Source organism: Nelumbo nucifera, chromosome 4 (genome assembly GCF_055504915.1).
Source record: "Nelumbo nucifera cultivar China Antique chromosome 4, China Antique-T2T, whole genome shotgun sequence".
Lineage (NCBI taxonomy): Eukaryota > Viridiplantae > Streptophyta > Magnoliopsida > Proteales > Nelumbonaceae > Nelumbo > Nelumbo nucifera.
The window spans coordinates 4693898-4838076 of NC_142652.1; the positions used below are offsets into that span (position 1 = coordinate 4693898).

General features: G+C 39.2%; 8 protein-coding genes, 1 long non-coding RNA gene, 1 other non-coding gene and 1 pseudogene across 11 annotated transcripts; 5 read left to right on the forward strand and 6 right to left on the reverse strand.

The window, feature by feature from the left end:
• Positions 1-5268: 5268 nt before the first annotated feature.
• On the reverse strand, positions 5269-6572 carry LOC104591998 (AP2/ERF and B3 domain-containing transcription factor At1g50680-like). The gene has a single exon (XM_010251144.2). The coding sequence runs from the start codon at positions 6548-6550 to the stop codon at positions 5450-5452; it is 1101 nt and encodes a 366-aa protein (XP_010249446.1). The 5' UTR covers positions 6551-6572; the 3' UTR covers positions 5269-5449.
• A 3111-nt stretch (positions 6573-9683) lies between these two features.
• On the forward strand, positions 9684-11409 carry LOC148791978 (uncharacterized). Its single transcript, XR_016068628.1, has 2 exons — positions 9684-10246; positions 11083-11409. It is a non-coding gene; the product is annotated as an uncharacterized LOC148791978 (long non-coding RNA).
• A 4098-nt stretch (positions 11410-15507) lies between these two features.
• LOC104591752 (uncharacterized) lies at positions 15508-16284 on the reverse strand. Its single transcript, XM_010250749.3, has one exon. The coding sequence runs from the start codon at positions 15948-15950 to the stop codon at positions 15741-15743; it is 210 nt and encodes a 69-aa protein (XP_010249051.1). The 5' UTR covers positions 15951-16284; the 3' UTR covers positions 15508-15740.
• A 5792-nt stretch (positions 16285-22076) lies between these two features.
• On the forward strand, positions 22077-25051 carry LOC104591754 (uncharacterized). The gene is made up of 2 exons (XM_010250751.3): positions 22077-22536; positions 24583-25051. The coding sequence occupies exons 1-2, from the start codon at positions 22325-22327 to the stop codon at positions 24824-24826; spliced, it is 456 nt and encodes a 151-aa protein (XP_010249053.2). The 5' UTR covers positions 22077-22324; the 3' UTR covers positions 24827-25051.
• Positions 25052-28184: 3133 nt separating this feature from the next.
• On the reverse strand, positions 28185-28762 carry LOC104591755 (uncharacterized). The gene has a single exon (XM_010250752.3). The coding sequence runs from the start codon at positions 28610-28612 to the stop codon at positions 28400-28402; it is 213 nt and encodes a 70-aa protein (XP_010249054.1). The 5' UTR covers positions 28613-28762; the 3' UTR covers positions 28185-28399.
• Positions 28763-53622: 24860 nt separating this feature from the next.
• On the forward strand, positions 53623-106757 carry LOC104591751 (calmodulin-binding transcription activator 4-like). 2 transcript variants are annotated; one of them, XM_010250747.3, is made up of 12 exons: positions 53623-54343; positions 55266-55391; positions 55545-55660; positions 58235-58323; positions 68439-68484; positions 69636-70146; positions 91569-91699; positions 92029-92448; positions 102947-103629; positions 104014-104599; positions 105006-105299; positions 106388-106757. In XM_010250747.3, the coding sequence occupies exons 1-12, from the start codon at positions 54334-54336 to the stop codon at positions 106487-106489; spliced, it is 3114 nt and encodes a 1037-aa protein (XP_010249049.1). In that variant the 5' UTR covers positions 53623-54333; the 3' UTR covers positions 106490-106757. The 2 variants fall into 2 exon arrangements, with proteins under 2 accessions (XP_010249049.1, XP_088759469.1); XM_088903343.1 differs by lacking the exons at positions 53623-54343; positions 55266-55391; positions 55545-55660; positions 58235-58323 and adding an exon at positions 68237-68299.
• Positions 106758-111434: 4677 nt separating this feature from the next.
• LOC104591750 (non-specific phospholipase C6-like) lies at positions 111435-113977 on the forward strand. The gene is made up of 3 exons (XM_010250745.3): positions 111435-113006; positions 113197-113373; positions 113475-113977. Exons 1-3 carry the CDS (start codon positions 111899-111901, stop codon positions 113771-113773), a joined length of 1584 nt encoding a protein of 527 aa, XP_010249047.1. The 5' UTR covers positions 111435-111898; the 3' UTR covers positions 113774-113977.
• Positions 113978-115243: 1266 nt separating this feature from the next.
• On the forward strand, positions 115244-117408 carry LOC148791979 (uncharacterized; annotated as a pseudogene).
• Positions 117182-123038, reverse strand: LOC104591749 (nuclear transport factor 2A). Its single transcript, XM_010250744.3, has 2 exons — positions 122603-123038; positions 117182-117594 (listed from the first exon to the last, which is right to left on the reverse strand). Exons 1-2 carry the CDS (start codon positions 122897-122899, stop codon positions 117520-117522), a joined length of 372 nt encoding a protein of 123 aa, XP_010249046.1. The 5' UTR covers positions 122900-123038; the 3' UTR covers positions 117182-117519.
• Positions 123039-138260: 15222 nt separating this feature from the next.
• Positions 138261-141346, reverse strand: LOC104591748 (mediator of RNA polymerase II transcription subunit 30). The gene is made up of 3 exons (XM_010250743.3): positions 140846-141346; positions 140412-140513; positions 138261-138613 (listed from the first exon to the last, which is right to left on the reverse strand). The coding sequence occupies exons 1-3, from the start codon at positions 141140-141142 to the stop codon at positions 138515-138517; spliced, it is 498 nt and encodes a 165-aa protein (XP_010249045.1). The 5' UTR covers positions 141143-141346; the 3' UTR covers positions 138261-138514.
• Positions 141347-141366: 20 nt separating this feature from the next.
• Positions 141367-141448, reverse strand: TRNAS-UGA (transfer RNA serine (anticodon UGA)). Its single transcript has one exon. It is a non-coding gene; the product is annotated as a tRNA-Ser (tRNA).
• Positions 141449-144179: the final 2731 nt, after the last annotated feature.

A 144179-nucleotide genomic window follows, 5' to 3' on the forward strand; every position in this document is an offset into this window, starting at 1 on the left:
CAACCTGCGCCTGCCACACCTGACCTGGCAGTAACGGCAAGGGCGGTGGCGGTTATGCCAGGTATGACCAGGCTCCAACATAAAAGAACTTGAACTCTCACAAGAAAAAGGTATTGAATCTTAAGCACTTTGAACACTCTTACTCTCTACTCTCTCTTTGAGATTTTTCTCCAGTTCCAACTTAGTCATCGAAGTATTCCCACCGGAATAACTCCCCAGGAGCCCTTCACTTTCTCCTTCCTATTAAATGTCGTTCGTCCCAGTCAGAAGCCAGGTCCCAACCAGCTAGGAGTGCCTAGATCGTGCAGCATCACTCCCCATACCCTTTACCACCACATCCTATATTGGTTCTGGTTTTGTTTTATGTTCATCTGCGCGTCTGCAATGTATATAACAAAACAAAGTGAAACCTGAAACAAAAGGAATAATATAAATAATATTGCACCGTCTGAAAAAAGGAAAGTAGAATGTTGAGGATAATCAATAAATGCATATTAACACTATTAATCTGGATGGAGAAAACTGTATTATATAAAGGTAATTGGATTTGTATTTACAATTTGCACAAGTATTTTATTGGATGCTTAGAAAAATGGGTTCGATTATGATATAAGATATGATATCTTAAAATATTTTGACCAATCAACTGGTGTCGTAGCCAATCAGGTGTTACTAATCAAAATTCATGGTCAAAATTCTTACCATACCATATCTTTTTCCCATCATAGATTTTCTTTATAGGCAAATGAAATGATTGCATTCATCTCAACAAGCTATTTTGAGTGGATATTGGACTTCATGCAATCCGACCCATCTAAGCCCAACAAGGAATTGGTTCAATTTAAGTCCAATAACAGGTACCAAAGAAAATACACGGAGTATAAATCATAAAATTAATAGAAAGGAAACAAATAAATCCACTTTACCAGAAATCCATGTCTAAAGTAAAGTTTGAAGTCTTATATATCTATACTACAGGGGACCCATGACGTGTACGGACTTCAGTTTGAGTGGGCCCCGACCCAACTCAACCAAAGATTTTACATAGGTTGGGCTTCAGTTTTCAACTTCGAATTGGGCTTAGGCTAAAAAGCTAAAGCTTAACCTAAATTCAGGTTGGGCTTGAGTTGAGGCCTTGGGTAGCCTGAGCCCGATTTGACCAATTTGATTCTGCTCAACATTTTGTGATATACATATCTACATATTATCTATATATTCTACCTAGAAATTGGGCTACAAAGCTCAACACATCCAATCCCAAACCCAATTTGAGATGTTGGGTTAAAGCTTGGGTTAGGCCTAGGTTGGTAAGAGAAAAATTAGTGGTAATTTTTAATAATTACTGATAATTTACTAATATATAATAAAAATATAATGAGAATAATTATTGATAATTTACTAACCTAGGCCTAAGTTACTAAACTTAGGCCTAACCAAAGCTTAACCTAACATTTTGGGTTGGATTTGGACTTGGGCTTATTGAGGTTTATAGCCCAACTTCCAGGTAGAACATATTGATAAAATTGGGTTGGGTTGGGTTGAGTTTAAACTACCCGAGGCTCAACCCAAACCCAACTTGAGTTTAGGTTAGCCATGAGTTTTTTGGCATAAACCCAGCTTGAAGTTCAAAATCTCAAGCCCAACTTGTGCAAAAGCTTGGGTTGAATTGGGTTTGGTTCGAGCTAGGCCCACCCAATCCAAAGTAGACCCCTAACTCCTTTTGCCTCAAATTCTTTTAACAAAACTCGTGCTTCGCTTGGTCCCCCTAGTAATTAATTGAACTAATATTAATCTATAGTTACTATTAGTAATTAATAGCACTCATTTTAACAAAACTCTGAATTTATAAAACTATTTCTATATATAGATTGATTACTATTATCAACAGTAATAATAGTTAATTTGATAATAAATTCAATTATTCATGAAAAAATTATTAATTTTTAAATTTTGATATTAATAAAACAATTAATTGTTATTGGTATTTAATTAATTTGTTGGTAATATATCACTAATTAACTAATCATGAATTATTAATATATCACTAATATTGATTACTAAAAATAGTAATATATTTTGGTATTAAATTTTGGAAATTTTTAATAAATCATGGATATAAATAATAAATTTTAAGTGAATTTTGGTATTTTTTTAATTAAACCTAAAAAGAATTAATTAATTTTGGCAAACTATAAATAAATTGCCGATAATATTAGTAATTAATCCCAAAAATATTACTAAAATAAAAAATATTAATCATTAAAAATAGTAATATTGTTTGAGAATTTTTAATTAATCATGAAAATAATTAATTTATTTTGGTATGAGTTATTATAAAATGAAATGAAAATTTTAATTATAAACAATAGGTAATATACCAGTCAAAGTAAATGGGATGTAATTGGGTCAAATTAATGAAAACCAAACCATACCTAATCCAATAAACCACATCACTTTAGTTAAATGGATCGAAGAGAGAGAGAGAGAGAGAGATGAGTTGAGGAAACTAGATTTAGTCAGTTCAAAGCTCATTCGAACAATCATCATAGCCATGTAGTGGGAATATCTCCCCATGAAATAAAGCACTGGAGTACGGTGATATTTCCAATGTAAGGCTGTAAAGGTTGTTCGAACGAGCATTGCACTGACTGAAGCTGACCTCTGAGTTGAGCTAATTAAGGAGAGTAGTTATTTGGGAAGATAGAGTGAAAAACATGAGTTGTAGAGATAGAGATTTTAGGTAAAATGTATTGAACTAGCTAATTTGGAAATGAAGATAGAGGGTGCTGAGTTGGCTTAATATGAGGTGGTAACGGGAGAAGTGAGAGAGTCAAGGAGAATGCAAGGTTCGGGTAATAGAGCAAGGAAAGGAATTGGGATCTGCTCCTCACACAAGGCGCCTCACACCCACCTAGTCACATCTCACCATGTATTGGGAACATCTCCCGTGAATAATAAAGTATAAATACGGGAGATGTTCCCAATGCATGGTGGAATATGCCTGTAAGGTCGGTGTGAGGCTCCCTATGTGAAGAGCAGATATGACATGGTAACGTAGACCATATATTCTACTACCTATTGACCATTTTGGTTAATCGTTCTTTGAATAAGACAAAGACCTGGACCCGACATTGGGTAGCCTCTCGTTTAGACCTGTTCATGGGCCGGGTAGGCCAATGGCCCGACCCGCACCCCGATCGGGCTTGGACATGTAATTAGGCCCGCGGGTCTGACCTCAGTCCCAAAACACCAAGCCCGATTGTGTGTCGGGCCAGGCTCAAGATTTGTCAAAAAAGCCTGGCCTGGCCCGACTCATTTATATAATATAAAATATATAATTTTTATTATAATATATATATATTAATAATTTAATATATACATTTTTTTATTATTTTTCTTTATAATTTCTTTCTCTCTCTCTATATTGAGTTGCTTCAGCAGTGGCATGAGCTATATACTTTGGGCTCGGGCCCAAGCCCGGGCTTTGAGATTTTTATGAGGGTCGAGTTCGGACCCAAGTTGCAGGCCTAATGGTCAAGCCGGGCTTGGACTTGAGCCTTAAAAAAATCTGTTAATGCAAAATGAAAGCCCAACCCGACTCATGAACAGGTCTACTGCCGTTATGGATGCAGCAATCTTGAAACCGAAGCACGTAAGAGGGCCCAACTATCACGCATGAAATGCAGGCCTGCAGGGTAATTTATGAAGGCCCCAAGAACAGGACTATGGATCTGGACCTCATGGAGTCATGGTTAAATTCTTAAGTACACGTATCCAATATAGGGATTAGGGATGCATTGGATGAGCGTCTACATTTACCGACCAAATGAACAAATTCCATTAGATTCATTGTAACACTTCTTCCACGTCCAAAGTTGCAATTCTTAGAATAAGCACCAGATCCCATGATCAAAAGTAACTCTCAATTTGGTCTTCTCTTTGCTTTCACCCTTATTTAGAACAATTTTTTACTGATTTCTCCAACTAACCAAAGGTATATAAACACAAAAATGAAAAAAAAAAATTGTGGGACTAAATTATAGATTGATACCTATCCTTTGGGGTAGTGATAGATAGGTATCATGAACTTGCAAATATGACAGTTAGGCCGTGTTTGATTGTAATACAAATAAATTTTCACTGATGCAAAAGTATGACAGTGCAAGTGATTTGAGTGTAAATTTTAACCTATTTTTGTTTCAAATTTTAACTTATCTTGTTTGAATGTAGTATATATGAAGTAAATTAAGACATGAAATAGAATAAAGCAAAAAATTTAAATGAGAATTTGCATTTTTTTTTTCATTTGCACTCCATTGCTTTTATACTAATACAAATAAAATTGCACTGCAACCATATACAGCCTTAGGCTCAATTTAGGAATAGTGCAAATAAAAATATGTAACAACTACATACATTGCAAATATAAAGTTTAGAAATATTATATTCAAGCTTTTGCACATTAAATAATATAACTATTTTAAAGTTTGATGACAAAAAAAATGTTTTGCACTGTATTATTTGCAATTTTCCCAAACAGAGCCTTAGTACCCTGAACTCCCAGAAATAAAACATTGGTTTATTTTGGAAACCGTATATTTTTTTTTCTCAGGTTTCCTTCTTAGGCCTGAACTATAGCAAAGGTGGATTAATCAACAAAGAAGAAAAGGGAATTCATTCTCAAATTTGACTTTTCCACATAGGTGCCCTATATTTTCGGGGTAAAGAGAGATCCTGAGCTTTCAAATGTGATACTTGAAAATCCTGAACTCTTAAAAATAGACATCCTAATTTATTTTGAAATTCTTATTTTTCTTCTCAATTTTCATTTTCAAGCCTAAACTACTATAAATGTTGATCAATCAGCAAAGAAGAGAAGGTAATTCATTCCCAAAGTCTAGCTGATTGTAGGTGAAAGTGTCAATTAATCTGATGAGATTAAGTTGAATGGGCCTACCCGGATTTGTGTAATTAGATGAGATTAAGTTGAATGAGCACTTAGACTATCCCTTAAAATACCTCCAGCCCACCGTTCAAAAAATAAAATTAAAAACCACCTTTTAACAACTCTTTCGGACCATTTTCTATGGTAGCTGAATCCCGAAGCCCAAGCTCTATGTTTTAAAACAACCCTTATGATGGGCAACTGAGGAGCATAGGATACCATGGGATTTAAAATTATATACCGTAGAAATCACCACATCTATTAGGAACATACTGTATTGAGAAAAAAAAAAAAAAAAAAAAGCAGTAATTGGTGGGCAGACGTCCAAATCTTTGACATAAGTTGAAAGAAAAAAACAAATGAGGGAAAGGTGTTTTGTTTACATTCCGTGACGTGAGAATGATATGAGATGCATGCATGGCTCTGGGAATACCAATGTGGCAATGCCCAGTCCAATGAGGGGTTAAATCACCTACATACAGCCAAGGTCGATCTTCTTGTCAACTAACTGATTCTTACACCGAAAAGTGTAATTACATCCTTCTGCTCTTCCCGCGGTGGGCCTGGTGGCAGTTCTGGTGATTCCAAAATCGTGGGTGTCTTGTCATCCTCCGGCAACTTGCTGCAATATTCCCTGTCCGACGACCCAAACTCGTAATTCGGTGGCAGAGACAAACCAAGTTGAAGTTGAAGGCCCACATGCATCCCCATCAAACCTGCAGAGTCGACGCCTTGGCTTTCATTGTACTCTACATCAATCATGCAGAACGTAGGCTCCTCTCCGAAACAACCTTCCCTCCTCTCGCACCTGTAGAATGTAATAATGTCCTTAGCCTTGAGTTTCTTTTCCTTAACGAATCGGCTCCAACCCCTGGTAAATACGAAGCTCTGGCTACTTTTCCAATAGCAGTATCGAAACTTCCACGACTTCATCCACTTGTCGTAGAAAACCAACTGAACATCATCCACCCCACTGCCACCCTGATCATGATCATCCTCTTCCTCGGAGCTATGTTCAGGAACCGGAGGAAAGTATTTGACGGCATATTTCTTTGGAATAACAAGCCTGTTCAGCTTCCCCACATCGCTTGGTGTCAACTCCTTTTGGAAGAGTTGTTGACGCAAGAAACCCCTTTCATTGTTGACACGACCCCTCACCAGGTTTAATCCGATTTCGTTGTCCATCCCTAATGACCGAGTCCTCACATATTCCGCGAACTTGGACTGGTAGGTACCTTCTTTAATCATATTCAACACCGATTCCGTGGTATGGAGTTCCTGAAAGGTTGGTTCTAGTAGACTGAGGTTCGTCCATGGGAAGTTCCTGTGAGAGTCTCCGCCTCGTAACTTGATGGCTGCACTGTCGTAAGCCATTGCTGCTTCCTTCTCTGACTTGAATGTCCCAAGCCAGATCCGTTGGTGGTTGGTATATATTTGGGCTCCCCAATGCCCGTTTTGCTGTAAGACGACTCCTTTGAATCTCACGGAAGAGGTTGGATTATTATCTTCGTCATGTCTTCGACGCTTGGATGGGCGGAATGGGTTATTGCTGCTGTTTGAATCCGAACCTTCGGCAAGTGCACTGATTCCAGTGTCTGAAATCATGCTTACGATTTGTTCTTCGACACCGATCCTGGATGAAAAGTAGAGGTGATGATCAGATGAGAATAAATATTGAGCATTAATAATTTCTATCTATCAATAAAATATTACGGAGAAGTACGGATACACCCGATGCTATATATAGGAAACTGCAGAAAGAAGAAATTAACCCTCGAAATGCTCATTTCAATAATTCTACATTGAAAATGGCCAAATGGGAAAGCAAGCCAATGATAAAAAGTATAAAACAGTGTTGAGATGGAAGTGAAGAAGGATGTAATATGCAAAGGATGATAATCTGATTACATTGAATGAATAGAGAAGAAGTGAACTTTAGGGTTTAAAACCTCACATGAAACGGAAGCTTAGCTTGGAGAGAAGCAATATGGCGTTATAAAGGAGAAACAACCAAAGGACGACTTGAGACGAGAGCAAATTGAAGGAAAGATTACGATATTCTGGCTGCAAATTAGCGAGAGAATGTGGCAATCATCATAAATAGCAGAGATCTTGTATTGAATGAAAAAGGAAGTTCTGTATTCGAATTAGGCTAGTTTTGGAAACTAGGCCAAATTAGGTCGAAGTTGACACCTCCCTTCTTACACAAACCGAGTGGCGGTGTCTGAAGGTAGGCAAAATAGTTAATTAATTGTGCTAGAAAAAAACAAAACACCTAAACTAATTTACGAAAAAAAGGTTCAGTATAATTGGGTGCCTTTAAAACCGTCCAGATCGAATCAACGTAACGGTAGTATTCAATCTGACGGTTTTAAAGCCCAGCCTCATATGCGGAACCTCCTACGATCGAATTCACACAAGTCTTCGCTGGTTCTGTTTTCCTATTTGACCTCGCTGTTCCGTGTTCCTCCTGCTGCTTATTTTGGTGATCAGATAACTAAACAATGTAATATTTCTTGTTTTTTTTTTCTTCTTCTTTGGTTTTCTATATATGCTGTTATTTAGATGCAGGTTAATTATTGTACTTCCCAATTTTAGGTAGAAGGGAAGAGGCGCGCCATTTAATTAAGCACGTATGATTGGAATAAATTTAAAACTTTTGGAATATAATGGATATCCGAACCTGCAGGTAACAAACAGTAATGGACACATTACAGTTTTTGTGGATTATGCCATCAAAGATCAAACCTCAACACTACTTGAGTTCTGAAGAGGCACAAAATGAAGATGTGCCTAGCGTTGTCTGTCACGAGCAGAACGAGCAGGTCTGCTTATTTATTTATTTATTTTCTTCACACTAGAGACACGGTGGTAAGTAAAGAAAAGACATGTTGAAGCAGATGATGTAGGTTATAATTCATGAGAAGAAAATGCGCTAGCTCCTTCAATCGTTTACTTGATAGATAATTAATATACTTAGATTACGTAAACTGAAGTGAAGTGGGCAAGGTTTGATTTTTTTTGAAAATGGGCAAGGTTATATTGTTACATGCATACAGAATCTCCTCCATTAGTCTACAGAGTTGGATATTTTAAGAGTCTCTCAACAAATTTCTGAATTGTATGTTTAGAATGTAAGAGTGATGATTTTAGGACCTATAACAACTTCATCAGAAGACACAAACCTTAAACTTAAAAAGTATTCTAATATTACATAAATTGTATCAATTCTATTTTTTTATGCCATGCACCAATAATAACCCCCCCCCCACCTTTCTCCAAATCGGCGGTAATGGTGGAGAAAACCAGAAAACCAGCTAACATACCAATAAGCCACTCCTCGGATGCATGGTAATGCATTACTATTTTCTTGAACACCAACAAAATTCGACCAAAGGTCAAATATATTACAAATTTTAATGGCAAATACATATTTTTTTTATAACTGTTGTCCTTAAAAATTTATAGATAAGTGTTTCTTTCTACTATACTTTTGTGTAATTAGATTAGATGTGTGAAAGATATATAATGTAAAAATATAAAAGAAATAAATAAAGGGTAAAATGTAGATTAATTAGTACCCCAGTACGTACTTTGATATGGTGTAGTCCTTGTATATCAAATTGTCCAAGAAGGAAAGGTGATCAGATACTGCTTTCATTGTATATATTCAACTTTGATATGGTGGAAATATTAGCTGGGGATTTTTCCCCTGCTTCTTCTGTTGTAGATATGCGGTGCCATTTCAATAGACTAGATGGGGATCATTAGGTTAAGACCATAGATTATCTGTTACGTAGATGGTAGGGTTAAAGGGGGTAGTGCGCATATCATTAGAAAATTTGGAATTAGGAGCTAGATGGATTGATTGGTAGAATTAAATGAGGTATTTATTGCAAGGTTGGAAATAGTTGCATTATAACATAGCTGCATTCTGCAGGGGTCTAGCCTCCTAGACATTTTCATGTACAGCCATTAGTTGGACCTCTCCAAATGTAACTACGTACAAGCTAGAAGTAGTAATGGAAAATTAAGGTTTCCCCTAGTGGAATGAACAAGGCTAAGCATGACTACTACACCTCCATCAGATCGATCTATGCCAAAGTTCAAGAATCATGAAATATCTTCACCGGCTCCTTGACTGCAGGGAGTGGAGCAGTGGTTCTAGTTATGTCAATAATCTAATGTACGTAACTCAAGCGGATCATTTCGACATGAGCCAACTTCTTGCTCTAGTGAACGAGGACTCCTTGCAACTGGGTGCATGCCAACCGAAGAAGAAGGAACTATGTCCAATGGTTGTTGTAGCTCACAGGAAGGAAAGCCAACATCAGACATTCAAAGGACAACCATACAATGAGGCTGCATCTGGGGATTTTTTTTTTTCAACATAAGACTCTATACTCTGTATAATATACACCGATCGAACTCACACGTGCATCTGCATCCCAATACAAGAAAAAAGCTACAATATTAATGCAATCTAGAATTAATGAAGTTGAAGCGTCGACAATTAATGAGCACCTATCTATTGTATTGATAGATATCATATGCATGGCTGGAAGGGGAACTCTAGCTAAAAATAGTGCGTGGTTGAGTTGAGACTTGAGACCCACGTCCACGTGAAGCGAAAGAACACTATTCTATATTTGTGGTGCAACGTGTAAATGCATGCATGGGAAATCTGTATTGTTAGCTCCAAGTGGAAGAGGGCTTGTAATTATAAGATGTGGATTTCAACTGCATGTGTTGGGTAATTTTCATTTGTTCATTTCCTTTGTTGGCCTCTGCTGGTTTAATTAATTTTCGTTAAGCTTGGGGTTCCATGGTTTCAATATCTTCTTGATCATTAATTTAACATCATATCGTTCCATTCTTCGAATCGTTTTCATATTTCATAATATAGGAAGATGAGAGATCAAGATCAGCAGTCTAGGGATTTTTACGATCTTTGTGCTCAGATCCACAACGTCCTTCGATCTCCTCCACTGCCGATCCCATATTCTTCACTTTCTGCGGTAATGGCACCGTGGGCTTGGCCATCGTTTTCACGGACACCAATGACAACGACGACACAGGTCTCACCAGCTGGTTTTGCTTCGCTGTTTCTTGGGATTTCTATTGCTTTGATGCTTTGCGGTTCGGTGACTTTCTTAATCGGATTTATGTTAATGCCTTGGGTTCTCGGTTTTGTTATGGTTTTTAATGTTATTGGGTTATTCTCCAATCTATCTGGAATTGGTCGAGCAATTCTCTGCCCTACTACTCCCACCTCATCCCCTTCAAGGAAAGACTTGTCTGGTAACACATATCCTTCCTTCTCTCTCTCTCTCTCTTGCTAATTAATTATATATCCAAAAATAAAAAACAACAAAACAAAGCCTTTTGATTTATTGATATGTAACTCCACCTTGAATTAGATGAAATGACCCATCAATATATCAAAGGCCTTGATTTTCCATGACTTTCATGGGAAATGCATGGTTTCTTTATTTCTTATTGTTGTCTTTCCACGGCCATGCATGTTTTAATCTGAGTTTTGTTTTTTTTGTTTTTTGTTGATGATTAATTACATTTCCTTTCTTTGATATCGATAATGGAATTATCTAAATTGAACACACGATGTTACGTGCTTGCTTGGTTGGAAATTAATATTTATTGTTCCATACAATGTACAATGGCCTTTACAATATGATAATTGCAGGAAACACAAAACAAATATTAAAACAGAGATTTGTGTTCAAATAAATATGACTGTCAAACAGAAGTAGCTTTAATTTTATGCTTTATGACTTATTGTTTAGTTTGTAGGAATAAAATATGATCATACATACATCTCAATCTTGATCAAAGAGGCCATTAATATTGTCTCTGCATTCTACTTTGGAGAACTACGAATAAACAAAAAAAGGGTAGTTTTATTTCCTTTGTCACCAATTAACCATATGTATACACAGACAGAGGCAAACATCGATCGATCAAATTAATTAAGATGAAGCATTAGTAATCTATACCAGGCATGCATGATTGCTTATATTTGATGCATCCATGCATGCATGTGCTTGTGACTGATCATTCCCCAACTTAAGGAGCAGGACTAATCCATAAAAGTACTTAATTTTCGTATCTTTTTTCAGGTCAACGTAGCCCTTGCCGAAGTTGCCAGTTCAGTAGATGAAGGGTGAAGATTTGAAGTAGGTTTCGGTGGACATGTTGCATTTGAGCAAATGCATGCAATAACGTAACTTATTATTTGATGATATTGCCCAATTAATCACAGATTTTGAATCGCAAAAGCAAGGCCCAGAGAGTATACTACTATATCATATGTATCACTCTCATGGTCATGCATGCGTTGTGGTAAAAATAAAATAATGCTGGGTTCGACTCGACGGTGTTGGTGAATGGTGATGGGGTGGTCATGGTGATTATAATTTTTTTCTTTTCAAATCAAACCCTGGAAATGTTTTCAGTTGAATGGATGAATGGAGGAAGGTTAATTTTTTGAGAAATGTTTCGTCTGTTTTGTCTTTGTGTCCTAGAATCCCCTCGTCTGCTAATATTCTGATCTCAAGATTTGTCATCTGTGTTCTTTAATGCTTAATTTGCCACCTCATCATATTCTAAATTCAAGCAAGAATATAGTGGATTATTATTTACATTTAAATTAACATCCTTGGCTGGGTCCGGGTGCCTGCACGATCTGCTTTCATTTAAAATTTAAAAGAAAATCTTAAAGGGACGACTGTTTACAAATTTCACTGAGTTAACGGAGGGTGGCAAAACGAGTTGAAAGAAGGGTGGTTTAAAAAATAGGTAAATTAAAATGAACTGTGGGGTCAGTGACAAATATCTCCCTGAACTTTTATTTGTGACAAATATCTCCCTGAACCTTCACTTTGTGATAAATGCCCCTTCATTAGAGTTTCTTAAGTTAATTTAGAAAAAGATTCTATGAAGAAAGACATCATGTGAGTGAAATGAATCAAGAATTCAAAAAAAAAAAAAAAAAAACTATGCCAATGAAACGATTCTTGTTATTTTAGCTGGATTTGTTTGGAGGAAATTACGGTTTCTTGGTCAATTAGGGTTTAAGAGAAAAGGTTAAAAAATAAAAAAAAAATTTAGATGGACATTTAAGAAATTTAACACATTCCGTCATCTGACTTAACATTTAGGGGAAAGTGAAAGATCAAAGTGTCTTTGATGCAAATGAAAATTCAGATGAGTATTTTATCGCTGACCCCATAATACAATGGGCTATTTGTAATTTACCCAATAAACACGAGGATAACTAACAAAGGTCTGTTTATGAATTTTAGAAAACTTGTGCATAATTTTAATTAGTATTCTCGAGGAACTTCAAGAGAAGCTTAAATATCTATCCCTTTCTCTAGTGGTTGTTACACTTCACCCCCTTGCAGAACCTTTTGGCAAATACAATGTACGCCCTCCAAAATTGGGGATAACTTTAGCTATTTGGGTCCGTTGATAGCTTTTATGTACGTTCACCCATTCATGCCTATGTCTATACTTTTTGGTGAAAAATATAGAGGCAATTACTATTTTACCCCTCTCATGGCAATATAACATTCCCGATAATGTTTTTTGCAGAAATCTGAAATTACAGTCCCCTATAGTTTATTAGTAGCTCCCCCTATAAATCAATCACATCCTCCTTGTGGATTTGGCATCGATACGGTTGAGATTCACCCCACCTGTACAGTGGAGTTAAGAATTCTATCAATTCAGCCCACTCAGAATTCTTAACCCCCACCATATAGGTAAAATGAATCTTAACCGTGGATCGATGCCAAATTTACATACAAGATTTATAGGGAGCTACTAATAGACTATGGAGAACTGTAATTTTAAATTTATGCGGTGGAGTGCAGTATACTTCGAAAGTTTTTTGCCCAAATTGTGCATGGAACTCTGCACCAAGAATTTGGAAATTTATTATATTGCTGACTGTCTGAGGTGGGCCCTACGTTAACAGCCTAATCCAAAGCTTAGCCCTTCCATGTTTTATACACTATTTTATTCACATCTATGTGGTAAATTGCATATACCCTATAAATGTGCATATGGCAAAAGAACATGTCCTACATATATACCACGTCATGCCCACAGTTATCTCATGCACTTAGGAAGGATAAAGTGCAGCAAACCCAACTCAAAACAAAGTATACAAAATTACCCTCCAGAAGAATCATGCTTCCAAATATTGTACAATTGTCGAGTAACATGCCCGCATAATGAAGATGAAACACTGTTCACTTACTGAAAAGATCACATTCTCACAATATATCTTTTGGGGAGTTCTTTTTTTGAATTTTGAGAGAGGGGAAAGTTGGTTAATGAGATTTTAGTTACCATTGACCAAGAATACCATATTCTCTTTTCAGATTAATGTGGGGACTAGGGAAGGTTTATTTTTCTGGATATCACTTATCCGGGTAAGTGACACCCATCTCCTACTTAGGTAAATAACATTTCCACTTGGGGGGGGGGGAAAGATTTCAACACTTGAATGGGACAAAAATGCCCCATTTAATAATTGATTTTTATGGCTAAAATGGTTATTTTTTTTACTTAGGAAATAAAAGAATATGGATAAATACACTTATCCGGATAAGTGTTTACCAAGAAAAACTTACTAGGTAAACTGCATTTACCCGAATAAGTAACTTAGCTGGTTTTGGGAAAATATAACTTTTAGTGCTATGGCAAATATGGGAAATAAAATAATAAAATATTCGAATAAATCACCTTCCCCCACCCGTAAAATATCAGGAGGTTCCTAACTCCATAAACATGACAAAAATGGGCTTGGATCAAGTGGAAACCTACTAAGGAAAATGGTATTGAGATCCGCTTTGGTACTTCCAAAAAATTGGATAACAATCGCCGATCGTGCAATAGGATGCATAGCCAAACAAAATGATGAAAAAGTCTTACAGGATTTATTCATTTTTTGTTGGATTGATGAAAAAATTATTTTTGGTAGTAATGGAGCACGATCTAAATGCTCTTAGCTAGAGGATGATCTGGAACTTGGTTACGTAGCGAGCTAGTTCGATCTGCAAAACAATGAAGCTCAGAGAACCCGAAGTGGCTAACCCAGCGAGGTCACTCCATTACTTAAGTCAGTATTGCGAGCTGAGAGTTGAATGATAAATGTACTAGTGAGCAAATAATCGCACGTACATTGATCTTAGGGTTTGAAGTCCTTATATAACTGAGTTGCTGTGGAACTCACGAAACAACGGGATCCTCGGCTCGCGTGGTTAGGATCCGTCCACCCCGGAAGGGAGGTAATGTACTAGTTAATGAAGTCTATCACTACCTTTCGATCCGGGCAGGATGAGGATAAGGCTTTTGGTTTCGTGGCACGATCCCGAGAGGTTTAGAGTCCATTGGGAAGCGTCTAGAATCAAACACGTGTCACCTCGGTACATGGGCGACAAATTGGCTCTCGGTTCCGAGATGAATGATCACCCGAGCTCTCGATCTGCTAACGAAGCTCTCCTTGTTGAGTTATCATCCTATTGGCATGTTGCATCCACGTGTCCCTTCTTTACTAGGTCGGGCCAAATTACCCTTCAACAATTGCCCCCACTCCCCGGTGTACCAGGGGTCTCGACCCGATGCGGAGAGTTCACGAAAAGCCCAAGTGGATTTCGCATGATGACCAGATGGTAGAGAGGGCGGTTGGTGCTACAGTACGTGTGAGTTTCTTAATCATACCCTCATACGCGTAGCCGTAGGCTATGAAATTTCCCCTCCCTAGATAGGGTTTTGGTAGGACGAGGAAACAAAACCAATTTTTATCGTAATCAGTTGAATTGTTCTTTTGTTTTCGCTCAGCATTCTCTTCTCTCCCTGTTTGGTTCAGACTTCAGACGATAGGAATTAGAATCACGTGAAAGAGGACTCTGATTCTCAAGGGAGGGAGGAGAGGGAAATAGGGGGGAATGGTCATTCCCTAAGATGGAAAATTTGCCATGCCATTCCACAGTTCTGATTCCATACCCCCCTGTTCCTTCCTGAGAATCAAGCGGTCTTAGCCACCGACGTACATTTGATGTTGTCTGGAATGTGGATATATAGATAAGACGCACAGTACTAGAATAGGCTAAATCAACATTAATTTATGCAGCCCTCAGTATTAGTATAATGTGGTGTTTGGTTGCACAGAGAAATAACTAAATAAGAGAGAAACAGAAAGTCGAGGGAAGTTACTTTCTGTTTCTCTCTCATTTTCCATCAAACCAAAAAACAGCCCAAGGAAATTATAACCGGAGGAAATACAAGAAATCCGATACAGAAATTGACTGAAAGATGTGCAGTATATATATATATATATGATCAATAATTTAGCGGATAAAAAAGATTGGAGATTTGAGAATGCCTTTAGCACTTGAAATTTGAAGAAAACAGGGCAAATAAAAGTATAGATGTTATAGCGAGGTTGCAATCCCACTATCAAACAAAATCACACAACACCCACAAAGCTACCATTTTCTATCACAAATCGAGTATGATTTGCGAGATGAAAATTAAAAAAGAAAGCAAAAGCAATTCCATTAACAAAAGAAAAAGGAAACACGTACTGATGTAAGTAGTGGAGTTGTAGCAGTGATCAAATAACAAGTCAAAAGTTGATAAACAACAGGGGTCCCTCAAAATCAAGAACGACAGGAAGACAGCAGAGCACATACCGAGAGAAAAAGGGGGGGAAACGGAACGAAGCTAAAAAGAATAACAAGAAAAGAAAAGCGAGGGTTAATAATTAGCCAGTATAGATATGAACACCGATGGCAATGAGGAAGATGGTGATGAGAGCGAAATAGATGACGGCGTGGACCAATATGGACACCCCACTCGTCTGCATGTTGCCGAACTCCACTATTCTGTTCCTCCCAGGCAGCTGGAACACCAGCCCCGGCGTTAACAGCACGAACAACACCACTGCTATCACCACTGGACCCCAATCTGCCATTCTCTCTCTCTCTCTCAAAGCGAACGAACCAGCTACTGCGCACACAGAGTTACGAAGACAAGAATAACAGTCCACAAAACGGAGAATAATCCCAATCGGCGATTGTAGCGATCAGAAGAGGGAGGGAGGAACTGTGTTCGCTCTTTCTTTTTCTTTTTCTAATTTTTTTTATTCGTTTTTGAGCAAAAAAGGACAAAGGAGATGGACAAAAGCATTGGAATCGACACCTGTCGACGGAGATTGGCGCAAGGGGAAGAAGCTACCGACACATCTGGGCTCTGGGGTCTGGACACAAGGCGAAGCCACCGAAAGGACGGCACCGGCTTGTCTCGAGATTTGGACAGGTGGTGCCTGTGATTGTGAATGTGATGTTTCAGTTCCGACTTCATTATCACGCTTCAAATTTTCTGCTTTTCTTTTCCTGCTCCAACCTCCCTCAGGCCGCAACGCATTATCACGTCAATTCGAGTTCGTAGAGACAATCCTAACCGTTGATATGGATCATAAGATTTTAACGGCCACCAGAAATAGGGAATATTCCACGTGATGTATTATGATTGACCGCCTCGCTGGAATTGGGAATAGGGGATGGAAGTGGGGCCCAGCCCAGATGGCCGGGAATTGTTGTGTATTGCGAGTCTTGCGACGAGTTACACAAAGAAATCGGCTTCCGTCAGGGCACGCTCGTGCTCATACCGTTTCAACCGCTTTTGCAATCAATCTTACATTTTACATTGGGAATACCTTCCAGAAAATAAAGAATAAGTACGGAGATATTCTTAATTCAAGGCTGGTAACCGTAAAAGGCCTCTCGAACGGATCGTCTGCGTTTTGGAGTCACGTAAAAAGAGAGTGCATTCAATTGATTGCCGTCACTCGTCGTCACGTAAGTAAAATGACCGGTAAGCGTTACTAAAATCCGATTTTAAAGTGAACGAGTTCTCCTGCATCTCAGCCTTGAATTTTGTGCTTTGTACGAGAACGTAAGCCAACAAAGGGCGTGTGGTAAGGATTGGTAACCCATATCATATGATTTTTACCCAATTTTTTGAGAATGGAATGATTCTTGATCGTGCATTGATGTCAAAATCATGGGATGAGATTTACAGAGGGTTACTGGTAGAATATGGGGTTCAGAATTTTGCATACTTAACCCGTGATTTTTTTCATATTGACATTTCTAAAATACATTCTACCAAAGAGGTTTTTTTTTTTTTTTTTTGTGAAATACACTTTTACTCCACGGCAGAAATCTGAAATTACAACCCTCATACTCTATCAGTAGCTTCTTATGTATCGCATCATCAATCTACAGTTAAAATTCATCCCATCTATATGTGGGGCTTAGAATTCTAGGTTAGGCTGAACAATCATTCTCCCTTTTCATTTTATAGAAGAAACATGGATGTGTTGGTGCTACACAAGCCTGAGGTAGCACGTCCCCAAAAGTCTCCCTTACAAATAGCTATTAAACCACTCGGAGAACTAAATGCAAACAACTTAATCTAGAATGAGCTTCATTACCAATCCAGTTAGTCGTTTGATTCGTCTCTCTGAACACGTGTCTGTAGCTTATTCGTCCTTCCACCTAATCCTTCAACTTTAGGCAATCTTTGATGATATTCCTTAGGTTTCAAGGAGGATGGGTCTGGTTCCTAAGACAAGAGATTACCAGCTTTGAGTCCCCTTCAATAACCACCACCTCCGCCTCTCTAAAGTTTGCCGCTAGGTTGTGAACCTCCCAAGCAGTCCAAGCCTAATCAAGGCATCCTATAACCACAGTTAGAATCTATGGGTTCACATATGATGCCGAAAAGACATGATACTTGAAGAACTTACAACCAATCAATTAACATCATAAAAGTGATAATCAATTAAATGGATTTTTATCAAAATTCATGGAGGGCTGTGATTGGTTAAAGCTTTTTCCCTATGATGTATTTTTGGCAATGGTAGACAGAACATTAGAAAATATGCAACCAATCAACCAGTCCTACAAAAGTGGTAACCAATCAAGTGGTTTTTTTTTATCAAATTCACAAGGGCTTTGATTAGTCAAAACCTTTCCGACATCATGCCTTCTTCGCATCATAGATTTTCCCCCTTATACTTATATCTCTTGAAACGACAACCTAGGGCTATTTTGGATAGGAATTGGGATTGAAAAAGAAACAAACAATCATCTTCTTTTGTTCCTCTCTTGAAACATTGATCCCCGGTGGTTATTATTAAGAATAATCACAATATTGGGTTTATAATTCTGATGATTACTAATTTGGAACCCACTTGGGTCATGATGAACCATCACCATTGAATAAATCAAGGAATGACCTAGAACCAATGTTTTAAAAATTAACCCAAAAAGAAACTACTTCTTTTGCCTTTGCTTAATTAATCAGCAATTCAACCATTTAGGTCAAATAGAGCAAGTCATGATGTCATAAATAAAAATATAAAATAGTTTGGAGGTTGGACTTTACAGCTTGAATTAGTTAGTTTGAGTGTTCCAAGCAAATTTGCTAGAGGAGGACCTTGGTGGAGGGAAAATGAAGAAAGTGGGCATCATCCAATTTGAGTATTCTCCGTTCTCCCTCATCCTTAAGATGACAGTAGAGTCCCTTCACCCAAGGAATGGAAAAAAGAACAATATGTTAGCAATATGAAAAATAGCAACTCATAGTCGTTATAGCCTTACAAGTATTACCAAACACTTGACAAAATAGTAATGTCTTGTCTACCCTATTCCTCTTCCTCTTAGCAAGAAGTAGTAGATGGATCACGTGGATGTTAGATAGTGTATGCCCTAAGCTCCAATTAGATTGATGTATACATACATTTATTGTAAATGGATAAAAGTATATTATTGTTTCAAACTGACATTGGTATGTTTCTATGAAATTACCCCTTAAACTATATACTTATGAGAATCATGTTAGTTTAGAATGTTCTCAGCCACTGGATAGACTTTGAGAGTTTATCCTGCCAAGACTGACACTAATGTGCTGCCAAAGAAGTTGGGGCAGCTTGTCTCAGCTGCTAGGATTAAACCTAAAGCACATGCAGTGTGTGTTTGGATGAAACATTAAACACGGATCATTTTTCAGTTATGCCATAGACCTTGGAGATTGATGGACAAAACTAGAAAATTACACATAACTCCTAGACTTGATTATGGTACTACAATAAGTGTTGGATTGGATTGTCGTTTATATGCCAATCAATGAGATCCATCAAGGGTCAAAACCTGAATATGTTGGAAAAGTTTGAGAATTCATCTAAATGGGTGATCATAGTGATAGGATTGGGCCCTTTGTCGGACAAAGTGAACGATGGAGCTTACACTCTCACTAATGGAAACCTAAACTGTCGACAATGGATTTCAACTGTATTTGATATTTGGTTTTGCAATATATATATATATATGTGTGTGTGTGTGTGTGTGTGTGTGTGTGTGTGTGTGTGTGTGTGTGTGTGTGTGTGTATGTATGTATGTATATATACATGTTTTATGAAAAATGTTTGTAAAAGGTTTTAATTCTTATGATCCATCAAATCAGAGAATGTGACACTACACCTTGCAGTCAGGGGAGAGGTCATTTCCTATCAGGTAGTGTTTGATCATTATGGACCGAGAGGTCCTTCCCTCTCAACAAATCACCACACCCATGCATCGACACACATTTGCTAGAAATACAGTAAAACAAACATTGAATAGAGCTTTGCTAGGGCTTTCAAGATGAGAGAGAGAGAAAAAAAAAACATTCGATCAATACGAGAAAGAGATAGGGAGAGAACATCAAACAAAACTTTACTGTGGGGTGAAGGATTTTTTATAGTAGGGGAGAGGAAGAGAAGGAGAGCAGGAGGAGAGAGACTGATTTGAGAGAAAGGAGATTGTGCAATAGCTAATCTTTCATCTTAGTAAAGGAGAAGAAGAATATGGGTAAAGTTCCTGTTTTTGCCACAAGGAAGAGGAAGAAGATGAAGAAATAGAGAGAGAGATGTATGTAGAAATGTTAGGGGTTATGATTAGGGCTTGTGGAAACTTATCTCATCAAAGTTGAAGAAAGCTCTGTCTTGACGGAGAGAGACAAAGGGAACAAAAACAAAGACAAACAAGAAAGCTCTCAATGATGTCTTGATGGTGTTGCGTGTAAAGGAGGAGAAGGCTCTCGAACACTGGTCAAAATTAGCACATTCGGATTGTTATCACGTGAGACTGTAGATCTACTCGCACAAGTGGATTCCATTTGCTGCACTGACAGAGCACCCATTTCGTGTGTGTGTGTGTGTAAGATGCTCTAGTTCTAAGAGATGGAGATGGTTTTAGTGGTAAAAGGGAGCATAGGTGTAGAATTGGAACCCATATCTAAATTGAAGTAATAGCAACTCCAATTGACTAACCACTTGACCTGTTATCACTATTATGCTACCGATTGATTGATTATAAGTTTTTTTGGTATCATATTCAAATTAAAAAAATTATAATTTTTTGTTAACTTTTTTACTGTATCTAATGTAATTATTTATTTTTAGAATGCATTTTCTTCATTCTTTTCTTCATCCAAACACAGTCAAGGGCATTATTGGCCAGTGATCAATTATATCTTTTTTGTTGGTAAGTGGGTATTGATGTTGTGCAATCTGGTGCTCCTTGCTAATAGACATATCGGACGTCAAACCGTACGGGTCGCCTAGTTGAGCTGCAAAACAACAGTATCAGAATGTCCATGTTACTTTATCCGGGGTGTGCACTCTGATGCTTAAGTTAGCGATGAGTTATGAGAATTGGAAAGCTTGAAACCAAGAGAGCTATTAGTGTTGAATCACATGTACCTTCTTTGAAAAAGGGGACGCCTTTATATAGGCTAACAGCCGTGAGCTCTACAAAGCATGTCCGGATTTTCTAGCCCGTTTGGTTCAGAGGTGGTTTCACGCCCGGAGATAGGCTCCAAGTAAGCGGGTAGTGCTTACCCGGTTGCGCCCGAAATGGGCAGGGCATTAGTTAGCTTCGTCAACATGGTGTCGTGATCGCAGGGAAGTCAAAGCCGACAGCTCGCTCAAAGAGGAAGTCGCCCATCGTGTCACGCATGCCACTAGCTAAGTCTCTACTAGGTCGGCGGAGGCAGGTCACCTCTTACGCCAACTTGACATCGGTCGGTTTATCTATAGTCCAACCTATCGAGGTAGGACTGAGGATCTATTAGGTCGGTGGAGGCAGGTTGTCTCTTACACGGTTACACCGACTTGACGTCGATCGCGTATCTACGGTCTGACCTACCAAGGTGGGGCCGAGGAGTCTACGACGGATGCGAAGTATCTGTCATGCTCCCAAAATCTGCTCATATGGAGTTGAATTATCATCTGACAGTTTTGTGAAGCCACGTCATTACGTCACTAGAGTGCCAAATCATCCCTCATCAGTTACATAATTAAATAACTATTATTAGGACTAAAAAAAGATTATGGGTATTATTTTCTCAAATAATAGATATTTCAAGAAATAATAGAATTAATTTCTCAAAAAATTAAAAAAAAAAGACTATGGGTATCTTTAGGACTGAAAAAGAAAATAATTCAACTTTGGTTTTAATCCCTTAACAATTCAAAAAGCACATTGGCTTGGAATTGCCATTGTCAAGACGATATTATGTTGGCACGATGGTATCTAAGTCGAATAATATTGGATGAGGATGATTGTTAATGAGCTCTTCGCACATGGCTTGTATCCCATCCCCTTTCCCTTAACCCCTCACCCCCTTGGTGGCGGCATCACATGGATTTGCTTATGTTCAAAATCACTTAAAGTTGAAGGACTACACCATCCCATTTACAGTACACTTACACATCAATCCCACTACACCATCTTTGGAATAAAGCATGAAAGATATAATATTTATTTACTTTATTGAAATGAAAATCCAACAATCAGTGTGGTTCATATATATATATATATAGTAAGCATACGTTCATTTGGCATGTAATAAGATAATGATTTGATGATCCTCCCCCTTTTCTTCTGTTTAGTCAATTCATTCATCCCCACCTCACAAGCAGATGAGCACAATCATATATTACTTGATCGGGATTCGGGGTAAAGCCACCCTTGCAATGCAATGCAGGAAACCCACCATCGTTCCACCTTTTTTAATGTCATCTCTGCTTTAATTGCTAGCTTTTTGCAAGAGCTCCTCCAGTACCAGTGAGTAGCACCTTTATTAATGGCTAGGAAAATGCAAGGAAGCAGTAATTAATTAGGACTGAAAAGAAAAAAAAAATTGACTCTTGTTTAATTTAGCATCCTCCTATCCTTCTCTGTTAAGGAAAATGCTCTCGCTCTTTATTCACTACAAACCCTCATAAAAAACCGTGTTATGTTTAAGTTATTAGCACTCAAACTTTTGGAACTAAACTGTGGTATGCTTGATTCCATCGGGAGACAGAGATGGCCGCCGCAGATTGGGGACCGGTTGTTGTTTCATTGGTCATATTCATATTTTTATCACCGGGGCTCCTGTTTCAACTACCGGCAAGGGCAAGGGTGGTGGAGTTCGGGAACATGTGCACAAGCGGAATCTCCATCTTGGTACACGCCATTATTTACTTTTGTGTACTTACTATCTTGATTGTTGCCATTGGCGTGCACATAAACGCCCATCGATGAGATTTAGATGATCTTTATTATCGCACACACTTTGTAGCCCTTTTGTTTCACAAAGCAAGCAAAGTTCACTTGGAATAGCTTGTGTTTCGTAGAATTTCAGGTGTAGTACGTCTTGTTTACGTCTTTCCTTCCTTTTGGTTTTCTCCCACGCACCCTTCTTTATCTTCAATGTTTTTTTTTTTTCTTTTTTTGTTATTTTGACTTTTAATTAGTGCTTAATAGCATATGATATTTCACTCTCACTGCAAATTTACGAACAATAGATGTAACCTTTATTCCTGAGAATCACGATGATAGCGCTTGGATTCAGATTCATATACCAAGGATCTGGATCTCAAAATGCGAATCTGTTTTCCAAAACCGCTTCAAGAAATAAATTAGCATTTCTTTGTGTAATGTACCACTTAAATTGGGTGCCAAAAATAAACTCTTAGGCGCGCGCGCATGGGACCCATTATGGCAGGCCTTGATCTTGAAGCCTTACAGTTGCGGGTACCAATTTTTGGTTTAGACTTCAAAGCTCAATGCTTGAGCTAAAACTATTCCCAGTTCCACCAGCACTTTTTCAAAACTACACTAGGGTTCTAACTTTATCAAACCACAATCCTAATCTTAATCCTAACCTATCGTCATCCTGATTATTGAATTCACTTGTTACCACACTCATGCATATGATAGACATTACTTTGATTATTATTACCTTGGTATCAGCTTATGGGCTGGATCAGCTTGCCCTATGCCTCAATTTATTATAAATTGTGTTAGATTTTGCAAACCCAACATCAGGTTAATTTCTTAACCTAACTGAACCCTATTTTTTTGTGGTGGGTTTTTTTAAGAAATTAATTAACAATTGATATCGCTTATAACTAATTACATGAAGCAAGAAATCGACCTCATCAGTTAGTGTTCTCTCTCTCTCTCTCTCTCTCTCTCGCTCCTGATTGTATTCGCCTTCTTGGTTCGTTTCGCCCGCATTGCACTTGAGGCTGTAAAAATTTATAACTGCTCTATTTGTTTACAGTGCAAATTTGAACCACATGCAAATTTTGCACTCAAAAACTGATGCAAAATTTTCACAACATACCTCCCCGTTCCAAACCAGAACTTTCACTCATCTCATTTGCATTCTCATGCATACACTTGCACTGCAGACAAATGGAACCTAAGTAGCTGGGTGGCCCGTACTCATGTTCACCTGTGTGTGCGCGCGCTTGAGAGAGAGAGAGAACAATAGACTAATATATGGTCAATCAGCTAGAGACTTCACCAAAAGGCTAGCTGGCACCTTACAACAGCGGTGATTCATGGTATCAAATAGATGGTTCAATCAAGACCATCCCACCATCACCCGGAGTCCTGAGAGCATCGTTAAAACTTGAAAGTATAAACTTTAACTACAAGTGAGGGGAGAGAAGACCCACTATGTATGTACATAGGCGCCCCATCAGGAAGCTTCAAAATGAAAATTCCTTAAACGAGTAGACAATTATTGATATTTTGATGATGTGATGCTTAATGACGCCTATGTATCATAAATGCCCTCATTAAATGTATTTTTTAATTTTGAAATCACACAAGTACAAAACGTTTACTGAATAAACGTAAACGGGGCCAATAGATAGGAGATAAGGTGATCATTAAAACGTGGGTTTTGTCATAATTCTCAGTTGGGTCACAAGCGTTGATAGACTGTTCTAAGTTCTTTATAGGATTCCAGCCTCTTAAAAAAAATACGAGCACAAGCAGAATTTGGCATCCAAAGCCCCTTTAATTGGGATAAGCATGGCATGAAGCATCTTTACCTTTCCCTCTTTTTTCTTTTTGCCTTCATCATTAATATGTTATATTATATTGTTGTCATTATTATTTTTGGTGCCTTTGCCACATAGAAGGCTTCCATTCAGAATCCCACTAGTGATGCTCGTTGATCGAAACCTTATTCCTCCCCTTTAGTAAATTTAACAGGAGCAAAAGCTGGTTCCCTGGCGTATACGAGACTACAATGAAAGATTGGGCTGCTCCAATTATAGCCATGGCTCTATTTGCATTTCTCACGCCAGGAGTAATCTTTCAGATGCCAGGAAAGCAACGACCCATTGATTTCATGAACATGAAGACGAGCCTGGTCTCCATCTTGGTTCATGCCACGCTCTATGGCCTGCTTCTCATGTTGTTCCTTGTTATTCTACATGTCCACCTCTATGTTTAGCCAAGTCTCAAGTGTTTTAATTATAATCAGACCATGAGAGAGTTTCCAGGTTGTATTCTTCTTCCTCCACTATTCACAGCCTCAAGCAAAGTCTTGGGCTTTCCCCCCCGTAATTGGTACTTCTCTGTCCTCTTACTTTCACATATTTTGTTACAATCAGTCACTATTACACGTTTCTACAATAAATAGAAATACGGTAATGTGTTTTTTACTGTTATATTATCATTTGAAGCTTGAGTTTGAGTCTGTTCTTGTTAGGCCTCACAGTTTATGCAGATTCTTTTATTATTATTCAGCAGGATAATCTCAGGGAGACGCTCATAGTTTGAGTTTAATGGACAATATTCCAGTAAACCTAGCTAAACGCTGATGGTATTCATTCTCCATTGTTTGTCAAGTGAAGCTTTCATTAATTTGTTTATTTAGTAAAAAAAAAATCTATGTTCTTGACAAACAGGAAATGTTAAAATACAATACCATGAGTATGAAGCTGGCTAGGGAAGTGACCAAAACTTCAGAACCAAGATTCCTGCTCTTCCATGTAAAAGAAATTTTTGGTAGATTGATCAGCCACTCCCCAGCTTGATCCTAACCAAAAAAGTTAAAAACATAAAATAAAATTGCACCATACAGGATTATTGCAAGCCTTGGTTCATGCAACACATCTCTGTAGAGCCCAAGTTTCTGAACTTTACTCTTAAAGCATCTTACAAGCTGATGCTTGTTCTAAATATAAAACCAAAAGCATAGATAATGAATCCGTTACAGATAGGTAGGTACACATAAATAAGAATATAAATTAAATTGAGGAAATTACATAAAAGTAACTTTGCATCTCAATATATATAAAGTTTGGTAGCTCCCTAAATTGTATAAAGAAATCACCATCTAGAAAACAAAACAGAAGAACTTCTCCAAAATTAAAATATTATCACTACAGAAAGATGGACTGTAGAAGTGCAACAAGTAAAACCTAGTAGCAGAACTTCTCCAAAAGTCAATAAACTACTACTTTTATGCTGGCGAGGAATTTATGCATCAAGCCATCAATAACACACCAAGTGCATTTGGTTGAATGAATATGCTCACTAATAGGATTTTCAATGATTATGAAACCACAAATAAGTTCTACATATTCTGTTTGCTCATGGAACTAGGTTCAAAGTACTATTGTGGAATTCTTTCCATAACAATAAGCGGAGGATGAAAAATTAAATGCATTGGAGCCAATTACCGTTGTATGCAGTGGCCTTCAACCAAGCACATTTGGGTTAATAATGGTTCTAAGTTTTATATGCTTCTATGCAGTGCACTCAGGTCAAGTCTAGATTGACAAACAGTATAGTAAAGCTTATCATACCTTAAATGTCATCCTTGTTTCTTGATAGACAAGCAGTAAGCACTTTGATCTAGTGTAAACAAGACCATAAAAAATGAGACATCTGACAAAAGTAATATTTAGAGACAAGGAGAAGAGAAGTATCAATGAAAACCAGAAGCCAAGTTTTTACCAGTTTTCCATCAGGTTCAGTCCACTAGATCCATGAATTGTTTCTGACTTGTTCAATCATTGGAAAGAAGAAACAGCAGAGAGCTGCAATCCTGAGAACTTCATGGCATATCAATTTATCAATTTCTTTGCAATAGTGACAAGAAAATAATATATGGGGATAGAAACATTGTCTCCATAACAGCATGTAGGTGATCTGTAACTGCTTGAGAATGAGCAGCATATCGTCCCCGAACTCACCCAACATTATGAACATGAATATCTTTAAAGAAAGAGAAAACCAAGTACCAAACTACAGAAACCACAAAGAAGTCAAGAGCTACAATCTCTTACCTAGTGTGATTGGTGTATTCTACAAAAGTCAGCCTAATCTGTTGTTCTACAAAATAACCAAACCAAAGATTGATCAGCATCTGATAAAACATTTTAAATCTAACTTGGACAAGGAACTTGAAAACCAAAAGATAAACTCCAAGATAGAAGCATTCTCCAGGCTATGCTTGAGTCTGAACCCCAGTCCATATAAGAGATATGAAGATCCAATATCTTTGCATTAGAAACTAAATGAATAAAGCACAGAAAACAGAGTAGTTGAAGAACAGAACTAAACGAAGTTCGGGACTTCGTGGACAATGAATATGATTAAAGCATGTAAAAATTATCAAACAGTATACAAATTCAAAAATACACTGCTATAAAATCACTGCCAACAGTTGTACCATGATCCATTTATTGCATTCCATGTGGATCCTCATTCCTTAACATGGATCCTCATTCCTTAACATGAACCGGTCATTACAAGCCTTTAAGACAACAACACCACACCTCCTATTGCCTCCATTTCAAACAAATAACCCCCACAAGCATAAACCAAAAGATCTCCTAACACACACACACACACACAAACCCAGCTTCGTAGCACCAATATGCTACTAGTAAATAAAATACCGATACTGTGATTTTTGTCAATATCACCAACCACACAAGTACATTTTGGTTAATCTTGACATTCTAAATTTACTACAAAAGACAATAAACTCATAACTTAGTTTATGCAAATTCTTTAGACCTCTTAGTTGAGTGCTTTCTTACCCTATCAATCCTGCTCCCGGATTCCTTTTTACCTTGGAGGACTAAAATCAAAAGACATAACGGAAAACATAATAAGCAAAGCCCCATTAAAATTACAGTTTACAGAGAAGCATTACTTAATTTGAAAATAGTAAGTTAGATGTAATGCAAATGCGTAGATTTTCATCTTCTCAGCTAGCTATTCTAGCATAGCATCAGAAATACAACAACCGAACAGGAATATAATTCAATTCAAACTTCCCTTTCAGCAGTCAAGGTCAAAGAACTTCCCGCCACGATCGATCCTGCCTTCTTAATAGTGGGCTAATAGATTTTGTCTAAATCAGAAACGAAATCATAGTGAACATACTCAATAAAAAGAAGCTAACAAGTCTGCTAGCACCTTCCGTCAAACAACAACAATAAGGATAAGGATATTAGCCCTTTATATAATAGAATGGTGGAGCAGAACTGGTGAAGACGACCCCAAATTATTAGTATGTATACGCACTCAATTGAGGATAACCGCAGGGTTATTTGATACAACACCTTAAACTAGAGGCAGGTGGAAGCAAAATTGAGGCACATCCATGAGTGAATTGAGTCCATCCAAATAGTAGATTTGTTCCCATTCGGAACTTGTAGAATGGTAAACCCTATAATTAAAATTGAAGCAATATAAACCCCATTTTGAGAGAAAGTTTCCAAGGAAAAGCCGCCACAAAGGATAGAAGAAAAGGAGATCACAAACTCCACAAAATGTTTCGTATGCTAAGCTTAGGAAAAAAACACATAGACACAGAGATACTCTCCGCCAAATCAATTAAATCGTTTGTAGCTTACAACAACATATCAGTCCTCATTAGGGCTTATTACAATGAACAGAGAAATGAAACAACAACAATACAAAGCAAATTCGGAAACCCTAGATCCGAAAGGGACGAATACGGAATACCACCGTGTGGTGGGTGGTGTGCCGACTGTCGGAATGTTTAAGAACCAAGGTAGACGTGGATTCCAATAGCTAACAAGAAGATGGCGATAAGAGCCAAGTAGAGAATGGAGTGAACGAATATGGATACACCACTGGTTTGTAAGTTTCCGAATTCAATGAATCGGTTCCGACCTGGTACCTGAATCAGCAACCCCGGCGATAACAATACGAACAGCACCACCGCCACGAAAACTGGGCCCCAGTCCGACATCTCCTTCAGTATTCTGTAGTTACACCTTCTCCGACAAAGAGAAATAGTAATAGAAGAGAAGACCCAAAGAAGTTAACCACGGAACCAGGAAGCAGACACACTCTTAAAGATGAGTTGGATACCTTCATTTCATCCATTAGCTTGAATACGAAGGAGAGTAGGAGACACATACGTGAGTAGGGAGTAGGGACCATCTGTAAAAGTAAACAAGGTTAGGGAATCAAGTCATCCAGATTCAATTCCCGCCGTCCCATTTCTATCATTCTTTCGCCACGTGACTGAGACAGTAAATTTGCTTCAACATTTCTACCAAAAAAAAAGAATTTTGCTTCAACATGAGAAATCATGAATATACACTTAGAAGAGTGAGAGAGAAAACAAAAAGACTCAAAAGGGCCTTTTGAACATTCAGCTAAACAAAGGCCTTTTGTTTTGGGGAATGCCAATGTCATTATTGTAATTTTGTAGTATGATTTTTCACAATCTTGATGTTTTCTTTTGTTACTCCCCCAAAAAACTTAACTTACTCTTTAAAGGGAGGTAAGTAGTCGAATGTGCTAAGAACGTTTAAAGGTTAAGCACAAAATCCCCTCGATACTAAATTGTGTGCTTGTGCTTGCCACCATTTTAGGCAATACAAAAGAGCCTTTTGACTAATTCATGTACCTTCTTTGTTGTTTTTGCATGTTATTATTTGCTTTCGTAGACTTATTTGACCAAATTGGGCTCCGCACAGGGCCTCGTCGACTACCTCCGTAACAATTGGTATCAGAGCAGGAGCTCATTGCTAGCATTTGACCCATGACGCAAGCTACGCCATGAAGCACAACAGGGACATCATAGATGAGATCAAGCATGGGCTCTCCCTAGTTGACAATGCACCCACCAATGACACCACCAAAGACAAAGCACCGAAGGCCCGAGCACCTAAACCTAGCAAGCGCAAAAAATCTACTAACAAGCATGTAGCCATTGACTTGCACGTGCTACGCTGCGAAGCCACCGTAGGCGAAATGCGAGATTGGGTAGACAAGCTCCATTAAAACATGGAAGCCATGGAGAGTGCGTTGGTGGAGGTGGAAGGCCGACTGAGTGGGGTCGTGGACAAGATTCACGACATACTCAATGGCGTACTCAAAGAAGTTGCAGCATTGCACGCCAACAAGAGGGAAGCTCATCCAACTCGCATGTCCAAAACAAACTTGATAACCTTCAAGCCCAACTCGGCGAAATGAGAAGTTAGTGGGCAACATGGATGAGTGCCATGTCCTCCCCAACGACCATCCAGGACCAACTAAATGAAATTAGAGAATAATGGGCTGCCATGAAGTTATCCTTGTGTACTTCCGCCGACATCCAAGTTCAAGTAGATGAACTCAAGGCGGAGTGTGTTATACTAAAGAGAGCCATTACTAATCCAATCAATACCTCCACCACGCATGCGCCCTCCTACATCAAAGTTAGGGAGCCAACTCACTATTCAGGAACATGTGATGCTCGAGAGCTTGAAAATTTCCTTTGGCAAATGGAACAGTATATTGCGGCAGCCAATATCAATGATGAAATGACCTAGGTACGCACAACTATAATGCATTTGACTAATATTGCCATGTTGTGGTGGCGTAGAAGGTGTGTTGACATTGAACGGGGTACGTGCACCATCAACATGTGAAAGAATTCTCAACTCTCACACTAGAAGTCACCAATATGTCAAACAAAGACCTACTATTCAACTTCATGGACGGTCTAAAGACTTGGGCAGAGTTAGAGCTCCAACGAAGGAATGTGCAGGACATTGCCTCAACCATGGCTATGGTTGAACAACTTGGGGAGATGAGACTATCAGATGATGAAAGAAGCCATCCATTTAGCTCACGCGCATCAAATTTGAGTGGGGGAGATAGACCACCAAGTCCCCCAAAAGAGAAGCAGCCCTACCACAACCGACCATCAGAGTACTAGAAGGAGAAATAACCATAGGGAAGTCAAGGCTTCTACAACAATAGATACCAGGGGAGGCTAGCCCATCCTCCCACTTGCTACATTTGTGGGGAGGAGCACTTGACAAAGCATTGCCCAAAGCAGAAGAAGCTCAATGCCCTCATTGCTATGTTCAGTGATGACAAGCAAAGCGATGGGGAGCAGAGTACACAGGCATCGAGAATGGGTGCCCTCCAACTTTTTAATGCCATGTTGAAGAAAGGGGCTACATCTAAACAGCCCACCTCAATCAAGAGATGACTGAGGTACGTTGACATAAGCCTTGGCAGGAGGCCAACTAGGGCCCTAGTTGATACAGGGATCACTCATAACTTCATATCCATTTCAGAAGCCAATAGACTTAACTTGGCCATTTCAAAGGAGCTAGACTGGCTCAAAGTTGTCCATACAAGTGCCAAACCCGATGAAGGCATGGCTCACCGAGTAAGACCCCAAGTCAACACCTGAGATGAGCAGATTGACCTCTTCGTCATTGGCATGGATGATTTCAATGTTGTCCTAGGTATGGACTTCTTGACACAAGCAAAGGCGGCACTGATGCCTTACCTTGACACTTTATTGATCCTGGACGAGCGATCACCTTGCATGGTCAACATGATTGCCACAGCCGACAAAAAGAAGAAGCAAGTCTCAGCCCTACAACTCCAACATCCACCACGTCATAGAGCTCTGCAACAACGACCATAGTTAATTCAACCAGAAGTGATCACAATACCTCCAGGAAGAAGACAACACCAACACCGCCACAACCCAGTAGAAGCAACAACAGCCGCTACGACAACAGCATAAGCCATATGTGCCCACTTTTCCTGGGCCTAAGAGAAGACCTAAGGCCTACTCCAACACCATCCTCACATACCACTATGGGAAGAGAGTGCCACCCGTAGACAATAGGATTCATTCCAACCCTCAACCTTCATCCAACTCATATAGTAGCCATGTGAGGAGAGAACCTTGGTGAACGCCCTCCATGTCCAACACCCTTTTAATCCAAATTCAAAATTTGTACCGACTTTTACCTTAGCTTGTAGCACAACCCAACCTAGGCCACGCCTGACTTACCTACAAGTCGCTAGCTAAGGACTTGCTATAGAACCTAGCCATGAGCCTTCCCAACATAACCAACACCTACAAACCTATCACCATGTGCCCGAGCCTTGGAAGAGACAAAGCTAATGGAGCTCCTAAAGAGTCCTCTTTCACCAACAAGTCCAAGCAACAAGTTGAAGTTGGTCTTCGAGGACGAAGACCGAATTGAGTGGGGGAGACTGTCACAAGTGACCATTTTGCTGTGCTATCAAGTGCCATCATCATGCCCGCAACATGCCAATGGAATTCCAATGCATGTCTTGGGTGGGGCAATGCATATATTTTGTGATGAGGGCGGATTTGTCCCTCCAATGACATCGTAACACATGGCATCTTGGAACAGTTGGATGACATCTAGACTCCATCTAAGCGATGATTTGGAGTCCCAGATTGCAGTTCATCTTCACCCCGACTTGGCGACCTGCCTCTACCACCGACCTGGCGACCTCGATCACAACTTAGGTCGGCTTGCAGCACCTCGTCTAGGGCCGACCTATAGCACCTCGTCACTGGCCAAAGTGACCTCGGCGTGAGGAGCGACCTCTCTCGAGGGCTTGCTGACCTGATTGAAGACCAGGCGGTGACCTGCGAGATGTGCTCGCCGACAAATTTGGCATGCATATCCCGACACTCCCAGGTTTCTCAGAAGTTGGCCCACGTACTGGATATTCCAGAGGATGGTCAACGTGCATGGCGGTTACCTTCGAGGATCTTGGACCGGTTAGGCATGACCTCCCGGAAATCTTGGGTGCGGTGCGTAAGGTTCACACCAAACAATGCCTATATAAAGGCACCAACCCCAATGGCATAGAGGAGGTACGCGTGGTTACTTGCTCACTAGCTTATTTGCATTCAAGCTTTCAACTCGCAACTAGAGTACAATACTAACTTAAGCATCAGAGCCACCTCGCCAGGTCATCCACCCTAGGTTCTTTGATCTTTTGTCTTGCAGCTTAGTCCAACTCGCTATGCGACTAGTGTCTAGGTAGTCTTCTAGCTAGGAGCTTCCAGATCACACACCATCAATTGGCGCCATCTGTGGGAATATGCTACAAGAAGCTAAGTTCTCACCTTCTAAAAGGCTAAGTCCTCATCTTCCAGAAAGCTAAAGATCTCACCTGTTAAAAATTTAAGTTCTCACTCTCTAATTTTCCATTTTTATGAACTCAAAGGCATTTTTGAGCAGCACCAACATCTAGAACGAATATCAATTATTAGAGGGCAAAGACATCCGTGATGAACCTTGAGAACTCCCTTTTGACAATCAAACAAGTTTAGGTCAAACTCAGCATTCCTAGTGCCTCAAATAAATACCCCGCTACCGCATGTGAATGCCTCCTTCCCTACGGTAGAGCCATCGGCGGTTCCTGTCGGGATTGAAGCGCTCCGGTTCTATAAGATGAAATATGAATTTCCAGATCTGAGAATGGGAGAAGCTCAATGTAGATAGCAACAGAACGACCTTAACTCATCCTCAACAACAGTCAGCCAGGGCGAGACCTCACAAGCCCCATGTCGGGAGGTCGCCCCTACAAGTCGAGCCCTTCATAGCTGCCGTGGTAGTCAGCAACTAGCGGATTGCATGGACGCCCTTGCAGGTTGAGCCCTCCAAGGTTCCCGTGCGAGCTGGCGACCTAGAGTCAGTAATGCTACCCCCGTAGGTCGAGCTCTCAGTGGCTTCTTGTAGGAAAGGATGACCGGCGTCACTACGAGGCTGATGCAATGCAGTCGTGGCCCCGAACTACCAACTCACACCGACAACAACATTACATATCAACAGTCCTCGCAAGAGGAGGGGCAGGACATGTACTTTGTGGTCTCGCAAGCACTCACCCAGGAAGATAATCCCATTGGATGACGTAGAAGCAGCCATATGAGAAGTTACTATAGAATGGCCACCCACTTAGGCAGAAAGGTCAGGCCGCATGTCGGCTAAATAATATTATGGGGAGTGCACCACGAGTCGCTCCTAGAGCCTAAGGGCTAAGGTGTCGAGCTAATAAAAGACCTCACCACCACATAAGACCCAGTCACCTCCTTGGCATGGGCAAAATACTAAAGCAATCGCATTCGGCCTCATCGGTGTGCGGACAAGTTGGGTACATACCCTATAGTGCCCACGCCCCTCGGCTTACATTGACCTCGAATTATTCCTAACTATGCCTAGCCCACCAATTTGGCACCTTGGGTGAATCCACACTTAGAAATTTTTTTACGCAATGGAGTGGGGAACAAACTCGATCGTTCTCTTAACAACCGGACCTCCACCTCAGTTTCAGGCTCTGCGTCGAACTCGCTAGCTACTCTTTTGAGAACCAACTTGAGGGACACTACCTCGAAGTCTACCTAGGTGGAGCAACCTGATAAAGCAGTCACATAGTTAGAACCCCTTCTTGAGGACGGCATGATGAGCTTCGCTCTTGAGGTACTTCGCCGAATTGCAAAACCCCTTGATGGTTACATCCCTAATAAGGTAGATGTCCTCGGGGTACCAGCTCCACCTCTCCTTAAGCAGATGAATTCGCTCTCATGCCCCAATAATCAAGACGGCGAGGTCCTGCATAAGGTTGCAAACACTTGGACTCTTCCGACCTAAGAAGCAAATCAAACCAACGCTTACGACTACGAGCTTATCGAATCAGTCATTTCGGGCAAAAAGGAGCAATCTACTCCCTTCACCAAGCTACTCTCAGCTCGGGAGTGGGGGGCAATTGATGAAGGCGGATTTGGCCCTCCAATGACATCGTGACACATGGCATCTTGGAATAGCTAGATGACACCTAGACTTCATCTAAGCAATGATTTGGAGTCCCAGATCATAGTTCATCTTTGCACCGACCTGGCGACCTCGATCACAACTTAGGTCGCCTTGCAGCACCTTACCCAAGGCCGACCTATAGCACCTCGCCACTGGCCGAAGTGACCTCAGCGTGAGGAGCAACCTCCCTCGAGGGCTTGCCGACCTGACTGAAGACCAGGCGGTGACCTATGAGATGTGCTCGCCAACAAATTCGGCATGCATATCCCGACACTCCCAGGTTTCTCGAAAGTTGGCCCACGTACCGGATATTCCAGAGGATGGTCAATGTGCATGACGGTTACCTCCGAGGATCTCAGACCGGTTAGGCACGACCTCCCAAAAATCTCGGATGCGGTGCGTGAGGCCCACACCAAACAATACCTATATAAAGGCACCAACCCCAATGACACAGAGGAGGTATGCGCGATTACTTGCTCACTAGCTTATTTGCATTCAAGCTTTCAGCTCACAACCAAAGTACAATACCAACTTAAGCATCGGAGCGACCTCGCCGGGTTAGCCACCCCGAGTTCTCTGATCCTTTGTCTTGTAGCTTGGTCCAGCTTGCTACGCAACTAGTGTTGAGGTAGTCTTCCATCTAGGAGCTTCTAGATTGTGCACCATCAATTTGTATGGGGGGATGCCAATGGAATTATTGTAATTATGTAGTATGATTTGTTCACCATCTTGGTTTTTTTTTTGTCACTCCTCAAAAGCTTAAATTACTCTTTGAGGGGAGCAAGGTTCTAAATACGGCCTATGTCGGTGTTTTTTTATGTTTCACTTTTTTTTTTCGAAATTGGTTTAGAGGGGCCGGTTTATGGCTTGGCTACCCTCTGAACCAGTGGCTGACCCGATACAACCCCTGTAGGGGCATATCAGGAAGCCACCGACATGATACGTATTAGCCGATACAGGTCAATATGTGTCGATACTTTGAACCTTGGAGGGGAGGTAGGCAGTCGAGTGTGCTATGAACGTGTAAAGGTTAAGCATGAGGACCACCATTTTATGCAATACAAAAGAGATTTTTGACTAATTCGTGTGCCTTCTTTGTTGCTTTTGTGTGTTATTGCTTGCTTTTGTGGGATTGCTCGATCCAATCGAGTGCCACATGGGGCCTTGTCGACTAGCGCCGTGACAATATGGCAATGTTTTTTTAAAGGGTAAATTGTTGAAAGCCTAAAACCTCCCCTCAAGTGTTTTAATCGTTACTGAAACTTTCCTTGAAGTTTGGTAGTTGCAATCATCTCCCTTTATCAGTTTGGAAGGAATACAAATACAAATATGTACAACATAAATACATATAAAATACAAGGTTGTAGGTTTGTCACTCTACATATTTATATTTGTACTAGAAACCTTCCAAATTGAGCCTCAACTTTTTGACCAAAATATTTTTTTCCAAATTTGCCCTTCATATCAATCACTCAAAGGTAAACCTACCACTTTAAACTCTTTGTTTTCTATTATTCATAAAGTTTGTATTGTTTTGTCCGTAGAAATCAGCCTCAATAGTAACTGTATGGGTATTTTGGACATTTTCATGCCTTTTATTAGAGGATTTTAATAGAATGGGTCTACTTGCAACTATGTTAGAAAGTTTGGAAAAGTTGCAACAATGCTTAGAAATTTCAAGGAAGGTTTCAACAATTTACCCTTGTTAAATATTAAATGGTTCACCAAATATAATTTATAGGGCTCGGATTTGCTACCCACAATTTGTCCCACATCTCTAGCCACAGAATATTACAGTCAGAAACATCTCCCTTGTCATTCATGGGAAGATATTCCCAATAAACAATTGTCATGTTCTATGAGTGGGGATGTGGGTAGCATATCCAAAGTGTAATTTAGGTTGCATCTGTTTTTGGTGTAAATATTTATCAATGTAAAAGTATATCAATGGAGTTCAACATAGATCAGTTTAAATGAGTGAACCGTTGTAACTTTGATAAGTGTGATTAGCCATATAAATATTTACATCGATTTTATTGGTGTTGTATTTAGGTGTAAAACTCTACCGTGGGTGGAATTTACATCGATTTTCGATGTAAACTGTACTCCATCCAAGCGCTAATAAATATGAATTGGGAAAAGAGTTTTAAATGATCCATATTTACACTGAAAACAATCACAACCTTATATACTGACTATTTATATGGAGCTCGGATCTCCTACCTACAAGACACTAAACTTATATATCTGAAACATTTTCCCATGAATAATAACATGTAGGGGTGAGCAAAAAAACCAAAAAATCGAATTGACCGAAATTGAACTAAAAAATCAATTAGCCAAACCGATCGGTTTGGTGTTTTTAAAAAAGCTGAAGGTACTGGTTTGATTTTGGTTAACCAATATAAAAAATCGACGATTAACCGAACCAACTTGTGGGTAGGAAATCCAAACAACACCTCAAAGGGCCTTAAAAATGCCAGCTGGTATGGTAAGGTCTTTGACTGGTTGAATGTTGTGGTAGAGACTTGGGATTAAATTCCGCCTTCACCGCCGAATCCGAATCCATTGTGGGATTAGGTGGGGTTTTGGAGGATGACAAAAACTCGTTGAGTCATTACTCAGTCTTTTGTCAAAAATTACATTTTTAATCGTACGTTTTAATTAACACCAACAAACCAATGCAAATATATATTAGCAATTTAGCATGAGCATGGTATGATAAAATTGTAGAAAAAAAAAAAAAACCAATTATATTCTAAGGAGTACAGCCTCCACTCTCCACGAAAGTTTGGCTGTTGGGGACCCATTGTTCTTGGCATAAGGCTCAATCCATCCAGCTCATGCCAAAGCCAAAGGTTTTTTTCTCCCCACTATCCACCTAACGATAATAAAGCCACTGTAATCTAAAGCGGCCGAGATGAGAAAAGCACGTCCACCAAAACCTGTCCATACATTACAATTTTGGCATTCGTCACCAGCCAACTAACTTTGTATAACCCACGAGACGTAGTTTGTGATCGTAATATCAAAGGCATAACATCAAATCATGGGTGATCTAATGTATCTCAAACACCAGGTCTTGTTTTATGGTATACCAAAGTGTTTTTCATGTACTGTATAATTAATGATCACGCCGCAAGTTATTTGACCCATAGCCCACATAAGCAATATCGCATGACGACCTTACAATTAAACGCCTATTTGGCGCTGAACTGGCATCATTGTTTCAAAAAATGCTATCATACCAAACACCATCCTAATTAGTGAGTTGTAGGATAAATGACAGAGAACACAGCCCACTGTACACATGTGAACCAACACGGAATTCACATCCTCAGCACTGATCATTTTCTACACCAGACGAATAGCAATCTACTAGATCAGCCTGTCCTTCCTCATTGTGAACTTAAATTCAGCTTTTCTAGATGGTGTGGCAGATTGTTATTGGTTGTTACAGAAAATTTTCTGCACCAGCGGTGAACATGATTTGACTTCCAACATCCTTGCAACCAATTCAACAATAAGTGGATTAGAGAAACATTATTTTTTGTATATATTCAAAAATAAAACCTCCTATGGAACAACCAATCTTATGGGCTGTATGGTTGAAAAAAATTAAAAGCAAATGAACTGTAGACTACCAGCTACTGGCTTGCACAGGTTCCATTTTGACAAAATGGGGCCTAGCATTTTTGGCCCTACCAGAATTTTTTTTATGTATGAAGAGGGGGGGATGTAATAACGAATAACATGTTTCTGTTTTTGTTTTAAGAAACAGTCGATGTTCAGTACTGCGTATATCTCGTGGACAGGACCATTCATGGGATTTGATCCCGTTCGGCTGGGTGTAGATAGGATCAGTTCACGCCACACCCCAATATAGTATGGACAGGTCTCGTCCACATCCCAATATATTGTCAACGGGAAAAACTTGTGAATACGTCCTGATGTAGCACGATCTGACTACTCCCTGCTGGAGGATGATCTACCTTCCAGTCGAGTAGCAAGATAGGTGAATCTACAAGACAGCGGATCAGAGAACCCAGGGTGGCTAACCCGGCGAGGTCGCTCTGATGCTTAAGTTAGTAAATTGTGGTGCGAGCTGAAAGCTTTGAGAGATAGAGAGTAGAAAAATCATGCGTACCTTGTGTCATTGGGGTTTGTGCCTTTATATAGTTGAGCTCTAGTGGATTTTGCAGATCGGTTCCGGGATCTTCGTCCTGAGGGGATCTGTTTCCACTTTAATTGGGGAGTAACGTATCAATTAATAAAGATTACCAATTCCGCTCAATTTGGGCGGGGAGAAAATTAGGCCTGCCATTACGCGGTGTGATCCCGTGAGGTCCTGGATCTACTAGAGAAACTTCTAGAGTTGGTATGTGGCGGTTTGGGTCGGTAGCCCCGAGTTGATACTTGGGTTCTTTTAGCCCCGAGGTGACCGAACACCCGAGCTCAAACGTTGCGAACTAGTCTTGCTAAGCTGAGCTGTCATCCCTTGGTCAGGTCGTGTCCACGTGTCCCCTTCTCGCTAGGTCGCGCCAAATCACCCTTCATCAATTACCCCCCACTCCTCGTGTCAAGGGTCCCAACCCGGTGCGAGGAGTCCATGAATGCTCTACCAGACAATCTGAAGAGCGAACCACTAGTCGGGCCTGTTCAACCGTCTGGCTCAACCACGAGATGACCCAGATCGCATCCCGGGTCGCACGGACATCGCACTGTTTATAGACTCCACGGACGTCAAAAAGCACGCTCAACCGATTTCGTCCTTGGGTGTCGTGCAACCGGATTTCATGAGAGCCGTTGGATCGAGCAGGTCCCAGCCATTGATCGCTACACGGTGAGCTATAAATAGGGGGCCGAGGAGCCCCTTTTCTTCGCCAAAAATCTTGTGATTGAGCTCTCCCGAGGTCGCGTCGGAGTCCTTCAGCTCGCCACTTCTTCCCCTATGTTCCGAGGTCGCTTTCATATTTTTTTGATGAGTTCGTCTAGTTTGTTCTCCTTTCCCGTTCCTGTTTCAATATGTCTAGTGCTAGCATAGATAGGCTTCTTAGTGACTCTAGTGGGCTTGAGGGTGCCGAGGTGCAGTCCTCGACTCTTACTGGCGAAGTCAGCTCCTCGCTAGGTGGTTCTCCCCCTCGCCCCTTAGGAGAAACCTCCTTACCCGAAGTCGGGCCATCTCAGCCTGAGGAACCTGTAGCTCGGGAGGAAGGACCGACTTCCAGAGAGGGGGTCCCGTCTTCTTCTCGGGGTCGGGATCTAGATGACTTCGAGCCTTCCACTATGACCTCGGACAGGCTACTGTCCTTGGTAGCTCGTTATCATCTTCCCGATAACCTAGTTTTTAGTATTCCTCTAGGTTGGTACCCTTGGGTTCGTGGTCACCATGAGCTCGCAGTTTTCGAAGAGCAGCTCGTAGCTGGGTTGTGCTTCCCGCTCCATCCATTCATTATAGAAATAATTAAGTTCTTTGACATAACCATCGACCAATTATACCCAAACTCCATCCGAACTATAGTAGGTACAATCTCCCTATTCCACGAGTATAACCGACATCTGTCCTTAGACGTTTTTAGCTCGATCTACTCAATCAAAAAGAACTCCGCTTGCCTGTGCGGGGACATCCGACAGAGTTATTATATCTCTCCTCGCCCTGGGTTCAAAATCCTGTTCGGCAGCTCGAACAAAATACCGGCCTAGAAGAGGAGATACTTTTTTGTCCGGAACCCTGAGGGGTGGCCCTACCCGACTCATTGGCGGGTGGCTATTAAAGACCCCAGGGTGAGGCTAGATGCGAAGACCAGAGCGGTCGTTAACTCCTGGAGGGACCTCGGCCTGGAGATGAGAGATTTCTTGGCCGAGGAGAAGCTTGTGTGAGTTGGGCTGAGCCCTCCTGGTAGGCCTCTACCTCGGTGCTCATATTCTTTTTTTTTTTTTGAATTTTCTTTAGTTCGCGACTAACCTTTTCTTTTTCTCTTGTAGTAGCCATGCTCGAGGTCGATGCGGAGAACCTTCTAAGGAGCTTCCAGAGGGGGAAAAAGAGGAAGGCCTCGAAGAAGTCTCGCCGAGAGGCCAGTCCTTCTGCCCCTGTCCCGCCTGAGGTTGTTGCGCCGGAGCCGATCTCAACCGAGCTTCCAGAGGAGGAGGTCCGTCCCCATCCCCCTATCGTAGACCTGGACGAGGACCAAGACAAAGGAGCTCCGCCTCACGAACCGGAGAGTGCTTCTGTGCCCGAGCCTCAGCTCTCGAAGGAGAGCTGAGTGGGCTGATATGCCCACAAGCCAGCTCGGAGGCCAAGCTGCCAGGTACTGTATGGTGGTGAGTACTTTACCTTTATACTTCATTTCCTTGTTCGATTTTTTTAAGGGTACTTACCTCTGCTTTCTTTTTGCCAGGTGAACTCTGCCACTACCTGTATCGTCACTGTCTTTTTTTCTTTTTTCTGTCGGGTTGTCAATCTTCTGATTTATTTCCTCTTTGGTTCCGATGAACTAGTCGGCTAGTTTGAGGAATTCAGGGATGTCTTTTGGTTTATTGGCCACCACATGCCATTTAAACTCCCTGTAAGTTATTCCTTTCTTAGCTGTCATGAGTCTTACCACTGGGTCTAAGTCGGGGATTTGTAGGCAGGTGTCGTTGAAGCGCTTGATGTAGCTTCTAATCAACTCTCATTCTCTTCGAACCACGTTGAGGAGGCTTTCCTGCGACCTCGGGCATTTCTTGCTGGTGATGAAGTGCAAGGTAAACAAATATGTGAACTGCACCCAACTCTTGATCGATCCCGGCGCGAGGTTCCGGTACCAAGTCCGAATTACCCCCTTAAAAGTGGTGGAGAAGGCCACACACATACAAGACTCGTCAGCCCCAACTAGGTGCATCTGTGACTGGAAGGAGTCCACATGATCATTAGGATCAAAAGACCCGTTATACTTGTCCAAGGGAGGCATCTTGAAATCTTTGGGCATCGGGGTCACCAAGAGCTTGGGAGACAAGGGAGACGACCTGGAAAGTAGGGGAGGAGCGGCCTTTATAGATACCGAGCTCGCCTCCTCCTTACCTTTAGCCTGTCCTTCTTGTTGGTTCGGTCTCGCTGGCTAGCTGTTCTGAGCTGAAGTACGGCATGCCTTGCGACGCCTCCGTTGCTGCCTCTTTACCGACTCGGCATTGGTGCTGCTGATTTCAGTATGCTCCGGTACCGTTCTATCGCGAGGTAGCTCCCGGTTCCTCGTGGGATTATGGGGCTGGCTATCATGGACGGAGAGGCCCTGCCTTGAGTTTGCACCCCGAACTGGTTACCTGCAATGACCCATCGTTTTCTTGCTGCGAATGCCGAGGAAGATTGGCCCTGTTAGGCTGAGTATCCCCGGACTTGTTTCCGAGGTTCCCTTGCAAAGCAGGTGGAGTAATCTAATTGTCTCTCCTCCCGCGGGGTGAGACCTGACTCCTAGGAGGAACTGGGACTTGGGAAGTCTCTTCGCCTTGGTGGGGAGATCGGATGATGTCCTGGTTCACGCAAGGTCGGTTCTGATTTTGCTGGGCCTCTGGGTGCCGAGGTGGAACCGACTGTTGGCTCTGCGGCAGTGGAGGTAACTGCTGTTGGTACTGCTAGAATTGCTGAACCTACTACATTTGGACCTGGATGGCCCAAACACATTGCACTAGGTCATTAAACTGGGACTATCCAACTCCAGGGGGAACCATAGAAGGCTTAGAAAAGGTTGCGCCTACCACTGGGGGAAGTGGGGCGTTCACTTGTGTGGTGCTCGGTGGCACGGTCAACGTTGGAACCCCAGCCGCTGTAAGTGGGATGGTGAACTAGCCAATGCACACTGAAGGGAGTTGGGGTTGTCCCCCGGAGACGTTTATCTCGCTGCTTTGTCTGGTGTGACTGGAAGATGCCATTGATCAAAGAGTAAGGTTGATGACTGTAAAGAAGAAGATGACTTTTTGGTCGAAATTCCCACAGACGGCGCCAATTGATGTAGTGAGATCTGACTACTCCCTGCTGGATGATGATCTGTCTTCCAGTCGAGCAACGAGTTAGGTGAATCTGCAAGACAGCGGATCAGAGAACTCGGGGTGGCTAACCTGGCGATGTCGCTCTGATGCTTAAGTTAGTAAACTGTGGTGCTAGTTGAAAGCTTTGAGAGCTAGAGAGTAGAAAAATCACGCGTACCTTGTGTCATTGGGGTTGGCGCCTTTTTATAGTTGAGCTCTCGCGAGTTTTGCGGATCAGTTCCGGGATCTTCGTCCTGAGGGGATCCGTTTCCGCTTTAATTGGGGAGTAACGTATCAATTAATAAAGATTATCAGTTCCGCCTGATCTGAGCAGGGAGAAGATTAGGCCTATCGTTATGTGACGTGATCCCGTGAGGTCCGAGATCTACTGGAGAAACTTCCAGAGTTGGTACGTGGCGGTTTGGGCCGGTAGCCCCGAGCTGATACTTTGGTTCTTTTAGTTCCGAGCTGGATTGAATGCCGAGGTGCCTCGATGCTGAGGTGCCTCGATGCCGAGGTGACTGAACACCCAAGCTCAAACGTTGCGAACTAGTCTTGCTAGGTTGAGCTGTCATCCCTTGGTCATGTCATGTCCACACGTCCCCTTCTCGTTGCGCCAAATCACCCTTCATCACATCCCGTCTACGGTTTATCTTTGATCCCATGTTTCAAGGAATAGGGGTCAGAGGCTATGTGATCTAAGACAAATTGCAAATACACAGAGATACACCTTCAGTTTTATCTCTGAAATTCTTGTAGTTGCATTTCGGTAATATGATCTAAAATATTAATTTTTTTACTTAATTTTTATAAATTTTTAATGTTTTTATCAATAAAATAAAAGTTTTAAATATTTAAAATATATTTTTTATTTTTTTAATTATTTTACTATTGTTTTATAAAAAAATTAATATTTATTGCAAGGTTTTTCAAACCGATCCAGAGAATGAACTGGTCAGGGGTCCAATTCTTGGGTCGAACGTTCGCCTCGTTCTAACAAAAAAAAATAGAAAACAGTCAAAACCATTGAATGGTTCGAACGGTTCAATTGCCCGAGTCAGCGGTTTGCTGATCAAATCAACGTTTTTTTTTTTTGCAAATTTCCGGTTATGAAGAAAAACGAACCGGTTCCGGATTTTTCCGGTCCGACCCATCCGGTCTGGTCCGGTTTTGAAAACCATGATTTATTGGTTAATATTAATTCATTGATGCATTTTTAAAAAATATTTATCATATAAAATGCAAAATTTAGATATTTATGATTAACTGTGTATATCATTCATAAAATGTATGAGATACATGGAATTAAAAAAGTGTGGTGTGGAACACTACAAAATGCCATTATAGGTGTGGACTGGTCCAATCCACACAATTCATATTTCAAAACAGCTATGGACTGTGGTGTGGTGTGAATCAGTCTTTACCCACCAATTTCTCAACCACACTGCAGAACAATATTAAGAAGAAAAACAATTCACGTTGTAGAACGCCATTTTAATTGTAAAAAGAATCTCGTCAATGTTTTTCAAAAAAAAAAATCTATTGGATTGGTAAAATTTCAACTTTTATGTATAAAAATTTGCAAATAAGGTAATGACTAAAAAGGACCACCCAAATGATTTTTGAGATGCAAATGCTTTTTATGAAGCTTCAAATGAATGGGATTGAATGATTGCATATAAAAAACTAAAATAAGTTTCGGATCAATAATTAATTCCATCGCCCAAGTGTAATTGGTGATGCTCTAGCATCATCCATGATTTGACATGGCACAAGGGGGATAATCTCTAATACGTTTATCACAATTGTTTGTAGCATGGTTTTTAAAACCGAGCTGGTCAAAATACGAAAAATTGTTTGTAACATGGCACAAGGGGCATCGTTTTTCGACTAGGCGGTTCAACCGTCTGGGTGAAAAAGAACAACATACGAAAAAAATAAAAATATCAAAATATAAAAATAATAAAATATAGAAAATATAAAAAGAATATAGAAAAATTCCAAAAATCACAGAAAAATTTTCAAAAAATATAGAAAATTTTCCAAAAAATATAGAGAAAATATGTAAGCAAGAATATGTAATGAGCACCTGTTTTTTTGAGAAGGAAAAAGTATATCAGTTCAGAAAAAAATTATCTGAACATATTTTGTGAAGAAAGCATAAATTTTGTATCAAAACATATTTTGAGAAGAAAAAAAAGAAAGAAAATTCAGAAAAATATAGGATGAGACCCTGTTTTTTTCATAGGAAACGAAGAATAAGAAGGATAGAAGAAGAAGAATGTGTTGATTTGATAAAATTTAAGATATTCCTTGCTTATCAGTTTAGGTTTTGAAACCTTTGAGGGTAAAAGACTGCATACATCTTGTGTATTGAGTTAGCAAGCTCACTGAGTGCCGAGTGCCGTTGCAAGCTCGCCATCCGCCGCTACAAGTTCGCCGTCCACCACTGCAAGTGCTGGTGTTTGGTGAATCGTTTTGCCATCAAATGCCGTTGGAAGTGCTTGGGTGAGGGTGACTCTTTTCACTGTTGCAAGTTCGTCGATCATTGTTTGTGTGTGTCGCTGTCGGATGCCGAAGTTGATGGCCGCCGTAGGTGGTAGGGTGTGAGGGTTGAGACTTGAGAGGATTGAGGAGTGAGGAGGGAACTCGGGAAATAACCCTAAAGGCTAAAATTGAATAACGGACTGGGATTCGAAAATCGAACTGGTTGGGATATAATTGGTATTTTATTTTTTGTTTTTTTATTCAAATGAATGGGATTGAATGATTGCATATAAAAAACTAAAATAAGTTTCGGATCAATAATTAATTCCATCGCCCAAGTGTAATTGGTGATGCTCTAGCATCATCCATGATTTGACATGGCACAAGGGGGATAATCTCTAATACGTTTATCACAATTGTTTGTAGCATGGTTTTTAAAACCGAACTGGTCAAAATACGAAAAATTGTTTGTAACATGGCACAAGGGGCATCGTTTTTCGACTAGGCGGTTCAACCGTCTGGGTGAAAAAGAACAACATACGAAAAAAATAAAAATATCAAAATATAAAAATAATAAAATATAGAAAATATAAAAAGAATATAGAAAAATTCCAAAAATCACAGAAAAATTTTCAAAAAATATAGAAAATTTTCCAAAAAATATAGAGAAAATATGTAAGCAAGAATATGTAATGAGCACCTGTTTTTTTGAGAAGGAAAAAGTATATCAGTTCAGAAAAAAATTATCTGAACATATTTTGTGAAGAAAGCATAAATTTTGTATCAAAACATATTTTGAGAAGAAAAAAAAGAAAGAAAATTCAGAAAAATATAGGATGAGACCCTGTTTTTTTCATAGGAAACGAAGAATAAGAAGGATAGAAGAAGAAGAATGTGTTGATTTGAAAAAATTTAAGATATTCCTTGCTTATCAGTTTAGGTTTTGAAACCTTTGAGGGTAAAAGACTGCATACATCTTGTGTATTGAGTTAGCAAGCTCACTGAGTGCCGAGTGCCGTTGCAAGCTCGCCATCCGCCGCTACAAGTTCGCCGTCCACCACTGCAAGTGCTGGTGTTTGGTGAATCGTTTTGCCATCAAATGCCGTTGGAAGTGCTTGGGTGAGGGTGACTCTTTTCACTGTTGCAAGTTCGTCGATCATTGTTTGTGTGTGTCGCTGTCGGATGCCGAAGTTGATGGCCGCCGCAGGTGGTAGGGTGTGAGGGTTGAGACTTGAGAGGATTGAGGAGTGAGGAGGGAACTCGGGAAATAACCCTAAAGGCTAAAATTGAATAACGGACTGGGATTCGAAAATCGAACTGGTTGGGATATAATTGGTATTTTATTTTTTGTTTTTTTATTTAAAACATTAAAAATAAAAATATTAACCCACGAACCGCTGCCCGAGTCGAATAGTTTAGTGGTCCGACTGCCCAGGTCAGCGGTTTTTTTACTTTTCAACGTTTTTTTTTTAATTTCCGGTTTCTAGTAAAACCGAACCCAAGTGACTGACCGGTTACCAGTCTTTCCGGTCCAACCATCCGGTCCGGTCCCATTTTGAAAACCATGGTTGGTAGATCAAGTAAAAAAGATGATCATGCAGCTGTTGGATTTGTACCCTTGAAGTCAAGATCAAAAGATGGAGTAAGGAGTGAAAATATCATAATTGATCTGATCAAATATTCAAACTTAGAACCTCTAGGCTCAGTTTAGGAAAAGTGCAAATATAAATATGCTCGCATAAGGTATTTGAGTATTTTCAATCTTTTATTTGCACTATAAATATTTGTATTTGCATTTTTTTCCAAACTGAGCATTAATGGTTGGATCAAATGGGGGGAGAAAAGGAGTCTTAAGTTTTTTTTTTTTTTGTCTATATCATATATATAACTGTAATCGGGCTGGATTCAGCAACATCTCAATTTGATATTTTAGATTTTGGATCCGATTTAATCAGATTCTGTTCTATAGCCATTAAAATAAAGAAGTAAAAATTATTTTACATATAATTGGACTTAGAATTTTATGAAATCAAATGGGGTCAGATTCTCATGATTTGATTCCTAAAAGCCCAATTGAAGCTATACACGTTCATAGGCCAGGCTCAGGCTGTTTTCGCTAAAATTTGATTGGGTCCGATCTGAAGAGTAAAGCCTGAGCCCGACACCGTGTAAAGCCAGGCCCAAAACCGGCCTGTTAACAGGTCTAATTGAAACCATTTGGCACATCAGGTTTAACTTCTCCCATGTAGATAATTCTAAGCTATTTGGGTGCACAAGTAACTTTTAGTTTCTGCCTTTTGTTTTTGAAGTGGGGTACCACGTTTTAAAACTTTAATATTCCCTTTAAATACCATTAGTACCCTCAAATTTATGTTTTAAATGACTATTAATACCTATTTTGCTTAAAAGGATCCAATTATATTTAGGAATATATCTTGCACGTTAAACTAAGATTTCAATATTGATTCATCTTCTACAAGCGTTGAGTATAGACGTGGGATTAAAACCCTCTGCCACGGAGGGGGATAGGCTACCCCTGTAACCCTGTTGTATAGCCCCATAAAGAGAAAAAAAAAGTGTACTTATCATCAATATTTTAAACAATGTTGGTGATATCAACTGCAATCTGTTGTTTTATAAATAATTGATGTTTTTTTGTTTTTTTTTTTTTGCTTCATGGTGCAGTGCAGTTCATATACAATAAATCTGCCTAAATTTTATGAGAAGTAGCATTTCTTATGGATAATTTTTAAGCTATTGAATTAACTCTTCCCAAACATTCCTCTAACATCTTTTAATTAGAGTATTAGGCTGGATGGGGTATTGGATTTTTGGAGTCTGTTGACAGACCTACTATCATATACACAGAGTCACAGGTACAAAGTGTAAACGTATAAATGAGGATATGTGGCTTTTTTACCAAAATGGGGGAGGGGGGCCTGAGTAGTTTTGACCCTATAAAATAGGGTATAAGTCAGGCAGGTTGGGCCAGGTTTATGGTCAATCTGCGCTCAATCCTAAAATTTTGGTTTAAAGCCCGAACTCGACAATATAAGATTGGGGTATAAATATTATACATATATAACATAAATATATACATATTTGTATAAATATATGTATTTATGCAAATATGTATAATATATATATATATATATATATATATATATATATATATATATATATATATGTATGTATGTGTATAGTTGGATTGGGTTCGAGCTACCTAAAGACTAGGCCCAGGCTCAGCCCAAAAAATAAAAAAGCCCAATTTCTTCGAACCCGATCTCAGTTCGAGGACCAAACATCCAAGCATAACCTGTACAAAATTTTGGATTGGGCCCACCCAAGTTGCACCTTGCACCCGTAATGTAAGAGTGAAAACGTCTTCACTGGTGGATGTCAAGAATCTTAAGGCACTACTGTTTTAGAGTTTTAATCATTTAGTGTGATATATTTTTCATAAGGTTGTGTTTGGTTTGAAGGAAAAAGTAGGAAAAGGTAAAGAATGGAACAATTAAATTATTAAATATGTAAACACACCCCTTTCACTACCTTATTATTACTTAAACCACCCGTTTGTACAAAATCACGGAAAGACCTTGCCTTTACTTTCCTATAATGGAATAATAATAAAGATTGCATAATAAAAAATAAAAGTAAATATAATAATGCAAAATCTAATTGTAAAAGTTAATAAAAATATAAAAAATAAAATCGAAATAGAATATAACTAAGCAACTAATTACTAAATTCTTGATTAAGTATTTAAAAGAACCAATACAAATATTTTGTATAAGTTTCTGTATCTTTCCTTTTTCCTTTTCTACCTTTTCCTTTGAATAAGACAAAATCAAAGCATCTATTAATAATTTACCAGTGTGGAAAATTTTGTACAATGAGATTACGTAGGTAGTGTGGTTCAAGGGACCCATAGTTTAGAACATCAATACACCCGATATGTAAACACCAAGAAGGAATGAACTGTTGCTATGGGCCACACCAAGAAGCAAGCTAGTGTTCCACCGATGGCTTTTTTGAGTTAGAAGCTCAATTTTCGTGATCCACAAACCACAAATTCATATGTCGATCCTCAATTTCTAATATGAGCGGTTCTCGGTCAATACAGACCCTGCCAGGTTGTATATATAGTAAATAGAAAATATCACTGTTTCAAAATCGGATTGGACCGGAAAAACCGGGAATTGGTTTGTTTTCTTTTAAAACCGCTTTTTCTCTCCAAATTGTTGATTTTGACCAGAAAACCGTTGAATCGGCCGATTAATCATTCGAATCGTTCAAATAGTTGGAACGGTTTTGACCGTTTTCTAATTTTTTTAATTTTTTTATCAAAACAAGCTGACCATTCGAATTAAACGATTAGACCATTCAAACCGATAACCAGACCCCTAACCGATTCAATCACCGGTTCGTTTTTAAAAACCATGAAAAATATAACATATCTGCGCATGAGGTATTCCAAGTAGCAAAAACTCAAGGATCTTCTTTTTTTGTTAACTATAACTGTCCAGGGATACCCAGGATAGACGACTGTATCTCTTTCTCTTTTACCTATTATTACTTTTACTCTAAAGAAAGAGTTGTATATATAGTGACCATCAAGGTTAAGAAATATTCCAGTCTGGGCCATTATCCTATCATTGACCTCAAGTGAGTCCTCACTCCCCCCAATTGTCAATACTAAGTTGTTCGGCACAATGTTTCAGTCTTTTCTGATGCTTTCCACAAGTACACGGCATTTCACATTTGTGGTTACTTTTTTTTTTTATAAAGGTTTACAACTTTACATTACAATTTTAGGCTTCCACGTTTCACAGCCAAATAAATTTTGTAAGGCGTACAGAAGTTCGACACCCTAGGTTGTGTAAATGTGAAGTGTGAACACGATTCCTTATATGATACTTCAATTTGGCTCATTGCCTTGTTGCAATGATATAAGTACTAGCGGGGAAGCCCCTGCTTCGCAGGGCAAAATTTAAAAATATCATTTAGAGATATAATTTTTATATGCTTATTTAAAAATATAATAATAAATTAAATTATAGTTTCTAAAATAAAATAACTATAACTATATTATTATAAATAATAAATAATTATATATAATTAATTTTAAACCAATTATTTAATTAAGATCAAATGATAGACCTCATTATATTAAAAACAATAATCAAAATAATACTTTCATGCTGAGACCCTGTTAATCTTGTTGTTACCATCAATTGGTGATGGGTGATTCCACGCTTGTCACTTTCATGCTGTGGATTTTGGTTTTGGGAGGTGGAACCTACTTAAAAAGCCTATAATGTCTTTTTCCCGATAAAAGGGTAACTGGCTTTTAATGGAGAGTTAGGGGTCATGAGTTTGGAGTCTGGCTACCTCAATTGGGAGGGATCATGAGTTTGGAGTCTGCCTACCTTAAGTCCCACGAAGTCAAAAAAAAAATAAAAAAAAAGAGAAAAATAAAGCTTTCCTTTTCCTTCAAATTCATTATGCATATTACACTTGGTATTTTCGTTTTTTTTTTTTTTTTTTTTTTTCTGGAGATTGGTGATTAAGGAAGGATGGCGGGCGTTCATATTTTAGTTTTAAAATGTAAAGTGTGGTGGTGATCTTTTCTGTTTGATGTCCCTTTGTCTATCTGGTTGCGGAAGGCTTTACTTGAATTGAGTTAGTGGGATCTTATCTTTTTAGCGTCATGAGGGTGAGTGTGCAGTTCCATTCAAAATTAATGGCCATTTGGTTGAGTCACCAGGATTAGTCTACTTTAATCTTTTATAAAATTGTAATTGAGAGAAGTTGTTGGGTGACACACGACCAATAGGACTGGATTCTCTTAAATAAAAAAAAATTTAAGGAGGAATATTGGTGTGGTGGCTTTATCTTTCGGGTTACCTGTCTTGATCTGCCATGTGTTCATCATCCCTTTAGACTTCAGCTGAATCAGTACTGAATCTGAACCATCAGCAGGGGACGCTCTGATTTTGCTGTTGCTATATATGTTATATAGTACTTGGATCACTTGGAACCCCGCCAACTACAACAGATTTAGCTACCAGCTACTACTTTTATATTCAAAATTTTCCCAAGTAATCTGACTTTGGCTTATGCCTTCCAATCTGTCTTTAGGGTACACTTTCAATGAGTTGCATAAATTTAATTTAGTTTGTTGGAATTCCTCCACACCGTCAAATAAGAGTTGCCATCCATATATATATATGTATATGAGGTTAATCCACAGGCAGGTAGAACTGTACTCATTAAAATTTAAAAGTACTCTTGAAAGCAGTCCAATCTATCATTGAGAAGCTGGATTCCCTTAGCCGTGATTTTTTGTGGGGAGATATGGAGAACCACAAAAAGATCCACCTTTACAATGGGCGGTTTATGAAAAGACCCAAAGAATTAAGTTGGTGGCTTGGGTCTCAAAAACTCATACTAGAGCGTACGTACAGAAACATGGCTTTGCTCATGAAGCTTGGGTGGCGTTTCTTATCCATGGGATATACACTTTGGTCATCTATACTCAAACATAAATACCTTCATAGTAAATCCTTTTGAGAGGTATATGATTCGAGTAACTCATCTCCAATCTGGAGCGGCATCTTAGGTTATGTCTGGTTTGAAGAAAAAAATGAGAAAAGGAAAGGAAATGTAGGAAAATCTATACAAGATTTGTAAAAGGTTTACATGCATTTTCTTTTCTTTTCCTACTTTTTTCTTCAAACCAAACATAACCTTAAAGTGCAGGTGTTTCTTGAAAATTGGTTGCAGGTGGTTAATCGGTAATGGGTGGGGCGACGAATGCTACTCTGGACCCTTGGCTAATTAAATAATGGTTCTCGCCCTACCGTACATTAAGTCTGAGGCCGGGGTTGAGTAACAACCGGAAGGTAGCTGAAATTATCAATCAAGACACTGTGACTTGGATCACTGAAAGATTAAAGAACTGGTTTGATGACTCTTCATGTATGAGATCCAGTCCGTCAAGCTCCCTCAACCCGGGACCATTATTAATGACAAGCTAATCTGGCATGTTACACCGTCAGACAAGTTTTCGAATTCCTGATGATCTGCATATAAAGTGATTAGCAACTTGGAGCCATGCATCACCGCCACATGATGATTCCATCACTTTGAATCTCACCTCGAAACAATTTTGGGCTTTCAAAGCACTCCCACAACGAACCTTACTGTTTGTGTATTTGGAGATGCATCAAGAGAACGATAAAGAGGTACTTTTGGGTTAAGAAACATATCATAGAAGATTCTTGAGCTTGGTTGTCTTGTTTTATATGTAATCAACTAGCGATAACCAAGTTTTCTTAAACTTTAGAAAGTTTGTCGTATGCTTATAGTGCAGTTTGTCTTGTTTGGTTATAACCAAATGAGGTACATATTGGTTGTCATATGGGAATGGGATTCATATGACATATGCCAGCCAAAATGTACAATATTGATAGAGAAACAAAATCAATTCCTTTTTGGAGGCCTAAGCCAACCATTCAACAATTAATAGTCTTGATACAAAAGAGAATTCTCAAGAAGAGGAAGAGCAATACAATTTAGAGGATTTGTACACACTATATATGAGAGGGAATAACGAGCAAGGTTGTCAACAACCTTATTAGCATCCTTTCCCACACATAGCTATTGAACCTTTCAATTAGTAAGGCCACTATTGAGGGGATACGCCCATGAACAAGACGGAAATCATCCTACGTTCCAGCAGGAATATTGGACAATCCTTTGCATCACCTTCAAAAGAGAGATTATTAATATGTAGAGATAAGAGATCTGATCTATAAAGCTTCAATATTGCTTCAAGAAATGTTGTGGCTTCTGCAAAAATGATGTTTTCAAAATCAACAAAAGGAAAGGATGCTTTCAAAAGCAAAAGCATGTCTTCTAAAGTTGATCTACTATTTACCATATAATGCATTCAATACTTGGAAATTTCTTTTAGTGCTGCTTTAAAAGATCTATGGTTTATTTTCATCTATGTTCCTTTTGGGAAGAGTGCAATTACAAATGTGTTTATCTGCTATCATTTTTATGGACCTTACATACATATTTGTATTTGTCGTCTTTCTAAATCTAATCCCTTTGAAGAGTCTATATAATATAGAAGGTTTAAAAATACCCTTACCAGATTTTTGTATTTATAATCTTTCCAAATTAATTAAAAAATAAAAATAATAAATATTAACTATTTTTTTATAAATTAATACCACCTTACCTACCACATAATCACAACTGCACAAAGGAATGACTGGAAACCACGTCAGATCTGGGTTCAGCGATGAAATGATGGCACTTGGCAGGACATGACCAATTAAGTAGCACGTGCATAAAGTAAAGAGGGAGAAATAATTTGCCTAAAAAGTTTTTCTCGGTGATCCAGTATATGCTTGTGTCCCTACCGGCTACCGCATCCGCATCGGAGCTATTTTATCCAAATCCGATCTTTAATGTTTCCGCCTTGTACCTGGAAATTCGATGGATAGTTTGGGAAGCAGGAATTGGCAACCACAAAACTGGAAACTTTTTAACGATTCGTTTTTATATGAGCTGGATGGATCGTTTGCCCTCTATTACCATCATAACGGTTATGGACAACTTATATAGTATACTCCCACCCACTTGCACTTGATAATGGTCCAGACTCCAGAGACTCTAGACTCCAGACTCTAGAGAAATTATTGGATCAAATCCCGCTGTTTAGACTCTTAATCCCTCCTTACGCGTCCGTATGTGCGTACCTCATTTGTCTTGTCTGTAATCTGTATGGCATAGCGCCAAAATTCGTCACGTATCGGTCGTCAGTCGTCAGTCATCAGTCAGTGGACATACGACAACTATTCAGTATTCTCGCCGTTGAAAAAGTAGTACGAAAGCCTTTTACTGTAGTGTGGAGGATTCCATTGTATTGTAGCAGGAATTTCAATACGATAGAAAGCAAATCAAGCTCGTGTCCGGCTATTCCCCCCCCTTGTTTCAACTTTCAACGAAACGGGATAAATTTGACTCGCGAGTAGCGACTTGGGAGTTTTGGAGGGGGAAGAGGAAGGGAGCGTCTGCGCCAACCTTTGCAAGTTGCAACGATATTTCGGCTGTTTCTTTCTTTTTCTTCTCATCAGTTACCATGGTTTAGAGCCGCTTGACTCCGCACCGTGCTTTCCGATTCCTCGAATTTTCGGTTTGTCTCCGACTCCAATCCATTTCCTCCACTTTTGTTATCCCGACTGGTACGACTACTTAATTCAAATTGTCGGGGTTCGCTGCATTGAAATGGTCACCACCGAGTGAAGGACAGAGCTTCTATGCAAGTCGTCGAGCTGTAATTTCTATTTTCTAGGGATCGAACACGATGCAGTCCGGTAATATTCTACTTTCTTTCTTTTCTATTTGCATTTTTATCCCCCCTTTGGAAGTTTGTTCTGCTTTTCTATTCTGTGAGCTTCAATTTGGTAAGTTGCTCCCCCTTTTCTTTTTCTTCTCTTCTGTTTCTAGCTGATAAAATATCAGCTAGAATAACCTGTGTTGGTTTTCAATTTTGAGTGACGTAAGGGTTAAATATTTAGAGTTCACATCCGCTTGAGTTGTTAAATATTTAAATCTTAATTAGTTGAACTCTTGAATATAATCTTTTGTTTTTAATTCTCTTTATAGTGATCTCGTTGGTTTTCTTTTGATCTTTTATCAGCTAGTTCACGTTATACTAATATGTTAGTTTCTTTCTTTCCATATTTATATTTCTTTTGAAAAAAATAAATTGAACTCTTCTACATTTATCTGGAGCTAATTGGAGAAAAAAGTTTATTTGGTTTAATATTCTGTGGCCCAATCCGAGTTGGTGATTTTACGAAATATCACCAGTTTGTTTCGCCCACCTATTAATTATGTATACCTGCTGTAAATTTCTCTTAAAGCGTTCATATACACATTCTTCAACAAGAGAAGGTTTGCATGTGTGAGTCTCATTTGTAAGATTGCTTTTGATGATTTAAGAGTGTGGCTAATTAGTTTCTTACTGTTAATGTTCTATGCCTATATCTCCACAGGTTATGCTAAACTCATACTAACTTTTGCTTATATTTACCATTTCAAAGCCACCGTAGGAAAAATGGAATCATAAGGCAGACAGTATGCTTTCACCATTGTTCTTGTTTACTTATTATTATTGATTTCTTGGTTTAAAAATTAAGCATGTTATTTTGATCATAGTCCTCCTACGTTGTATCTGCAAATACCTTTACTGTTCAAGTGTTTTGACTTTTCTTTATTCCTCATTCATTGCAGGATATGATATCCATGAGCTGTTCCAAGAGGCTAAAAATCGTTGGCTGAAACCTGCAGAAGTTCTTTTCATTTTACAGAATCATGAAAGTCAGAAGCTCACTGAAGAGCCCCTTCAAAGGCCTCCAGGTAACCTTTCTAATCTCCATAGTTTAATGCAATATAGTGTTCATTGTGATTTTGTTTTCAGTTGTTTTGGATGCCAGCTCCAATCATTCTTTGTGCATAATTCCTTATGTTCATAGTGTCATGCCATAGCATCCTAACTGACTGCATAAACAGGTGGGTCTTTATTCCTTTTCAACAAGAGGGTGCTTCGTTTTTTTCGTAGAGATGGTCATATTTGGCGAAAAAAGAAGGATGGTAGAACAGTTGGGGAAGCACATGAAAGGCTTAAGGTTTGTTGAAAGTTGGGAAATCACATGGTTATTTTTATTTGCATTGTTACTTTGAAAATGTTTGATTTGTGTTTCCTGATTCAGGTAGAAAAATTTCAACAACTTGATTTGATCTTTGTTTTGATCTACAATTAAGTATCGGAATAGAGAAAGAAGAAAACTACTGTTCATGTTACATTTCATAGCCACTTTATACCCACTAAACAACCCCTGGATATGTATCAGAATATATAATGACACAAATACTGTATAATATTTCTTTTAACATAAACAACCACATTCCTAATTCTCCCTCTCAAGTTGGTAAATATATAACATACAATCTAGGCTTGGAAGTTGGAACAAATAAATTCAACCTGAGGATGACTTAGGGACTTTGGTAAACAGATTAGTGGGTTAGCAAACTTAACACATTTAGTTTAAAGATCCTGATTATGAACTTTGTTATGAACAAAATGATAATAAACTTCAATGTGTTTAGTTCTCTCATTAAGGCCAGGGATAGATGCAATATCGATAGCTGCCTTCTTATCAAAATCAAGATGCATAGGTAAGTCATAGAGGTGCCCAACTTCTTTAAAAGGTTCTTTAGCCAAACTAACGCACAAATTGTATGTACCATGATATTGCATTCTTCCTTAGCACTTGATCTAGCCATAACACTTCCCTTTCTACTCTTCCGAGGTAAAAGATTACCTTCTAATAAGGTACAAAGCCTGTAGTGGACCACCTATCAAAAGGAGAACCTACCGAATTGGTATTAATAAAGCTTGAATTTAAAGTACGTACTCATGTACACGGTTTTTTTGCAATAAGCCATAACTAGGTGATTCTTTAAGGTATTACAGTATATAATAATGAAATCTAATTAACTTCCCCTATTTTATCTCATGTATTTTCTCCTATTTTAATGAAATCCAGTTAAGCTTTCTCAAAAAATCCTCCATATTAGTAAGCTAACAAAAAATGAGATATTCGGGTTAGTGATATTAAGATAATTTAACTTTCCAACTAACCTAAGATATTTTCTTGGATAAATTAGCACCCCTTGATCGGCCTTCAACTTGATGTTGGGATCCATAGGAGTTGCATTTGGTTTCAACCCTAGTAACCTTGTTTCTTTTAACAGTTCAAGCATGTACTCACATTAAGACATACCATCTCTATCTGAGAGTGAAATGTTTTGATCCCAAGAAAGTATCTCAAGTTGCCTAAATCTTTTATATGAAACTTTCCTTGGATAAATGATTTGATTTCTCAATTTCCTTCAAATCATCTCCAGAAATAATGGTATTATCTACAATTCTATGTAACCAACCGAAATAATTGCATTGAATAGATTTTTTTTTTTTTTTTTTTTTTGAGACAAGGTAAAATAATTGCATTGAACAGAATTATGGCAAAAGATAGAGTACTCCAATCAACAACATATCTTCACCCAAATTCATTCACTACTAAACTTCCCCAAGCCAGGTATTCAGAGGTAGTTTCGCTCCATGATAACTTTGACCATAGCAATCTTGTTGGCCACAAGAGAAATGTCATAGCATAATCAACACTACTACTCTAGGAAAATCTCTTGGTCATAAGATGAGCCCTAAATGCTCCACTGACCCATCAGGAAGGAATTTAACAATGTAAACGACTAAACCCTACAACAACCCATGGTCATCTTACCTGGTTAGAGTGAGACAAGTTCCAAAATACATTTATTGTGCAATCAAGTCATTTGTCTTCTAAAGCTGTCCCCCACCCAGGATGAGATGTAACTTCTTGTATGGACTTATGAATCAAAGTTAAATATACAAAAGAGATAAAGCTACACATATAGCAACACAAAGAAGCATAAGAAACACTTCAATAGGATGTGCAATGCAAGGCCTTTTACTTTTATGCAGAGCACTGGGTATGCTAAGTTTTTTTGCAGAGGAACTATAGGAGGCTCGGGATCTATTGACTCTAAAAAAACGTGGTGGTAAGGCATCGTTAGTTTGCAACTATGTATAAACTTGTAGAATTGATGGTTTAGGACTTGGAAGGTTGAACAGCAATAGAAGATGAACTTCTAGTAACAGGAAGTGGAGCTAGAAGAAAAACAAAGGAACCATCAGTAGAAAAATGAATACATTCAAAACTGTAATTTTAATTCAGAAATAGCCTAAGAAAGCACATTGCACAGCCTTAGGATCAAGTTTATGAAAGTCATGCTACAGATTATGAAATTCATTTTAACGTAGCTTCTCCTATCCTATAAACATATATTTTGTGCTTCCTAGATGAAGCACAGTACCTCCAACATTTCTTTTCAACCCACATTACAATTATACATCTGCATGTGCTTGGATTTATTTCCACAATAGTTTAAGGTTCATACAAGTGCCAAAGAGATAGTTTACATAATTTCGATATTATATATGTATAGAATAGGGATTTTGGCTGCAAACAAGATATTTTTAATGTTAGGATGTTCCTAAAGAAGAAACTGCGTCTATGCTTCTAAAATGTCCATCTGATGCATCTTTATCTATTTGGTTCTGAATGGCAGCTTGTTCTCATTTGTTTCCATGTGGCTAGGTTGGAAATGTTGAAGCTTTAAATTGTTATTATGCACATGGAGAACAGAATCCAAGTTTTCAGAGGCGAAGCTATTGGATGCTTGATCCGTAAATGTCTCTTGCTTCTATTGAGTTTGTAGAATATATACCTGTTACTCTGCAATCTTTCTGGCTATAATATTAGGACCTTTTCTTGTTTTTATTATTTTCCAGGCATGAAGACCTTCTATAATTTCTACCAGTCATTTGTTCCCTAGGAAGTAAAACTTATAATTATGGAAAGATTCATTCTTGTACTTCAAAATTGAAGAAGAATGACATATTACATGGGATTTGATTTTTTTTTGATGTGTCATAGCTATCACGTCAGTACTATATAATTTTTCTTTTTCTTACCAGTTATGTCCATTGATTTTAAACAACTGTTCTTATTTAAATTGTGACTCCAGGAATCCATGATTGACACATTTATCTTCAATATGATATGATTTCACTGGTGTTATTGAACTATAGAAATTCATGAGATGACTTCAATGGAACGAGGTCCTGTTTTTCGAGAGGATAATCTCAAAGAGGAAGTGGGACTGTATGCCTAGTGAAGTGAGTCATGAAAGAAATTGTGAAGTTTTTATGCTCATGCTACAGTTGCCACCATGACATTTCTCCATTGGCTGCATGGAACAAAAATAATTAAAGATCAATTTGGTATAGTATAATTATGAAAAATTTTAAAATAAGTAGGACTAAAACAGAGTATATGACATTTAAATTTAGTTCTAATAGGAGTGTAAATGAGGATATACTTAGGATTGGAGACCAAAGAATTAGAGCAGGATGGGAAAAACGGAGAGGTGCATCTGGACTTTTATGTGATAGGCAAATACCACTTAGACAAAAAGGAAAGTTCTATGAAACAGTTGTAAAGTCAGCTATGTTGTATGGAGCAAAGTGTTGGGCAGTCAAGAAACATGTCCAGAAAATGAGTAGCGGAAATGCGAATGCTAAGATGGATGAGCAGAAAAACCAGAAAGGATGGGATCGGGAATAAAGAACTTAGGAGTAGCCCCAATAGGTGATAAAATGAGAGAGTAGACTAAGATGGTTTGGTTATGTGCATAAAGACCATCAACAACACCAATTAGAAGAAGTGATTTGTTACAAGTTGAAGGGGCTAGGAGTAGACCAAAAAGGACATGGGTAGAAGTAGTAAGAAATGAATTAAGCATTAATAATTTAACAGTTGTATGGATTTTAAGTAGAATGGATTGGCAAAACAGAGTTCATGCAGCCGATCCATATAGTTGGGATTGTTGAGCAAGAGGAGAAGGAGAAGAAGAAGAGAAGAAGAAGGAAGAAGAAGAAGAAGAAGAAGAAGAAGAAGAAGAAGAGGCTACAGAGTTAAGGCCTCAAAAACTTAGCTTCAGTCGAGTGAAGCTTTGCATTTATACTATTCTGGCCGTACATAACAATATGTCTACAGAATTACAAAAGTACCCCTGTGGGTACTAAGTCTGTGAACAGTACATATAATACACCTGTTAACACTCCCCCTCAAGTTGGGGCATAGATATCAATCATGCCCAACTTGTCACAGAGACCTTGATGTCTGGAATGGTTTAGCCCTTTTGTAAATAAGTCTGCTAGTTGGTCTTCAGAGCTGATGTATGGAGTGCATACTTCGCCTGTGATGATTTTCTCTCTGATAAAATGCTTGTCAACTTCAATGTGCTTTGTTCTATCATGTAGTATCGGGTTGGCAGCGATACTGATAGCTGCCTTGTTGTCACAGAGTAGAGTCATGGGTTTACCAACTGGAAAACCCAATTCTCCCAATAGATTCTTTATCCACATACCTTCGGCTACTCTGTGTGCCATTTCACGGTACTCAGCTTCAGCACTGGATCTAGCTACCACGGTTTGCTTCTTACTCCTCTAAGTAACAAGGTTCCCTCCTACAAAGGTGCAGTAACCACTAGTAGACCTTCTGTCACTTTGAGATCCAACCCAATCCGCATCTGTGTAAATTTCAACCCTCAAGTGTCCATGTTTCTGGAATAATAAACCAGCACCCGGGAACTTCTTAAGATACCGAAGTACTCTCTCTGCTGCTTCAAGATGGGTGGACCTAGGTGCATGCATGAACTGACTGAGGACACCAACAACATATGCTATGTCTGGACGAGTCATAGAGAGGTACAACAATCTTCCTACAAGCTTCTGAAATTGCTTCACATCCTTAAGAGGTTCACCTTGGCTGTCACTTAACTTATGGTTGGGGTCAATGGGAGAGTCAGCTGGTTTAACCCCAATCTTTCCAGTGTCCTTCTAGGACATATTTCCTTTGGGAGATGAAGATACCCTTTTTTGATCGGGCAACCTCAATTCCAAGGAAGTATTTGGCAGGTCCTAGATCTTTCACTTCGAACTGAGTGGCAAGGAAGCCCTTCAAACTTTGAATTTCATCCTCCCAGTCACCAGTAACAATTATGTCATCTACATATACTATTAGGGCAACCATTTTACCTTCTACCCTTTTTACAAACAGTGTGTGATTTGACTGACATTGCTTGTATCCCCTCTGCCGAACTGTAGTATGAAATCTGCTAAACCAAGCTCTTGGTGATTGCTTCAGCCCATATAAAGACTTCTTTAACTTGCACACTTTCTGTTCACCTTCCTTGAGCCAAAAAACCGGGGGGTTGAGCCATATAAACTTCCTCTTCAAGGTCACTATTCAAGAAGGAATTCTTCATGTCGAGCTGATGTAGATCCCAATTCAGATTGGCAGCAAGAGAGAAAAGTACTCTAATAGAGTTCATTTTGGCAACAGGGGCAAAGGTTTCTGCATAATCAACTCCATATACTTGAGTAAAACCCTTTGCCACTAAACGAGCTTTATACCTCTGCACAGATCCATCAGCCCCATGCTTAATAGTGAACACCCATTTACATCCAACTGGAACCTTACCCTTAGGGAGATCAACAAGTTCCCACGTGCCATTCTTATGAAGAGCATCAATTTCTTCCTTCATGGCATTTGTCCATTCTGGTACTGAGAGAGCTTCTGCCACATTCTTGGGAATAGGGATACTGTCAATGGAGGTAAGGAAGGCACGAAATGAAGGTGAGATGTTCTCATAGGAGACAAAGTTGGAAATGGGGTGTTTTGTGGTGTACAACCTAACACCTTTCCTGTGAGCAATAGAAAGGTCAAGATCATTAGCAACAGGGAGGTCAGGACTATCATTGGGAGTCAAGTTACCCGAGAGAGTATGATCTTCCCCCGAGGAGTTTGATGGCACTTGAGGTACAGCTTCTGGATTCTCCACAACTCTTGAACTTGGTTGGCCTTTATGACGACGAGAAAAAACACGGAAAGGTGGAGGATCAGGAAGAGAAGGGGGAGAAGGAGAAGGATTAGGAAGAGGAGGAAGTTGAACCAGTTTCTCCTCATGCCTACACTCCACCTGAGGAGAAACAAGAAAGAAGGGCTCATTTTCAAAGAAGGTAACATCCATGGAGACAGAGAATCTCCGAGAAACAGGATCAAAGCAACGATACCCTTTCTGAGAGAATGAGTAGCCAAGAAATATACACGGGATAGCACGAGAGTCCAATTTCCCCCGAGTGGGAGATAGGTTTTGGACAAAGCACCGACAACCAAAAACTCGAGGAGGGATAGAAAGAAGAGGGGCCTTAGGAAAGAGAAGCTGATGTGGGGCTTTGTACTCCAACCAACGAGAGGGCATTCGGTTAATGAGGTATGTTAGTGGTGTTAGTGAAGGGGTATTTTGGTCTTTGTACTTGTTGAGAATGTTGATGTGTACTGTTATGTTAGTTCGAGTGCCTCTTACTTAAAGAAGGGCACTTAAGTCTTTTCCAATAAGTTAATAATATAATAACAAGTCTGGCCGAATCTAGGGAGAACTTTTTCTCTAATTCGAACCAGTCCTTCTCTCTTTTCTTTCTTCTTCTTTCCTCTCCTACTTCTTGCTGTTTACTTTACTTTACAGTCAACGAACAAGACAGAATTCTAGGGCAGGTCGAACTTCAACATGGTATCAGAGCAACATTAAACAAATCAGACTTGCTAGAATTCTGTCTTCTGCGCATTCGAACTAGGGTTTCTCTTGGGTTTCTCAGCTGTGAGTTGGAGACTGGGAAAAGGGCTGAAAAGGAGTGATCGCCCTCTTCCCTTGGAGGTTCCTATGCCTCCGATTGTGTCGTTGGTGATTGGTTGCTGTGGTTTCTAAGCCCTAATTAGGGCTGGTACGTGTGGTGCAGTGGTGTCTCAGTCCTTCATGTGGTTGGCCTTCATGCGATGAGGTAAAGTTTTTCTTATGCATATTTTCTGTTATGGAATACATGAAGGTGTAGTACAGTTCGTATGATGGGTTTTTAGATCGCAGTATGCTAGGGTTTATGCTAGGGTTTATTCTGGTTTGTGTGTGATTCGAAGGGCAATAGTGTCTACTTAATGGTGAAACTTCCGGTAGCTGTGGATTAGGGTTTGTGGTGTTACAAGTGTGGTTTTCAGCATTTAATATTGCTGAAATCAGTGTGCAGACTTCGGTGAGTAGGGTTTGTGGTGTTGCAGTTTTCAGCATTTAATACTGCTGAAATCAGTGTGCAGATTTCGGTGAGTAGGGTTTGTGGTGTTGCAGTTCTCAGCATTTATTACTGTTGAAATCAGTGTGCAGATTTCGGTGAAGTGTCTGTGTGTAATGTGCAGTGTGTAGTGCTCAGAATTCAGTGATAAGGGAGTTCGGCAATGGCAGATAACAGTGATAGTAAACCTAGTGTCATGATATCTACTGACTACCTGAATGTCCAAATGACCTCCATTAAACTGAATGGAAAGAATTATGTCCCTTGGGCCAAGTCTGTAGAGGTTTTTCTGAAGGCGAAGAAGAAAGTGAAGCACATAAGAGAGGAGAAACCCCCCGCTAATTCTCAGGAGTATGAAGACTGGGAACAGGAAGATGCACAGATCATCACATGGTTGTGGAATAGTATGGAACCCAGAATCAGTGTGAACTTCATGTTTCTTGACACAACCAAAGAGGTGTGGGGTCATGCTAAGACACTGTATTCAGGTCAGGATAATACCACTAGGGTATATCAATTGTATCAGGAATACTTCAATCTGCAACAGGGAAATCAGAGCCTTGAGGAGTACTATGCCAGTGTGAGAAATATCCGTAATGAGTTAAATGTCTATCATCCTCTCACTTCTGATGTCAAAGTTCAACAACAACAGCGAGAGCAGCTTGATGTGACACGGTTTCTGGTGGGGCTGAAGTCTGAGTATGAACCAGTACGAGCCCAGATACTAGGGGGATCTGCTCTTCCATCTTTAGAGGAGGTGTTTGCTCGTCTTCGGAGGGCTTCCATTGGATCTATGGATTCTAATGTCTCAGATAAATCAGCATTTGTAGTGTCAAGAGGTCGAGGTGGCAGAAGTGGGACTCGAGGAGCCCAGCCTGGCAGGAGTGGTAGTGGTGGATCTACACATATCCGTGGTGGTGGTCGTACTGGAGGCAGAGATTCAGGGGGAGCTCGTGGTAGAGGGCGTGGTTCGGGTCCACGGAAGTGTACTCATTGTGGTTTGGATGGACATACTATTAACTATTGCTATGACTTACATGGTCCTCCCTCGACGTGGGCCAACCATGCCATGACTAGTGACACCAGTTTCAGCTCTAGACAGGAGAACCGGTCAGCTGACCCGATGCCTTCTACTCCCTCTTGACAGGAAAAATTAGAAACAAACATTGACTTACACAGTTCTGGGAAAACCAATTTCAAGGTCTCAAAAGACAAATGACCCAGACGACAGTGCCACAAATACATTTTACTCTTTTTGAACTGACTCATAGACTCTGTAACATGAAGGCCAGCCGTATTCTCCAGCATGTAGAGTCCATCAACCATACGTCCCCTATCAATCGTCCTCCCCGAGGCCAGATCCTGAATCACACAATAGGTAGGGAAAAAAGTCACAGAACAGTTCAAGGAATTTGTAACACTACTGACTGAGAACAAATTCATAGGGAATTTTGGAACATGAAGAACATCAGAAAGAGTAAGGCCGAGGGGAAGAGAGAGAGTTCCTTGACCAGCTATGGAAGAGTATGATCCATCAGCTAGTCTCACTTTATCTCTTCCGGAAAGAGGGTGATAAGTTTGAAAGTAAGAGGACATACCAGTCATGTGTTTCGACGCTCCAGAATCGATGATCCATGGAGAGTCAAGGTTGTGTGAGGCAGCATGGAAAGCTGTGGCAAAATTACCTGATATGGATGCAAAAGAGGTGGTGGGAGGAGCATCCATCTGGCGAATTGCTCTACCATAAAGCTCCAAATGGTCACGGAAGGAATTTACAATATCCCCCCTTGGGTCTGATCCAGAGTAGCTGTGTTGGCTATGTGGTGTTTGAGGCACAGTAGAAGTGGAGGGCTGATTCTCCCCAGAAACCATATTTTCCATGTGGTGTTTCTTGGTACCTTGTTGCCCGGGTCTTCTAATTACATCTGAGCCTTGCTTCTTAGGTAAATCCTGAACCCACTTTGGTTTCCCATGGAGATCCCAACAAGTATCTTTGGTGTGCCGGGGCCTCTGACAATTAGTGCACCACAATCTTTCCTTATTCATGATTCTAGGTTTAGAAGTACTCAAAAACACAGGCACACTACCTTACAGAACTGTTACAGTCCACAACTAGGCACTTGCTGATTTTCAGTTTCACAGAGAACCAAATACAAACACTGCAGCTGCAGTACTAGGATGTATGACCTACACTGTGTAGGAGTCCACAGAACAATATACGAACTGCTCTTACAGTGTAACCAGGTCTGAATGATCTACAGTTTTGCAACTTCAATACAGTTTCTCAACCAAGAGAGAAAAAAACTCAGTAGAAACAACAATACAAGTGGTGGTGCACCACACCTAATCGGCTGATATCCACTTTCCAGGACAGCCGAACAGTCACTTAGGGTCTAGGGTTCAACCACAGTCCCTTGGAGAGTTGAATAGAGCAACATACACTCGGAGGAAGGGGAACAGTCCCTACACAGATTTTGGGACATTAACAGTCGTGCAAGAAGAGAGCCATAAATAGGAAAAAAAAAAGTTTCAGTCCCTATGTCACCCGAACTGTGAATAGGTAGAACAGTCATGGATTCGAACTTCTCTTCAGGACAGAACCTTCCTTCGAACATCTGGGATGGATTTCCATAGACTTCTTAGCCGAGCAACACCAGCTACCAGCACCTAAGGCTGGAAGTTGAACAGTCAGTAGCAGAACCCTTTTTTTCTGTGCCAGGAAGTTGAACAGTCAGCTTTCATGTAGCAGAACCCAACTCGACAGTGGAGACAATCCGCAGCACTAGAGAATGCTTCCTCTCCTTGTCTTCGAGCATCAGGACTATAGCTTCTACGCAGCAGTGGAGAGAGACCTCAGCTGGTTGTTTTCCAGGCCTGGACAGTCCTGCTCTGATACCATGTTGAGCAGGAGGAGAAGGAGAAGAAGAAGAGAAGAAGAAGGAAGAAGAAGAGGCTACAGAGTTGAGGCCTCAAAAACTTAGCTTCAGTCAAGTGAAGCTTTGCATTTATACTATTCTGGCCGTACATAACAATATGTCTACAGAACATATAATACACCTGTTAACAGGGATAAAGCATGGATGACAACGATGACGATGATAATCAGGAAAAAGTTTTGAAGATATCAATTTCCATGTGCCCTGATCCCCTTCCCTCCCCTTAGAGAGTTTATAATGTTTATTATTGAGGATACATCTTGACTATCTATTGTGTTTGAAAATCATTGGAAAATTAACTTGTAAGGAAGTGTGTTCAGAACTAATGGTTATTCATTCTTTATGGAATGATACCAGTAAAACAACCATGATACTATGGATTATCTGTTTAAAACTTTTCTCTGTCCAAGATTGTTGCTAAATTAAGCATCAAATTGTAATATGAACTTTTAAGTTTTTTGGGGTCAAAACATCGTGAAGTAGTTGCAGCACACTCGGTGAGGGAGGGAAGTTTGCAAGAATGATTACAAAGCCAACAGAAGGGGCCATTACTTGGTGTAATGGTAAAATCTCAGGATGGCAAGTATGAGAACTTGGGTTCGAGTCTGAGGGCAGTCACTGTGTGTGGGAAAAGAATGCCAATGGTTAGGACTATACCTCAATCTACCCCTACCAAGACCCAGATAGTTCGGATTAGCATTCAGTAATGGCCTTTGTTACAAAGCCAGCAGAACAGAATAGACTCAGAAAGTTCTAAGAGGGACCTTGGGCCTTTTGTTGATTTACAAGAGTAGCAAGAAGAAGGTATTTTCTGTCTTTTTATTTTCCATCCAGAAGATAAATAAGATTCTTTCTAAATTTAATTTATTTTCTTTTTCTGGTGAGACTGGCATTTAGAAAGCTCAGAATATGCATGTTAGCTACTTTGAGGTTGTTGAAATAAATATGCAGATTATACACTTTGGTTTATCTTTTATTGGAGGGATAATAATATTAAGTTACTATTTAGCAGGTTGGAGGAGGGCAATGAATAAGTGTTTGGTGTAATTCTAGAAATGGAGTGGGAGTTTAAGGTTCGAAGAGGTTGTGCATCTTATGGACTAGATTTTCAGGGATGGAAACTCCATTATCCCTATTGAGGATGAAGTGATATGGGTAGTAGGATGAGGAAAGGAGTGCGAATAAATGGTTTATCATGTGCATTTTTACGTGGACATAATGGGCCTAGAGAAGGTGGCCAAAGGGGTGTTGGTATTAAATGTGTAACATGGGATGAGCTTTCACCAAGTTGCAACCCATCAAAAAAGCTTTCATCAAATTGAAGCTAAAAATCATTTAAAGAGAGAATGTTCTTGGTGCCGCTTTTTAGACTTTTATAGGTTCATACCAGATTCTGATCCAGATAAAAATTTAGTAGCCTAGAACTACTCCTGTTGCTGGAGAGAGAGAGAGAGAGAGAGAGGGAGGGTGGAGGAGAAAGCTTTTCTTATTTGCTCCTCTGTTCAGAATAATATTTTGTCTCTTATCTTCCTGCTGTAAGGCAATTTTTCCAGATGCTATGGAAAAGTCTAGTAGGGGTGTTCATGGCCTGGTCTAGTCTGGTTTGAGGACCAAACTGAACCAGACCGTTCTCAAGTCCAGCCAGACCAAACTGCCAATTTCAGTTTGGTTTGGTCCAGTTTGGCAGTCTGGACCATATAATGAACATCTCTAAAATCTTGGAGTTGTTTTTATCTCAATAGAGTCCATGTTCATAAGTTTTATATCTTCTTGGCAGTTTTAAAGATGCTTATGTACTGTTCCTACAACTAGGTCACCAGTTGCATATCAATATAACTAGCAGCCCCTACATCTGTTGTCATATCTGTTAAATATTTCAAATTTCCAATAAATGAAACTTGTAAATATTTAGATCATTGTAGACAGTTTTACTCATCAAGCTTAATGGAAGTCATCTGATGCCCAAGAATATCAGCTGGGCTAAACACTGTAGACAGTAGACTTCTGTCCATATTATGATCCACTCTCAAGTCAGATAATTATTCTGAAAATTACTGTTGAGAGACATGTGTTCTTTTGTCTTATATTATGTTATAAGTATGGAGTTACAGGTCTGTCCCTGTTTAGTTGTATCTGTCCCAACTTACTTAAGGGCAGATAAGTCATTTCTATTGTATCTTAATATATAAATAAGATTTGGCTACCAGGGGAGGAGACTATCTTAGGTTGAGGGAGGTCTTCCTCCAAGAATTGAAGTGTCCATTTTATTCATGATGGAACTGATTAAAAATCTCTTAAAAAAAGAAGCCTACCAAGAGATGGGACTAGTCTGATATGTCTGTTGGGTGTTTTGAGGGAAAATCTGGTGGAGAATTCTTCTCTACCATCAAGAATCTGTTGAGATCTTTGAAATAATTAGAATATTTTGGGAGTTAGCCATTTTCTCAGTGGATGGTCTATTTTCTTAAGGAGTTTAGTGATCTCAATGGGCGAGGACTTCAAAAAGGGTTGAGGAAGTTTTTGTGACTAAAAACATGAAGGTATATAAATTGATTTGCTTTTGCAGAATTTATCATTTCTTCTCTCTACTCCAAATAACATTTTCACACATCTTAGTAATATGATTCATGGTAGTTGACAACACCATGCTCAGTTTTCTATTTTTTTGTTGCCTTGCAGGGCATATGAACACATTGTTCTTGTTCATTATAGAGAAGTTAGTGAGGTAAGTTATCGATAACTGATTATAGACAATGCATCTTGATGACAATTCTGTTACTTGAAATCATTGAATGAAATGTTGTATTGCAAGTAAAATCCTTTTAATAATCATCAAACTCATAATTTAATTTGTTAGTTGCTTATTTTTATTTATTTAAATATTTTCTTACATTGCATTTGGATGAACATTTGAATTTCCTGCATAAAAATGCTAAGGGAAACAGATTTGGGAACTAAACAAGCAAGTTCTACCCTATTTTCTAAATGCAAACAAATCCAACCCAGTCCACCAGAAGGTCTAATGTGGACAGAAAAACAAATTACATGCAGTACTTCAAGTATACATCAATAAGCACAAGAAATACCAAGCTGAAAATAACAAAACAAGTTGGATTTTTAGGGATTTCAGATCTGAACCTGGTAAAACTCCTCCTGTAACAGTTCTGCTACAGTAACAATGGCAACAAGCTGGAAGGTGTGAAAATGGGTTGACTCCTCAAAACCCAAGCTCCCAGTACTTGAAATGACAAAAGATAACTTTTGTTATCCCAAAAAAAAAAGATAACTTTTGTTACAAAAAGACCCAAGAGACCAAAACCCAACAGATGTGCACCCAACTGCCCCTGACCAGAATCTGAATTATAAAATGACAAAAATATCCCTGGACCCAAACTGTCAACAAAGCTATTAAAAAACAACAATTTGGGATCCTAATACAAAAGACACACAAATACAGAATACATTCACATTTTTCTCTTTTTTTTCTTCTTTCTTTTCTCTTTTCTTTTTTTTTTGGCCTTATCAAGGTCTCAAACATTATTTAGAAATGGCAGTACACAGACCAAATCATTCCCTTTTATCTTAATCTACCATGCACTTTTGATGTCCATATCTATCTCTGTGCACATGAGAGGATACCGCTCTCATGAATGAAAGAGTGCAAAGGGTGCTTTGGACATAAAGTTATTTTCTACATTTTCCTGCCAGCCTCTTGTATGTGCTTTTATTAACATAAATCGTTTCATCCAGATGCTGTGTGCATGTCTCAATTAACATCTACTATATGTATCTCTTTCAAAATTTGTCATCACTTTTCCTCATGCTTCAATTCAGCTAGTTTCACCAAATGCAGCAAATTTTGTTATCACTTTGCAGGGAAGGAGGTACAATGCTGGATCAATATCTAACCTGTCTCCAGGCTTCTCTTCTACTCCAGGTCCCAGCTTCTATACTGCCCAAAATCCAAGCTCTTCTTCCGGAACAAATGAACTAAATGAACCATATCATACTTCATTTAGTCCAGGATCTGTGGAAGTGAGTTCTGAGTCAGTTAAAAGGAAAAATGGGCTAGATCAGTTGGAGGGAATGGATGAAGTAGGGAAATTTAATAGTTTGTCAGATTCTCAGATTAATCAAGCACTGCGTAGGATTGAGGAGCAATTAAGTTTAAATGATGATGACTTAGCAGAAGAGCTTTCTTCATACTATTTTGAAAATGAGAAATCCAAAGAACCTGTTGTTTTAGAATATGAAAAGGGGAGACTCAAAGAGGATCAAGATGTAATTCTGCTACATGCATCAGAATATAGAGTACACGATCAACATTATGGTGGTAATGCTGGAAAGCAAGATGATTCAACCAACAGCCAGTTGCTAAAAAATGCAGGTTAACCTTGTTTGCTTTGTCATCAGAATTCTTTGAATGGTTTTTCCATGTATGGTTTCCAACTTGTAAATTCATACAATATCTTATCTTTTATCAAATTCTAGTCCAGTTAGTTTTGTTTTCTGGATCTGTTTCCTTGTTTGATGTTGATCATCACTCTAGCAATGGACCGGTTTAAATCTGTTAAATATAAATTTATCATGTTAGTGGCATGTGCTAACAAACATATCACTCTTGACTGAGTCTAATACAATTGCCTTGCCCCATTTCTTGACTTGCACCAATTCACTTGCTTGCAGCCTTAAACCCTAGCTTTATAATAGTAGTGGATAAAAAACAATTTCCTAATTGAGGTTTTTTAATACTGAAATTCATGTAGAAAGTATTAGAACTGTTTGTACTTCTGCTAAGTAAAAGATAATCTTTTGGCCTGGATTATATTAGACAAGATTCTTGAGTCCTTCCCATCCCAAGTTCTCCAAACTATATATGTTCTTGTTCATGTCCACATAATTAAACTCCTCTTGGTACATAGTAAAAAGGATTATCATTCCCAAACCATCTGGTGATATTGGCGAATGGCTTCCAACTTACACATGGGTTAGTCCGAGTAGTAGAGGCGAGAAGTGTGTTTCAGCAAGGCCCATAACTCTGGTCCAATCCCTCAAGTGCAGTCTTAGTGGACAATCAAGTGCAGGAGGGCTGTCTTATCTCTACCATGTTTGAGTTTAGTCTTGGGACCAGAACCAAAAATGCTAAAAGAGAATATTCCAGGAATGTGATATAAGATTCTTTGTGATTTTTGTTTTGTTTGTTTGTTGTTTTATTAGGTAGCTTGAATAGCAATAGGGTTGAAGGTTCTTATTTCTCTAAAAATGGCTATTCTCTTTCTTTCTGACGTTAGTGAACAATATTTTAAGTTTATTCTCTGCAGCTCATGGAGTTCAAGCTTTTTAGGACACCAATCTCATACTCATTTTTTTTTTTTTTGAGAAGCAACAAGGTAAAAATATTCATTCAACACCAAGCCACATGCAAGGAATACAACCAAAAAAGTGTACAACGCAGGACCTCCCAAGCATAGTTGTCAAGGTGACACCTAGGCAACAAGGTGCCCTACGAGACTTGCCTCGCCTAATCGCCAAGCAGTTCTATAGTGGGTTATAAGAAACTTTTATATTCTTAATTTTTTGAGGTTGTAATTTTAAAATAGACATTTTTAAACTAAAATATTCATTTTGTGTGTTTATATACTAATTTATTTTTATTATTTTCTTATTTGTTAGGGTTTAATGAACACAAACATTGCTAAATGCTGTATTGAACCCTCAAAGACTTCAAAACCTGAACCAATAAGTAAGGAAGAACTTAAAATGTTGTCTAATCAACACATTTTCTTCTTCTTCTTCCACCTTTTTCTTTTCTTCTTTTCCTATAACAGAAATACGGGTTCAGCTCCTATATTTTTTGAATTTTCTTTTCTTTCTTTTTTTTTTCTTCTCATGAATATGTTGGAATGTGTTGGTTTTCTATACTTTAACATGAAGTTTATACTTTTCTTATGAAAATTATGGATATTTATTAAGGAAATATGATTATTGAACCTAGGGAACTACCCTAGGATACATGTTTTTACTTAAAAAAAAAAAATCCATCGCCTAGGCGACTAGACGACAAGGCGCCCCCTGTCGCCTAGCTTCACCTTGGTGCCTTGAAAACTATGCTCCCAAGAGAGGCCACACCAAAAATATCAATAGAAGCAAAAACAAAAGACAAATGACAAATGACAGCAACTGATTGCATATTACAAATTAGCAGCCGGTCCTGGGCATCCCCAATCTAAACAAGATTTCCAATATCCCAGCCATAGCATGTTGGACTTGGAACTCCTAGTTACCCATTTGAATGAGGCGTTCAAATCAGAACCTAGAGCTTGAGCCAATCTAACTAGGGGTTTGATTTTCCAAGGAATTTGGCCTTGCCTTGTCGTCCAGAAAAAACCACTTGACAGTCACCCTCTACTTCCACATTCCTTAAATCTTGCTTAGCCAACAACTTCAAACCCTGAACCAAGGCCAAAATTTCAGCTCTAGAACAATTCCCTTGTCCCACCAGACCTGAAAAACTTAAAATGATACTGCCCAAATGGTCTCTAACAACTCCCCCCACCCTGAGGGCCCCGGGTTTCCAAGGCTGCAACTGTCAAAGTTGAGTTTGAGCACCTCTAAATCAGGAGGGGACCAATTGACCAATATCACACTCTTTCTCCTAAGCATAAACCCCTTCAGGATGTGTGCAACACCAAAATGATTCTAGATCGTCATCGTGGTTGCATATGTAAGATGGAATTACAAGATGATTAAAGACTCTGTACTCTTGTTGTTATCATTATTATTAGTATTAGTATTAGCATTATTTAGTATTATTTTGTGTAGTTCGGCAGATCTAGAATAGAGAAGGGAGAAGAGAGATGAGAGAAGAGAGAAAAGAGAGATCTATTCCAAGTATTGTAGCTGGCAGCACCTAAGTTAATATTTATACTTAGGGCGACAACTCATAACTAATGCATTGAGAAAAAGACAAAAAACCCCTTAGTAGGCCGCATGCGTCTACATACACATTACAACACTCCCCCTCAAGTTGGAGCATATATGTCAATCATGCCCAACTTGTCACACAGTTCATTATATCGCAAATAGTGAAGACCCTTTGTAAGGACATCAACTAGTTGTTCCTTGGAACTGATGTAAGGAGTACAAACTTCCCCCTTTTCAAGTTTCTCCCTTATGAAATGCTTGTCGACTTCAATGTGCTTGGTCCTGTCATGAAGAACTGGATTGGCTGCAATATTAATGGGTGCCTTGTTGTCACAATAGAGAGACATTGGGCCATCAACCGAGAGGCCTAACTCTCCAATCAAATTCTTCACCCATAGTACTTCAGCAACTCCATGTGCCATGGCCCTATACTCGGCCTCAACACTAGATCTGGCCACTACACTTTGCTTTTTGCTTCTCCAAGTGACAAGTTCCCACCAACAAAGGTACAATATCCACTAGTTGATTTCCTATCATTAACTACTCCAGCCCAATCTGCATCTGTGTAGACTTCCACTTCCTAGATACTTCTTGAAATGGAAGGATGTTATGTTTCTTGAAATATAACCTAGTTCCTAGATACTTCTTTAGATATCTGGGTACCCTCTCAGCTGCCTCTAGATGGAAGGATGTTGGTGTATGCATAAATTGATTGAGGACACCAACATCATAAGCTATATCTGGTCGAGTCATTGATAGGTAGAGGAGTCTTCCTACCAACCTCTAAAATTTCCTGATATTTGTCACAGGTTCTCCAGTACAATCACCAAGCCGATGGTTTTCTTCAATAGGAGAGTCTACAGGTTGTGCTCCTAACTTTCCTATGTCCTGCAAAAGATCTAGGACATACTTCCTTTGGGAAATGAAGATGCCCATTTTTGAGCGAGCAACCTCAATACCAAGGAAATAATGTAGCTGTCCCAAATCTTTCACCTCAAATTGCATAGCAAGGGATTCTTTGACCTTTTAATCTCAAAGTCCCAATTCCCCGTAATCACAATGTCATCAACATAGACAATTAATACCACAACATTCTTCTGGTTTCTCTTGACAAATAGAGTATGGTCAGATTGGCACTGCTTGAACCCAATTTGCTGTAAAGCCAAGTGAAATCTACTAAACCAAGCCCTTGGGGATTGTTTCAAACCATAAGTAGAAGTTCAGGACTGTTATCAGTCTTGAACTCTAATGGATTTCAGGATCGAAAATAAGAAAGGTAAGAGGAAAGAAGAGGAAGAGGGAGGAGAAGCAGTAGAACACAAGAGTTGAAAGGAGGAGCAGAAGCTTAATGTTTTGCCGCCGCCACTTTAATTAATATTTATAGGTTATGCTCATTACATGGAAAGGACAGATCTGCCCTTAGTCTTTACATAACAAATAGAGCAAAAAATAAGACTAAAATAAATAACAACTGAAACAACTAAATGACCAATAGCTAACCCTAGGCAGACTAGAACATCTTCTACCCTACAAACACAGTGGGACCGTAGCTGTGGGGCCCACATCAGTGTTCTCTACACTCCCCCTCAAGTTGGGAATAAATGTTTATCATTCCCAACTTGGATAGATATGCCTCTAGCTTCTTCCATGGTACAGCTTTGGTGAGGATATCTGTCAGCTGCATGTTGGAGGTGATGTATGGGAGACACACTTCTTGTGATGAGACCCTCTCTCGTACAAAGTGTCGATCAACTTCAATATGTTTAGTCCTGTCATGCTGCACTGGGTTGTGTGCTATATTAATAGCCGCTTGATTATCACAATACAACATCAGGGGCTTCTCATACTCAATACTCAACTCCTCAAGTAGTGATCTCAGCCAAAGAATTTCAGCCACTCCATTAGCCATTGACCTGTACTCAGCTTCAGCACTGGATCGGGAAACAACACTCTGTTTCTTACTCCTCCAAGAGACCAGGTTACCTCCCACAAGAGCACAATATCCAGAGGTAGACCTTCTGTCATCAACACTCCCAGCCCAATTGGCATCCATATAGACTTCCATCTTCATGTGGTCATTGTTCTTGAACAGTATACCTCTACTCGGGCATCTCTTCAAGTATGCTAGTATTCTTTCTGCTGCTAGAAGGTGCGTGGTTCTAGGAGAATGCATGTACTGACTGACAACACTAACGGCATAACTGATATCTGGCCGGGTGAGGCATAGATATAGGAGCTTTCCAACTAACCGCTGGAACATAACTTTGTCTTCAAGCAGCTCCCCACTCTCTGCACTAATCCTGTGGTTCTGTTCAATGGGTGTATCTGCAGGTTTGACACCCAGCTTTCCAGTTTCAGCCAAGAGATCTAAAACATATTTCCTCTGAGAGACAAAGATCCCCTGTTTAGATCTAGCAACCTCAATACCCAAAAAATACCGTAGTGTACCCAGATCTTTCACCTCAAACTCTTGATGAAGGAGCTGTTTGAGGGACTCAATCTCATGGTTGTCATTTCCTGTCACCACAATATCATCAACATATACTGCAAGTAGTGTCAGTGACGACTCCACCCTCTTGATGAACAGTGTATGATCTGACTGGGCCTGTACATAACCGAACTTCCCAAGGGCTAGTCTGAATCTGTCGAACCAAGCTCTAGGTGACTGCTTCAAACCATACAATGCCTTATTGAGCCGACAGACCTTCTTACCTGCCTCTGTATCATAGAATCCAGGAGGCAACTACATGTAAACCTCTTCCTGCAAGTCCCCATTCAGGAAGGCATTCTTAACATCCATTTGGTACAAAGGCCAAGTGTAGCTTGCTGCAAGAGATAATAGAACCAGAATGGTGGTCATCTTGGCTACCGAGGCAAATGTCTCCAAGTAATCTATACCATAAGTCTGAGTGAACCCTTTTGCAACTAGCCGAGCTTTGTACCTCTCAATGGAACCATCCGCATTGTGCTTCACAGTAAATACCCACCTGCATCCAACTGGTTTCTTTCCTTTGGGCAAGTCAACTAGCTCCCAGGTATTATTTTTCAACAGGGCATCCATTTCAACTTGCATTGCACCTCTCCACTCCGGGACTGATAGGGTTTCTTGCACTGTTCTCGGAATAGGGACATCAGCAACGGAGGTGAGATAGGACCTGTAGGAGGGAGATAGGCGATCATAGGACAAAAACTGGGAGATGCAGTGGGCTGTAGATGTGGTGCAATGTCGTTTTCCTTTACGGAGGACAATGGGAAGGTCAAGGTCATCTGCAAAGGGTGAGGTAGCAACAATGGAAGGAGTCTCTGTGGGCCCTGGGACTGTAATATCTGGACTTGGAGCCGCAGAAGAGGTTGGAGCTGGCCGGGATTGCTAATGACCGGGATCAACCTGCCTGCATCGCCTGTGATAGACTCTCAACTCCCGATCCCTTTGACCACCCTCGCTACTGCAGCCCTCATCACCAACTGGAATAGGTAAGGGAACAGCCCCAAAAGTATTAACCCTGTCCTCACTGCACTCCCCCTGAAGAAAAGGACCCAAATCTCCACGCTCACTACTCTCCCCCTAAGGAGAGACCCGAGAATAGTAGGGTGTCTCCTCAAAGAAAGTGACATCCATGGATACAAACTTCTTCCCTGAGACAGGATCATAACAACAATAACCCTTTTGAGTTTGTGCATAACCAAGAAAGATGCATTTGGAGGCCTTGGGTTCAAACTTGGAGTGATGGGGACCGAGAAACTGAATAAAACAGGTACAACCAAGTGTCTTGAGGGGAATAGTGAACAACTCCTCATTGGGGTATAGAAGGGAAAAAGGAGGTTTCATATCAAGAACCCGGGAAGGAATCCGATTAATAAGATATACCGCCGTAAGGATAGCATCACCCCAAAAGCGAATAGGGACATTGGAGGTAAACATAATACTTCTAGCCACCTCCAAGATGTGCCTATTCTTCCTTTCTGCAACCCCATTCTACTGAGGTGTATGAGGGCAAGTGCTCTGGTGGATAACCCCATGATTAAGGAGGTACGATGCCAATGGATTAGCAAAGTATTCCTTTGCATTATCAGATCTAAGCACTTTGATCCTGGCATCAAACTGGGTTAGGATCATTTGGTGGAAGTTTTGGGTCAGGGCAAGCACCTCATCTCGTGAACGCATAAGATAAACCCAAGAAAACCGGGTGTGGTCATCAACAAATAACAAAAAATACCTGTACCCACCCATAGAAGGAATGCGATATGGCCCCCAAACATCAGTATGCACAATATCAAAAGAACTATTACTCCTTTTATTACTCAATGAATAAGAGTTTCTACAATGTTTAGCAAACTCACAACTTTCACACTTCAACTGAGATGACTCAACAGACTCAAACAAAGTAGGAAACAGACTCTTCAAGGACCGAAAAGATAAATGACCCAATCGGTTATGCCAAAGCATAATCGGACTCACAACCTGAGAAACAAGTAACTTCTTATCCACTGACTCTTCCCGACGAGAACTCTCCCCGAGCAGATAGATCCCATTCGTCTCACTACCAGTCCCAATCACCTTCTTCGTCTCTAGGTCCTGAAAAACACATCGGTCAGGAAAGAAAGTTATTGAGCAGTTCAAATGTTTGGTAATACTACTAACGGAAAGGAGGTTAGTATCCAATTTAGGAACATGCAAGACAGAGGACAAGGATATAGTATCCGACAGTTTGATGTCACCCTTGCCAGAAATAGGGACAAGAGAGCCATCAGCTATAGATACTTTATCCCTACCAGAAGATAAGTAATAAGTAGTAAACAAAGAGGGCAAGCTAGTCATATGGTCGGATGCACCTGAATCTATTACCCAACAAGGTTCAGTAGTACCTGGAGCGGAGGCATGGTAGGCTGAGGCTCGAGTACCTGAGTGTGCAAAGGCAGATGTGGCCGGGGCTGACGATGATTGCGGTAACTGAGCTGAACTGCCAACTTCCTTCTCCAATTGTATTAGAGCAGCCCGAACCGCTGCTAAGGTCTCTAATGGTGTGCCTCTTGTGCCAAATGAGGATGCTGAATCAGTAGTCATAGCCACATGAGCATTACCCTTTTTATTTCTCAACTTTGCCGGGACCAAATGTGGATGCAGCTTCCAACATGTTTCTTTTGTGTGTTTAGGTTTCTTGCAATGCTCACACACCACATCCCTTTTATCTTCCTTCTTTCTATTCCTCTCTGAATCACCCTCTGTTTTGGGTTTGACAGCTACCAAGGTAGGTGTAAGCGGCTGAGGTTGCATCATGACTTTCCTCTTGGTCTCTTCACTGTACACTAAGGAGTATGCCTGAGAGAGGGTCACACTATCTCTGGTCAAAATCTGCTGCCTCACAATTAGATCTGTTCATGGGCCGGGTGACCCAACGGGCCGGCCCGACTCCCGGACGGGCTTGAACAGGCGTTTTGGCCCACGGGCTTAACCTCGGGCCAAAAAACCCGGCCCGCATAAAATTCGAGCCGGGCTAGGGCTTTGCCAAAATAGCCCGGCCCGAGCCCGGCCCGGCCTGACCTATAGTTAAACCTAAGTAAACCCGGCCCGACCTATAGTTAAACCTAAGTAAAAACCCTATGTGATGTCTATTTGAATAAATTTTTTGATTTGAGGTCATTGATTCACTTGTAGGCCCATTGTTCATTTAAATAGGGGAAAAAAACATTTAAATTAAAATAGAAAATGTCGAAAAATTTTGAATTTCTTTTATTAGGTCGGGCTTCGGGCTCGGGCTCGGGCTTCGGGCTTTTTATCAGGGCCGGGCTCGGGCCCAAGTTGTAGGCCCGTTGGTCGGGCCGGGCTCGGGCTCGAGCCTAACAGTCTTCTGTTAATAAAGAGTCAAAGCCCGGCCCGGCCCATGAACAGGTCTACTCACAATATCATATTTTGAATTCAGTCCTGCTAGGAACTCAAACACTCTGTTTGTCTCGATGTGCTTTCTATGTATCTGAGCATCTTTGGGACTCTCCCACTCAAGAGTCTCTAAGTGATCAATCTCATGCCATAGGGACTTCAAGGTAGAGAAGTAGACCGACACCGGTTTCTCTCCTTGTTTAAGGGAATTCACCTCACATTTCAATTCATATGCTCTAGCAACATTAAGGGGTTGGGAGTAAGTCTCTTTCATCACATTTCATATCTCCTTGGCTGTCTTTGCCCATAAGTAATTTCGACTGATATGGGGCTGCATAGAATTACAGAGCCATGTCATAACCAAGTAGTTTTCTTGGACCCACTTGGTATACATAGGGTCTCCCTTGGAAGGTTCTGCTACATCTCCCAAGAGATACCCTACTTTGCCCCTTCCCCCAATAGCCATCATGGCTGATTGGGCCCATTCCAAATAGTTTGATCCATCAAACTTTACGGTTGTAATCTGAAAACCTGTCTCAGAACCACCACCATAACTGTTGTTCCCAAAACTGCCTTCTGCCTGATTCTTAGTCTCAAAATTAGGGTTACTACAGTCAAAACCAGCACTAGGACTACCAACCACAATCACAAAATCAGTATAGAACCAATCTGTACTCACAGTAGATGTGCATGAAACATGTATAAAACTGATCTGAAATCAATAACCACACACAACAGCAACAGTCCGAACTGTTTTCATCCCTTTAGAAGTGTTCGAAACCCCAAAAGAAAACTGAAAAACAGTTTGAAGAACAATCTGATATGCTGAAGCCAATTTGAGGTTTTAATCAGTCCTAAAAGCCATACACTCCAGACAGTACCGTACGGATAAGGTTTTTATTAGGGTTAATATGAAACCCTAAAACTGATCAATGTTGAGGAGAACTATTAGGGTTTGCCGCAGGGATAAGATCACAAGGTTCAGTCCAATACTAGGGTTTGCCGCAGGGATAAGACAAAACCCTAGAGAATAGAGAGATAAAACCCTAGAGTGGTTCGGCCACCCTTGCTGGATAGGTCCAACCTATCTTCTCTGATATTACTTCTCTCAGAAAATAAAAGACTTACAATAGGATGCAGTTCGCTGCCTACCAAGGTTACCCGAACCCTAGCCTTCTCTGATTCTTCCTGATCACCAACTCGCTGCAACTGTGGCACTTCTTCAAACAGCTGCTAATCCTCTGGAGAAACCCTAGCTCTGATACCAGCCTTAGATGGTTCTCATGTGGTCGGCTGGACTAGACTCACATGAGAAACCCTAGCTTTGATACCAAGTAGAAGTTCAGGACTGTTATCAGTCTTGAACCCTAATGGATTTCAGGATCGAAAATAAGAAGAAAGGTAAGAGGAAAGAAGAGGAAGAGGGAGGAGAAGTAGTAGAACACAAGAGTTGAAAGGAGGAGCAGAAGCTTAATGTTCTGCCGCCGCCACTTTAATTAATATTTATAGGTTTTGCTCATTACATGGAAAGGACAGATCTGCCCTTAGTCTTTACATAACAAATAGAGCAAAAAATAAGACTGAAATAAATAACAACTGAAACAACTAAATGACCAATAGCTAACCCTAGGCAGACTAGAACATCTTCTACCCTACGAACACAGTGGGACCCACATCAGTGTTCTCTACACCATATAAAGATTTTTTTAGTTTGCAAACTTTCCCTTCACACCCTTGTGCTACAAACCCAAGAGGCTGAATCATGTAAACTTCTTCTACCAGATCCCCATTTAAGAAAGCATTTTTTATGTCTAGTTGGTGGAGCTCCCAATCAAAGTTAACAGCCAAGGATAGTATAATTCGGATAGTGTTCATTTTAGCAACTGGGGCAAAAGTCTCTGCATAGTCAACCCCATACACCTGAGTATACCCGTTTGCAACTAACCTGGCTTTATACCTTTCAACCGACCCATCTGCTCTATGCTTTACTATGAATACCCACTTGCATCCCACCGGCTCCTTGCCTTCGGGAAGATTCACCAACTCCCAGGTATTATTGTTATGAAGAGCACTAATTTCTTCTTTCATTGCCTCTGTCCATTCAGGTATAGATAAGGCTTCTACAACACTTTTGGGAACAGAGACGGAATAAATGACAGTCAAAAAGGCACGAAATGCGGGAGCAATGTTTTCATAGGATAAAAACTGAGCAATAGGATGCTTAGTAGTACATGATCAAACCCCTTTTCTATGAGCAATTGGGACATCAAGATCATTAGTAGGATCATCAATAGCAATAGGTTTAGTCATATCAAAGGGAACAAGGGTACCTGGATTTTCCTTCAAGGAATCAGAAGGTGCTAGATGTATAGTCTCAAGTTGCTCCACAACCTTCGAATTCAGCAGCCCCTTATGGCGTCTCAAGAAGACACGGAATGGAGAGGAGTCAGGAATAGAGGGAAGAGGGATTTGAGGAGCTGGAGCTTGCCTCTCCTCCATCACACTATTCTCCCCCTGAGGAGAGGCTTGAAAGAAGGGTTCTGACTCAAAAAAGGACACATCCATTGATACAAAGTAATTAGAGGTGACTGGATTGAAGCATTTGTAGCCCTTCTGGGAAGAGGGATAACCCAAGAAAACACAGGGAACAGATTTGGGGTCCAATTTACCCCGGTTAGGAGATAAATCATGAATAAAGCATTTACACCCAAACACACGTAGAGGAATGGAAAATAAAGGGGATTGAGGGAAGAGAAGTTGATGTGGGGCCTTGTATTGCAGAAGGCGTGATGGCATACGATTAATAACATAAGCTGCAACCATCACAGCCTCAACCCAAAACTGTTTTGGAACATGCATGTGAAGCATCATACTATGAGCAACTTCGAGGAGATGGCAGTTTTTCCTTTCAGCAACTCCATTTTGTTGTGGTGTTCTGGCACATGAGCTTCTGTGAAGAGAAAAACTCAGCTAAGTCATGATGGAAATACTCTTTTGCATTATCTGATTGGAAATTTTGGATTTCAACATGAAATTGAGTGAAAACCATGCGATGGAAATCTTGCACAATCTTGGGTACCTCTTCTCTCGAGTGCATAGGATATAGCCATGTGTATTTTCAATAGTCATCAATAAAGCTGATAAAATACTTGTACCCACCCTCAGTAGGTATGTTAACAGGGCCCCAAACATCAGAAAAGACAATATGGAAAGGAAAAGTAGATCTTTTATTATTTGATGGAAAAGTTGTTCTACAATGCTTACTCAACTGACACGTTTCACAATACAAACTAGTAAGAGACACTGACTTGAATAATTCAGGAAACATAACTTTCAAAGACTCAAAGGACAAATGACCAAGGTGATTATGCCATAACCACAGTTGACTGTTTGTAGACTGAGTAATACTGATTATAGATAACAAACTGATAGGAAGTTTGGGAGCGAAGTTTGGGAGCCTGAAGGGTATGGGATAAGACAAGGCCATCAAGAAGAGATACAGATCCCTGACCAGCAATGGTGGATAGAGACCCCTCAGCAAGTCTCACTTTATCCCTTCCAGAGAGAAGAGTGTAGGTTTGAAAGAGATTTGACTTACCGGTCATATGATTTGATGCCCCTGAGTCAATGACCCAAGGTGATTCGGGAGCAGGGGTACACACATGAAATGCAGAAGCACCTTTACCTGATGTAGAAGCGAATGAGGTAAAAGGAGTAGGAACCGACCTGTCCAACTACCTGAGTGTCCTACCAAACAATTCTAAGTGATCTCTAAAAGAGTTGATGATGTCTTCCTTGGGATCAGAACCACTAGGATGCTCTTGAGAAAACACAGTAGTTTGATTATTTTGTTGATAGTCTTGAGTGGCCAGATTTGCAGAACTAAATTTCTTCTGAGGAGGCTTCTTTGAAGTGTCTTGATTTTTGGTTGCCCACTAACTCCCAACAGGTTTCTCGAGTGTGTCTAGGCTTTTGGCAGTGAGTACACCACAGTTTGTCCTTATCTTCACCTTTCCTTGGTTCCCCCTTTTTCATTTCTGTGTTGCCCCCTCTTGCAGCTAGGGCAACTGGTTGCTCCCCCTCAAAAACATTCATGAGATTTTTTCTGCTCTCTTCATATTGGATTAGAGCATATACTTCCTGAACTGAAGGAAGTTCCCTACTTCCCAAAATCTGCACCCGAAGAGGCTCATAAGCCAGGTTCAGCCCATGTAAGAAAGCAAAAACCCGCTGTTGGGAGACAAGTTTTTTATAGTCCTGTGCATCTTCATCATTCCTCCAGTCAATGGTCTGATAATAGTCTAATTCCTTCCAGATAGATGTAAGGGCTGAGTAGTATGTAGATAGGCTACAGTCCCCTTGTCTACACGTAGATGATTCTTCTTGAAGTTGATAAATCTTGGCAAAATGCCTCTGTTCAGAATAGGTTGCCTTGGCTTGTTCCCAAATTTTACAGGTTGTTTTCGTACATGAGGTAACATGGAGACTAACAGCCATGACATAACCATGTTTTCTTGATCCCATCGATTATGTTCAGCAGTACCAGACTTTGGTTCTTTTATTTTTCCACTTATATAACCGGCCTTCCCCCTAGCTATAACATAAAGTTTGATGCCTTTGGACCATTCTAGATAGTTCAGGCCATCAAAGGGGGTAATAGACAAAGAAAAATTCATGCTGTCCATTCCCCCATTTAGGTTTCCTTGCTATGAAGTAATGCCAGAGGTTGCTGAATCCTCAGTAGCCAGTTCCACAGAAATATTACTGCTGTTTTTTTAAAAAACCAATCTGATATAGAAGGTTTTTTTCTTTGAACAATAAGTAGGCTCCAAAAACACAGGTTTGACAGTACTGTGTCAATAATTATTAGCTGAAACACTTCAGTTTGCAAAAAAAGAAGACAGCCAGTCTCTACGACTTCAGAACTGTGACATTCACAGTGGTCAAAATTTACTTATGAATGTAACAGCACGTACCTGGCTTCCACGACCCACAGCTCATAGAAAAACCTCAGAAAAGACAAGTTTCAATGCATTCAGCTGCCACCACAAACTCAAACAAAACTTTTACTGCATCCGGTTGCCACCACAAATCCATATATAATTTTTTTTAATGCATTCGGCTGCCACCACACCCTTCTTGGTACAGCGACCAAGAGAGAAGAAGAAAAAAAAGTCTGGAAGTTGCGCCCAGAAGAATCACACGATGGAGTCTTCAATCAGAATAGTTTTTCCAAAAAAGGAAAGAGAACAAGATCTGGAAAAGTTGCGCCCAGATCAGAGCTCAGATACCATGTAGTTTGGCAGATCTAGAAAAGAGAAGGGAGAAGAGAGAGGAGAGAGGAGAGAAGAGAGAAAAGAGAGATCTATTCCAAGTACTGTAGCTGGCAGTGCCTAAGTTAATATTTATACTTAGGGCGACAACTCATAACTAATACATTGAGAAAAAGACAAAAAAAAACCCTTAGTGGGCCGTGGGCCTCTACATACACATTACAACATTTTGCTAGTACATATTACACCTTACAGGGATGGGGACACAGCAGGGTGCATGTGAGGTCAGTACGATGGAGAGCCAGCAGTTACGTGGGTTTGATCCCAAGCCTCCATATTCAAAGGGATGCCTACTTACCATTCATCTACTGGGCTATCGCCAAATATGTGAATTATTAAGTTCAAGTTCTTTCTTTCTTTCTTTCTTCTTTTTTTGTCTATGTTGGATCATCTCTCTTCATTTGCACTACTTCCCAGCAGAAAGCTCTTATTTTTGGCACATCCCTCGAACTATTATGCTTGTGGTACTACATTTATTCAAGTTTGCCAAGGCCCAAAATTCTTTCATAGAACCTGACCAATGTTTTAAAAGGCATGGGAGGCGTATGTCTGGAACACCCTGAAGTTCATGCTAGAGGCATTGATGCCTAAGGCTTATGCCTAAGAAGGATGTGCCAAGCAGATAGCCATGACCTTGTTATACTGAAGTGGTTGAACTGGATGAGTTCATGTTTTGTCTTTTAGTGAATGAGTTATTAAGGAGGTTGTAAGCTCCTTAATGACTGAAGATGAAATTGAGTTGATTACCATACCCTCTATAGAGAACACTGATGTGGACCCCATTGTGTTCGTATGGCAGTAATATTTCAATTAGTTATGACAGTGTATTAGTTGGTAGTTATTTCAGTTTTTATTATTAGTTTTCTTTTATTCTTTTTTCCATGTAAGCAATAAGGGCGATTCAGTCCTTTTACAGTTAGTCAAACATTTATATAAATCATAAGAGTGGGTCAGCAGATGTTATGACCCTCTCTCTCCTTTTCTGAATTCCTCTTCGTGTACTTCTTCTCTTCTCCTGTTCAAATTAGTAATTGTTTATTTCTAAAAACAAGACAGATTGTAGTCTTGATTGACTACTTGGTATCAGAGCCGACCTAGGAGTTCTTATTGCTAGTCTAATTAGGCCAACTACATGAGAACTTCCTAGGTTTGGAAGTTTTTCAACAGAAAGGTGGATCGGCTGATTCTTGGAGGTTACTGGCAGTAAACGACTACTACTAAGGAGATTGTAGAAGCCTGGGAGAGTTCCAGTGATCAGGAAGAATCAGAAGAAGCTTCGGATCCTCAAGATTAAGGTTTTGCATCAGCTAGAAGGTGGTGGCCAGAAATTTTTCATAAAGTAAGCCTTTTTTTCTTGAGATCGACTTTAGAAAAGACCATCTTGGTTTATTCTGAGAGGTGCGGCTGGAAAATGTTCGCCTTTTTCACCTATGTTTTTAGGGTTTTGAGAGAGCCCTAAAATTCAGAACTGTTGTTGGTTTCAGATCAGAATTTGGATTTGTTTCATTCAGAATTGTGTTTTTTTGTTCTCTGGAAGACCTAGGCCGGCTGTTATCAGTTGTTTGGGTGCTGTTTCTCTTATTACAGTAGTTAAAAAAGGGATTTTTATTAATTCTTGATCAAGAATGGAGTTCAAGAATCAAGGGGAAGGTGTTTTTGGGACTAGCAGTTCAGGTAACATGTCTGAGAATACCTTTTAGATTACAATTGTTATGTTTGATGGATCAAACTACTTAGAATGGGCATCGGCCATGATGGCCACTGGGGGTAAAGGAAAACTGAACTACTTGTTGGGAGATGTGAAGGAACCACCTAAGGAGGACCAAACTTATACCAAATGGGTTCAGGAGAACTATTTGGTTATGACATGGCTGTACAACTCTATGCAGCCACATATAAGCAAAAACTATTTGTGGGAAAAAACAACTAAGGAAATATGGGATGTTATGAAAGAGACCTACTCCTAACCCCTTAATGTTGCTAGGGCCTATGAGCTGAAATGTGAGGTTAACAACCTTAAGCAAGGAGAGAAACCAGTCTCGATTTACTTCTCTACCTTGAAATCTTTGTGGCATGAAATTGACGACCTATAAACACTTGAGTGGGAAAGTCAGAAGGATGCACAGACTCATAGAAAGCAGGTTGAGACTAATAGGGTTTTTGAGTTCCTAGCTGGTTTGAATCCTGAATATGATATTGTGAGACAACAACTACTGACAAGAGACAGTGTGACCCTATTACAAGCCTACTCCTTAGTGCATAGTGAAGAGACTAGGAGAAAGGTTATGGTGCAGCATCAGCCCTTCCAACCAGCCTTGGCAGTAGTTAAACCTAAATCTGGGGGTGATATGGAGAGGGATATAAAGAAGGAAGACAAGCGGGATCTGGTATGTGAACATTGCAAGAAACCTAAACTTACTAAAGATATCTGTTGGAAGCTACATCCTCATCTAGTTCCAGCAAAACTCAGGAACAAAAGGGGTAATGCTAATATGGCTGTTAATATTGATTGTGCAACCTCATCAGGCACAAAAGGCACACCTTTAGACACCCTAGTTGCTGTCCGGGCTGCCCTTACTCAGTTGGAAAAAGAAGTTGGCAATTCAGCTCAATCATCTCAGCCACCATCAGCTCCTCCCACATTAGCTTTGCTCATTCAGGTACTCGGGCCTCAGCTTATCATGCTTCAGCTCCAGGTAACACTAAACATTGTTGGGTAATTGAATCAGGTGCATCAAGATGGTTCCCTTGTTCCCATCACTTATCTTTTGGCAAAGATAAAGTGTCCATTGTTGATGGTTCCCTTGTTCCCATTTTTGGCAAGGGAGACATCAAGTTGTCTAATACCATTTTCTTATCTTCAGTTTTGCATGTTCCTAAATTTAGTACTAACTTGCTTTCAGCTAGTAGCATTACAAAACACCAGAATTTTTCAGTAACCTTTTTTCCTGACCGATGTGTTTTTCAGGACTTGGAGACAAGGAAGGTGATTGGGACTGGCCATGAGACGAATGAGATCTATATGCTTGGAGAGAGTTCTCATTGGGAAGATAGTGAAGATAGGAAGTTTTTTGTTTCTCAGTCTGTTAGTTAGTTATGCTTTGGCATAATCGGTTGGGTCATTTATCTTTTCGGTCTTTAAAGAGTTTGTTTCCTAATTTATTTGAGTCGTCTCAGATGTCCAGTTTGAGATGTGAGAGTTGTTAGCTTGCAAAGCATTGTAGAGCATCTTATTCATTGAGTAATAAAAGTAATAATCCTTTTGATATTGTGCATACCGATGTTTGGAGACCTTATCATATCACTGCTATGGGGGGATATAGATATTTCTTGTTGTTTGTTGATGACTATACCCGTTTTTCTTGGGTTTACCTTATGCATTCTCGAGATGAGGTTTCTGCTTTAACCCAGATCTTTCATCAGATGATTTTAACCCAATTTGGGGTCAAAATCAAAATCTTCAGATCCGATAATGCAAAAGGAATACTTTGCCAACCCATTAGCCTCTTATTTGCTTGATCATGGGATTATCCACCAGAGTACTTGTCCTCATACACCATAGCAGAATGGGGTTGCTGAGAGAAAGAATAGGCACATATTGGAGGTGGCTAGAAGCATCATGTTTTACTCCAATGTGCCTATTCGTTTCTGGGGAGATGCTATTCTTATAGCAGTGTATCTCATCAGCCGAGTTCCTTCACGGGTTCTTGATATGAAACCTCCATTTACCCTTCTATATCATGAAAAGGAGTTGTTTACTGTTCCCCTTAAAACCTTTGGTTGTACTTTCTTTGTTCAAATTCTTGGTCCTCATCGTTCCAAATTTGATCCTAAGGCCTCCAAATGTATTTTTCTCGGTTATGCACAAACTCAAAAAGGATATTGCTGCTATGAACCCACTTCTGAGAGGAGATTTGTCTCTATGGATGTTACCTTCTTTGAGGATGTACCCTATTATCCTAGGGTTTCTCCTCTGGAGGAGAGTAGTGAGTGTGGGGTTAACTCATCAGAAGTTCATTTACCTGTTCCGTTGAGTGATGAGGGATGTAATGGGGAGGGTTGTCAGAGGTGCCGGGACTTGAGAGTCTATCACAGGCGGTGGAGGCAGGTTGATTTCGGTCTTCAGCAGTCCACGCCAGTCCCCGTTCCTTCTGTGGATCCAGATCCAGGTACCACAGTTCCTTTATCAAATCCAGATTCCACTGAGATACCTTCCACCATTGAGCCCTTATCTCCATTGGATGACCTTGACCTCCCCATTGCAGTCCGTAAAGGCAAATGGCGTTGCACCACATCCACAACCCACTGCATTTCCCAGTTCTTGTCCTATGATCACGTGTTCCCTTCTTATAGGTCATTTTCTTGCATCCATTGTTTATTCCTATCCCTAGAATAGTGTAGGAAGCCTTGTTAATTCCTAAGTGGAAAGATGCAATGAAGGCTGAAATGGATGCTCTTCTGAGGAATAATACTTGAGAGCTAGTTGACCAGCCTAAAGGGAAGAAACCAGCTGGATGTAGATGGGTGTTTATTGTGAAACATAATGCTGATGGTTCCATTGAAAGGTATAAGGCCCGGTTAGTTGCAAAGGGATATACTCAGACTTATGGTATAGACTACTTGGGGACTTTTGCTCCAATAGCAAAGATGATCACTATTAGAGTTTTATTATCCCTTGCAGCCAGTTATTCTTGGCCCTTGTTCCAGATGGATGTCAAAAATGCCTTCCTCAATGGAGACTTGCAGGAAGAAGTCTACATGAAGTTGCCTCTTGGATTTTATGATGTAGAAACAAGAAAGAAGGTTTGCCGATTGAATAATGCCTTGTATGGACTAAAACAGTCCCCTAGAGCTTGGTTTGATAGATTCAGACAATCTCTTGGAAAATTTGGTTATGTGCAGGCCTAGTCAGACCATACATTGTTCATTAAGAGAGTGGACTCTTCCTTAACCTTGCTTGCTGTATATGTGGATGATATTGTAGTGACAGGGAATGATAACAGTGAGATTGAGTCTCTTAAACAACTCCATCAAGAGTTTGAGGTAAAAGATCTGGGAGAGCTACAATATTTATTGAGTGTTGAGGTTAGCTAGGTCTAAACATGGGATTTTTGTTTCTCAAAGAAAGTATGTTCTTGACCTGTTGGAAGAAACTGGAAAGTTGGGTGTTAAGCCTGTAGACACACCTATTGAACAGAATCACAAGATCAGTGCGGAGGGTGGAGAGCCTCTTGAAGATAAAGCTATGTTCTAGCGGTTGGTTGGAAAACTCCTTTATCTTTGTCTCATACAACTGGACGTCAATTATGCAGTCAGTGTTGTCAGTCGGTATATGCACTCTCCTAGAACCACTCGCCTAGTTGCAGTTGAGAGGATATTAGCATATTTGAAGAGGTGCCCAGGTAGAGGTATACTATTCAAGAATAATGATCACATGAAGATAGAGGTTTACACAATGCTGATTGGGCTGGGAGTATTGATGATAGAAGGTCTACCTCTGGATATTGTGCTTTTGTAGGAGGTAACCTTATCTCTTGGAGGAGTAAGAAACAAAGTGTTGTTTCCCATTCCAGTGCTGAACCTGAATATAGGTCCATGACAAATGGTGTGGCTGAAATCCTATGGTTGAAATCACTATTTGAGGAGTTGGGTGTTGCTTATGAGAAGCCCTTAATGCTGTACTATGATAATCGGACTGCTATTAATATAGCCCATAATCCGGTACAGCATGACAGAACTAAGCATATTGAAGTAGACCTACATTTTGTTAGAGAAAGGGTTTCATCTCAAGAAGAGTGTCTTTCGTATATCACCTCTAGCATGCATAGTTGTCAAGGCGACTAGGCGACCATGGGGCGCCCAGGCGCCTAGCGATGGAATCTGACCTAAACTATTTTATAGGTTTAGCCTTTAGGAACTAGGAAGGGAGTAGGTTCGGGTGTTAAAAATAATAAGTGCAAGAAGGAGGAGGAATAGGGGTGGAGACCTTGTTTTTCATAAAAAAAAGCATTGAAGAAGAAGAAGAAGGAGGAGGAGGAGGAATAGGGGAGGAGCCCCTGTTTTTCGAAAAAAGAATAGCATTGAAGAAAGAGGAGGAGGAGGGAGAGGAGGAGGAGCTCGTAGATTTTCTCACCAAAGCTGTTCCAAGGAATAAGTTAGAGGCAGACCTATGCAAATATCTATTCCCAACTTGAGGGGGAGTGTAGAGAACACTGATGTGGACCCCACTGATGTGGTCCCCACTGTGTTCGTATGGAAGTAATATTTCAGTTAGTTCTGACAGTGTATTAGTTGGTAGTTATTTCGGTTTTTATTATTAGTTTTCTTTTATTCTTTTTGCCATGTAAGCAATAAGGGCAATTCAGCCCTTTTACAGTTAGTCAAACATTTATATAAATCATAAGAGTGGGTCGCAGATGTTATGACCCTCTCTCTCCTTTTCTGAATTCCTCTTCGTGTACTTCTTCTCTTCTTCTCTTCTTCTCTTCTTCTCCTGTTCAAATTAGTATTTCGTTCTTTCTAAAAACAAGACAGATTGTAGTCTTGATCGACTACTCCTTCAAATATTTTGCTATTAAAATATTAATAGAAAACAATAAGTCATTCAGTTCAGCCACTTCAGCCTTTCTTTTTGATGGTTAACAGTAATGAATCACATTCAATAATGATCAAGAACCATATTGTCAAAAATAGACAGCACTGGTAATACAACAACAATTGTCAGGTTAAACCATAATTTGTTTAATGTACAGCTTGCATTTTTTTTCCAGGCCTGGCAAATCCATTCAAGTTCTTGCCTTGTCACACCAGCTTTTTCTAAATTATCAACCTGGGAATCTACTTAAATGAGCAATAAGATTTCTTCCTATGGTTTTTTTCTCCTCTAACTACGAACTGAAACATCCATGGAGGTTCCTCATCAGATCTAAGCCAAAAATGACTACTTGGCAGCCTCCTTGTATGATCATTTTCCTTAAATTTTGTTGATTGATCAATTTCTTCAGTCCTTGAGTTACAGCTAACACTCCAGCAGTTGTCAAATGGCCCTTCAGACTTGCTGGGTCCTTTAGTAAGTAAAAGAGCAGAATGGGGTCTGTTTGGGTCAGGAACTGCTGTATCAAGGTTGACCACAATATTGGTTTAGATTTGTGATATAAGCATGACATCCATGTGGAATTTATCGTATTTTGTTAACTACAAAAAAAGGAGAAAACTGCGTTATTTATCTTGGTCAGGTTTCTCTCATTAAATTATTTCTCGACTATGTTTTTCGATTTGATTTTTTCCTTGAAATATCGTGGAATATGATGAATTAATAAGTACTCTTCATTATTTTCTACCTTCAAATTATATAAGTTTTAAATTTATTGTTGCATGAACCAATAATCTTTTCCTGTGGAACCTTAAATTCCTTCTTTGGTTGTCCATGTACCATGTATTTTCTCTTGCTTTCTAGCTAGCTGGACAACCTTCTGATGTTGAGCTATTGTTTCCAGTTAGAACAAATGTCTCTGTCCATCTATATATTTACCTGCCTATATGGTAAAGCATTTTCCACAGAGAATCTCCAAATTGACCTTAAGATGATATAATTTCTATCCGTCATCACTTTTGATTTTTGAATAGAATTAAAAACAGCCAAATACAGAAATAATTGGGTAGTATTTTCTGCAGGTGATAAAAAGGAACACCTTCTTCAGCCATCTGTTCCAGAATGTGCAGTTGAAAGGATAGAATCTCCGTCTTGGAAAGATATGTTAACTGTGATTGACCAAGAGAAAGTTTTCGACAAATCAAATGGAAATGTGAGAATCCTATGGTGTATTCTGATATTCTCATTATTCCCCTTGTTGATTAGCCTTCAATTTACACTTATACAGATAGATTGTCATTTCTGGAACTACCAAACATTTACTGTTATCCTTCTGTAACATGAATCAGCAAATTGTTATTGGTAATATTTATCCTTCTTTATTCTTCAAGCATCAACTTTTTGTGTGCATTTATTGGTAGCAAATTGTTATTCTTGGTAAGATGGAAGCGTCTCATACTTGATGTGGATGCTGAATCCTTAGAGCCAATTTTGAGTTTTTCATGATATTTATGTCTATACTTGATATGGATGTCTGTACAGGAAAAACCGCTATCTTCAGGAAGTGGAAAAGTCTCTTCAAACCTTGTTGAACATCAAGAAGACTGGCCTTCCCAGTGGCTAGAGCCTGGTGGATATAATGGAGAATATGGTAGTTACAAAACAAATGAGGACATGCAAATCTCAGCAGCTAGACAATTTCTGTTAAGCTCTGACAGCTTTCTTGAATCTCCAACATTAACATCACTGCTTCAGGAAGTTGAGAAATCTAAATTTTCTGCATTTTCTTCTGGAATAAGTATTTTCGAAGCCAACACTTATAATAAGATGTGGTTTGACCAAGAAAGTCCACTTGGAATTCCTCTTGGAGCAGATTCATCAAATTTGATTATAGCACAGAAACAGAGGTTTACCATTTCTGAAATATCCCCAGAATGGGGTTATGCCAATGAGAACACAAAGGTATATTTGATGAGGTTCTACATCTCCAGTCATGTTCTCATTCTTATTAATAATTCATTTCTCTTTTCTGTGAAGGTAGCATTTCTTTTCAACTAATCGGTTTACAATCAAGGATCTTTTTTCATCAATAAGAAGATCGGGGATCTTCATCTAATTGTTAATGTTGATGTATGCTAATTTCATCTCTACATGGAAAATTTATAATAAATACAAGGTTCATTGCTGGCTCAGGGTAGCAGCAAGAACAAGTTGATTAATAGAGATAATAGTTTTTGTAGGGTTGATTAGGGTTTGAAAAGTAGCCCAAACAACCTCAAAGTTGTAGCTTTGAATAAAATCTACAAAAAGAATTGATTACAAACTCTAGTAAAAAGTTGGATTTGACTCTTTTACCCTTATTTTAAATATGTAGATCCAGCTTGTTGTGGGGCTAAACTGTCTTTCGATTTTATGTTAGTAATAATAGACTAGATGCGTAACAAAATAATAGGTAAAGCAGGGCCACAGCAGCAACCCTTTAACAACATGAACCTCTGGTGCTCAAGGGACTTTTAATATCCACCACTGTATTTCCTAAAACTGCATCGCTTATCTTCAATCAACTCTAACCATGCCATTGATTTTATCATCATCATCTAAACCTTTTCCTACAATGAATCCTGTTCTGCTATTCCGCTCTGTTCAGTGCCATATCCATTGTTAATTCCGGTTATTCAGGGGTGGACCACTTTTTTCATATAACATATTCTAATATATTAACTCAATGTAACAAATTAATCTTATAAATAATTTTATTTTAAATTTAAACATTCTAATATGCTTGTGCACTAGGGTTAAATCATAAATATAACCATAAGGTATATATTGACACGTCAAAGTTCCTTTCAACCCCATATAGACCTAATCTTCTGTGTGTGTGTGTGTGTGTTTCCAGAATTCTCTTGAAGAAGTAACATGGTTAACATAACACCTCACATTATGTAGCTTCTAGCTAAATTAAACATGTCTCACCTCACTTCATTTGTTCTGTGCAAATATTTTCTTAATAAAAGAAACCTTTCAGCACAAGTAGGGAAATTTTGGCATAACCTAAATATTTGTTAGGTGTTCCCTTAATTAGACGTGATTTTAGAATTATACCTAGGTATTTCATCATCATTGTCGTCGTCGTCATCATCCAAGCCTTACCCCAAGTATATGGGGTCAGCTACATGAATCCTGTTTCGCCATTCCGTTTTGCTTAATGCCATATCCATTGTTTAATTATTAGTGCTTAAATCATTTCTTACCACTTCAACCCATGTCTTTTTTTGGTCTACCCCTACCCCTTCTGGACCTAGGTTAATGCCATATCCTAAGCCTGTGTGGAGAAACAGACTAGTAATTTAGTGAAGTCCCTGTCATATTAGTTGCCTTTGTTATTTACCTGTTATTAGTATTTTGGGCCTTGTTACTAGTCTTTCTGGGCCTTACTGGACCTACTATAGTTGCTGTTACTATTACTGTTATTGTTTATTAAGGAGTGTGTTAGGAGGCAGGGACATAGATGTCATTGTAGATCTTCTTCTATTCTCTTCCTTTCTCTTCCTCTCTTCTTTCTTCTGTTTTTCTCTTATTTCTCTTTTGGTTTTCTTGCTGAAACCACATCAGAATACTAATGGACTGTGAACAGCACCGGCCATCTTGGTATCAGAACAAGGTTTAGGGCTTGCTAGGGTTCTTACGTAGGCTTCTTCCAGCCGGCTACATGAGGATGTATTAGGGCTGGATATTTCTGTCTGTCTTGCCTGATTCTTGGAGGTTGATTGGAGAAATTCTTGCTGCCCAAGATCTGCAATCTTGGAGATCACCAATAACCAGGAAGAATCAGAGTTCTTTAAATCAGATTAAGGTTTAGGGGCTGTTAAAAACTGTTAATTCTTTAAGTATAGTTCCGCAGGGGTACTATTGTAACTTTCTCCTTTTATTTTTTATATTCTGTCGCCCTAGTATAAATACTAATAGCTGGCGCCGCCAGCAACACTTTTGGCTCTCAAATCTCTCTTCCTCTCTTCTTCTCTCCTGCGTAACATGGTAATAGAGCGGGACTATCAGATCTGAAAGGAGAGATCAAGTGAACTGTTTCCTTCGCACCAGATTTCCAGATCTGCTGTCCTCATCTACTGTTTGGGTGATTGAAGATCCAGTTTTCTCACGCACTGAAGTAATCTCTCTCATTCTCCTCTTTTTTTCTGGTCATGCGCCAGAGCAGAACCTGTACTAGGTCTGCTGGTTGGATGTGAGGTGATCAGACCTCTTTCTTTCCTTTTTTGTGGGGTCGACTGATCCCTGTAAAAAGCTGTAGGTCGGTGAAGACCTTTTGTGTGCTGCTATAGCAGCTTTTATTGGTGAACCTGAAGGTCAGAGAGTGACCTGTACATGCTTTTAACAGCATCTTTGATTGATGCGTAGGTCACGAGATGACCTGTATGCACTGTGAAAGCAACTGGTTTTGATTCTGTAGGTCAAGGGATGACCTGCTAGTGTTGTAAAAGCACCTGTGTTTAACAACAAAAAGGGGGGTTGTCCTTTCTCCCTTGGTGTTAGACTTTTTTAAAGGCTTTGTGCCCACTTTAAGAGCCTTTTGAATCTGTAACCATGAGCGGTGAAGATTCTTCTACATCCGGTGTTTCCTCAATACAGAATGGGATGAGTGGGGGTATGGACCTATCCTTTCCCATGGTTGTTATTCCCTTCGATGGCTTAAATTATTTAGAGTGGTCAAGAGGGATCAAGTTATACATTACTACAAGGGGAAAGATAGGATATATAAATGGGAGAATCAAAGAACCCAATTCTGGGAGTGCTGAATATGACAGATGGAACCAAGAAAACAGCATGGTCATGTCTTGGCTTTTAGTGTCTATGCAACCTCAAATAAGAAGGAATTTTATGTGGGCTGAAACGGCAAATGAGATATGGGAACAAGCAAAATCAACCTATTCTGAGCTGTGTCACTATGCAAAAATTTACCAGTTATAGGCAAAATCGTCCACTTGTAAACAGGGGGGGAGAGGTGCCTTTCTGTGTACTATTCAGACTTGACCTCTGTCTGGAAGGAGTTAGATCATTATCAGAGTGTGGACTAGAAGTGTGATGAAGATGCAAAATTGATGAACAATTTTGGAGGGGATGCAATTGTGTTGGTAGCGAAAGGGAGTGTTGCTACAGGTGGGGAAAATACCTTTAAGAAGGGAGACTTTCAGAGCAGGGTGGATGACAAAGACAAACTATGGTGTACTCATTGCCAGAAACCCCAACACAACTGAGATACATGCTGGGATCTTCATTGGAAGCCAAAATGGGCTCAAAATTTGAGTAAGAAGAAAGGTTCAGATCTGAATAAAAAGTCAGGACAGCAAGGCACAAGAATGCACGCTATCGCAAACATGGCTACTCAGGAGGATCAGCCCCCCATTACTACTGTGACTCGGACACACATCTCTGAATCTGACCCAAGGGAGGATATTATTAATTCCTTCTGTGACCATTTAGAGCTCTATGGTAGAGCAATTTGTCAAATGGATGCTCTTTCCTCAACTTCATTTGCGTCTATATCAGGTAACTCTGCCACAGCTTTCCATGTAGCATCCCATTCCCCCAACACTCCTTGGATCATTGATCCTGGAGCGTCTAAGCATGACAAGTAAGTCCTCTTACTTTCAAACCTATCACCTCCTTTCTGGAAGAAACAAGGTAAGACTAGCCAATGGATTATACTCTCCCGTAGCTGGTCAAGGAACCATTTCTCTTCCTTTTGGCCTTACCTTGTTTAATGTTTTACATGTCCCGAAATTTCTCATTAATTTGTTCTCTGTTAGTAGTATTACTAATTCCTTAAACTGCTCAGTGACTTTTTCCCTTCTTACTGTGTGGTACAGGATCTGGCCTTGGGGAAGACAATTGGTAGAGGATGTGTGGTGGATGGGCTCTACATGCTGGAGAATAAGGCTGGTCTTATAGTCATAGAGTCTAAGAGTCAGTCTTGTAAGAGTCATGTCTATTTATGGCATAGTTGTCTTGGCCATTTATTTTTTGAGTCTTTAAAAATGGTGTTCCCAGAGTTGTTTAAGTTAGTGTCAGTGTCAGAATTTACTTGTCAAACTTGTCAATTGAGTAAGCAGTGTAGAACTCATTTTTCTTCAAAGAATAATAAATCTGAATTTCCTTTCCACATTGTTCATTCTAATGTTTGGGGCCTTGTTACTTTACCATTTGAGAGTGGCTACAAGTATTTTATTACCAATATCGATGATTACTCCAGATATACATATCCTATGCGAACCAGGGATGAAGTACCCAAAATTATTCAAGATTTTCAGCGGATGATCTTCACCCAATTTCAAACTGAAATCCAAAATTTTCAATCGGATAATGCCAAAGAATATTTTCATAGTGATCTCACAGAGTTTTTTGCTTCGCATATCGTAGCTCTTGTGCCCGAACACCACAACAAAATGGTGTTGCTGAAAGAAAGAACCGACACGTTCTTGAAGTGGCCCGGGGCTTACTAATTCATATGAATGTCCCAAAACATTTTTGGCTTGAGGTTGTCCTTTGTGCTACCTATCTCATCAACCGTATGCCCTCTTGTTGGTTAGAGTGCAAAGCCCCACATCAACTTCTTTTTCCTAAGGCTCCCCTTCTTTCTATTCCTCCTCGTGTGTTTGGTTGCCATTGTTTTGTTCAAAATCTGTCACCCACTCGGGGAAAATTGGATCCTCGTGCTATTCCTTGCATCTTCTTGGGGTACTCTCTCACTCAGAAGGGATACTGGTGCTTTGATCCTGTCTCTCACAGGTATTATGTTTTTATGGATGTCTCCTTTTTTGAGAGTGTGCCTTTCTTCCCTGTTTCTCCTCAGGGGGAGTGTAGGAATGAGGAGAAACTGGTTCAGCTCGCTTCTCTTCCTGATCCTCCTCCTCCCTTTCGTGTCTTCTTTCGTCGTCACAAAGGCCAACCATGTTCAAGAGCTATGTAGCACCTAGAAGTTGTACCACCAATGCCATCAAACTCTCTGGGGGCGGATCATACCCAATCAGGTACCTTGGTTCCTATTAATGTTTCTGACCCTATTGCTATTGATACTTCTATTGCTAATGACCTTGACCTTCCTATTGCTCACCGGAAAGGTGTTAGATCTTGCACTACTAAACACCCCATTTCCCACTTTGTTTCCTATGAAAACATTTCACCCTCCTTTAAGGCCTTTCTCTCTTCCATTGATAGTGTTCCTATCCCTAAGAATGTGGCAGAAGCTCTTTCGGTGCTTGAATGGACAGATGCTATGAAGGAAGAAATTAATGCTTTACATAAAAATGATACATGGGAACTAGTAGATCTTCTTGAAGGGAAAGATCCAATTGGATGTAAATGGGTTTTCACAGTAAAACACCGGGTGATGGCACGATGGAGAGGTACAAAACTCGTTTAGTGGCAAAGGGGTTTACACAAGTGTATGGAGTAGATTATGTAGAAACTTTTGCACCGGTTGCTAAGATGAACTCTATTAGGGTCCTTTTCTCCCTAACTACTAATCTTGACTAGGATCTCCATCAGCTTGACATCAAGAATGCCTTTCTGAATGGTGACCTTGAAGAGGAAGTATATATGGTACAACCCCCTGGTTTCCGGGCTCAATGTAATGAACAGAAAGTGTGTAGGTTAAAGAAATCATTATACGGGCTGAAACAATCACCAAGAGCCTGGTTCTGCAAGTTCCATGTAGCAGTTCAGCAAAGAGGATACAAGTAGTGTCAATCTAATCACACGTTGCTTGTGAAAAGAGGGAAAGGAAAAATTGCAGCACTGATAGTATATGTTGATATAGTTGTCACTGGTGATTGGAAGGATGAAATTCAAAAGTTGAAGAATTTTCTTGCTACCCAATTTGAAGTAAAGGATCTAGGTCCTTTACAGTACTTCCTTGGGATTGAAGTGGTCCACTCACAAAAGGGTATCTTCATTTCCCAAAGAAAGTATGTCCTAGATCTACTCCAGGATACAGGAAAATTGGGAGTGAAGCCAGTTGATTCCCCTATTGATCCTAACCACAAATTAGGTGATTGTCAAGATGAACCCATCAAGGATGTGAAACAATTTCAGAGACTTGTAGGAAGATTGTTATTATCTTTCTATGACTCGACCAAACATTGCTTATGCAGTGGGTGTTCTTAGCAAGTTCATGCATGCCCCTAAAACTACCCATCTTGAAGCAGTAGAAAGAGTTCTCAGATACCTTAAGAAGTTCCCAGGTGTAGGCTTGTTGTTTCAAAAGCACGGGCATTTGAAAGTTGAAGTGTATACTAATGCAGATTGGGCAAGATCCCTGAATGATAGAAAGTCAACTAGTGGCTACTGTACCTTTGTAGGAGGGAATGTAGTTACCTGGAGAAGTAAAAAGCAGAATGTGGTAGCTAGATCTAGTGCTGAAGCTGAATATCGGGCTATGTCTCATGGAGTGGCTGAAATTATGTGGCTAAAAAATTTGTTGAATGAGTTGGGCTTTCCAGTTGACGGACCTATGATCCTATTCTGTGATAACAAAGCAGCCATAAACATTGCTGCTAATTCAGTGTTGCATGATAGAACTAAACACATCGAAGTCGACAAACACTTTACTAGAGAAAAGGTTGTCACAGGGGAAGTGTGTACTCCTTATGTTAGCTCTGAAGATCAACTTGCAGACATCTTTACAAAAGGGCTACATCAATCGCGGCATCTCGATTTATGTGGCAAGTTGGGCATGATTGAAACTTGAGGGGGAGTGTTAAAAACTGTTAATTCTTTAAGTATAGTACCGCAGGGGTACTATTGTAACTTTCTCCTTTTATTTTTTATACTGTCGCCCTAGTATAAATACTAATAGCTGGCGCCGCCAGCAACACTTTTGGCTCTCAAATCTCTTTTCTCTCTTCTTCTCTCTCTCTCTCTTCTCTCTTCCTCTCTTCTCTCCTGCGTAACAGGGGCTAAACCTTCAATTGGTACTAGCGCTCAGTGGTTTCTGAGTAGAAAATAGTTCCTTTATGAGATCGACAACTTGTAGGAAGTGATTGGGGTCTTCTGGAAGGTGCGGCTGAGTCTTTTGTGTTTCTCTCTAGGCTGGTTCTAGGGTTTATACTGAGAGCAGGTTAGTTCTAGTGTCTTTTAACCTACCCCATTGACTTCTACTGTTCTGATTTCACTACTGGATTATTAAGGGAGTAGTTCAGACCTGTAGTTTGTACTGGACTACTGCACAAGCTCTGTTTCAGACCTGTTAAGGGAGTTTTTGTGAGGTCTTTGTAGTGTGATCAGTATGGAAACAGGTGGGAAGGAACCAAAATACTTTGGAGAAGGATCTATGGGGTCTGTGAGTATGTCAGATAATACTTTTCAGATTACTATTGTTAAATTTGATGGCAAAAGTTACCTGGAATGGGCCCAATCAGCCATGGTGGCCGTTAGGGGAAGGGGAAAGCTTGGATATGTAACTAGAGACATTAAAAAACCAGCAAAGGAATATTCAACCTATGCAAATGGGTTCAAGAAAACTATCTAGTGATGACTTGGCTTTGCAACTCTATGCAGCCACACATCAGTAGAAAGTACTTATGGGTGAAGCCTACTAAGGAAATCTGGAAGAGTAGGAAGGAAACCTACTCACAACCCCTTAATGTTGCTAGGGCATATGAGCTGAAAAGTGAAGTAAATAACCAACCTTAAATAGGGGGAGAAACCTGTATCAATTTACTTCTCTACCTTAAAATCTCTGTGGCATGAGATTGATCACTTGGAGACCATTGAATGGGAAAGCCAAAAGGATGCAACAACATATAGGAAGTTGGTTGAAACAAATAGGGTGTTTGAATTTCTTGCTGGACTGAATTCAGATTATGATATTGTAAGGCAACAATTACTCGCTAGAGACAGTGTCACCTTGTCTCAAGCCTATTTGCTAGTACATAGTGAAGAGAGTAGAAGGAAAGTTATGTTACAATTCCACCCATGGAATCAGCCTTGGAAGCAGTGAAATCAAAGCCTGTTGGTGATAAGGAGAGGGAAATGAAAAGGGAAGACAAGAGGGATATGGAATCAGCTATGTTACAAGGTTTTCAGATAGGCCTGGGCCTGTCCAAGTCCACATTTTGAGCAGCCAACATGGGCATAGCCTAACCTGTGTTTTGGCATGATTTGAAATGTCCATATATTTCCTAATATTTCCACAAAATGTTTCCATTCCCATGGCTATCAACACAAAGTATTATTAGAATCAACACATTCCCCAATAAAAACTACCAGCACTATGTGAAGTACAGAAGATGGTATTATAACATGATGAGTTGGAAGCATTATTGTAGATATGTGGAGTAGCAATAGTACTGCCAACCTAATGGAAATGATGACCACTTTGAGATAGATCTAAATTCTTGTTGGATGTGATGCTAAATCTTTGGTAGCAATAGTACTGCCAACCTATTCTTATGTAGTTTTATCTCTTAAAGTCTACAGACAACTTTGTAGCATATTGTTTTATCTATTAACCTCAGTTTCTTGGATTTGTTTGATGGTTTAGAACAAGATAACAATCTAAAAGGGTGTACCTATGTTTCTTTTATCATTCCATGATATCATTGTATATTTCCGCATATTTCACAATGTTTCCACCATATATAGAATTTTTACAACATTTCCATATGATGTTTTTGACATGTTTTCTATTCTGTATATGCTTCTTTTATCATTTCATGATGTTATTGTATATTTTTGCATATTTCACAATGTTTACACAATATATAGATTTTTTACAATATTTCCATACAGCATTTTTTGGCATGTTTTCTATATTTGGATGGGTGATATTTTTACTTGCATTTACATTTTAAGCCATGCATTTTGGGCATGTCCAGACAACTTTGCCTATTTATCTGGGCCATTCTTTCTAGAAAACAAATCATGATATATGACACTTTTAACAATATGAGTCATCATTTGAATCATGAATCCAAAGGGCTTTGATTAGAATCTTATGTATGAATCCTTTTCTGAAATTGCGATATTTGTTTGAATCCTATATTTGATTTATTATTCTCATGATTTGTACAATTCATGCAATTTAAATCATTTCAGTTAATAATTAGTTCTCTACATTTCTTTCCTTCTATTTAACTTATTAAAGGAGATTTATTTTAAAGTTCTTACTAGAAAATGATTTATTTAGGTTATTTAAAACTAGATACCAGGTTTATTTTCCATCATATATAGGTTAAAGAGCCATCTTATGTGGATTATTTAAACTTGGTTATATCATCTTAGGCTTCTAGTGTACAAGTGGTAAATTCTGTTGTTTTAGGCACATATATGGTAGATATGGATTAAAAATATGGTAAAGTCACTTTCTTGTATATATTTAGATTTTTAGTATATCTATTTTTTTATTTTTTTGACAAGCTTGTAAAAAGAAGAAACAATAATACAATTTACCATTCAATTCACTTATGATTTTTCTACAATTTGCAATACAACTACAATTTTTAGAATATTTCACACATGAAAACATATTGGAATACATATTATATATGTGTTTTACATATGCTTACCATTATTCAAAATATACATATGCATGATACTTTCATAATACATATATATTTACAATCATATGGTATAAAATATACATATTTAAATACATAATAATAACACACGAATACACAATATTCTAATTTGTAGAGCATATCTTACACACATATATTAATACATTCACATATATGAGAGTATATGTGTCTAATTAGACATATGTACATAAAAAAAATTATGTGCTTAATGTAGGCTGGACCTAATGTAAAACATGATCTCGTAGGGGCCAGAAGTCCATTACGAGGACCAGGATTTAAAGAGCTTCAGGCTGAGCCAGGCTAGCACTGGTACAGTGGTACCCATAGCAAGAAGTGAGACACGGCTCATTCAAAATTAAAAGAGTTACACTGCAAGCTATACAAGATGCACTGTTTTGATAATTTAAACATATGGTGTATCTTTACTAAGGCAAACTAATATTGAGTTTTATAGTATAAGCATATTCAAGAAAAGTTTAATCAGTTATAAGTAATATCACAAAGCACACTGTTTTTTATAATTTAAATATATGCAGTTATAATATCTTTACTAAGACAAAAGAATGTGCAGTTATATATTACAAGCATATTAAACAAACAACTTATATCATTTCAAACTAGATAACCACTTGGTAGAAAGATCATACCTAGGCAGTTTATTCTAATGGCGTTTGAATGACTAGTCTCATATGCCTATGCAGTCTATTGCTTAGCCCTGGGTATCAAGTGGTTTAATCTACATCATATAATTATAATATATAGAGTATACCCTGGTCAGACATTGTCGTTCTGCTTTTCAAGCTGTCAACAAGGTATTGTGTTTCACAGTACAGTTTTGGAAATCTAATGATTGGAATGATTCAATGCAGGTCATTATTACTGGATCCTTTCTTTGTGATCCTTCTGAATGTGCATGGGCTTGTATGTTTGGTGATACTGAGGTTCCTGTAGAAATGATTCAGGAAGGTGTCCTTCGTTGCCAGGCTCCTTCACACATTCCTGGAAAAGTCAGTGTGTGTATCACTAGTGGAAATAAAGAATCCTGCAGTGAGATCAAAGAGTTTGAATACCGCATGAAGCTGATGAGATGTGAGCACTGTAAGCTACCCCATGCAGGAGTAAATGAGAGCACAGAAGAACTGTTGTTGCTTGTCAGATTTGCACAGATGCTTCTTTGTGTTTCATCTACTCAGAAGGAGGATAGTATTGAATCAGAAGCTGACCAATTTAGCAAATTGATTGTTGATGAAGATCCATGGGGACATATCATAGATGCACTCTTAGTTGGTAGTGAGACCGCATCCAGCATCATGTATTCTCTTCTGCAAGAACTTTTAAAGGACAAGTTGCAGTGGTGGCTTTTGTCCAGATGTCATAAGGAAGGTGATACTCCTGGATGTCACTTGTCCAAGAAAGAGCAAGGGATAATACATATGGTTGCTGGCTTGGGCTTTGAGTGGGCACTAAATCCTATTCTTGATTCTGGCATCGGTATTGACTTTCGTGATGTTAATGGATGGACTGCTCTGCATTGGGCTGCACGTTTTGGAAGGTATATTGAAGTTCCACTATGTTCTTTCTAACCTGCCTAGCACATTTCCCTATTAGGAAAAATACCTTATTTTTTTCCTCAATTTTATTGATCAGTACCGACACCCTTGTTCTGACAAATTGACCAAGTCCCAAAAGAGGAAGTTTAGTGTATCAGTCAAGAAACTGAAGACAGTGAACAGACCATATTTCCTTTTTGTTTTTCTTTTTTTTTTCGGGGGGGGGGGGGGGGGGGGGCAAGATTGGTTTAGAAATAACTGAAGTAAATTATGAATTGAATGGGTGAAATATAAAGAATATGCTACTACGAATTTCACAATATACTAGTCTATGGAAAGTGGAAATCATGAAAGGTTTTAAAGAGAAATGTTGTCTTTCTGCACAGGGAAAAGATGGTTGCTGCACTTTTAGCAGCTGGTGCTTCAGCTGGAGCTGTGACAGACCCTACTTCCAAAGATCCAATTGGTAGAAACCCAGCTTCCATTGCTGCTGCCAGTGGCCACAAGGGACTTGCAGGATATCTTTCAGAGAAGGCACTAACTAGCCATCTTTCGTCCCTCACACTGGAAGAAAGTGAGCTTTCCAAAGGCTCTGCAGTTGTGGAGGCAGAAAGAACTGTGGAAAGCATTTCAAGGGAAAGCTTCGGTGCCATTGATGATCAGCTCTCCCTTAAAGATTCCTTGGCTGCAGTCCGAAATGCAGCTCAGGCTGCTGCACGTATTCAATCGGCTTTTCGTGAGCATTCTTTCAGAAGGAGGCAACAGAGAGATGCCTGTGCTGGTGCTAATGTTGACGAATATGGTTTTGCTCCAGATGACATTAATGGGCTTTCAGCTGCATCAAAGTTGGCCTTCCGCAGCTTTCGTGATCATAGGTTGGATAAAGCAGCTTTGTCTATTCAGAAGAAATATCGTGGCTGGAAAGGACGCAAAGACTTTTTATCACTGCGGCAGAAAGTAGTTAAGATTCAGGTAATTGTTTTTAAAGAATTTTTACACTGTATATACTTTCTAAAGAGGTGATTATGTTCTTTAAAGATTTTCCTAATACTTACATGAACTTTCTTAATGTCTTTAGTTTAATGATTGTAGATTTTTACGATTGTTTTTTATTAACTTTGTATTTTTTACTAATTTTGTAATTAAGAGTACATGAACGGCTAAAATATCACAAGTATGTCCTTCCTGGAAAATTCCAAGTAGGGTTTCATCTTTGTTCAACCCACATGGATATTCACTGATGCTTAAATATGAGGAAGGGAAAACCCAGTGCCCGTATGGTTTTTGTTACTTTTTTCCTGAACTTAAGTGAAACTCCTTTAGGAAATGCAGACAAGATATTAATAGTGAGGTTTTGAATATTCTTATCTTTTGGTAGGCTCATGTGCGAGGCCATCAGGTCAGGAAGAAGTACAAGTTGATTGTATGGGCTGTTGGCGTTTTAGATAAGGTTGTGCTGCGGTGGTGTCGGAGAGGAGTTGGTTTACGAGGATTCCGGCCAGAATTGGAGTCAACGGACGAAAGTGAAGATGAAGACATTCTCAAGGTGTTCCGAAAACAGAAAGTGGATGCAGCTATTGAAGAAGCTCTCTCAACTGTGCTGTCCATGGTTGAGTCTCCTGATGCACGTCAACAGTATCACCGCATGCTTGAATGCTACCATCAGGCAAAGGTTAGTATGTCAAACAATTGAAAGATAGTCATGATCTAAATCTCTGTCTATGGACCTATCAAGACATGATAAATATACCAAATTAGAACAAATGTTTATAAACGTAGTTGCACAAAGATAGGAGGATAGGAAAATATACCACTGTACCGCATGTAACAAGGTCAGCCCATTTTCTGAATCTCTGATCATCTTGGCCGTTGTGTAGCATTAACACATGACATGCGTTTGAGATTCTACTGAGGTTAACCATATGTGTGCATTGACCTGCCCTACATCTGCCGCGTGGATGAATGAACACGGAAAAAGGTTTCCTTATCAGGTTGAAGTAGGTAGTGAGCCTCCTTAGACTACCTATACTATCTCTGTCATCCGGAGAGATGATGTGACAGATTCCAAACCATATACCAGATAGGGACTCCTTGGATATCAGTCAAATGTTCTATACTCTAGTCTACATTGTTCTATACCCCACCTTGTATTGGTAACCTACTAAACTAGAATTATCCATAAATTTGTTTATTTTTATAATGTAAAATTTGCCCATAAGAAAGGATTTATTATGAGTACCAGGCAAGTCAAGCATGTGGGGCCACAGGATCCTGCATTATACATGATAACAGTCACTAACTGGAGTATGATATCCTCAACATAAAGACATGAGAGCTGTTACATGTTAGTAGTCACAGTTCATATCAACTTCAGATCTGTATGCATGTCAATGTACCTGTTATATAGGGTAGCACATCGTATGTAGTTGGACTTGACCAGTGATTTAAAAGGTCTGCACCTCAGACACATTTCAAGGCATGCACCTCACCTAGGCCCAGGCGCAGGCCCTTCCAAAAGGTGTATGCCCGGTGCACATTGCACCTCAGCCCAGGCAAAAGCCTCAGTTTAATTGTTCACTTTTTGCATCACCCCCTACCCCCCCAACAAGCCCCTTGAAGAAACCGCAAACAAGTCCATGGATCTTAAATTCTTAACCGTGTAAAATATTGGTTTTGTGATTAAATTATGGTTCCTCGTCTTTTCTTATTAGTATTTTGTATTACCCTTGTCTCCCATGTTGATTTAATTATTATCTGCAGGCTGAATTCAGTGACGCAATGAGCGATACTGCATCAGCTTTACAGGGCAATGACGAATATATGGAAAATGATATGTTTCAGTTCCCATATGAGCAACTCTAAACGTTCACAGTTTCTGGTTATTCTGGTGGTCCAAGTTTTTATTCACCTTGTGGTCTTGTATACGGTAATGCCATTCAGCAGTTGTACATAATATTATTTTGATTTAAGAATAGTTGCAAGTGATTGTGATTGGTCACATATGAATACATGTAACCATGTTGTAAATGCTATGCTTGTATTTGCTCTACATGTTTCTTTTTCTTTCCATACCTAGGAATTAACTGATGCTGATATGGCTAATTAAGATACCAATTTCCAATTTTTTTCATTATTTTCCTCAATCTTTAATATAGTCACCTCACCATTCACCATGCATTGATTCATTATCCAAAAACTATGGCCAATTCAAATCAAGCGGATTCTAGATCTAACCATTCTTTGCAGCGGAACGTAAAGGACCTAACTGCAGGATAAGATGCTGTCTATTGGGTGGTGCTGCCTGGCTAACTGTTGCACAAATAAGCAATCTCTAAAATAAGTATCTACAGAGCGATGATTCAGTCACCGGGGTGAGTACCTGTTATATGATGTGGCCCGTTTCATGCTCTAAATAAGCAATCTCTAAAATTTGGGCTATTTGAGGTTGGCACATCATCCAAAATATAACTTATTTTGCCATCAACAGAAAATTTAGACACGTGGCTACATAATAAGTGAATTCTTCTGAAACCATGGAGCAGGGTTATGTGGTTTTGGGGTTCAGATTCAGTCCTTACAGAACCATTCTCACACCGTCCTCACAGCCTTTTAGTCCGTGCATTGGGAACATGCATCTTCATAGTTGTATGTTTATTTTCATTAGGAGATATTTCCGATGCACGGTGTGAGCATGTTCTTGTGAGGATTAAATCAGATTTAGGTTGTGTTTGGTTTCATGGGTGTTTATTGAATAAATGCCATTATATTAGTGTTACATAGGTATTGGTGTTTATTGCATATGAAGCAAAATGAAATAACTGTTCGGTTTCACCTTTATCAAATAAATGGTAGAAAACTAAAACGCTTTGATTTTTGTACATGGGACATTTGAGGAAACATCAAATTCTTGTTTTTCCCAATACCTCAGCGTTTCTTGAAACCAAATGTTGATATGACACTTTAATGGGTATTAATATGAGGTAAAAAGTAAAAAAACATTTAAAGTAAAGTCTAACCAAACAATAAAAATAAGAAAACGCTTTTAAAATGAAAAAATATAAATAAACATTTAAAGTGAAAAAGTATAAATAAACAGCCTATCTACTATGAAGAAGCATCCTTTGGCTATGCAGAACCAGGGGTTCTAACCTCCCATGTTCCATCAACCGTCTTTTGTATTTCACTCTCAGCCAAAATGATTATGGTGTGCGTATTTCGGGCTTGGCTTGGATTGTGGATTTGTGGTATATCAATGCAAATGAGCTCAGGCACGGCTCCCAAGGCTGTCAGGTTGGTGCTAACTGCCAACATGATTCTATGATTCGATCTATGTTTACCTGTCTTTGTGTTGCTGTCTGGTGTCTTGCTGAGGGGTTGTAGATATTCCGTGGATCAATTAGTTTTGCAACGCATCGTGTCCATTAGGCGTTCTCATGGAGGTGGGGTATGGACGTAAGGTGGAGTACTCGTCTCCTTCAGACTACATTAATATGCAGAGGTTCTCTGTGAAAACTTCATTATTATCCTTAACCAAAATTTCCGCTTTGATTGTATCGCTCTAGATTATATTGGTACATGGTGTTATTAATATAAATCCTCACATTTCCAACTGCTCCATCACTCCTAAAACAGAAAGAATTAGTCCTGTGCAGAAAAGCAAACAGAGACTCAGTCCTTTCCATGTGAATTTGCCAGCGTTGAACAGTTGGTAGGTTGAAAATTCCTAAGCATAGAAGTCGGTATACCTCTTGATTTATATTAATAAATCAAGAATGGGAAAAGGAGGGCATAAATAAGACATCTGGTGCAATTTGAACTCTCTGGTTTTCTTCTTTCAGATGGAATGTGTATGAGAGGATGAGATAGAGTTTTTGGGGCCTTCCAATACAAAAGCTTGATGAGATAGATGCGCATATTTTCTTCTTAATCTGGGAATTATGAAAAGAAATAGACATGTTTTTGACTCTCAAGATCTTTCACGGGATCTCTTGAATTTCATGAAAGAAGATTATATGCATCTCCCAACCCTTTGTTTAGACTGATGAGTCCAAATCCCCCCCCCCCTTCTGCTCCTAGATCCACTGTATTTTTATTTCTTGGAGCTTGAAAATTTGGTTAGTACCTCGGCGCCCTCTGTCCTGACTCCAGAGATGGGAGTGGTTGAGTTGAGGAGACCCGCTTGAATGCCAAGTCCCAACTTTCTCAAAATCCAAGCATAGGATCTCTTTCTCTCTCTCGTGAATTATTTGGCGGCCTAGAGTGGTGTGCAGGTCCCATGGCCAAAGAGTCCCACTCAGGATCGATTTGATACCAGTTATCCATCATCGCTGGATCCCGCTAATAGGTAACCCAGCAGATCCCAACGTCATTAAATGCTGGTCCCCGCTATGCATCTTGATCTTGGGTTGGAACTTGGAAGGATGGATTGGAATGGACTACCCACCTTCATTAACAGAAAAAGCTTGGAGCAAACTGCAAACTGAAAACCAAATGAATACCAGGAAGTTTACGAAATAAGTAGCGAGTAGAAGAGAGGTGACACTAATCAGCTATATATGGATAAAATGGAGATATACAAATTAAGGAGCATTGAAGTTAAAATTATGTTTGAAACATCCACAACAATTCAGGATGAACTTTGGAGGGGTTGCATGCATATATAGAATGTGATTACTGATGACCACAGGCACAGCGACATATTTGAAACTTCAAGATAGCTAGTGCATGCATACAGCATATTTGAATTACGACTATAAATAATAAATATTGTAGTAGTAGAACCCCACAGAATTATAATAGCTATCCAAACTCCATTACCATGGCATGGAATATTGTAAACCTGATTGAAGATGGCCATGAATATATAGTGAGATATGAACATCCACATTATATTCCTTACCAACACGAGAGAGAGAGAAGTCAACCGATTAAAGTTTTGGATGGTGGTTTGGACGTGAGACCAAGACAAGTATCTAAGAGTAGTGGACAATCATAGTACAGCACATGTGAAATTGGGCCCCAGTATATCACGAGATGATCTGGACTCTCGGTGCCCTTTCTTTGTGCACCACGTGATCAGATGCATCCAAGTAAGAAAGATGTGGCACTATCACAAATCACAATCTTCTGCCACTAATATTATTTTATATATCATTTATTATTGTTTCACAAATTCTTGCTGCCAATAAAATACCCACAGAAGATCGGCCGGATTAACTGAATCATAGTGTCCCGTGCCAGGCATAAAATGCTATTTCTCCCAATTAATAAATTTCTCACTCACTCTCTGTATATATGGTTTGACGTTGGGTGTTCTTATTGGTTACACAGCCATGCATGGGATTTATCCAATTCTGGAATATTGATTGGTTAAAGCATAAGCACACCAGCTTTATATGTATATAATTAAAAAGCAATTCAGGTATGATGTTATAAGTTTATTTTCTATCTCTATTTCATTTGAGAGTTGCAAGGGAGTAGATATAGAGTAGATATAGAGATGTGAACTCCATTACTCCAACACTAATCATTTCTGTAGTACAGCGCCTTTCAGCCATGTATTGAGAATATCTCTCCCCGTGAATGATAATTTATAAGTATGGAGATATTCCTGATTTTATTCTATATGAAAGGGCAGCCACCAAATTGTATTAAAATTGGAGGAGGATTGGTGGAAGTATCATCAGTACAATATATTTGGAAAATGCCCATTAATACAAAGCACTGAAAACACCTCCGACCAATTTTCAATGCATCGGCATTACTAATTGTTTTCACAAAAGAAAGCATATGGGGCACTGAAAGATGTACAATAGAACAACCATTAAATTTATATATATATATATATATATATATATATATATATATACATATATCGAACCAGACTCTTGCAGTATGAGTTAATGAAATGAATATACACTATATTAGAAGGGAAATCACAGACAACTTCTTAATAGAACCTCGAAGGGCTTAGATCTTTAAAAAAAAAACAAATATCAATTCACGCAATTCAAACATGATGACAAGTAAATCTACTTGTTTTCAAAAGTTAAAATCATAAAGCCAAATACTTTAAACCATGTTCAAGGCTGAGTAATGTGAATTTAACGTGAGGTTGGTGTGAGACGCGCTTATGAGTAGCAAATAAAAAAAAAAAGACCAGTAAGCTGTAGGCACCATTTCATACTTAGCTCAGTAAAATTATGTGTTCTGTTATAACTTATAAGCACAGTGAGCCCTTGGTTGGTTGGTTCCTCAAGAAAAATTGGTGGATGTAGTAGGTAGGCAGTAGGCTAGCCTAATCCGGTTAAGAAGCATTGAAGAGTGAAAAACTGCTGTACTGCATTTGATCTGAGCAGATGAATGGTAACCACTCAATTGGTATATCCCAGCCAATAAAACAGCAGTTTTTAATTAATATGGACCATGCCATCTGGTGTATGATCTGTGTATCAATAATGGCGCTTTCCTAATATACGTTTTGGCCTTTGGGCACGTTTTATCAGTTATTACAATTCACAACACAGACAATATCAGGAAGGGGGGAAGGACACTGGTTCTGGACAGAAAAGATCTAAATGATACCTTCAGCTTCTAAATCAGTAAAGAGTTAAAGACTCGATACCAGATAACAGCTCAGTGAGTTGCGTTGATACATAATTAGTTAATTCTTCTTAAATCGGAGAAAATAATGGGGAGAGAGAGAGAGAGAGACAGAGACAGAGACAGAGACAGAGAGGGGAACGGTAGCACATTAGCACCCATTTCCATTTGGCCACAATATACTGCTTGCATTGCCATTTGGGATTTGGCTTCTCTACTTCCCGTGATAAAATGCACAGAGTTGGTGGTGAAATCAAGGGACTGGGAAGAAGAAAAAACTAAAAAAAAATGGTTTTTACTTTTTTCCTTTTTTTTCTGTAGACTAGAGTGTAACAGAAACCATAGACCCATCTCTCTCTACTTTACCATCAAATTTTACTGTTCTCTGAGTTTGAACCAGCAGTGGCTTCCCCTTTTGTTTCCTTCTTCTTTTCTAGATCCCTCTCCCTCTCAAAGCGAGTCCGTGATTGATAAGACGGATTTTCCCTCGTTGTGGCTTAGACAGATTCAGCTTCATCTCCTCCACAAAAAGAAACCCCGTTTCACTCGAAATCGCTGGCTTATTTATTCCAGGGGAAAGCAGGAGACTAAAAGAGAATGACAGAGTAAGGAGAAAAGAAAAGAAACACCGAGAGACCCAGTTGTTGTTTCATCCCTTGGTCACCAAAAATGGGGAGATTCAAAACCAGACAATTTCCCCTGGTCTCAACTCTTCCGAGACTCCTCATACTCCTCCTCCTCACCCTTTCCTATGCCTCTCACCCCACGTTTTCTGCTCCTTCTATCCAACAACCCATCAAGACCATTGTAGTCCTTGTCCTGGAGAATCGGTCTTTCGATCACATGCTCGGATGGATGAAGAAATATGTCAATCCATCCATCAATGGAGTCACAGGCAACGAATGCAACCCAGTCTCAACCAAATCCCCCCAGTCCCATTCGATCTGCTTCACTGACGATGCCCAATTTGTCGACCCAGATCCCGGCCACTCCTTTCAGGACGTCCAGGAGCAGGTGTTCGGATCCAGCCTCATTCCTTCCATGTCAGGATTTGTCCAACAGGCGATGGCAATGCTCTCCAACCTCTCAGGCACTGTCATGAAAGGCTTCAAACCCGAATCTGTACCCGTTTACGCCTCCCTGGTGCGGGAATTCGCCGTGTTTGATCGATGGTTCTCTTCAATTCCTGGGCCGACACAACCAAATAGGCTCTTCGTCTACTCTGCGACTTCTCATGGCTCGACGAGCCATGTTCCGAAGCAGCTAGCAAGAGGGTACCCACAGAAAACCATCTTCGATTCTCTCCATGAGAATGGATTGGACTTCGGCATTTACTTCCAGAACATTCCTACCACTCTCTTCTACAGGAATCTGAGAAAATTGAAATACATATTCAAGTTCCATCAGTTCGATTTCAAGTTCAAGAAACATGCCAGAGAAGGCAAATTGCCAAACTTAACGGTGATCGAGCCAAGATATTTCGATCTCAAAGGGTTACCCGCCAACGACGACCACCCTTCTCACGATGTCGCAAGTGGGCAGAAGCTAGTGAAGGAGGTTTACGAGACATTGAGATCAAGTCCTCAATGGAACGAGACGCTTCTGGTTATTACCTACGATGAGCACGGTGGGTTCTTTGACCACGTTAAGACTCCCTATGTGAATGTGCCCAACCCAGATGGCAACACTGGCCCTGCTCCTTACTTCTTCAAGTTTGATCGCTTGGGAGTTCGAGTGCCGACAATCATGGTCTCTCCATGGATCAAGAAAGGGACTGGTAATATTAACTTGTTCTCTTTCCCTTTTTCTTCTTCAGGTTCTGATCCCAGCAATCCTGAATAGGAAATTGTTTCTGCTGGTTTATTCATCTGCACTTGCTGCAGATTCACGATTCAAATTAGCTTTACTTGTGCGGCATAAAACAAGTTTGATTTATCTGTTTGGAATTTGGATGTGTTAATCTGCAGTAATCAGTGCCCCAAATGGACCTACTCCAGACTCGGAGTTCGAGCACTCTTCAATACCCGCAACAATCAAGAAGATATTCAACCTTAACTCCAATTTCTTGACGCACAGAGATGCTTGGGCCGGGACGTTTGAGCATGTCCTGGGAGGATTAACGTCCCCTAGAACTGATTGCCCAGGTATATATTCCAGCCATCTCTTCTGGTCTAAAATTAATACTCGAACCCAATTTGTTGATGTTAAGATTTAACAAGTGAGCAAAAATTTTTCTTTGTTACAGAGGTACTGCCGGAAGTGGCCCCTTTAAGAAAGACAGAAGCGAAAGAAGATGGAAAGCTGTCAGAGTTTCAGAGCGAGATAGTCCAATTAGCTGCAGTTCTGAACGGTGACCACTTATTGAGCAGCTTCCCTGAGGGGATGACTAACAAAATGAGTGTGAAAGAGGCTCATGATTATGTGAAGGGCGCTGTATTAAGATTCATAAGAGCGAGCAAAGAAGCCATCAAGTTGGGTGCAGATGAATCTGCAATTGTAGACATGAGGTCGTCTCTCACCACTAGAACCACACTCCGCCATTAAATCAATTATCAATTCAAGGGTGTGCGTGCGTGCGTGTGTCCCCTACTCCCCTCTTGTTCTAATTAAAACCCAAATAAATAATTTGGGTCTTCATAATACTAATACCATAGCATAGCATAGGAATACTGTCAGTCGATATATCATATATATATATATATGTATTCAAAATCAAATTCAATAGAGAGGCAGAGGCTTGCATTTGCATTTTGTTCTTTATTTCTTTTTGCAGCAGTCCAGTCATACAACATACTCATACATGCATCCATTCTCTCAGTCTCCGCGATTTTGTTAGGTTTCTCCGATTCGAAATTGGTCCGAGTCTGTCTGACTGACAGACTGACTGGTACTTTAGGCTTTTTAACTGAAGGAGATTTTTCCTATCTCCATCTGGCTAATTACACACCGACGTAGAAATCCCAGATTTTATTCACTATTGCAGCTCGTGAACTGAATCACAGAAATCAGCAGGACCGCCACCTTGTATTTCGTTCAGAAGCTCCGACTGCCTAGTACTCCCTCCCAAGCTTGCTATCAAAGGTCTCTCTATTCTGCGACGTGTTCAACTTCAACTTCGGTAAGCCTTTCCTTGTGGCGTAGACAAGAACCCCATTAGATGAGTTGTAGCCATCTGATTGGACATCCTTTCATCCTTTGTAGAGTAGAGGTGACTGGTGAGGCATCTTCTTTATTAATACCAAGAATAAAAAATCCCACCAGCAAGCAGCAAGCATCTGCATCAAACAGCATTGATTTGAAATACTTCAAAACATCATCCTCTATGTATTGTAATTTGTAACGTCCTCTGCCGCTGCTGAGTTTTAGCCAATCTCAATCTCATCTACAAGGTATACCCGGATCTTCTCCTCACCGAGCGCATCTCACACTCCATCCCACCGTGTGTATTGGGAACATCTCCCTTTGAGAGATGTTCCCGATACACAGTGGGATAGGGCTGTGAGGTCCTTATGCACCTCTGTGACTGAGGAGCAGATCCCAATTATAGAGGAGGTACGTAACCACATACGTAAGCGGTACAGTACGTGGAGTGTAAAGGGAGAGGCGGACATTCTAATCTAATTACTAGGGTAAAAGACGTATCTCCCCTGAGTTTTCAATATAAATAGTTAAAGACTCGTACATCCCCTCTAGATTCACAGGTGAGAGAACTTAACCCTCCCTTCTGTGAACAAGATACGTTATATTTGACATAATTGATCAAAAGACCTATTTGCCCTTCATTATTTATTAAATTTTCAAAAGAAAACCACCGAAACTGTAATGGAAAACGTACCAGGATGACTGATGGCTGTAATAATGAATGAGAGGTGCTTATAACTGCAAACAAATAATTCACCTCTTTTTTTCATCAATGCTCTATATTTGAAGTCCAAACAAGTGATATAACCCAAGCTTCAGAACTCTGTCTTCTATCTTCGGTTTTAAATTTCTAGGAACTCATTGAATTAAGATATAGAAGTTTGCTGGATGAAATCCTTTGCAAGATATAGAAGTGCTTATAGGGTCAATGTTGAGGTTTTAGCACTAACCCATCGTTTTCTTCCCCAAATAAAAGATATAGAAGTTTGCTGGATGAAATCCTTTGCAAGAGTACTCCTGCGAGGAGTAAAACCTTTAAAGAATGTTAAGCTATCAAAATCAGTAGTGTGCTCTTCCATGGAGATACGTACAGATAGAGGATCAAATAAGAGGGCTTATGATATAGGGGAAACCTTTTGCAGTTGGCAAAGCCCGTTGAGGAAACATAAACGGCTATTGGGAGGAAATATGGTTTGAGACTGAGTGGAGTGCAACAAAGATAAAGGAAGGATTCAGGATAGCTTCCCATGGCCTGAAAAGCTTCGATATCAAGGAGATGGGCAGCCATTTTGGAGACTTATTGTTTCTAAAGCAACTGTTTGCTCCAAAATGAAGACTATTTTGAAAAGGTATAGAGTATTTTGCAAATAGCAACGGCATGCAGACTTCCAAATTGGGCTTTTGAAACAATGTGCCTACCGAGAGGTGCTGGAGTTTCCAACTTTGACACTTACTTGAGCCTTGAGGATACCATTTAAGGATTCCATTGATGTTGCAAATTTGTTTGATGTCACTGTTATATCATCAGAAGTTGGATATATAAAAAAATAAAATTAAAAAAAAAAAAAATAGATGCAGAGATCTTCAAAGCTACCTAAGATCATATCAATTTGAAGGCTGAAAAGGCAGTGCATGATAGAGATGAACAAAGGGCAAATAAATTGGGAGCCGATGCCATGGGAATTTGATTGCTGGTTGTGGGAGCCAGATGTAAAGACATTTGCAGAGATACAAGACTACATTCTCCGATAAAATAAATAGGCTCCACCAAACTAAGGGCCCATGACTCTTCAGGATGAGATGAAGCTTGTCTCAAAAATGGTCCATTAAAATCTTACAAAGTATGTACGAAAGTATCTCAACCTCAGGCATATGTTAGCTCCAAGTTGCAAATGGATCATTGTACCATATATTGTTTTTAGTTTCATGGCAGGGCAATAAAGAGCAATTTTGGGTTTTAAAAAAAAAAAATTAACCCACATGATGACGTGTGCAAACGAGTGCTGATCAAGAGGAAGTTTTTGTCTGAAACAATTTGAAAAGGAGGATGTTTTAATATTCAATTTCAAGTGAAACCTTCAGAAAAAGAAAGGAAATGTTTTAGTATTTAGGCGAAACCTGTCTTTTACCCTAATTTCTAAAAGGCAGGAATATGCAAACCAACCAAACACAATTACACAAACAAGTGGAAAGGGAGAGAGCGCATCGTTACGTTTCAATTTCAAATCAGCTCTTCGTCTGGCTCTTGCCTTTGATTTCCCTTTTGCAGTTGCAGCAGTGCACAGACGACAGACACGGTGACAAAACGCGCTAAATAAGCAAGGCACTTCAATACTACGTAGCAAGCATGTGGCGTATACCCATTGTCTCGCACAAGCAAGCAGTCCCACAAGTAAAAAACCCAAACATTACATCTACCATTTTATAGGGAATCGGGAAACCCACGCCCATGATTTTTCTTTTCTAGCATTCCAAGTCACAATATAATACGAGGACTAATCATCACATCCATGGTCCGAATGGTTTCCCTTCCATTACGTGGCAAATTTCAAAATTCAGCTTTAAAAAAAAAAAAAGCTTAAAATTAGACTTCCTTGGAGAGATTAAAATTAAGACAATCGAAACTTGAAGACTACCAGTGAGAGGAAGGGAGTTCGAAGGAGTTCCACTATCCAACCCTCAAAAGGAGCATTTCGTTCTCTTTTTTTAATTAGTTCGAGAATTTTTCCACCCAAACCACACACATTCCGCGGATCCTGCCTTGAGTTCAGTTGCAAGTTGCAAGAAATGAAGAGGGACGAGACATACATAGAATAGAAATTTGAAAAGAAATATAATGATAATGCAAAATTTAAAAGCCATCAAATCTCCCAGGCCCTCTAGTTGTTGGAATTGTAGGGCGGTGCATCATCCAATCAGCCAAACCACTTAACAACAAAGCAAATCCCAGGTGGTTCCCAAGATATAATATAATATTTAAAAGGTAAAAACACAAACAACCAACCAACCACTAATATTTAAAAAAAAAAAAAAACAAAGACCCCCAATTCTCTGTCTAAAAACTAAACAGGATTAAGCAAACTGGTATCGGCGGTTCCAGACATCCCAAGTCCCAACCACTCTAGTTCTCAGGTGGTCGCCCTCATTTTTTAAGCATAGTTCAACCGGAAAATGTCATTTAATACATAAAAGCTTCCCTGTGGGGTGGGCATCAAATGGAACATCTGCAAGCAAAAGAATGGACGAGTACAAAATATGGTGAGACTAGCAACGAGAATAAAGAAACCAATGAGACAATGATGAATAGCAAGATGACTCAAACACAACTCAGAATACCACACTCCTTTCACAAAACCACAAGGTAACAAGAGGATTTCTTGCCATGCGCAAGACACAAACTAAACATTTGTGACAATGTATTGCACCGTGATTTTTTGTTTTAGCAGCAACAATAAAATGACTTTTATCAAAACTAATTCGGTGGAAGTAAGAAAATCCCAGGCTATCAGAAAACCAATAGCAGAGAACTAACAATGAAAACATAGAATATTAGTGGACATAACCAGCAAATATACAATGCCAACCCTCAAAGTACTGAGCGGCCTCAGGGCTTGGTACTCTCTAAACCAGGTTCAATTTCAATCACCCCCCCCCCCCCGGCGGCACTGCCCACCCCAACTCTTCTCTTTTCCCTCAAGCAAGTTAATAACTAAAATGTTAGCAGACCTAGAATCCACCTGAACGAGTGTTCATCAAAGAAGCTAATGCCAAACACCCAGCAATCCCCTTCAATACAATCAAACAAGACCAGCCTGAAGAGCAGAAGAGTAGGCTAGCTTCAAAACCTTATTAAAATGCAACCAACTCTGCCCATACAGAACTGCCTTTTCCAATAGGACAAACTCAGGAATAGTGTTGCGACTTGGGCAGGCTCAGGTTGAGGTTTTATCAAATTTTGAATGAGCCCGGCCAAGGTCCTGGTCAGATGCAGTGTCAACTCTGATACCCAAGTTGTAACCCTACACAAGAAAATATCAACCCGATCGATGAACACTCCAAACCACAATCTCCATGAAAAAATAGGAACCAATAGATCCTGGAGGGAGAAAAAACACTATCCTCAGCAAGGTTAGATCAGAGGAGAGATGATTTAATCTTGACCACTTTCAATGCTAATAAAACAGATAAAGCCGCCAAAAACTGGACCCACCTAACACCAAATCCTCGTTCCAAAAGAATCAGACAGTTGAGCACTCTTGACACAAATATTCTTCTTTGCACTAAGGCTCTTTGCAACATTTCCCATGACAAAAGAAAATGCATTATTTCAGCAAATTCTTTATCATGAGCACGGATGAAACTGCACCATTTCATCTCATCTATGGATAGGATCTGACAACACCTAAATACCATTCAATTGTAAGGATCTTAAACTTTACGTACACCCAAGGAGGACAGGATCTGACAAATAGAAATAATTACAAAACCACATATTTGTGGAAACGTCCTCCGGTGTATGTAGATGTTAAAACTTGCAGCATAAATAGCCCTTACTCATAAAAAACCAATTACAGAAGTTATGTTAAGAAAAATATGATTTTGCTATTATTCACTGAAAAACATAAGCACCCATTAAGCATATAGTTCGTGTTCAGAAATTCAAATGCATCAATTAGAAATCCACAAGCCAGTACTTCGTTGTGGAGTCAGGGCAGGTAACCTGAAAACCCAAGAAATCAAAACAGATTTATGGTACTAAATGAATTAATAACTATTACACTTTTTTCAGGAGACCTTACCCAACCAGCTGGTTGGCACCTTGCACAATTACACGTTTTTTCCCTATGGCAAAATTGTTAAGGTAAATTAATAGGGGCCATAATGTTTCAGTAATAGGAGAAAGTGTGAGAATATCTTGGGTGTTAATTTTAGAATTTAGATATAGTGGCCATTACTTGGTGTAATGGTAAAGTGTCAGGCTGGCAAGCATGAGAATGCAGGTTCAAGTCTGAGAGAAGCCAATTTGTGCAGGGGGGAACAAAAAAAAAATAAAGGTTAGGGTTGTATCCAGTCTACCCCTCCCAAGACCCAAGGTAGCTGGGACCAACATTGGGCAATGGCCTTTTCTTTAGATACCTGTTTTATTTCTATCTGTAGTTAAATAACAATACATGGTAGAACACTGATATTCACTGCAGATGGATTGTCAAGAGGGAGATCACAACCTGAACCAAAATAGAATAATAAACATGAAAAAAGAAAGTACGAACATATGAGACTGGCTAGGGTCAGATTCTGGTCAAGTACAAATTAGCAAAGTGGAAATGAAGCAGGACCTAAATCTAGTCAGTATTTGCAAAATCAGAACTTTTTGGCTCAGTTTGGAAGGAGTACAGATACAAATTTGTAGAGTACAAAACCTTGCATTTTGCATTATTTTATATGTATTTGCACTGTGCACATTTGTATTTGTACTCTTTCCAAACTGACCTTAGTGTTACTGTTAAATACCTCTAGGTGGATTGGAGGACCAATCATCAAATCAGGAATTACCATACCAAAATAAGACCACAATTATCAAGGAATCTTAACATGGTTTTCCTTTCTTTTTCTTTAAAAAAAGGAATGAAAACAAGTAGATGTACCTTTTGCATGTTTGACATGGTTACCTTCTAAAAGGAACAAAGATATGAAGTTTACTGTCCAATACAGCGAAGAGATTGTGAATGAGGTAAATAACATGAAAATGATCATGTATCCACATCCAACAAAAAAAATGTCAACAGCAACAGCAATGATACTGCAATGGAAACAGACAACCCTTTACCTCAAGCTAAATGAAGTAGAAGGGAGGATCTCCCCATCTTTAAGGGAAAGCACCCATTCTCCCTATCAACTTTCTCATTCAGCCTCCAAATTCCACAAAAATTAAACTAGAATATCCACTCTCAAGCTTATATAAATAATAAACATGTCAACAGAATATCCTTAGGTCATAGGGTCCAATCTATTGAGAGAATTAGCCTCTCCCTTCTCCAATTTGAGGCATCTCCTAAGAACCCTAATCTGAAAAGAAAAAAATCTTTCAAGAATCTCAGACTGATAAAAAGTCTTCCAAGAACCCTAGCATGCAAAGAGTCAAAGGCGATATGCAACCAAACTCAAGTTCCAGACTTCCAGAATTATAAATTCTTGGCGTAACCATCAACTGGATTCAGAAACCAAAAATTAATAATTCCTAACTTGAAGAACTCAACCTAATCCGATGCTATCAGCAAATGGATTAACTACTTAACATATCCTTCTCATTTGACAGGAAAACTTAACCAATCCCAACGACAACATGGTTGCAGTATAACAGATCAACCATGTTGTGCAGATCAAACATCAAAGTAGCTGATCTGCTATACCGCAACCATGGGTCAATTACTGATCAGCAAATGGATTAACCAATATGGTTCGTGCAGTCAAACATCAAAGTATATGGTAAAACTGAATGGTCATTACTCATCTGACCAAAATACCAAATATCAAATTAATGAGTAATGACTATTCAGTTTACCGTATACTTTGATGTTTGCAAAGGTTAGAAGCTTAGTATATAAGCCAAAATCTGATGGTGTAATTTGATTACCATAGAGCAGATAGAGAGAAATCTAATACTGAAAGGGTAGAGATATATAATCGGACCTACAAGGAGTCTCAACATAGATGGGGAACGAAAAGCTGGAATAACTTCTCTTCTTCCTGCACCTTCTACATTAGCTGCTGGAAATGCCTCATTTCCCATTCATGTTGTCAGTTATGGCCCTTATGGATCAAAATATGTGGCTATATGAAAGAAAAACCGTCTTCTTTCTGTGTTTAGGTCACCCAAACAGCTAATCAAGTAGTAACTGGTATAAGTGCTCTTCTAGATGGAAGCAACTCCAGTGTTTTAAAAGCAAAAGGCCTTCTAGAGCCCATGGCACATGGCAGGGGGAACACCTTTTTGAAGCAGGGCACAGTTGTTGAAAAAAAAAGTAATACATAAAAATATAAACTTAAATTTTAGAAAGAAACCAAATATTTTTTGACAGATAAATATTTAAAAAAAAAAACCTATTGGCTTAAACTAAAATGCATAAGCATAAAATAAAAAACATATTCAAATGAAAGGATGGAAGTTAAAACAAACATATGTAGAGTGGGAATGGAACAAAAGCACTTCAAGCATGTGAACCCCAATCTATTAATTTATTTCATATTTGAAATCAAGTAGCTAGTAGCAGTCCTTGTAGAATTACAATTTCCAAAATGATCATAAGAGAAAAGAACTGCCTACATTAGTAAATACAAGTGTGCAAAGAAGAATGGCTGAGATACAAATCTAAATCAAAAGAACAAAACAAGTGCAGTTTGAACTTATGAAAACCAAATATTACTAAACCTCAATAAAGAAGAAACCCAAATCTGAGACAGAATTGCCAGACCGGCTTGAATTTCCAACTAAGAAACAACAATAATGATACATGCCCATGGCTATTGGATGGAAAAAGGGTAAAGAGAAAGAGAATTGAAAAGATATTAGTATAAGACAACCAAGAAAATTCATAGTACTTGGCATTACCAAAAGAAAACATTGAGGAACGAAAGGGACAGAGTTAAGTATCTATAATGAAAAAAAAAAAAAAATACACAAAGACACAAGCTTCTCCGCAAACTGAAAGCAGCCAAGTCCAGCTTTGAATCACCAATAAATCAATCGCTACCATAGGTACCAAAAACAACATCAACAAAGATGGGCTGTAGTTATTGCGATTTCTAAACGAATCACAGTTACCACCATGATCCAGTTCATAGCTCAAACTCATCCAAAGCATCACAAACAGAAAAAGTACAACAAAAACCCTAAATCTATGTTAAAACCACACATATAAGAAGGAGAGAAACTGCTATCCAGGTCTACAACAACAACAGCCGGATCATAATACCTTAACGAGCAATTGAGATGATAGGTAATTCTTTTTTTTTTCTTGTTAAGAAGAACAAATGTAATTAAAAATCAGCTCTGCATCATCTACGCGATAACAATCAACCACTACCAATCAAGTTTCAGAACTCAATAACCAGAAACAGATCGAACAAGAGATTCCGACAAATAAAACCCTAAAAAACCACAGAAGCGTTTAAATAGAATAAAAGGAGGACCTAAAAAAGGAGATTACAATAACAAGTACTTTGATAATATACCTGACTGAACTTGAGGGCATGTTGTTCGCCGGCGAGCTGAAGATTGCCACTGACGAAGACAAGCATGCCGCCGGCGGGGCCGGAGGGCTGACAGTCAACGGTGGTAATGCTGTGCTGGCACTGTTGAAAGGGAAGGCCGGTCAGGTGGGCTACAATATTCTGTGAGCCTTGGATCTTCTGACCCTCAAAAGTAAGCATTGAGCCCTCCTGATACAAGTTAGCGAGGCCCGCACGATTTGCATCGAAGGTCGTGTAGTAGTGCTCCACAAACGCCTTGGCTAATGAATCGGGATCCATCGTCGTATTGCGAGCTTCTATATTCTCTCAAATACTCTGTGCTTTTCCCGTTGCTTTGGTTTGCAGCTGCAGCAGAGGAGCCGAGGAGGTAAGGGAAAGAGGTACACAATGAGAGATGAGAGAGAAAGAGAATTTCTGTATTTTATTTGTTTTAATAAAAAGGGTAGGTCCCCTTGTTCTCCTGATTTTATAGACGCGACATTCCATCTGTAAAACACATCCACGGCAGAAGTTTTAGGGTGCCAACTGGCTGGGTTGCTAACGTCTGTATCTGATTGGCTGATTGTAGCGGAAATTTACGCACCACCCCACACCAGGCCCCCTGCATAAATATTCTCCACTGCCCCACTTACAGTTTGCCACGTCATCCATCGAATCAAACCCAACCGTGAAACTGCTTACTTTTTTCTGAATGATTGGAATAATAAATCCCAGGAATTCCAATTCAGGGGCAGGGGTCATTATAGAGACCGGATCTGCTCCTCACCCAGGGCGCCTCACTCGTGCCTCATACACACATCATACCATGTATTGAGAACATCTCCCGTACTTATAAGTTATTATTTACGGGAGATGTTCCCAATGCAAGGTGGATGTACATGTGAGGCACCCCGTGTGAGGAGCAGATCCCGTTCCGTCATTATAAAGGAAGACTCCAAAGTTGCTAGGTCGATTAATCTCGACGAGATCAAAACGGAGAGAAACAACCAAGACAGGTGATGGGCACTATCCCCAATTGTAAAAATTCTTGGGGAGCCTGAACCTCTTTTTTTTGGATTTCGAGAGAGGGGGATAGTTGGTCAATGGGATTTTGGTTTCCACTGATCAAGAATCCCATATTCTTTTTTCAGTTTTATGTGGGGATTAGGGAAAGTTTAGAACATGACACCTATTTCCTAGGTGGATAAATAACTTTCCTACATAAGGAGAGTTGTCGATACTTGAATGGGACAAAAATGCCCTTTTTAATAAGGCTCAGTTTGGAAAGAGTACAACTGCAAATATGTACGATACAAATAGATACAAAATATTAGATTTTGCACTCTACATATTTGTATTTGTACTTCTTCCGAACTGAGCGTAATGGATTTCTATGGCTAAAATGGTCAATGCCTTATTTACCTGGAAAATAAAAGAACATAGGTAAATGCACTTACTTCTTACCCAGGTAATTGCATTTACCCGAGTAAGTAACTTACCGAAAAGCAAATGGGGCCTTAAGGTCATTATGGAAAGAGCAATGAAGTGGGGGTATTAAATGTAAAACTTATATCCGCTTCATTGGTAACGGTTTCCTCCTATCATTCACCAACATCGAAGATTATAATCTAATCCTCAACGAAGGCCCATGGTTCAGCGTTAATGGGAAATGCTTGGTTACCTTCCAATAGAGGAATAACTTCAACCCTCTCACAACAAAGATCGAAGAAGTTGATCTTTGGATTTGATTACCTAGTCTCCCTCTTGATTGCTAGTCAAGAGATGAACTAGAAATTATCCTCCAGGAAATATGACCGGTGCTAAAGCTTGATTCCAACATGGAAGAGTTTCTGAGAGTTGTTTATCTTCGATTTTGTGTTTGTGTCAACCTTACCAAACCCATCAAGCTACAAACGCCTCTAACTCCTAGAGGTCAAAAGCATAAGATTAAGGCATTCTAAGATAACATTTTTTATCTATGTTTGAATTGTGGCTGGGTGGGCACCAAGCTAACAAGTGTCTTGAGATTCGAAACAAAAATGGTGAAGAAGGATGGACAGTAGTCCAACATAAGAGAACTGGTGTGGCAAAATTGGACCTAAGTCAAAAACCAGAGAAAGGATCGCATAAGGAAGAATATTAGATCCAACTTCATCAACCCAAGCCACATGACCATCGAACCACTGTAGCTTATAAACCTGAAACCGGTGTGGGTTCAAAAACTCAATGCTACGGATAAAAACAAGAGCAAGGCAGAACCTTGTGAGGGGAAGAATCTCTCTCATGATCATTTCAATAAAGACGATGAGAATCTTGAGGGAATTGGAGATTAAATTTTTTATGATAAGGAATTGGAAGGGGAAGGTGAAATGGAAGAGGATTGGGATGACCAAGAAATACAAGAGGAAGGAAAAGAGTTGTAGATTGATCAAAAGAAGGCTTCCTTCAAAGGGGATAATATGGGCCTGATAACTAAGGAGGTTGACAATGAAGGTACTAATCTGGAATGTTAGAGGGGGGGGGGGGGGGGGGGGGGACCTTGCCTAAGACGCCAAGTCTGATCTTTCTAACTCTCACAATGTTGGTTTATGCTTTCTGATAGAAACTAGAGTAGATCCAGAGCGTGCAAACAAAATATTAAGAACTTTTCCTTTTGATGATTATGTTTTTGTTGAATCCATTGGGTTTCAGATGGTTTATGGATTTTGTGGAACAACAATCACTACAATCTTAATGTTATCTTTTCAAATGATAGAATCATTCATGCACTAGGTGAGGATCTAGTGTTAAACAAATCTTGGCTATCCGCCAAACCGTATAGAGCAAAGAACTGTTTGATCCTGGCTTAAGGATATTTTTGATAATGTTGACCAACCTTGATGTGTCATGGGGGATTTTAATGCCCTTAGAAGTAATGATAATAAGTGGGGTGGTAGGACAGTTCCTAATAGTCAAACTAAGGACTTTAATGATTTTATTAATTCATGCAACTTAATTGTGATGGAAATGCAAGGATTACAGTTTACATGGAGAAATTGTAATGTCAAAGAGAGACTTGACTGGGTCTTTTCAAATAATTCGTGGAGGATGAGCCATCCAGATGCTAATCTTATAAACCTCCCTTTCCTTGCATCGGATCACTCTCCTCTCCTTCTCTAAACGGATGAAAAGTTGAATTTAGGTCCCTTTCAGGTTTAAGGCTATGTGGTGCCTCGACTAAAGTCTCGAGGAAGTTATTCATAAAGCTATGAGTTGTTATTTTGAGGGATCAAAAGCCACTTAATTTATTAAAAAAAGAAATATTCTAGTCATAAATTTGAGAGATTGGAATAAGCGAAAGCTCGGTAATGTCTTCCAATTAAAAGAGAAAATTATGAAACAATTGGGAGAAGTCCAGTTGAATTTATTGAATGATCCACAAAATAATTCCTTATTAAATTTGGAAGTTCAAAGACATCTCAACTCAATCCTTGCTAGAAAAGAAACATATTGGGCCCAAAAAGCAAGACTTAATTAGATTAAATTAGGAGATAGAAAAAAGGAAGAATGACGGTTCAGCACAGGGTCAGAATTTTTAGGCCCAAAGTACAATTGGGGTGGGTGCCTACTCGGAATTGATGCCAATTCACGGGTGGGCATTGGTGTGTAGAGTGGGGTTTTTTGACATTTTGAATGTTTATAGCTCTGTAGTGGAAATCAGAAATCTGCATTGGGCCTATCCATACTTCTCCGTAGAAAAAAAATAGTTTCTTCCATACTACAACCACTATAAGGAAGAACAAGAATAAAATTACAAAGATAAAAAATAATGATGGAGAATGAATTTGTGGTCAGAAGAACATTGCTGATTTTCTAAGTGAAAACTTTGAGAATTGGTTTAAAGTTGAAACTCCAGATAATATTGAGGAGTTTATAGAAGTTATTAGCCCATGCATCTCCAGTGAACAAAGTTTGCCCATTATTAGAGAAGTGACAAATGAAGAAATAAAAGACAATTTTTTTTCTATGAAGGACCTCAAGGCTCCAGGTCCAAATGGGTTTAATGCTTTATTTTTTTTTTAAATATTGGGCCATAATTGGAAATTCCATCTATAGTGTGGTGAAAGCTTTCTTTCATTCTGGTAAGATGAACAAGATTATTAACAAAACTTTCATCACACTTATTCCAAAATATTCCAACCTTGGAACGACAAATAATTATAGACCCATTAGCTTGTGAAATGTCATTTATAAAATAATCTCAAAAATTCCGGTTAATAGAATAAATCGTTTCTTAATTATATAACCTCCCCTTTTCAAAGTGCATTCTTTCCAACAAGACAAATTACAGACAATGTTCTCATTGCCCATGAGGTTATGCATACTATGAAGAAAAAGAAAGGTAAAAAGGGACCATGGCATGTAAAATTGACATGGAAAAAGCATATGATAGGCTTGATTAGGATTTCATCGATAAGGGCCTTAGAAGATTTGGATTCCATAGTACTTGGATTAGTTGGGTCATAGAGTGCAATAGGATGGTGACATATCAGATTTTGATAAATGGTGTCCCTTTGAGAGAAATCACTCCTTCCAGGGGAATCGGACAAGGAGACTCTTTGTCTCCATATGTTTTTGTCATTTGTGCGAAGGCCCTCTCTTTTAATCTTTTAAGGGAAGCTTTTGTTCCTAGGAGGCCTATTGGTTGTTGAGTCTTTAGACAATGGCTGTCCATTCCAATTCTACAATTTACAGATGATTGTATCATATTTGCTAAGGCTGACATCCAAGCATGCCTTACAATAAAAAATGTTATGTTCAGATTTGCTAAAGCCTTGGGTCAAGGCTACAAAATTCGCCAAATCAACCTTACTTTTCTAAAAAAATATTCACCCAAGATTAAAGAAAATCATGGCTAAAATTCTCAAGATTCCTTTACAAACTAAAAATAAGAATTACTTGGGTGCGCTAGTCTTTAACAATAAATATAATAAGGACACTTTTAAATTTTTGTGTGAGAAAATGGATAGTAAATTGGCTGGATGGAAAAGAAACTGTCTCTCTCTCTTGTAGGAAAAATTACTCTCATTAAGGCTTTTAATAATATGATTCCTCAATATATCATGAGATCATTCAAAATTCTGAAAGGAGTCCTACAGGACCTAGATAAGAAGCAAAGGAATTTCATATGGACTAATTGTAAAGAGAGGAAACCCATCCACCTCATCAATTGGAACCGGGTTTGCACATCTAAACATTGGGGTGAACTTGGCCTAAACAACTTGGGCTGGATGAGTGAAGCTTGTTTAGAAAAATTAGGAAGGAAATTGCTAAGTGAAAATGATAACTTATGGATTCAAGTTGTAAGTTGGATCGTTGGCAATGGTAATGACACAAAAATTTGGACTGATAAGTGGTTATATGAGGAACCCTTAATCAACTTAGTTGATAATGCAGGGATTAATAATTTAGACCTCCAAGTGAAGTCATCAACCATGATAACAGAACTTGGAGGGAAGACTTAATTAAAAATTTAGTGCTTCCTGAATGCGTGGGAGAAAACAAAAACTTTGTTTATTCCTTCTAGGAATCATGATGATAAATTCAATTGGAGGCCTAACCCAAGTGGAAATTTCTCAATCAAATCCGCCTACAATGAGGCTTGTCTATTGCATGGGAACCCTACTAGGGTGACAAAGGAAATCAGCAATGTATGGAGATTGAAAATTGCTCCTAAGATTAAAATCTTCTTGTATTTGCTGAACAACAAATTTCCTTCTAAGATGTTCCTTGGGGATAGAGATTTTGATATTGATGGCAACTGTAGCTATTATGGTGAAGAGGAGGATGGCTCATCATGGGAGACTCCATTCTGACACCACTTGATAATAGCAACTCGGTTCTTGATTGGTGGATTTCTTTGGATTGTAACACTAGAAAAGCAAATGAGCCATTATTAAAAAATTGCTTTTTTTTTACTGTGGCACATTTGGAAGAATAGAAATAACAAAGTTTTCAACAATAAGATTATGCCTCCTCTTATAATCATTGATAGTGCTCCGAACTCCTTTATTGAGTTAGTCTCAAGTTTTGATTGTAATTCAAAGGATGAAACTACAAAAGTGTATCCCAGTCAAGTGGATAAGTCCAAAATTGGATGAAATCAAAATTAATTTTGATGCTTCTTGCATAAACAATCGATGCTTTATTACTTATGTGGCCAGAAATCACTTGGGCCAGATTTTGGACTTCAAAGCATATGAAATTGAATGTACGACTATTAATCTAATTAAAGCATGGGCTGCTTGGGAAGCCCATAATCTTGCCCTCAACTTTAGCAGCAAATTCATCATCATTAAAGGAGATTCTAAGTTGGTTATAAACAATTTGAAGAACCAGGTGGACCCTTCACGGAAACTAAGAACAATCATTGAAGGATACAAGTCTTTGATCAAGAGGATTGATGGCGAGGTCGCATACTATCACACCTACCAGGAAGGTAATCATGTAGCTGGTTGGCTTGCGAATTTTGCTCATTCCAATGACATTTGGGGACATGCTACCCCTTGTCATGTGTAGCCCCTCTTCTTGTTTTATCAAAAAAAAAAGAAGCCACCCAATGTAGTTCATTACTTAGATATTTAAAGCTTCAATATTTGTATGCTAATTCCTAGGGAATCAAACGCAAGTCAGATAGAAACACACATTAATGGTCGTTGCAACTTTTTTTGTTGGGCAATTCCCATTGGCTTTGCAGATGAAGTTACTTCTCCGATTAACATTGACAGAAATATTGGCGAACACGTTCTTGAGCTGGAAAGAGTGGTGTCTAAATGTTTTAAACAAAAGGGGTTCATAATGTCATCTCAAAACCTATTGTTGGAAGAGAAAAAGACAATAATTAGGTTTATAGTTATTTCCTGTGCCGTTGTATTTCTATTTTCCTATATTTAAGAACCAGCAGTGAATGGTCATGTTTTTAGAAGGTGAACTATAATGCATATATGATCCATGCAAATCCAATTATTTATGTAGTGTTTATGCATTTTCTTGTTAAACTTAAATTTTGAACATGTAATAAGCTTTTGACAAATATATGGGTAATATATTTTGTTTCACTCCTTTTTCTTTCTATGGGAAACAGATATATAACTAATAATCCATTCTCCAGCTTTCAGTGTTGGGGGATGTAGCAGGTTCAGCTTGTAGGTATTTTGTGGCGGATTAACAATTTCGGTTGAACATAAAATCTAATTGCTATGCAAAGATCCTATAGTTGTAACATTTCAATGGGTGGTAGGTAACCGTTGGACACCTATTTTGCTTTGTACTTACTTTTAAATGTGTCTCTATTGATGACCTCGCCTTTATGGTTGTCTCTAATTCATATCTTCTGTTTAGCACCATGTAAGTAAGAAAGATGGTTAGTTGATGCCATAGTTAGAAGTGGAAGTCAGCTTTATGTAAGAAGATGAGGTTGGGGAAATGCCAATTTTGTAGGATTGAGGCATATATTGCATGGGCTTCTATGAATGCATACCTTTCAAATGTTGGGATAGTGGAGGAAGCGCCCTTTGAGTTAGTAAAGCGGATAACCAATGAACACTGATTCTGCCCCCAAAACATAGCAATATGTCATCCGTGTTCACCATTGTCCTTGATCATATGGGTGATAACAAGGTTAATTGATGTCATGGTCTTTAAGTGGGTGAACTATGAAGTACCTCTAATCATGCTCACACAGCAGATGAGAAAAAGCAGAATCGACACTGTTGGGAGTAGTAGAACCTAGGTTTAATAAAACCGTAATGGTGGAACAAGAAATTTTGTGTGCCCATTTGCAGTGACCCCAACTTTTGCCTTACCCTTGTTAGTAGGGTTAAAGGACTTAGTCCACTCCATAGGTAGAAACCCAAGTCAATTCACGCACGAATGGCGGCAAACAACGGTCACAGAATCAGATTCCTAGTTAGAATTTTACCTAAACCCAGTTTCCCTTTCCACTTAATCATCTCCTCTAGCATGGATTCACATCTACTACTTACAAGGGGAAAGCAGAATGGTAGGTAGGGTTTAGCTGACCAAGTCGCCATAATCTCACAATGATAGAAGCAAGGACAGCGGCGGACAACATTCGCATAATTGGATTCCCGTATAGAACTTTACATACATCTAGCTTCAACTTAATCTTCTCCTCTAACATGGATTCACCTTCAATGCTTTTAAGAGGATATCAGGATGATAAGGGGTGTTTACTTGACCTGTTTGTTACAACCCCATGGCGAGACACGCATGGATGGCGGTGGACAACATTCATAAAACAAGATCATCGGTGCAAAAATTGGCATACATCCAGTTCCGCTTTTCACTTATTCCTAATGGATTCACCTCTAATGCTTTCGAGAGAATATCAGGATGGTAAATATGGTTTATGTCACTAGTTTGTTACAACCCCGCAACGGGATACACGTGAACGATGGTGGACAACACTCACAAAAACAGATTAATTGTGCAAAATTTGACATACATCCTGTTTCCCTTTCCACATAATCTTATTCCTCTAACATGGATTTATCTCCAATGCTTCCAAGAGGATATTGGGAGGGTAATAAGAGTTTATGTGACCCGTTCATCACAACCCCGCGGCGAGGTACGTGCGGACAGCGATGGACGACGCTCACAAAATCATATTAGCAAGGTTCCAAATTTCAATACAATACACTTCGTATCGAGTGTATCATATTGTATCTTTTGGGTCCCAATACACCTACTTACAGGTGTTTTGGAACCCCCTTTATTTTAATAAAAAACACATGACCAAAAATCGAGTTTTGAAAAGAAAAACTAAAAAAACAATACGTGCATAGGTTTTAGTACAGGTACGTCTCTGCCAATACACAAAGGCGTAGGTTTTAGTGCAAAAATTTTACATACATCCAGTTCTCCTTTTCACATAATCCGATTCCTCTAACATTGATTCGCTTCCAATGCTTTCGAGAGGATATCAGAATGATTAGGGGAATTTATTTGACTCGTTCATCACAACCTTGCGGCGGAATATGCGTAGAGGTGGCAGACGATGCTTACAAAATCAAATTAACGGTGCAAAATTTGACGTACATCAACTACCCTTTCCACTTAATTTGATTCATCTGGCATTGATTCACTTCCAATGATTTTGAGAAGATATCGGGAGGGTAAGGGGGGTTTACTTGACCCGTACGTCAGAACCTCGTGGCATGATACGCACTGATGACGATGAACAACGCTCACAAAATCATATTAGTGGTGCCAAATTTTATTTACATTCATTTCCCCTTTTCACTTAATCTAATTCCTTTGGCATGAATCTACCTCCAATGCTTCCGAGAGGATATCAGGATGGAGATGAGGGTTTACTTGATCTGTTAGTCACAACCATGTGGTGGGCTACGTGCGGATAGTGACGGATGGTGCTCACAAAATCATATTAGTGGTGCAAAATTTGACATACCTCTAATTTCCCTTTTCACTTAGTTTGATTCATCTAGCATGGATTCACCTCCAACATTTTCAAAAAGATATCGGGATGGTAAAGGGGTTCACTTGATCCGTTCATCATAACCCCACGGTGGGATATGCACAGATGATTAAATTAGCGATGCAAAATTTTATGTACATCCTATTCCCATTTCTATTTAATTTGATTTCTCAAGCATGAATTTACCTCTAATGCTTCCGAAAAAAAATATCGGGATGGTAAGGGGGTTATTTGACCCGTTTGTCACAATCCCACAATGGGATATGAAGGACAGCGGTAGACGGCGCCCACAAAATCAAATATTATCGGTGCAAAAGTTTACGTACATCTAGTTTCCTTTCCACTTAATCTGATTCCTCTAACATGAATCTACCTCCAACGCTTTCAAGAGGATATCAAGAGGGTAATGGGGTTTTACTATACCCGTTTGTTACAATCTCATGGCGAAACACGCTCGTACAATAGTGGTCGGTGCTCACAAAATTAGATTAACGGGTGTAAATTTTGATGTATATCAAGTTCTCTTTCCACTTAATTTGATTCTTCTAGCATGGATTTACCTCCAATGGTTCTTGAAAGATATCGGAGGGTAAAAGGGGGTTTACCTGACCCATTCATCATAACCTCGCAGCGTGATACGCGCGAACAACGCGAATGACGCTAACAAAATTAGATTATTGGTGAAAAGGTTTACGTACATCCAATTCCATTTTCCACTTAATCTGACTCCTTTGGCACATATTCACCTTCAACGCTTCTGAGAGAATATTAGGATGGTAAGAGGGATACCCATTCATCATAGCCGTATAGCAGGATACGCGTGGACGACGACGGATGGCACTCACAAAATCATATTAGCAGTGCAAGAGTTTTCACACATCCAAATCCCCTTTTCCACTTAATCTAATTCCTCTGGCATGAATTCACCTCACCTCTAATGCTTTCGAGAGGATATCAGGATGTTGAGTGGGTTTACTTGGCCCATTCATCACAACCCGTGATGGGATATGCATGGATGGCATTCACAAAATCAGATTAGTGGTGTAAAATTTGACATATATCCAATTCCCCTTTTTCACTTAATCTAATTACTCTAATATGGATTCACCTCCAATGTTTCTGATAGGATATTGGGAGGGAGGGTAAGGGGGTTTACTTGACTCGTTCGTCAAAAACTCACAATGGAACACGCATAGATAGTGGTTGACAACACTTACAAAATCTAATTAATGGTGCAAAATTTGACGTACAACCAACTCCCATTTGCATTTAATCTAATTCCTTTGTCATTGATTCACCTCCAATGCATTCGAGAAGATATCGGGAGGGTAAGGAGTGTTTATTTGACCCGTTGTTCAGAATCTTGCAGAGCGATACGCATGGAGGGCGACGAAGGATCTTAACAAAATCATATTAGTGGTGCAAAAGTTTACATACATCGAGTTCCCCTTTTCCATTTATTTTGATTTCTCTAGCATGAATTCACTTCTAATGCTTCTAAAAAGATGTTAGAATGGTGAGGGGGTTACTTGACCCATTCATCATAACCCCACAACGGGATATACGTGAACGACGGCGAATGTCGCTCACAAAATCAGATTAGCGGTGCAAATTTTGGCATACCTCCAATTCCCCTTTGCATTTAATCTGATTCCTTTGAATGAATTCGCCTCCAATGATTTCGAGAGGATATCAGGATGGTAAAAGGGCTTTACTTGGCCCATTCGCCACAACTTCACAGCGGGATACACAAGGACGGCGACGAACAATGCTCACAAAGTCATATTAGTGGTGCAAAAGTTTACATACATGCAGTTCCCTTTTCCAGTTAATCTCATTCCTCTAGTATGGATTTACTTCCAATGCTTCTGAGAGGATATTAGCATGGTTCAAAGTATCGATACGCTTCAAATTGTGGTTTTTGGGTAGTTTAATACCCATATTTATCATTAAAAAAAAGTGGGGTCCCGAAACACCTGTAAGCAGGCGTATCCGGACCCAAAAGATACAATATAATATGCCCAATACAGGGCATATTGTATCAATTTTTTGAACCTTGGATATTAAGATGGTAAGGGTGTTTACTTGACCCGTTCATCACAACCCTACGGTGGGATATGTGTTCACAAATTAGATTAGCATTGCAAAATTTGGCGTACCTCAACTTCCCATTTCCACATTATCTGATTCCTTTAACATGGATTCACCTCCAATGCTTTAGAAAAGATATCAAGATGGTAAGGTGGCTTTACATGACCCATTTGTCACTAACCCCACAACATGATACGTGGACACTCACAAAATTAGATTAATAGTGCAAAAGTTTACATACATACAATTTCCTTTTTACTTAATCTGATTTTTTTTAGCATGGATTCATCTCCACGCTTCGGAGAAAATATCGAGAGAGTAAAGGGGTTTAGTTGACCCATTCGTCCCAACCTGGCTATAATCCATGGAAGGAAGCAGCGGACGGCACTCGCATAATCGGATTCTCGATTAGAATTTTTCATAAATCCAACTTCCGCTTAATCCTCCGACATGGATTCATGGATACACACATTGGATGGAGTCACGAGTGAATTGTATGATTTCGATAAATTTATCTATTAATTAATGACTGGTACGAATTGTATCCATGAATATTGGTTAAAAGATGCTCGGAAACCTGACTGGTTGCTAGTTAGACGTGATTGGTTGTACCTATACACCTTGCATGTAATAATGCATTGGATGTTAGTGGGAAATAGTTAAAAGGAAGAACGGTGAGAGCATAATTGATTGCCGCATAGGGTGTTATTTTCAACATCTTGCATATCAAAGCAAATGAATGTACGTGAAATTGACGATTACAATTAACCCCACTCAGACTCGGTATGCGCAACAGCATTTGCTTTTCTTCCAACATGAGCAAACTTTACTGTAAAATCTGATGCCAAGTGAAAACAGTCTAGAATCACCCAGCTAGCTTCTACTACAGGACTTGCCTCTTTGTTGGAAAGCTAGTTTACTACGCACAAGTTGACACTTTCCAAAATAACCTGACTGAAATTAAGTTCCTTTGCCAAGAGGAGAGACCCTTAAAACAGGCTAGAGCCTCTGCCTGCAAAACAGAATCAGCCTTCAAAGGACCACAATTTCCAGCTACACAACCACCCAAAACATCTCAACCCACAATTCCAAAACTCACCAAACTTGCACCTTTAAAACCTGCATCCACATTTATTTTTATCCACCCCTGTTGTGGGGGACACTGGTGTTCAGAGAAAACTTTAGCTCTTTTAGAAGGGAGCAGTGTTTGTGATGACATAGCTAGGGGTGACAATTTTTAACCCAATCCACCCATTTACTTGGCGGGTTGTGTGATCAATTCATCCATTTAAATGGGTTGGGTTAGATTGGGTTGTGGGTAACCATTGGATTAACCATTATAGACATAAGTATTAATTCCTTAGCCTTTTTTTAATTTTATTTATTTGATTTGAATAATTTATAATTAATGTATTAATTTTCTATTAATTATTGACTAAATTTAGTTTTATCTTGAATCAATACATTTCACCCAACATAAATCCAACATATACTGATTTGGGTCGACCCGAATCCGAAATAGACCCCAAGCGGGATGGTTCGGTGCCGCTTGCTCTGTCCGATTTGGGTCGTCCGGTACAACCAATATTCAGTCTTATCCGACCCAGTACAAGTCTATCCGGGTCGACCTGATTCCGAACGATTTGGGCTGGATGGTTCGGCCTTTGTATGCTTTGCTCGATCTGGACCGTCCGCCCTACCAATACCCACACAACCTAACTCGAATCCGAGCCGATCCGAATTAGTTACATTGACCTGGTTCGTCTTAGCCGGTCCGGTCCCGAGCCCGTGCACAAACCTGATATGGTCTGGTCCAAGTCAATCCACCATTGACTAAACCGGTCCGGTCTGGTCCGATCGGACTGATCCAGATCTAAACGGTTCAACCACCCTTGAACCTAAGTGGTTTAAGTTGGTCTGACCGGTTTGTGGTTCGGTCAAACCCGGAATCCGAACATAGTCAAATGGCTTCGCCGATTGTGTAAAAATAATATGCATGTAATGTGATTTGAACCTTCACCACTTATGTAAATGATAACTACAATAACCACCAAGCTACAACCAACTTATTTGTTATGAAAGAGAGAATTTGTTTTTTAAGTCCATAAATATAAGATTAATGGGTTTGAACGGTTTAGATTGGATTAAAGCAGGTTTGGATTGAACCTAATCTATTTAATTTTATATAACTGGGTTATTAATGGGTTGGCGGGTTAGATGGATTGGATTGAAACTCAACCCAAACCAAATCCAGTCCAACCCGCCCAATTGCCACCCCTAGACATGGTTCCCTGAACTACCAGATTCTACCCGTCAATGATTGGGGGGGGGGGGGGGGTTAGTATCATTGAAAATATGCTCACTTCACATTAACCAAATGTTCCATAACACAATAGCAGAGTAGGATAGAAGCTCAAACTTCCTTTCTTTCTGAACAGAGCAAACTTTAACCCAGTCCTTAAATCACAATTTAAAGTTTTGATCCTCCCTTTGAGTAGAGAATCTCAGGTTCAATTGGCTTCCAAACCAACATGCTTGCATATTCACATGAGCAAAGGCAGTGGTAAGCAGATTCAGCAGCAGAATGACAGATAGGGCATTGAGAACTTTCTGAGATTTTTCTCCCAACTAAATTCTCCCTGACAGCTAAACTATTCAAACAAGCCTTTCAGATGAAGGTTTTAATTTTTGGAGGGACTTTTAGGTTACATAAAGTGGACCACAAATTTTTATCTTCAAGATTATCCCTTTGAGACAGAGGAGAGCTTTGCTTGGCCAGGAAATAAGCCCATCTAACAGAGAATAAGCCCCTTTTATCGGCGGTCCAGATAAGATCATCCTCCCTCTCAAAGTGGGGGAGTTTGATTGCAAGAATCTTCTCTGAGACTGTAGGAAGGAAGTTGTTTGAGATTAGGTCTGCCTTCCATGATCTAGAGTTGTGGTCAATTAAGTCACTGACAAAGGTGATTCTCTCATTCTCAATTCTTGGCCCTTGAATCCTAAAACCAGGTAGCCCCGGGACCCACGGATCCTCCCACACCACACCAGAATATCCTTACCTGACCCTACTGTCCAACATACCCCTTTTTTTGCAGCAATTCCCTCCCTTGCAAAATACTTTGCCAACCCCAGGATCCGGAAGGGGAAAGAACATCATTTAGAAAAGATTTGTTCCTTATATATTTTCCCCTGATTTTTTTTTAGGTCGAAATTTTCCCCTGATGATTTTCACCCAAAGACTGTCTTCCTTTCTTGCTACTCTCCAATCCAGTTTTGTCAGAAGAATTTTGTTGAAAATAGCAGGTTTCTACTTATTTGGTTCCACCCTACCCAGTTCACCTTTTTAGGGAGAATGACCGTTCAGCCCAGGGTCAGAATTCATAGGCCTAAAGTACATTTGGGGTAGGTACTAGGTGGGAATTGATACCAATTCATGGACGGATATGAATGCATAAGGTGTGGGTTTTTGAACTTTTGAATGTTTATAAAATTGCAGCAGAATTCAGAATTCTGCATTAAGCCTGTCGTTACTTCTCCGTATTTTTTATTTTCTCATTTACCCCAATAGGTAGAGAGAAACATGACATAGCATAGGTCGAAATGGCACTTAGGACTGCCTTAATAAGGACTTCCTTGCCAGCTTGATTCAAGAGTTTGCTTCTCCAACCTGTGGTCCTTCTTTCAGGCTTTTCTATAATGAAATCAAAAAGCTTGAGTTTAGACCTGCTGAAGGAGGGAAGGCCCAGGTAGACAGAGGGTTTTTTCACCAATTTAAAATTAAAATTCCTTGCCAGCAGTTTTTGGAGTCTATGATGCACATTTGAACTGAAAGAAATTTCAGATTTGACTCTTTGGCATGTTTTGTACAAAGTGGCCGCTCTCAAACTTGAACTTTGTTCTCCCACTATCAGCTTGAAATTTTACTATTGAATGAAGCAATAGCTGCTAAACATGGTTCACACAGATGCAGGTAACAATCTGATGGTAGCTAATACTGTTATGATTTTTTTTTTGTTAACAACACTGTTATAATTAAAACCATTTGAATCTCTCATACGCACTAACACAAAATTAATTCAGCAAGTGGATAACCTTCAAGATGTTTGCAATTTCGGTCATAATATAAAATTGTAGTCCTACAAAAATTACACCAATTTAACATGCCAAATAAAATGAGATTGACATGACTAATGAAAATTATCCTCATACAAATCTTTTGACTTGATTAGTTTGATAAGCAAAATTATATCATCTCAACCTTCAACCTTCAACCTTCAAACCCTAATGCTCAGACTGTTCTTTGAGTTAGACTTGTGTTCTCTGTTCTAAACGGAACAAGGACTCTGCCATGTGGATATGTCAGTAATAACCACTCGAAGCTGATCTATGAGAAGCTTGAGATGCTTATGCTTATTTGCAAGCTCCTACATTCAAAACAAGAGAAAATCAAATGAATCAAATGTTACAAACGGAAACTTTTTTTTATGAGAACTCAATAAAGAAAGCTGGTTTCTCATGTATCTATAATCTACCATACATTAAACTTATGACCTAGGATATAAAAATAAAAGCATGACTTAGGTGACAAACTAATAATTAGTTCAAGATGAGAGGGCGCATAAGGCCATAACATCTGTTTAATGCATGACTGATAAAATGCATAAAGTAGAATATCAAACATGGTCTTATTCATGTAACATGGAAATTTTGTGTTATGCATGACTTATAGAATGCATCAAGTGTAATATTAGTTTGAATTAACTAAAAATGTCTTCGGGTTTTATAGAAACATAGACAAATTTTTCCCCTATTCCCTAATAGCATAACGAAATAGGAAAGTTGGTATGCTTGCTGAACGGTCACACCCATTTTCTGAGTTGTCCACAGATGGACCCTGCATTGGATGGGTTCATAGTCCCAAAAGCCCAGTGCTACCAACATAAGTTAACCACCCAATTAATAGACTAACCCACAAGCACCGACTTTTATGTATGCAATGAATCAAGAAAGCTGGTTCTACTATCTACCATTTTCTGGTGTGTAGTAATGAACGTATTCAGAAAAAACAGGGCAATAAAACTATCACTAACTTTGCATCCTCTAACATATCATACAGAATAATTTATCGGCCAATAAACTAGCAAGAAAAGCAGTTGGGAGTGAATAGCTGTATTGAGGAGCCAACGGTTCGGGCTATATCTGTTTATGGAATCTGCTTTATTTTTCTTTTTTTTTTTTTGATTAATTGTGTCAATAAAAATCATTGTGCCTCGTTCATCCATCTGTGGATTGGATAAGGTGAGTGTATCCTTTTCAAACATCATTCTATTTCAGCAATAAAGTTGTGCTCAAGGTTTCTACTGAAAATTCCGAAATGATTAGGAGATCAATTATTGTAACATTGAAATTTGTAAGTTAATAATATCATGATAGCTGTTAAAGGTTTTACAGAACCTCAGCCTATCTTCAGCCAAGAAAAACAAAGGGGGGAAAGAAACTCCCGAGCGCATCCAGGCATTAAACTGTTTGGACTTCCTTCATCATCATCATCCAAGCCTTATCCCAACTATATGAGGTCAGCTTGTTTGGACCTCCCTATGTAAAAAAAAATGCCATTATCCAATGTTGGTCTTAGGCTCCCAGCTCAGCTCCCTAGGATCTTCGGAGTAGACTGGATATGGACTAACCTTTGGCATTTTTTTTTTGAACAAAGTGTTCTCATAATAGGCCAAATAGAACAGAACAAAATTATATGCTTACATGGAAATCAGGATGATCAAGAATCATTATCATCTACACCTCATCCCAACCATGTGGGGTTGGCTACACGAATGTTGTTTTGTCATTCCGTTCTATCTAGTGCTATACCCATTGTCAAATTAGGAAGACGAGGAATCTACAACAGTAATATCAGCCTCTTAACAACTAACATTATCCAAGAATCCCAAGCAATATAAAAAGCAGATCCAAGAAGATAAATAGTGATGGTATTAAACACTGATCAGGTATAAACATAACAAATATAAGGGTCTCAAGAGGAGAAACACTTTAGCACTTTCCACTTATAAATGTTTAAGCCTTGCACAAAAATCATGCAACGATCAATTTTCAAGTCCTCCTAAACAACCCTCCAAATTCGAACACGTAGGAGAGTGTAAAGCAAATTCATGTTCGAGAATAATTGATAGAACATAAAAACTTAAAAAAAAAAATCTAAATTACCTTTCTTAAATTGGTGGCTCGCTCTTCAAGATTCTCGGTTTCCGCTTGATTTGCTTGGGATTCAGAACTGGCAACAATGGAACCAGTTTCATATGCTTTAGCCTAAATTGAGATAATCCACCATTGTAATGGTCACGGATGTAAAGAAATTAATAAAGAAGAGAAAATGAGAGAAGTAAAATTGATTAAAAAAATTCGTAACTCTTTCAATTCTTCTTCTTTAAATGAGCGATACGCATCGAGACAAAGGTTCTACCATCTTGTAATCAAGTTTTTCTGAATTGTAAAAGATCTAAAGAGGTTGTTTACAATATATGTATCTTTGTTTCGTTAATTTAACAAATCTTAAATTACCTGTTTAGGTAACCAACCAAAATGAAAAGAAAGTCAAGAGAATATTGGGAAAAAATCTGAAATTTAGGGTTTTGGTTCACCTTCTGGGAGTTTGGAATTGCAGAAAGGACAGCACGAAGCGAAGCGACAGAAGATTTATAACGAAGACGAGCGTCTTCAAGAGCACCACCGCCCATTTCTAAATGATGAGACGAATCCGCAGTATCGCCACTGACGATGCCGTTAGAAGAGTGAGCTGACACAGTTGTGGACCACAGGGCTGGGTTGCAGAGTTCGTCGTTCATGGAGGAGAGAATCTGAAATGCTGCTTCGATCGTGTCCTCCAGGTGCTTCAATCCCCCCGCCGCCAGTTCCTGCGTGCTTTTAACGTTCGACATCACAACTTTCTCTTCCGCCCATCATCCGCAGACCGTGACTTCGTTACAAAGCCTCATAATTTCAAATCGACGAAAAAATCCCTCCCTCTCCGACTCCGATTCTGAAACCAATTTGCAGTATACTTAGTAAAAGAACCAGTTTCACACTCACAATGAGCGCGTGATGGCATAGGCGCGTGGCCTACCGTTTTGTAGGACACGAAACAGGCAAAATGAAAAGCTTTCACCGACAGAAGGGTTCGAACCTGCGCGGGCGAAGCCCAACAGATTTCAAGTCTGTCTCCTTAACCACTCGGACATATCGACGCGATCTTGTAAATGAGTAGAATCATCAATAATTGATCGAATAATGAACATGCGCGGAATAGATAATTCTCTGAAGTCAAAGCCCGTTTGGGAGGATTGAAGCTTTGAGCCTTTGATTGAAGTACTTTCACAGACCGCTTTGAAAAAGCTACTTAAAATAAGTTTCACGAGAGAACTTTTTTTTTTTTTTAATTGAACAATAGTATATTTGGCCTGGTTTTTCACCAAACATAGCTTATAGGCTGTTCGTGTGAGGCCTACCTCACAAAGCCAGAAGTTACTGCATGAAAGCCCTCCTAAACGGGCACTAGACTAGGGAAGACTTTGGCTGTTCAAGAGCTTTCTTCAAATTATACATTACCCTATTAAGATCCTTGCAATATTGCAATTAAACTCATTGTAATGTGTGTATACAATAAACTCCCAAACAGCCCATTCTATTTTTTCTAAATAGTCAAAAATTTTCCTCCTAAGCCCTGATTATCCCCTACATTTTTTTTTTTTACAACTTTCTCTTGCACTTCTATCTAGTATGTGACAAGTGTTTCCTATAGATCTATATTATATACTTAAAAGGCAATTGTCCATTGTCAACTTACTCCACTTGCTTCTCAACCCCCCCCTCCCCCCTTAGAATTTTTTTTGGTTTTTATGAATTAAAAAATAAAAATCAAAGCACTATTTAAATTCATCCACAATCAATTCACTTCCCAAAATCAAATATGGACATCTTTTAAACACCAATCCATGCATTACCCCAATTTCTTCTAATGATTATATAAAGGGCTAATTATTTATATATTTCAAAAAACTATTTGTATATACCTTATAAAAATGCCCCACATAGCACAAAATAGGCCTTAAGAAAACATTTAGGATTGTTTTACATGCCCATTAACTTTTTTCATAATCCCATTTTTTTCTTTCTTCTCAACAATTTCTTCCCCACCAGCTCCTCTCTCTCTCTATCTCTTGTTCCTTTAAATTGAAAGCCCTCTTTGTTCTAGTTTCGAAGGATGTCCATCACTGCTCTGAAAACACCATCATCTACTTTTGGTGATGTTTGTAGCAATGGAGAAAGTGAGGGAAGAATAAGAAGATAATATACATGTTTTGAAAATTTAATAAACAATTAAGGACCAAAGAATTAAGTACACTTTGGTCCTTTAGGTTTTATTGTTAGATTAGTAATTAATTGTGTGCATTACATGTATGATTTTTTTTTCATATTAATTACTTGAATTTTAGATATATCATAGTTAAGATAGAAATTGAAAATTAATAAAAATAACAATATGATCAAAAATAAACTTAAATACTTATATTAAATGTGCACTTGCAGAAATTTTAAATTACAACAACAACAACAACAATAATAATAATAATAAAAATAATTATTATTATTATTATTATTAGCTTTGCTTTCAAATCAATTTTAAATTATATATTTCATCAATATTATATAAATAATTTTTACTTATCACACTTAATTTTTGTTTGGTGTAATTAATATATAATTTTGTATATATTCTTTTGATTACATTATATCTTATGTATAATATTTTTTTTGTGATTTTTTGTATTTTCTATTTTTAAAAATTTTATTATCATTTCTAGGTTAATTTTAATTTTGGCATTCCATTTTGATCATTTATAAAAATACTTCTTACATTTCATACTTATTTTTGTTCAGTATAATGAATATACAATATTAGTGACATGCCCAATTCTTTTTATTTTTTGTATTATATATTTTATTTATTTTAATCTTTTATTACTTAATTATGACATTATTTATTAATGCATTTGACCTCAAATTTGAATTGCTTACCCACCACCGAGAGGGAAGAAAATTGTTTTGCTTTCAAATTATTTTTCAAAATAGTTATTTTTGTATTATTAAAATTAATTTTATGGGTTTAATTAGTAGAATTTCATGATGAGAAAAATACATCTTAAATATAGGATTTAATAAGAGAATATACCTTACATATGAGATTTAATGAGAGATAATAGGAAATTAGTTTTACTTCCAAATTCCAATTGGCTTTGAATTTTACATTCCATTTCCATCATTAATAAAAATATTTCTTATTTATCATCAATGTTTTTGACATGTTGATTTGGTTGATTGAACCGTTCAAACCATCACTCGACCTTGATTCTCAGTTTGGTTCTGTTGAAACTCCACGTTTCAGTTAAAATCCGTCTAACCCAGGTGGTTCAACCACTGACTTGTTCGACCTAGTAAGTAGGTCGTAGGTTGCACACTTAATTATGTGCAAACTTTTTGAAGCCATAACCTTGCACTTTGATGTTCGATTGGAGTTATCTTTTTTTTTTTCTTTTTTTTTTGAGTAACTTTTCAAGATCTATACATTCCAAGGACCTTAGGCACCTTACCTTGCTATTTTTGCGAAAAAACCCCTTTTGTCCCCAAATTGCAAATTTTAATATTTTTTATAAATAAAAAAATTAAAAATTGAATTAAAAAACATAAATAAATGTAACATAATACATATATTATATGTAATTAATACATGTAAAACATAATTATACTATTTATTGATAAAAGATGTATTTTTACACACACACACACACATAGTGTTGACACATAGCGGTTTGACTCGTTTGACCTTGACAATCAAACTGGTGACCTATGACCCAAAAAATGGGTTAGCCTCTAGGTCGATTTTTAAAACATTGTATATCATACTTATTATTGTTTAAT

Bases quoted from the DNA above. Each gene is read 5' to 3' on its own strand.
- LOC104591998 (XM_010251144.2), bottom strand. From the start codon at position 6,550: ATGATTTCAGACACTGGAATCAGTGCACTTGCCGAAGGTTCGGATTCA.
- LOC104591749 (XM_010250744.3), bottom strand. From the start codon at position 122,899: ATGGATCCCGATTCATTAGCCAAGGCGTTTGTGGAGCACTACTACACG. The intron at 117,595-122,602 runs GTATATTATCAA...TTTTGCTTGCAG, and splicing joins ATGCCCTCAAGTTCAGTCAG to ATGTTCCATTTGATGCCCAC.
- LOC104591754 (XM_010250751.3), top strand. From the start codon at position 22,325: ATGTTTAAGTTATTAGCACTCAAACTTTTGGAACTAAACTGTGGTATG. The intron at 22,537-24,582 runs GTACACGCCATT...TAAATTTAACAG, and splicing joins CAAGCGGAATCTCCATCTTG to GAGCAAAAGCTGGTTCCCTG.
- LOC104591750 (XM_010250745.3), top strand. From the start codon at position 111,899: ATGGGGAGATTCAAAACCAGACAATTTCCCCTGGTCTCAACTCTTCCG. The intron at 113,007-113,196 runs GTAATATTAACT...GTTAATCTGCAG, and splicing joins ATGGATCAAGAAAGGGACTG to TAATCAGTGCCCCAAATGGA. The intron at 113,374-113,474 runs GTATATATTCCA...TCTTTGTTACAG, and splicing joins CCCTAGAACTGATTGCCCAG to AGGTACTGCCGGAAGTGGCC.
- LOC104591755 (XM_010250752.3), bottom strand. From the start codon at position 28,612: ATGTCGGACTGGGGCCCAGTTTTCGTGGCGGTGGTGCTGTTCGTATTG.
- LOC104591748 (XM_010250743.3), bottom strand. From the start codon at position 141,142: ATGTCGAACGTTAAAAGCACGCAGGAACTGGCGGCGGGGGGATTGAAG. The intron at 140,514-140,845 runs GTGAACCAAAAC...ATCTCAATTTAG, and splicing joins CAATTCCAAACTCCCAGAAG to GCTAAAGCATATGAAACTGG. The intron at 138,614-140,411 runs GTAATTTAGATT...TTTTGAATGTAG, and splicing joins GAGCCACCAATTTAAGAAAG to GAGCTTGCAAATAAGCATAA.
- LOC104591752 (XM_010250749.3), bottom strand. From the start codon at position 15,950: ATGGCAGATTGGGGTCCAGTGGTGATAGCAGTGGTGTTGTTCGTGCTG.
- LOC104591751 (XM_010250747.3), top strand. The intron at 55,661-58,234 runs GTTTGTTGAAAG...CCATGTGGCTAG, and splicing joins AAGCACATGAAAGGCTTAAG to GTTGGAAATGTTGAAGCTTT. The intron at 91,700-92,028 runs GTGAGAATCCTA...ATGTCTGTACAG, and splicing joins TCGACAAATCAAATGGAAAT to GAAAAACCGCTATCTTCAGG.